We start from the raw sequence: 142803 nt of genomic DNA on the forward strand, positions 1-142803 counted from the left end.
ATGCAAACACAGAGATAACCTTGCATCAGAGAGCAGCCTGGGCAACCAGGCAGGGATGCTCACTGGCCCAGCCGTGGCTTAACCGGGGGCTGGCAGGGATGAGCCCCAGGGAAGGCTGTCCCAGTCCTGGTCGGAACATCCCTCTGGTGAGTGGCTGGGCTGTGGGTCCCACCTGCCGGCATCTTCCATGTCCCTGGCGGAGGGATGGCAGCCAGCTGGGCCCCGTGCCCTGCCCAGCACCGCCATGCGTCACCCACGCTCCGCCCTTGTTTGATCTGCCTGGGGATGTTTGCGGCAGGATGCGGGACGCGGGAACAGGCTGCGGCCGAGGGCTGGCAGGTGCCTTCAGATAGCGGTGGGGCTGCTGGGTGACGCAAGGCTTCGTCAGCCCACGTCCCCGCAGGAGGAAGGGGCAGGTCCCGCAGCAGCAGCCGCCCCCCTCCCCAACTGCCCCTACCCCATGTGGGGAGCCCCCAGCCCTGGCCCGGGGGTGGCTGCTGCTGGCACAGAGCCCCCATTCCCAGCAGCTGGAGCCTTTTGGCACAGTTGGGCACAGCCTTCTCCATCTTGGTACTCGCTCCTCAGCCCTGGGGTGTCCCCTTGCAGCGGTGGGAGGCAGCTGAAGCTCCTCTACCCTATTTATTCAACCATGTCGCTCTGGAGCATCGCTTTGTTGGCCCCCAACATACCAAAGCAGCTTTGAAAGCTCTTCCCGGCGCCTGTCCCGTGGTGTCCTGCAAAGCTGCCAGCTCCTACCCAGCACCCTGCTGCTGCCAGCTAAGACCAGCTCTCCTTCCCCCCGTCCTCTCAAAGACCCTTGGAGGAGGCCACCGGGAGCTGCCCAGGAGCCACCCACCCACAGAGGATCCTGCCCCGGAGTCAAGCTCCTCATCTCCCACCACGGAGGGCCTGTAGACGGCTGAAGCTGGTGCTTCTGGCTGTCAGGCTCCATCTGTGTCCTCCAGTCCCTCTGGGATCTCCCACCGGCTCCCTGGCAGCAACGTTTGCTGAAACTTGCTCCCACAGGGAGCAACTCCCCACCAGCCTGCAGAGGCAGGTCTAGCTTTCACCCCAGGCAAGGAGGAGGATCAGACCCAGCTCCTTCGCCCACGCAGCCGGGATACCGATGCTGCTACTTCCCAAGACCTCCCAAAGGCTCAGGCAGCTTGCTGGGCACCCCCCGGGCTTCAAAGGGGTAAAGCCTTCTTGTGTCCCAATGCAGCTGCTGCCCGCTATCATTTCCCCTGAGAGAAATAACCTCAGAGAGGAGATCTGCCGCTCTACTGGGGAAACTCTTCAACCACAGCAACCCCCACCCCAGAAGACAGGACTCCACCCTCGTTTTATGAAAAACCATGAAAATGTTGCCCAAAGGAGCCTGAGGCTACTCCATTACTCCTCGGTTAGATAAGGGACACCCCAGCTCCCTGCCTGGCTGGTTCAATTAAGCTTATTTGGATGCAACACAAGTTTCCACAAGCTTCTCCTCATCCCGGGGAGGGGAAGAGGCATGTGCCCTCCCCAGGGAGATGCCGCTTCAAGTCTCAGCCTGAGCACCAGCAAACCTGGCATCGCTCCGCCAGAGACACAGCAGAGCTGGCTAAACTTTGGCACAGATGCACAACCTGTGGGAGAACGTGGATGAAAAGCCTGCCGGAGGGTTGTACTTGCCAAGCTGGCTCTGCTGGAAGATAAAGGAGCTGCGCTGTTTGAATATTAAACCCTCCAAATGCCCCCAGCAGCTTTATCCCTGCTAGGCATTGTAATTCAGCTATCGGCTCCATCCCGAGTCCGCAGTGGGAGCTGGAAACCAGCCAAGGGAGGGCTAATGGAGCCCAAGGGAGCTTCGGTCGCACCTGTCCCTGCTCAAAATACAAGGTGGCAGCCACTGTCACTTTGTTCTCCGATTGTTCAGGTCAAACTTTTCAAGCCTGAAAACAGCACAGAGGAGCCATGATGTTTCGAGGCTGGAGAATCGCACATCTTCATGGCATCGGCTACCAAGCCAGAGCCAGGAGGACAACCTCCGCTCCAGGGATGAGGGTCCTCCTCCCAGGTGGAAGAGCAGTGATCGGCTCAGGGAAGCAAGGAGGACTTGAAAGGGCAAGCGAACCCACAGCCCCACTAACCACCGCCTGACCCACGCTTGCCCACAACCTTTCTAAAAAGCCTCACAAAAGCCCCAGCCCTTCTCCGCCTCCCGGACTCCCAGGCAAGCGAGAGCTCTTACTCAAAGCATCTCAAAAAAGCCCCATCCCAGTCCCTCCCTGTCCTTCCCGGTATGGCCAGCTGCTGGGAACAGCTAACCAAGAGACCCAGAATCCTCCTGCTAGACCTGAGTTCAGCTGCTTTCAGCTCCCAGGATGACGGAGCCAAGTGGTGGGGCTTGTGGGGTGCTGAGCCAGAGCACAGGGCACCCTTGATCCCCAAAAATCTCTCTCCCGACACGGACTGCAGAGGTTTCCTAACAAGCCCTCCCTTGCCAGGGCTCAGAGCAGCTACCGAACGCCGGTAATTCCTCTATAATCCAGCGGCTGTGCTGGGATAGCCAGGAAGACAAACAAAAACAGCAGACGCCGGGCACATACTCTTTATTCTGGGGATAAAAATTGCTTATACATTTTGCAGCAACTATTTTTCATAAAAGACTTTTATAAAAAATGTAAAAATAAGCAAATATTTTCCATTATTAATATAGGAAAATGCTGCTGTGTGAATGGTTACTCTACAACTTACGAGATAAAATACCACCTTAAGGAGATATTATCTTTACAAGTAGTTAAAAAAAAAAACAAACAAAAAACAAAGAAAGGCAGAGGGCCATCGTATTGACACGCCAGGCACGAAACTGGCTTCATTCCACAGAAAGCACTCATCTCGTAAAAGGTAGCCACATATATAAAAAGGCACTTGGTTATTTGGGGCTAACGAGGAAAAGCCCTTTGTTTCTTTAGCATCGCTGTAGCAACACTTCATTATTTTGCAGTGAAACATGTACCTGGACAGACCTCCAGGAGCTTGGGGGCTCCTGCCTGGAGATCTGAGTCGGCTGCAGCTAAACTTCACAGGACGCACTGCAGCGAGTGTGCCGGGGAAACGCTGTGCGCGTCGTAAAAAGCAGTAACTTCAAGAATTAAAAACTTCAGCCCAAAACAACGGCTCCGGGAACCAACTCCTCCTGAGGCCCTGCCTTCATGTACCATTGAGTCAAACGGAAAGAAAAAGCTTTTACTCTTGATTAGAATGGAAAGAAACATCAGAGAAAATACTGTACACGGTAGGATGCTGAATGGCCGCTGCGGGGAGGGGAGCGGCTTTCTCTGTCCTTTGGCGGCAGCTGACAGCCCTGATCTCTTTGGAACACGCGTCTGCAGGGTTCCCCCGAAGAGGTAGGAGCAAACGATCCCCAGAAACGTTCGCTTCAATTGCTGATTCAGAGCCCCTTCAGGGAAGCATTGCTCTTGCGGACAAAGCAGAAAGAGCGGCTGTTTGTCCATGGTCAGTGACAGCTGGCTTCTGTAACTCCAAAAATATCAGGGGAGCTGCAGGACAAATGGCACTACCATCCCGCAGAGCAGGTGGGGCACCTCGGTTGGGAAATCGCGACACGGGCTGAAGCTGAGAGCAGAGGACAGCCCCAAACCTGTGAACCAAAGCACGTTAGGCACTGGTTTCCGAGCTGTTTGGTCTGCCACCTAAGGGTGGCTCCTGGCTTCGGGCCCGCTCTGCCGCTGCTGGAAGCCTGCTCGGGAGTCAGCGCTGCAGCCTCCTTGCTGGGAAGGGAAGACAAGGCAGCCCTGTCCCGGGGCTGGAGCGAAAAGGGACGCTTTTCAAGGGGCTGGGTGCCGTTCCTGACGCAGAAGGACATGCACTGCAACATGTAACGACGTCCTTGACGCTTCTTGGTGATACCATAAAGAGGCAGCATATGGTATTTGGAGGACAGAACACACAGCCACCCTTGGATGGAGGGGAGTACTGTGCAAGAACGCTGGGAGCTTGTCTTACCAGGTTTTGAAATGCTCGTGCTCATCCCAAGAGCTTCCCAAAAAGCCTGTATCAATTGCAGGGCATCTCTTCCGGCATGGAAGCCCATGAAGGTGGTCACGTACACGCCTGGCAGGACGGGGGGGCATGGGGAGGGTAGTGTGTCAAAATGGTCAGGCGTGTCTCAGGGAAGACATACAACATGGGAGAGATGCGCCTACAGGCCACCACAGGGGGAAGACCAGGTCAGACCAGCGTTTTTGGGAGGGAAGGGGGGAAAAGAAAAAAAAAAAAAAAAGAAAAAAAAAAGGAGACCTAAGAGAAGACTATATGCATATATAATCTCACAATACCTCGGGGGCAGGCAGTGAGAACACTAAGGGGTGTTAGTGGGTCTGCATAAGACAGAGGCTCTCAAAGAGGAAAGGGTGAAAGGGTGAAGCTGCGTGACAGAAGGTGTCACTTGACCTGCAGGTGTTTTGGGAATTCTGGCTCGCTTGCTGAGCAAGAGCGGCCGAGGGAAGGAGGGGCCTAGGAATGTGGGCGCAGCTCTGAGCTGTGTCAAGACAAGGCAACTTGAACTCAAGGAGAACTAGTAGAAGGTGCTTCAGAGAGAGGTTATGTAGGTAACAAAAGGAGTAACAAAATAAGGATACAAAGCTGGTTTTGGCTAAATTTCTGGAGAAACGACCACGAGATGCGTTAAGCTGAAGAGCTCTCTCCCCAGAGAAATGGTGGAACACATTTAAAAGCAGACTGGAGAATCCAGTGCAGACAGCGATCACACCCAAGGTGCACGGGAGTTGGTTAGAAGTGACCCGGCCGGTCTTCTCCACCACCAGCTTCTACAGTTCTGTTTAGCATAAAAGCATACAAGCCTACAGCGACAGCAGTCCCTCCAAGGAAAGAACAGCCTGGGCTCATTAAGACTCTTGGATACTAAAATGGTTCTTCATTTCCATCCTGGAAGACCTTCATGAGTTCTGGAGTCCGCTTTCATTGGGCTTCACCTTGGCCAGCCTTCAGGCATACACCTGCATGTTGTTCCGCTGCTGCTCCGTCATGTGAGCGGCTGCCGGCCCGCGCTGGTTGTTACTGGGACTGGTTGCCACATCAGACCAGTCAGAGGCAGAGTGTGGGGAGGAGCTTGACCACTGGTCCGGAGATTCGGGCGACGGAGTCAGGTATGGGTGCTCCCCTTGTAAGTGCCGGTTGTGGCTAGGAGTCCGTTCTGTGGCCGAGGAGTAGCAGCTGTGCTGGGAGGGAGGCGTGGGGTACTTCCCCATCGAGCTCTGGAACTGGTGGTAAGCCGGGAGGACTGTCTGAGCCACTTGCCCATCCTGCTGAGGGATGGCAGCCATGGAGAACGAGGCGCTGGGCAGCTGAGCTAAATCCGGTATCTGGTACATGGAGCTAAGAGGCCCAGCCATGTTCTGAGCGCAGTTTGACTGGGCCTGCTGTGGCAGTGCTTGCTGGTTTATGCCACCCTTGGGAACCAGCTGGAAAGTCATGATAGGGGGCAGAGACTCCCTGGACACTCCTAGGTGCTTCGTATCCGCTTGAACCAAACCGCTCTGCTGAGAAACACTGGGGTGCGAATGCATCACCTGCGGCACCATGCCAAACATCTCGTTGTACTGGGACTCGTTCACCTCCATACGGTTCATCCACTCGGTGGAAACGTTGGCTGGCCGGAGCCTGCCCAGCCCGCTGTTGGGAGGGGTGGTTCTGTGCTGTGAAAGGAGCTGGCTGACGGACGGGAGCACCGTGCTGGATCCACGTCCTAAGGGCTGCATCTCGTGGAGGTTGGAGAAGGACATTGTGTGCGCAGCCTGCACGGATGGAGCGGTCAGGAGCGAGCTGGGCGATGAGTGTAACACCCCCGGCGACGGCATCACGGGAGACGATGTCGGTTCAGATGCAAAAGCATGGGGCGATTCTAGGGAATCAACTGGTGACAGGGTCACTGAGCTCTCCGAAAACTGCCCTTTGCTCTCACTGAGGGACTTCTTCCTTCTCCTCTTTGCATCTTTGGTGAGGTTTGTGGGCATGATGCCTTTGGCATTCGGTTTTCGTGACTTCTTGCTTAACGAAGCGTGCTTCAGATTGAGGAAGGACCTATTCGGGCCACAGATGACCGGGGAGAGGGCAGAGTTCAGCATGGCGCCGGGGTGCCCAGCGGGGCTGTGCGCCACATTGTACTCGTTGAGAAGCTGGACTATGTCGTGGTGCATCCGGTCCTGGGCCACATCTCGGGGCAGGCGGTCCATGTGGTCCGTGATGTCTCGATTGGCAAAATGGTCCAGCAAGATTTTTGCTGCTTCGAAACTGCCTTCCCGAGCGGCAAGGAAGAGCGGCGTCTCTTCCTGAAAACACAGAGAAATAAGTATTTTAGCGGCTTCACCGTGGGGGAACTGACTTACAGCTAACAATCCCTAATGGTGTGGTAACACTTGGAAGCACTGTTTAATGCAGTGTCGCATTAATTGTATCCAAGAACAACCCAGCCTGAGAGGTACCCATTGAAAAGGGCAGATTACAGGAGACGATTTCGTATGTGGCAGTGGAGCACATGGGCTAAACCATCCCACCAGGAAGTGCACTATTCTGCCATGGGTCCTTGGAGGAGCCATGAAAGCACCTGGTGCCTTTATCCCATTGTCCCCTATGAGGGAAAGGTACAAAGGACTAAAAGAGCCCAGTAAAGAACTGCAGTTTGTTGGTAGCTCTAAAATCCATTGAGCCATACATAATAATCCAAAAAAGAAACTGGAGGCAGAGGAAAGAAATCAAAGACTAAGACACAGCAAAAAGTGACAGTGAAGCTACAGGAGGTCTGCACTGAGGGGCTTCTCCCCCATATCCACCCTGCACTGAGATCCCTGGAAATGTGACAGGACGTGATTGCTGCTGTGCTGCCAAATCTATCTCTCCGCTGACCAGAATCCAGCTGCTCCACTCCAGCAGCACTTCACCCTGGTGCTCTCCCACACCATTGACTGACTATTGCATTCCTTTTCTGCAAAGAAAGCAGGACGGCATTGATGCCCAGGACTTGGCCAAACAAGGAAGAGAACTGCTCTCCCCTATCAGAAATCCTACGAGACATCCAGCACTCGGGAAGAGTCCCAGTCACAGTTTGGGTTTGGAAGACCTGCACTGAGCACCCAGTTTCAAAACTCTGAACTTAGTTCACTACCAACAGCAAAGAGACGCTTTGAGTTAGGAAGCACAGCCATGCTGAGCACACCCAAACCGTACCTTGTTATCCTGCATGTCTCTGTTGGCTCCATTTTTCAGCAGCACTAGTGTTGCTTCCACGTTGTTGACAGCAGCAGCCCAGTGAAGAGCAGATTTACCTGCAGGGAAACCCGACAACTTCAGTAAAAAAAACCAAGGAGTTATTTTCTAAAGCACCAAAGATGGACAGAGGGAAGAAAGCAACTGCAGTGCAGCTCACAGCACGTCAACATGTCCTGAAGTCACGGTTACGCTTTGGAAATCACCGTGCTGTGACACATCCCCATATTACCAAGATGCAATGGGACTTTCAGCGCTTGCTCTGGGATTATTTTTTTTTTTTTAAATAAACTATCCACAGAGTCATGTCTGGAGTCCAGAAAATGCCAGTGTCTCCAACCTCATATTTCTTCTGCTTCTCTGCCAGGGCCGTCTAACCAAGCCTGCAGTCTATTACTGCTGGGAGGACTTCTGCAGGAGAGCCCAGTGTCTGATTTAACTACAGAATTTACGAGCAGCCCAGACTCGAGGAGAGCAGAAGCCCACCCCCTGCTTGCCTGCACCATGACAAGTATGTGCCCAGCCCAGTCCATCGTGTTCACATTACCGTGGTCATCTACGGCATTCACATCTGCCTGGCAATTAATTAGCTCGGCCACCATTCCTTCCACAGCCAGACGTGCAGCCAGAATTAACGGGGTCGTTCCATCGTTCATCCGAGCATCCAAGTCCGTCACTCTGTTACGGATCAAGATCTGGACAACACAGGAAGACAGATTATTTTTTTTTAACACTGCTACAGACCAAAACTGAGGATTTGGCAGAAACTCAAGAGAAAACTTTATAGTGAAAAAGCAGCCTGAGCACTGCAATGCAAGGACCCAGATCATAGGCGAAAGGCAAACAGAACAAATAAATATGTGCCGGATGATTCAAGCATGCTGAGTTCTTCAGGCTATGAATACCTGAGGAAACTGGATGTAAAATACAGTTTCGCCTGGCCATCACACTGTGGAAGGCAGGAGAGCAAGGCTGTGAGTGACCAGAGCGCAGCTTGGCCAGGCTCATATAATTACAGAGCACAGCTGCTCTAAAAGGGGTTCTTCAGTTGCTGTACCTGGAAGACACCCTGGGCATCAGCAGCTACAGCTGCATGCAGGGGAGTCCGTCCCATGTTGTCCCGTGCATTAGCATCCGCACCAGCATCCAGCAAACGTTTCGCAGCATCTGCTCTTGAGTAACGGGCTGCCAAGTGCAGTGCCATCTCCCCGGTGCGGTCTGTCTGGGCCTGCAGGTTGGCGCCTTGATAGATCAAATCCGTTATTATATTTGCTGAGGAATCTTCTGCATCTTCATCATCCTCGCTGATATCGGAGCCGCCCGCCCGCAGAGATGCCAACATAAGCGGAGTACATCCGTCTGCAACAGAAGAGATGATATTGTGATGGCGCTGACGGTGACAGCAAAGGAAAGGAAAACCTCTGACAATCCTCCCCCTTTGAGCACCTACAGCTACAGATAATCCCTTCAACCACTGCAACCCAGAGCTGCTCCCTGATCTTAAAGCCCAACAGGGTTAACGAGTTGTTCTCCTTCCAAGTAGGGCTTTAATACCTACTGCAATCCCAAAGGAACTTAAGACGCTTCTCAAATGAGTAAGATCATTATAAAGCAAAAAACTTTGCTGCTGAAGTGAAAAAATTCCTCAAAATGTAAAGGCTACCTAAATTCCTAGAGAGAAGGAAGGGCTATAAAAACCAAAGACTTCAGATGACTATTCACGTGGGTTCACATACCTGGGGAAAAGAAACAATTGACAGAGAAAAATTAATGGACAACTAGCCACTGATTACTGGTGGCATTTTGCAGATATTAACCTGAAGCAAAGCGCAGACAAAAGCCTTCATATCTATTACACACCAAGGTCTTCGTGAGAAGGATCCTGAAGTTGTGACAGTGAAGCACTCAAAGCTGAAAAATGCCACAGGATGACTGCCTGAACGTACCTCATCTCGCTTTTAATAACGCCCGTGACCAGAGCCCTAAACAAACTGCTCAAGCACACTCCGTACCTTCACAGACGCACACCATGCAGGAAGGGACTATGGAACAGGATCCAACCCAGTATTAGTCACTGCTGTACCAGGAGCATCCTCCACACGCACAACGCCTTGTTCCCCACGCACCCCTCCACCACAGCACGGACTGCTCACAGATACAAACTGCTGGAAGTCTCACACAGTTTGAGTGCTTTGGAAGATACTGGGCTTGTGTCTCTCCACAAGTCTTCAGCGATGGGCTCACACTGATGGGACAATGATGGAACTATGGCTTCATAGTTAGAAATACAACTGGAACCTATACCTCGCCAATAATCTATCAGATGGCTAAGCAGATGTTAAGGTATGTTTAGATGAGTAGTAAATGCCATTGCTCTCCTTTTAGTCTCATGGAAGGACTCTCTGTATTCAGAAATTCAGCAACAAAACATGTTGAGAGGTATCTACAGTGGTCCTATACTACTATGTCCTATACTAAGCATTGGAACAGGCTGTCCGGGGAAGTGGTTGAGGCACCATCCCTGGAGGTATTTAAAAGCCGGGCAGACACAGTGCTTAGAGATACGGTTTAGTGATGGGTTTTGGCAGAGTTAGGCTGATGGTTGGACTCGATGATCTGAAAGGTCCCTTCCAACCTGGGCAATTCTATGATTCTATGACAACCACAAAAGCTAAGTTCGCATTCATCCAACCAGGATTCCTGCATTGTCACTGCAAGGGAAAGGCTCCTCCAAATCTCTACTTGAATGTCGCTCCCTTGGATGAACCTCCCTTTCCCTCTGCTGATTAGAGAGGGCGGTCAGGAAGACTAGCTCATGCTGTTGATTTTTCACCCTTGTTAATACCCGCCTCAATGCAGTACAATTAAGATTTAAAACATCTCCACATATTTTCAGCAACCCATCCAATGCCAAGCGCTTCCGTGTCAGCAGACTCTGAACATTACAAGATATTCACTACCTAAAAACAAAGAGTTCAACTGTAGAGGCTAATGCTTGCTCACTGATTTTACTGCTCTACTCCAGGCACATCACAGGCACCTAGAAAGAAAGAGGGACTAAGACGGCAGCAGGAGTGGGTCACTCAGTGCTAAGGACCCCACCAGAGTTGTGCAAAGGTGAACACAAATCCTACTTCTCCCAGCAGAAATTCAAGACAATCTTTCAGCAAGTGCCTGATTTATTCCATGGACAAGCAGGGGACCTTCCCAGACCCTACAAACAGCTTCCCTGTCTGCAAAACTCTCAATCTACAGCGCACCATCTACACTGAATGAAGTGTGGGAGGCCTGCAGAAAGCCGTGTGGCAGAATTAGGATTCTATGCATAGAAACAAGATGATGATCTTCTATTGAAAGTAACATACAGAGCTCTAACACCCTGACCCACTTCCCAAATTCTGATCGCCAGGCTTTTCCAACACTCTCTTTTTCTTTTTTTTTTTTTTTTTTTTTTTTTAGAGCACTTCCAAAACTTTCATACAATACAATTGTAGAAACCTATCGTTCTCCCCCGGGAACGGTGTGGAGCCCCAGCAGAGAGCAGGGCTGTGGCCTCCAAGTCTGCTTCCCAGGCAGGCTGGCAGCAGCATTCTTGCTCCTCCTAGCGGCTTGCAACCACAGGACACACGGGCTTTTCACCGAGCTACTTCCTCAGGATTTTTTGGACGGCGGCGAAGCGTTGACGTACGGGCCTGGGTCCAGTTCCAAGATCCAGTCCTCTCTATAGACCCTCTTGCCTCTCGGCCAAGGCTATACCTCCTTTTGTGCTTCTCTCCCTCCCACCGCTGGCTCTGCTTCCTTGTCCCAAATGAATACTTCTCAGTATTCAAGTCAGGCTGTGGGCTCCTCCGTACGGCCCCGACACAAAGAGCAGAGAGACGGAGCACAGAAAGGAGTTTTCCTTTTCGCCAGCACCACAGCCCTGGGAAAACCACTCGCAGGAAAGGTCTCGCTTGCTCAATCCCTGCAGTTGTCCTGGATGGATCAAGCCTAGTCACTCTGCAGGGACACAGCTATAGTATGTACTAAATCCTTGGAAAAATTAGCTATTGCCCTCCGAAAATTCTCTCAGGTATGTGCAGCTCTTTTCAGAGCTTTGTAAACTGGCGCCACATGGGTAGTTTTCTGAGGCTAGCAAAAAGCACATCCAGCTAGACCATCACAATTAAGCGCTTGATGGACTACTAGAAAAAAAAACAGCCAGGGACACAATGTCTTTTTTCCTCCTTCCAGCTTGTTCTCTGAAATAGCTGGAAAAGAACCCAAAAGGATCCAGCTGGAGGCAGAAACACAGCATGGAAAATTCCAGTCTGAACCACTGAAGTTTTAGTAACTGAAAAAGAGGGGCATATAATAGGGACAGTTCATCAGTTTTAATTATAGGTGGTGTTACCAGTTATGCCTGTAATTGCATTACCCTGGTTACACACTCACAATAACTCCAGTGAAAAGAATGTCCTCACCACTCTGGGGGACACAGAGAAAGAACAGCGTGAGGAGACAAAGGTGACAGCAGCATTTTATATAAAAAAAAAAAAAAAAAATCTTCTGTTTGCTGTCTTTCAAGAAGACAGCCCTCGAGTAAATGTAAAACTCAAGAGTGAGATGGTAAAGCCAGAAGTTCGCCAGGCAGGTACAACTGAAGGACTCATACAGGCACAACATACTGAAAGCTGAGATGTAAAGAACCCACCGGCAAAGTCTCTAGGCAACACTTCTGTAAGAGACTGGACCTCTTGGATCCCCCTAAACTCGAGAGACAGCAGAAAGTGCTGGATTAAGAGAGGAAACAATCCCTTGGCACACCGAGGCGGTTTGACTTGCCTCTCCCTCTCTCTACTGTTCTACCTGCCACCTGGACCTGTGGCCAGGATCTAACTCGCCCAGTTTCAGATGGCTCCAGCCCAGACACCTGTACCCAAGTCAGTCAGCCTCAACACCCTTTGTAATTAGGAGCAGTGAAGCATTACTGGAGCGCGAGCCATCTAGTCTTCAGGAGGAATTCCTCTTGAGACAGAGATGAACCGCCTCTCAGAAGCGCCTATTTATTCCCTCTGCCTGCAAAGGAAGAGGAAGGTGGCCAGGGCAGAGGAATAGCTACATTGAACTGTGAAGAATCCTGCCCCTCCTTGCTATCCCATTCCTCCAACACTTCTCAGAGTTTTTAAAATGATTTCTTCCCCTGACAGTAATTCAGCTGCTCGCTTCCGATGCCTCAGAGGGGGACAGCTTACAGCAGCTCGCTGCAAGCTTCACGGTTGCATCTGTACAGCAGGAAAGCAACTCACAGGTCAGTGTTAGTCCATTGCTAGTGTCGGAAAAAGCTTTGAGTGAACTTGAAAATAAGCAGTCCGAAGTCTTAAGAACATTACTGCCTGCACTTGGAAAGCTTTTACCCTGCCACACAACTAGAAGCTTCAGTTGGGGAAATAAAGAAAAGCTTAAATCTGGCAGAAACTGATGGTTTACGTTCTCACACTCGTTACACAGAAATCCCTCCTTCCCTGTGCTTTGCATTTAGGAGAGCTAATGGGTCAATGAGCAGAAAAGACAATAGAAGGAAACTAAGAGAATGGGCCCAGTCATTATTAAATTGCATGGAAATATTCCCACAAAATACAATAAAAACCAATTGCAGCAATATCATCAGAATCACCTCTCTCCATATGAACGAGAGCCATGCTTGCAGCTCTTCCAACCGGGATAAAATTCTTGGTCAACTCTCTCCTCTCAGAACACAGGAATCTGTTATTACCAGATGACCCTCCCAGTCCCTTTCCAGGTTACGCAGCTTTAGTGCTACACTTATTTTTATAAATAAAATGCAGCAGAGCATTCTTACTGCATCTAGTAATTTGAGACTGAAAGAGAGCACGCCTGTGTGTGTGTTACAGAAGTCTCCTTCAAAATTCACAGTTGTGTTACAAATTCCATGAGTCGATCACTGTAAGCTGAGGACATAAATCAGTAAATAACTAAAAAAATAATTAACAATGTGCTGCATTGCCGCTCTGTTCCAGCACAGATGTCTCACACACTGCTAATCAGGGTATACTGTCTGCCAGAAGTCATTTTATACAGGAAAAGGCCATCCTCGCTTCCACCCCAGATAACAGACACCTCAAGTATAAACCCTCATAAGTTGGTCCTCAGTGAAGTCTGGCATAAATCTCTGCAGTGATCCAGCTGGAGAAGCTGGGGTTATTTCCAGCACAACTACGCATTCCAAATTTCTGTCCCAATGGCATTCTGACAATATCTTTTAGGCATGCGTTGTTACCAAGGAGATCCTATAACTGTAGTTCCTACAGGTTCTTGCTAAGTGAACTCTTTTTCTCCTGGTTACATGATATTCCATGTGCTACAGACCATGATCCAATCTCCAGCTTTCTTTTCTGGAATGCACATGAGCTTTCCTTGAGTACCATAAAATTTCTGCTGGTGTTACTGTATACTCCACATAATTTTTAAACGTTAGCAATCCCAGCCATTGGAGACAGGGGAGGGAGATCAGTGGCTGGCTGGCAGAACACACGGATTCTCAGGGTACTGACCTGGCCCTCTGACATTGACATCCAGAACATCCACCTCTTGATCTGCTTGAGGCGGTGTAAGGGCTAGTGACGTGCTCCCACAGACGTCTGCTGCCTCCAAGTGCTGCTGTGTCCACTGGCGCTGATCTATCTGCTCATCCCCTTCCGGGAGCAAGGCTTGATCTTCAGCCTGAGCACAAGGAAATAAGCAGTTGCTTCAAAAGGCTCGTCAAGAACTGAGAGTTCTTGGGTTTTTTTTTAGTTTTGTTGGGGTTTTTTGTTTGTTTTGGTGGGGTTTTTTTGCTTTTCTTATTGTTTTGTTTTAAGCTAACGAACATTTACCTCTGCTTTGCATTCTCAGCTTTCACACTCCCACCATATATTACCAGGCCTGAACTGCAAGACACTGCACTATCATTAACCTTCCCTTCCCTTCTGATGCAGCAGGGCCTGAGTAGGGAGAGGACACCAGAACAGAAGTTACCTGGTTTACTGGTCTGTGGTGGCAGTGCTCACCCGAGGATTTGCTCCTCAGATATCATTAGTTTCATATTATAAACCCCTAAGCGAAGGGAGGTTTTGAGCAAGAGGCATACTCTGGACGTTAAACACAGCTGTCCTCCTCACTAGCAGTTTCAATTTCAGGCAATATTCAAGTCTTGTAGCTCCTTACCTTTGCTCTCTTTGGCTGAGGTCCACCATCACCCGCCCAGTGTTCAGTTGGTCCAGAATCTGCCAGGTTCCCCTCCGGTATCTGGACTGAGAGATTTCTAACAAACAAGAAGAGCATGTCACTTTGCAGGCTGAGCAGGTGCTGCTACTGGTACTTAGACTAGGCTGCAGAGACCAAGGATGGGATGCTTGCAAGTTTCGTAGCTTGCAAACAGAGGGACCAAGAAATTAGAAATCTCAGGCAGCCAACAGTGGCATTAAATGCATTTATAACTGCAAACTTGGTTAATTCAGCGGAAAGCCAAAACTGCATAAATAGGATTCTTCTTTTGAAACTTTCCATTATTTCTGAGTCATGTCTTTAAAACACTGAGCTAGATGTATTAAAAGTGCACTGTCATCTATCAACCTACAAACATCTCACCTATGCCAGGAGGATCAGATTCCTTACTAGGATTTTACAGATTACAGTTAATTAAAGTTCTTCTGTCCAAACCAGATGTATTAAGATTTAGAGAAATAGGCTAGAAGTTCTAGCTTAAAAGGCAGCTTTCTCTATGGAGCTGAGTGCCTTTAATGAAAGATTCACACACCACATTCTCAGAATCCTCTAACACACTAACGAACACACTGTCAGTGGCCTAAATGCAAACTTACTTGAGTCCAACAGCATCTTCCCCCACTGGCTCTCTGCGCTTATGATTACTAGGATCTCTGCGCAGAATAAAGCCCTCTGGGAGCCACAGCGAACCGTGTTTGCGCTTACGCTTTGCCATCATCACACCCAAGAGAAGAATTAAGAGGATGATCAAAGCTGCCACAGCAAGTAGGTAAAGCAACTGGGTCTTCGGTGGTAACAAGGGTTCACCTAAAAATTCCGGTTAAAATACAGTGAGATTAACAAGGAGGAGACAACGATCTTCAACCTACGTATTTTCTTTTCTCAATCAGAGTCTTCCCCTCAGAGAGAGTATTATCTCTTCACCATGACGCATTTAGAGCAAGGCTTGAGGAAGTTTAGGCTCTGCTGCAACTTTTGTTAGAACACATCCTGTCTTTCTGGCTTCCCTTGATCCTGGTTTCTCAAAATATTTTTTAGAGTATGTGAGTGCTGAACTGAAGATCTTGCTCCTTTCTCAAAGAGTCCTGCTGGCTGAAGACAGCCACCCTGAATCAGTGCAGAGAGAGCTGACCTGCATAACGATATGAGCATGACCCAACGAGGAACAGTGATATTACCAACGTTGCAGCTGAGCCTCAGACTGAGGGAGAGGGGAGCAGAAATCAAAGGGATTACATATTGCCAGAGGAGAAAACATCTGGTAGACTGAGGAATGTCCCCCACCCCTTCTCTCTAATGGCGCCTTTTTCATTGAATTCATGGCTTAGAGCACAGGAATGATTTTTAGTGCAGACAAGATCACTGCAGTGTACGGCACGCTGCCACAGCACATGAGAGATTATTGTTTCTGCAGGTATTAAAATGACTAGGATCCAAACTTAAATGCCCTTAGTAACCTTACTTAAATGCCCTTACTACTTACTAACCAGATATAAGCGTATTGCACATACATACTTCTATAACTGGGGATGAGTAAGTCAGCTCTCAGAAACCACACTGAACAGTGAGAAATACTGACAATGATCAATAATCTGATCATGAATTTTTGCAAGCCCGAGTTTGCTGACTGCCTTCCTCCACAAGCAGTTTTCCCTCTGCAATTACTTACTTTGGACAGACACGAAAGGATAGGGCAACATGCCCTTGATGGCCTGAGCAGCTAAGAGAGCTGCAGCAGCTTCTGTGTTCTGAAAGCATTGCTCCGAATCCTCTGCACACTGACGGTTGTCAATCTCCAGGAACACCCTGGTGCTGCACAGACACAGTAAAAGGGCACAAGAGTCAGTGACAGAAACTTTTGCCAAAGCTGCAGCCTTTTAAGTTAATCCTTCCACCCCAGCACTGACTTTGGCAGCTCAATAGCTTTATATCTCCCTATTAAAAAAAAAAAAAACAACTAGACTACAGCCCTAGAAGGTCTAGAGCGCCCCAGATACCCACAAGCAAGAACTACCAGCATAACAAGGCCAGAGGAACACAAAGGCATCCACTCACCCAATGACCTCTTGCTCTAGTTCTCTGTGCTTGCGAATGACCGCAAGCGATCGCCGACTTCGTGCTGCTGATTTCTCCCCATAGTATGGGAATACCATGGGGTTTCCCTGGGAGTCCAGCTTGATTCTCAGATTGGTGTGCAGAAGAGTCCCCAAAGTGCGCAAGAAGCTGCGAACGTCACCCAGCAGCTCGTCAGGAGGCATCAAGACCACAATGATTAGGGTCCCTTCCGCCAGCTTCTCAGCTTTGTCACCAGCACAGTCCAGGCCGTCCCAGCCACACTCCTCACTGTTACAGCCCTGGTCACAGCGGCCATCTGCGTAGTGATCTGCACAATACTTGTCATACCTAGAACAGCGAAAGGGTTACAGGCAGCATATAGGACATACACATTCTGTACAGTACACCTTGCAGTCTAGGGGCCAAGGCCTGACACTCTTCATAATCATTTGAGGTAAAATAACATTCATATCCAGGATATAAGGAGAAGAAATATAACCCCAGGATAAGCTTGCAATCCTGCAGGGTGGTAGAAAGCACAGAACACCTCAAGAACAAGCAGTTCAACTCTGGTACCAGTGGAAGAGAACGGTTTATTCCGTTTACTAAGATAAAGTTATAACACCTCCTGCCTCACTGAGGGAGAATCATCCCAGCAAAGCTGTAGCACTTATCACAGAAAACAGAAGAGGAAGAAGTGCCATGACAAACAAGCTGGAAAACACATCCAAAGGTAGCAAATACAGCTGGGATAAAAATACAGGTACTTCTGGTACGGAGTGAAATTCAGAACAGGAGGCAGGACTAAAATCTAGTACAAAGTGAGATGCCTCCTATCTACATTTCTGCAGAAAGCAAGGCACATCCATCGAGCAGGTGAACACATTACCATTGCTCAGGCTGGCAACTTAGTTCACAGCATACAAATTCCAGAACTTCTTTCAAAAAACAATAGACGAAAAGAACACAAAGCAGCAGAAACTCCTTGACGCCAAACTTTCAGCAACAGAAACAATGGAAGAGATGGAAGCAGCAGGCACGAAGCATACCAACTACTGAAAGCACTAGCAGGAGATGTATTAGCGACACAGAGAAACCGTTCTCGGGATCAAGCCTTACTTGCATGTTTTGCTATTTTGCTGGCATTCGAAGTTGTCAAACAGGCACTCGGGTGTGTTGCAGAACTCGTCACACTGTCCATTGAAAAGCAACCAGCAGCGCAATGAAGAGGAGCAGTTGGCCCAAGGATCTTCCATTGTCAGGGAGCAGTCACCTCCATCCCACTGGCAGGCGTGAGTGTTACAGTCTTCATCGCAATAGCCGTCTTTTGCTTTTTCCGCACACTGGGAATCCAAACATCCTCGGGGCTCCGGGCTGAAAGTTACGGGCTGTTCACACTGGCTGCCTTGGGTGTTAACAGGGCACTGACAGTAATAGTAAGGAGGCTGAGAATGAGGGTGGCAGCTTCCACCGTTCTGGCAGGGGGCACTGGCACAACCCGTGTTTGTCTGGCATTCCTCTCCCACAGACAGCTTGGGGCAATAGCAGCGTGGACCAGAAGATGTCTGGATGCACTGCTCCCCCTTCTTGCATTTCACTTGTCCGCAAGTACTGTGGCTGCTGAATTCACATTTTGCTCCAGAATAACCCTACAGGGGAAAAAAAAAAAAAAAAAAGCAAAACAATCAGGCTCACAAACTTAATACTTCAATGCTCTGAGGGTTGGAGGCAAGGTGTCACGTGCAAACCCTTTCTCCCCCCGTAGTTCCTCTAGCCTCATTGCAGGAGCCATGATTTTCTGGATCTAGCCTCAGGGATAAACTAGGAACTTACAAGGCTCTGTTATATTTAGAAATGGACTTAGAAGAGCCATGAACAAGGGGAATCTTGCAGTAAGCACAAAGAACAGGATAGCAAAAAAACTGTCGAAGTCTAATACTAGGTTTAAGATAGAGAAGCCAGCTATTCTGCCTCAACAGCGGAACTGTTTGGGGTAACAACAGGCAGCATCACCCTCCCAGGGCACCTGGAAGCCCAGGTTTCCCAGCTAAGTAGATAAACTAAAGGATGCGGGTAAAGCTTTGCAAGTAGCACAGAAAAGATAATCTTCAGCTACAGTGGCGCAGTGAAACCAATGAGACTGTAGCCAGAGAACTCTACATCTGAGGCAGGCAATTCAGTTTCAGGATACGGCGCTTACCGGAGGACACTGGCAGATGAAGCCATCCGGCATATTGCTGGCAACAGCACAGGTACCTCCGTTCTGACAAGGCTTCCGGGGACACACATCTATTACGCTCTCACAGTGACGACCTGAGATGTAGACACACAGGGAGAAGAGAGCAGAGAAATGTGTGTGTGTGCACAACAAAAAGCTATCACAAAGCAAAACACTCCCTTGACTAGCCAATGAGCCAAATGCTCCAGTGGGACCTTCCCCTCAGAACAGGTAGGGCAAACCTCTTCAGATAACACATGCTTTTTAAGTAGCTGCCTAAGTAGCGGTAGAGAAAGGCAGAACCCTAGAATTCACAAGGGGTATTTGCAGAGAGCCCGCCTTGTCTGCTTCCTCAATAATATAGAATCACAGAATGGTTCAGGTTGGAAGGGACCTTAAAGATCACCCAGTTCCAATCCCTCTGCCCTGGGCAGGGACACCTCCCACCAGACCAGGCTGCTCAAAGCCCCATCCAGCCTGGCCTTGAACACCTCCAGGGATGGGGCAGCCACAACTTCCCTGGGCAACCTGTTCCAGTGCCTCACCACCCTCACAGGAAAGAATTTCTTCCTAGTATCTAATCTGAATCTCCCCTCTTTCAGTTTAAAACTGTTACCCCTCATCCTATCGCTCCACTCCTTGATAGAGTCCCTCCCCATCCTTCCTGCAGGCCCCCTTTAGGTACTGGAAGGGGCTCTAAGGTCTCCCCGGAGCCTCCTCTTCTCCAGGCTGAACAACCCCAGCTCTCTCAGCCTGTCCTCACAGCAGAGATTCTCCAGCCCTCTGACCATCTTCATGGACGGACCCATTCCAACAGTCCATGCCCTTCTTGTGCTGAGGACTCCAGAGCTGCATACGTGTGACCCATCATGAAGACAGAATTTGCTGCTGTTGTCATCCCCAAGTCATCTTGGCATAGAGGATGAAGGTGATGTATCACACCAATTTGGGCGTTCCTAAGACTTCTTTACTTTTTGGGAGATGCTCAATGAGTCCAAAGGCAAACCACGCTCTAACCATGAATGAACAACCCTCAGGACCAGATGCAACATGAGTGAATAGGAGAAGGAAGCGGACTCTCCTCAGACTGATCAGCTAGACAGAGAGGTCCCACTGCACTGACTAGCATCTGCAGCAGTTCTCAGAGTCAAACTCTGACACCAGACTTTAAAAAGATGAAGATGACCTAAGTGTGACTTGGACCCCCACGGAAAAAGTTAATAGAAGTCTCCACACATGTGTGGCCAAGACTGAGTGCTCGCAGACAGGAGCAGACAGGGCAGGACGGCCCACGGAGTCCTGGCACCCTGTCAGTCACAAACCACAGCAAAGCCACCCCATCCCCTCCCAGACAGAAGGGTCAGTGTGGAATGTGCAGAAGACGAACAGCTAGAGGAAGAAGCATGTTTACCCCCCTCTGTGCCTAACATTTCCAGACAGATTTCATGTCTGAGACACAGCAGCTCTCCCTGCTCCTCCCAGGGTGCAGCAGGTCCGCACTCCCCACGTCGCAACTTCCAGCAACCCTTCCACGAGAGCCAGAAGCGACACGAGGCATAATTCATAAAAGCAAGCTTAAAAATAAACCTCTCTGATGACCTGCACTGGTGTCCCTCTAGTTAGCCTGGCTCCACTTCCCTCAAACGTTCCTCCGTTAGGAACTTCTCTCATCAGTCTAGGTAATGCATTCAAAAATTACTACGTGAATTCCGCAAATGCATTGTCTCTGTGATTTCTCTGCATCTGACAATCACAAATTTAGTGGAAAATCACAGCATCTTTAAATTTAAAGAAAAAAAAAAAGAGTAAAAACTACTGGTAAAGCATGCACAGAGGGTCAGTGGTAAGCAGGGAAAGTGAAAGGTTTTAACGGAGGAAAACTGAATACATAAGAAGTTAAACTGACATGGAAACTGGAAAGCTGAAAGTTAAGACACATCTGGAGACTATTAGCCCAAAGTTATGCCCAGTGGGAGGCAGAAAGCAGAATAGCAGCAACACTAACAAAGAAGAGATCTAGAGAGAGTGAGAAATAAGTTTGCGCAGCATGAAATTCTTGCAAAGTTGTGATTCAAAGGATTGTGGAAGGATCACATCACCAAGCTAGGAATGTACAGTCTGCCTATGCACAGAGTATTCCATTCTGACCACATCACCAGCGTAAGAAAGAAAGGGAGCAAGGAGTAGAAAAGGAGGCCAAAAGCTAATTGTGGATACCATGACACTGATTTATAGAGAAAATTCATATGCGGCTTTGCAAAAGGAAAAGCCATGGAGAAGCTGACACGCCAACAGTTACACTTCCAACATTAGAAATGTGAAATTACGAAGGAGAGAAGAGTACCACAGGAAAAAAAATCCTGGCAGCCAAGTGTCTCAGGAGATTCCTTCGTCTGAGACAGCTCTGGAAGCCAAATTTCTTAGAAGGTTTAAAAGAAAGACTGGTTTAAAAACTGAGACATGGTGTAGGGAAACAATTAGATATTGTAAAGGGAAGTGGCTAGATAACATGACTGCCAGAAAGGGAAAGAATGACCATTTTTCAAGATATTACCCTGAAATTGGAAGCATGTTTACGACTAACTCACCAGTAAAAGCACTACGACAGATGCATGTATAATCATTTATCAGCTGAACACAGTCCAGACTTCCACGAGGGTTACAAGGATTAGAGAGGCATTCGTTGATATCTCCCTCGCATCGCTCGCCTGCAAAGCCTGGGAGACAAATACAGCTGTAGCCCCCGATCTGGTCAATGCACTGCCCTCCGTTAAAGCAGCGGGGTCCTCCTGAGTCCAAAACACAGTCATCGACGTTCTCCTCGCAGAAACGGCCTGCCGAGACAGTAAAAAAGCAACAATTTGAGGATACAGTGTCATGGCCTCAAGTTTTAAGGCTACTTCACACACAGCCCCAGATAAAACCAGGTAGAGAACCCGGCTTAACGCAACCTACAGCCCACGTGCTCAGCCAGCCTCGGATCAGACCTCGGGAGCATGTGTTTTAGATCCAGCCTCTTCTCAATGGTAGGTCATACTGGTATTTAGCAGCTTTCGTGCTTGACTTGATTTAAGACCATAATTAAAAACACAAAACCAAAAAAGAGGCGCACTCAATTTAGCCCGGCGACTGAACACGAGAGCCCCGTGCTGCCCTCGCAAGGCTGCGAGCCTCCCACCATTCATTTAACTCGGCGGGAACCCCGAAACTCGGCAAAGAGCACTTGTAGCGACAGCGTTAAAAAGAAGCAACAGCAAATCAACAGAAAAAAAAAAAGCAACTGTGATAAACCACAGATTCCTGGCCAGCACGTCGTGCCTGCTGTTTGACTTCTGGGGACCTGCAGTAAACTCCCGGCTGGGGGTGGCAGTTTCTCCCTCTCTCTACAGGGTTCCCTTTCAAGGGGCCGTCTGGGCTCTGGTTCTGCCTTCACCACACAGTAAAACGGAGAAAAGGGGACATAGAGGGTAAGTTGAGAGTAAGGAGTTTTGTCCCTTTAACACGGCTGATTCATCCGGAGCAAGTCAAGCCATTCACCTAAACACGGAGGATGCTTATGCTGGCATCAATAAAGTATTCATTTCACACTGGGCCAGGGACAAAAGCTAAGCCTTGATACCATAAGTAATTATATAATTTTTTTCTAATTACTTTAATTTACAAAAGAAAAAACTGTCACATCCAAAAAGTAATTCATCTCAACAAATAAAGACAGAGAATTAAAAGCAGCACATTCCGAACCTCTCAAAGGAGGATGGGCGTTTTAGTACAACCCAGCGATTCTGGCAATGCAGAAATTGGTACATAAACACACACTTTGATGTAGAGACATAAGAAGCAACTTCTCTTTTTTTTTAAATTGGAGGACGAAATTAAGAACAATACATGAAGAATTGCTAACGCAATGATTTACAATGAAACAAACACTTCTCCAGGCTGGGAAGACGTGCTGACAGCCGCACTAAAGTGAATGAACTGGTAATATGCATGGGCAGGAGGCAAATATATTTGATTATTTTATAATTTTACTTAAATTTACTTTATGAACCAAGAATTTAGTTCTATCTGATGCACATCCGGAGATTTTGCCTACGTTCAGATGACGCACTTCAGAAAGAAAAAGGAAGTTGAGAGGGATGTAAAATCTTTAACTGACTTGAGAATCAAACTTAAGGAAAAAAGTCAAGGAAGAAAGCATTCACTGATGGCCTGAAACGGGCAATCCTGAATATTTGCAAAGGTAGAAGTCGGGGCCGTCAGGTCAGATGTAACAGGGAAATGGAAGGTTAGGTTTCAAGAAAGACGACATTAACCGGGCTGTGGAGCCATACTTACTGAAAGCCACCATTATGTAACTGTGGACCTTTTTTCTTTTTTTTAAAGAAAGAGCTTTTATTAAAAGAGCTCAAATTTGCTGAAATAGTTTAAGCTAGCCTAGAGGCACTAAACTCCTCTTCCACAAAAGACTCTAGGACAGAGGACAATGCAGGGCCAAAACTGAAACAAGTAAAGGAGGTTGGAAATTATGCAAGAACTAAGCAAGTTTTCTGGCTATTTCACAGCATCTTAGCCAAAAAGAAACCTTGGATTTACTATATCGAAATAGATAGGGTTGGGAGAGACCTTAACGGTAATGTAGTCCATCCCCATTGCCAAAGATGGATCACACATTCCCAAAGGACACTGTCATGACCTATTCCTTTAAAAGAAAAAAAAAAAAAAAAAAAAGGAAGAAAAGAAAAAAGCAGCATTTATTTTTAAAGAGAAAATATGTATCTCAAGGGATTCAGTGCACTTTGGGAACATTCTTCAAAGAAAATAATGCGTTCCCTTTAGACCCTGCGTCATGAAACCAGCAGTCAGAAAGAAAAATTCACTCTTGTAACGTTCACTTAATTGCTGAGCTTCATACCCCGAGTTCCTGGTGGACAGGAGCACTTGAAGTGATTGACGAGGTCTATACACGTTCCTCCGTTCTGGCAGGGCTGAAACTGGCACTCATCCACTTCGTATTCGCAGTTGACACCCTGGTATCCAGGCACACACTGCCAGTATAAAAATAAGTGTGAATAATCTTCTCCTAACGGATACATTAGCAGACATCTGAGAAAGGCTAACGCTGACAAAACGAACCCTCCATGGGACAGATTATGGCTGCTTTTGTAGCTAATACAACTGCAAGTGATTTCAAGGGCTGCAGAGCCAGCCAGCTGAAGCACACAACTTGACCGTGCGGCTACTCAGCAGCATGCTGCATGCTTGAATTTGAGTGACTTTATTCCTGTAAAATACAGAGATTAAATCCTGACACCCTTTAGCAGTGAGACTGGCTTAAGAGTTTTGTCTTAAGGTTTACATTAAAACTCATCCTTTCCTTCTGGTGTTCTACCATTCTGAGAAGCTTAGGAAGGCTGATAGAACATAATCTCATGGTCTTCATTGCTTTCTGCATCAGCTGTAGGAAACAGAAAGCAGTGGAATGCTCTCCCACCCTGAAAGGCAAGGGATACTTAGCCCATCCAATAAGGAGAATACAACATTCCTTTACTGCATTCTACATATATTTTAATATAAACCACACCTTGGGCAAAACATCTTTAAAGATAAGAACTCCAAAGAGGCAAGGAGTTCAAATGGCCATCAACCACACCTCCTTACGATCACAGCTCTAATTCCATCTTAAAAGCTTCTTGGGCGCATCGCTTCTGCCACAGTTAAATTAAAAATTCTTTCTAGGAGCAGGTTACTCTTATCCCCTGTTGGAAGCACGTGTTTCTGATTTCTTTTGATTCCTTTGCATTGCAACGCTCTAAATATTTATACCTCTTCCCAGTAAACCAGCACGCCTTACCTCGCACTGGTATCCGCCCAGGTGATCCCGGCAGGTAGCACCGTTCTGGCAGGGGCTGGAGTCACACTCATCCAGCTGCACCTCGCAGTAGCTGCCGGTGTAACCCACCTGGCACTGACAGCGGTGTGAGTTTCCAGCATTGAGACAATGGCCAGAGTGCTGGCACAACTGGTCCACCGTGACTCCTGAAACAAAGCGAAAGAAAGCAAGCAAACATGTAAAACATTCGCTGACGGCATTGGTAGCTCAGCCCGGAACGAATACGGTTAGCCACAATGAATTGAAAAGCTGAAACTCAAAAATTGAAGAGTTAGTCTTTAAATTACAGTGGGTCAGAACCACAACTGGCTTCCAAATGAAGTCACTGCTCTGTCCCCTTTGGATCATCAGCATCAACACTGGCATGAAGTATCTGTATGGCTGTACGATTTTACCGCTGGCTGGTGAATACACATCTGAAGTACTACTGTTGCAGTACAAAGGTTCAATGTTTGTACACAGAATGTCTGCAAAAGATATGGGAGCTTCTTTGACACTGAATCTGCTTGTTTGGATTTCCTAGACTGAGAATGGCATAACACTGCCCATCAGCCTGGGCTACAAGCCGCCCTCCAGGAAGAAATTGATTTAAAACCCCAAATATTTTACATGGGCATCAACTGAAGCAGGAAATTGCTACTCCGGGGGGCCATGGTATTACCTATATAACTAAATAGCACATTTTAGTAGCCAGTACTCTCTGCGAAAAGACTTACAAAGATCATGAGTTATAAGATGCCTTTCTTGTACAAGGACAACATGTCTTAGACCTGGCCTGCCTGGGATTTAGCAGAAAGGCATAAATAGTCAATGTATCTTCCAAAAAGGCAGGCCGTGTAAAACAGTATTACTGAAACTCCGAGACTTCATAAAATATTTAATTCTTTTCTAGTATTTTTAAAGTAGAAGCTAGCTTCTTATGTCAGAAATCAAGAAAGCCTTGACTCCCAAATGCAGCCTTGCGGAGAGTTTTCTAGCTTAGAAGTGATCACGATCAACCAGCTGGATGCAAAGCTCTCTGGGATTTCCAATGCGTGCTGCGTTCACAGGCGTATGGGGAAAAGGAGGCACAGATTAACGATGCATGTGGAAATGTTTTCAGTTAAAGCACAGAGGATACTTATTTACCCCTTTGTGAAGCTGCCACTTGACAGGAGACATTGGGCACATCGCAGTAGGCGCCAGTCCAGCCAGGTGGACAGACGCATCGAGTCTGGGCTCCGCTCTGGACACACGTCCCTTTATTCTTACAGGGAGACTTGCTGCACAGATCCATAAGTGCCTGGAGAGAAAAAAAAAAAAAAAAAACAAAAACCACAACATGATGTATGGCAAGAGCAGTAGGAAACACTATTCGGAGTACAAGTTCAAGGAGCAACAAAAGGAAGCTAGGCTCCGCAAAACTGGTTCCATGTGGCACTGGAAAGGAAGGGACAGTACTTCCCAAGTCTAAGGCAGGTGCTTCACTGACAGTCTCAAGAGCTCACTCGCCCAGGAAAGAGCAAACCTACTGATAAGTAAAGCCCAGATGGCAGCAACATTTCAAGAATAAGCTCATCCTCGCACCGCGCTATGCAGAGGCATCTTTGGCTGGACGGGTTTGAGAAAATTCTTTCAGCCTAGACTTCTGGTTCCACATTAGTAGGACGTTTCCAGGAATCAACAGTAACAGGTGCCCCTTCTTTTCCCAGACTCCCCCCATCTTCACTGCTTTTTGAGGATGACGGATGTGTTTCACGTTTTGATCTTTGCTTTTCCTTCCTGTCACTAGCTCACCATACCTGCTTTTGGCCCCGTTTGCTCTCTCTGAATTTTCCTGTCTTCGAAGATTCAGCTGAAACCCCACAACTGTTTTATGAACCAGAAGACAGGCCAAGATATACTGATTTTCTTGATTCCTTCTGTAAAAACGAAGTTTCCAAACAGAGACTAAAACTCAGTAAATCATCATATGAAAGTGGAGTGAGGACCCAAAATAACTCTGTCTGACCTAATATAAACCAGCCACTAACCATCATTTCCTTTTTGAGCACTTGGTCTTCAAAGTAATACAGCTACTTGATTGATTTCAAGCTGACTTGCGGGAAGGATGAGGTTTTTCAAGCGAGCAGTAGTGAATTTTGGCTGCAAAAATGCCATTTCAATTGCAGAAAGTTCTGCTTTTCAGATGCAAACCGTCTCCTCACAAAGATTAAAGTAGAAAAATCTGTGCTTTCACAGGCAACCAAAAAGAAACTTGGAATGAAGTTTTATCACATGTAGTTGAGCGTGAAGAAGAAAAAACACTGAGCCTCTTGCTTCTGCATTTGTAATGAGTAGCTGACTGTTTTACATGCAAATTCTATAACTTATGAATCATTGTCTGATTTTGTTCTGCTTACTTAGCTTTGCTAATTAGGTCAAGCCAGTTTACCACTAAGACAAGAACTACAGTGTTGCTGTAATCTATAAATCTCCCCAATGCAGCTTTGAACAGTGCTTGTAAATTTAGAAAGTTCTGATTCCTTGTCTAAAATGGGTAATACATTATGATCCAGCTTCTCCGAACATAAAGCAGACTTTCTGAGAATCCACATCATTTAATTTGGGGACAGGAACATAATCCTTTTCTCAAGTGAAAACAAAGCAAACATAACAGAAGAGGAACTACTGAACTTCGCAGTACTTTATGATCACTCTCAATGCTAATTCTCCCAATGAGGTTTAAGTCGTGTGCCCAGAATGCGTAATTAGGGTAGCAGAGGGCTTGCTTTTTTCTATCACTTCATTACTTTGCATTCACTTCCTCCATTAGCAATACCTAGAAGCAGACCTGACAACTTAATGTCTAGCAACACGCTACTGGAAGAACACCTCCCCCACTGCCACTAAAACGCTTCTTCTAACACCCACTGCTTTACAAAGACACACTGGCACAAAAGACACTTGCAAAATTCTTACAGAACTGTAGGGTTTTCCAGCAGTTTAAAAAATTCACATCTTTTTCTTTTTCAATGGCATCACTAAGACTGCCGATGGAGGAAGCCAATAGAGTGTTTACTGTTCCACAGCTAGAAATAGCCTCAAATCCTTCCTGCTGTTTTGATAAGCACAGAATAAAAAGAAAAAAAACACCTCTGATTTGAAAAATTAAATCAGCATTCTGTTTCCACTGCGATACGCCAAGTTTAAAGTTTTTAATAGGTACTGGTCACTCATTTACAGCCTGGGTTTGCAGTGCTTATGCTCAACTGTGGAAAACTGTAAACTGCCTGAAGTGAAGTCTGCAAGGAAGGCTAGAGCTTTTTAGTGAGGTCGGGAACAGGACAATCACATCAGTTACTGCCCCAAAACATTTTCTGGCTTCTTATGGAAAAAGAAAATAATCTTCAATCAACCTGGAATAACTTACACCTCCCTGTAAAAAATAAACCAGTTAAACCAAGGAGGCTGTACAGAGGCAGGGGTCAGTCTCTTCTCCCAAGGAACAGGCGATGGGACAAGAGGAAACAGCCTCCAGTTGCGCCAGGGGAGGTTTAGACTGGATATTAGGAAAAAATTTTACACTGAAAGGGTTATTAAGCATTGGGACAGGCTGCCCAGGGAAGTGGTTGAGGCACCATCCCTGGAGGTATTTAAAAGCCGGGCAGACGTAGTGCTTAGAGACATGGTTTAGTGATGGGTTTTGGCAGAGTTTGGTTGATGGTTGGACTCAATGATCTGAAAGGTCCCTTCCAACCTGGGCGATTCTATGATTCTAAGGTCCTGCTAATCAGACTAATATTCTGCCTTTTGTTTTGTGCTTGTTTGCCCTTTTTTTTAATACAGGATTCTGCCTTCAATCAGGACAACTCTATGCTTCAAATGAAATGCAGCCATTTTCAAAGCTGACAGCTGTTTTTCATTTAAGAAGAAAAGTAATCTAGAACATTCCAATGACACCTGTCCTCATAAATCACCAAGCATTTTTCTCCTCCTTGCAAATAGACATTTTCAATTTCCAGAGGTCTGAATGGGGGCGCCTGCTCTGTTAGACAGAGGCGCTGGACTTCTTTTTCCTGGGGCTAACAGGCCAACCACCTCTTACCACATCTGAAGGAACAAGAGCTCTGCCACGTTTACTATGAGGGTGGTGAGGCACTGGAACAGGTTGCCCAGGGAGGTTGTGGCTGCCCCATCCCTGGAGGTGTTCAAGGCCAGGCTGGATGGGGCTTTGAGCAGCCTGGTCTGGTGGGAGGTGGGGTTGGAGGTCTAGGGCAGAGGGGTTGGAACTAGATGACCTTTAAGATCCCTTCTAGCCTGAACAATTCTATGATTTAGTACCTCACATCTAAGCCGGTCACTTCTGCTGTTGAACAGCTCAAATGACAGTGCCCTGTGCAAAACGGCTGAGAAAGTGTCACCCACCTGACAGTTCTTCCCAGTATAACCCAAAGGACATATACATCGGTATGTGCCCAGGCTGTCCACGCAAGAGCCTTTGTTCAAGCAAGGATGTGAATCACACTCATTGATTTCTGTGAGGCAGAAGGGTCCCGTAAATCCTACCGGACACTGGCAAGTAAAGGAATTGATGCCATCCACGCAAGTACCTCCATTGAAACAGGAGCTGCAAGAGAGTGAGAACAAAGGTAAACTGAGACAAAATGCAATTAAGCTCACAGCCAACACAGCACATAAACATTACTGGAATGAGAGAGAAAAATCAGATTACAGGATCTTCTGACCACCATCAAGTTCCTGCTAAAGAAGCATAAATCAGCTGACAGCAATTCAAGGGGACTCCAGTTCACTGTTTTTCACCTTGGCAGGCAAAAAAAGTAAAGCAGGGTTTCAATGAGTCATTAGTGATGGAGTTAACTTATTTAACGAAATCTTCCCAGCCCCAATGTGACCACAACCAGCACTGTACCAGGCAGGCGTGTGGCTTGCTCAAACTGATAAATTTTATACAAATTACAATTGTATTACAAATTATGAGAAAGAAAACAATTTGCCTTTTTTTTAAAGCTTCAAAGGAGTAACAGGTACGTTTTCTCAAGGAAAAAGTTTCTGTAACATGCAAAACACAAGCATGTTCTTCATTGAAATCATGTGAAAGTATTGGTATTGCTAAATTCCTTCCTCCTCTTCTCATGAGAACCTTAAGTCCCTGATTTGTAAAACTACTCATACATGCCCTGGCAAAATTCAGATCAAAGGAATTATTCCCCCCAATCTTCTCCTCATAAGAAATTCTGCCAGATTAGGTGTCCTATGGAGAAGTGACTGGGAAAGTTAGGAGAAGTGATGCCTCATGCAAATTTGACTCCTTTTTCCTTCTAAAGAAACATCTGCCTGGAAACTCCTGCTCCTCTGAAAATAACCCTAGATCAGACTCAAGATAATCAGTTTGATAAAGTACACAAAACGAACTCATGCTTGTTATCTGTCCTGCGCACCGTCAAAGGGTACTTCCACGAGAGAAGCCACTGACTCACCTTCTGGAACTTTCAGTGCAAGTTTTGAGTATCTAAATTCTGACTGTGATTACGGTTGAGATGTCAACAATAACCTATTCATTAGAGACGTTCCTCTGCCTTGTGGGATGAATTCTGTTTTACCAGGAGCAGAAACTACGGTCTACATTCGTGGCAAAACAGGGAAGAGAAGGCAGAGGAACTGTCAGTCACTTGGCATGTTTCACTGAGATCAGGTACCCATCTCCAAAAGAAGATGGCACTGTCTCATAGGCGGCTTCTCACACAAGACACGGAAGAATTATTTGAAGGGAATTCAAATTAGCCAACCATCACGGCGCTCTTAAGTATAGCTCAGGAAATTTTGGTAGAGAAGGTGTGACTGTTTTAGCTTGGCAGAGCGTTGAAAATTGCTACATCCCTCATTCATACCTGCAAGACTGGTTTCTGTCCTGATTGATAACGAAAACAAAAACAGGACAAACCTCAAGGAAGAACCAGGCGTTCTGCTAAAACACCCAACATATTTCACTTGATTAAACAACTGTTGTGCAAATTAAACACACCCTCATCAGTCACACAATCCAGTTCTTAAGCAGAAGATGTTAAAATACTTCCTCCCCCACAACTGCAATTTTATCAAAGATAAGAAAGCTCTTTTCTTTGTGTGCAGAAAACACATCAGACTACGAAGAGCTTTGCATTTAGGCATCTTACTTGTTTCTGGTAACTAGATTAGAAAAGATTATTTTTTAATTGTTTTTGTTTGTTGGGTTTTTTTTAAACCATCTCAAGCTTTATTAGAAATTTTTTCCATTTGAGAATCTGAAGTTAATTCATCAATCCTAACAAAGCCTAAAATAAATATGCAGGCAGATGATGGGTACATAGGGTTAACTCTCAGAGAGCTTTTAAAACTACCAAGTGAACCATTTATGTAAGGACCAGCTGTTGAGCATTTTAACTCAGTTCCACACCTCCCTCCCCCCTCAGAACGCCCTCAGGTTTTATCTCAACACTGCTAAGCCACATCCAACTTGTGAGCATTAGAAGATCACTGATGAATAAACCTTTCCAGTACAGAATTTGTGGATTAAGTGTTCCCTCCTGGGGGATTCTTCGTATTATTGGCAGTCAATAACTCAGGGCTGATTTATTTTTCCTGCCTTTCTGAGAGTTGGCCATCGCTTCCATTTTTGCAGCTTTTGTATTTCTCAACATTGTTCACAACCAATTGATTATTTCCCCTCCCCATATGATAATGGTCTTATAAAAATATAAATTATTTATGTCTTAACAAGCTAGCATCTGTTACTGTCTTAACGTTTGTTAAACTCTGTCGTATTCACTCCTATAATGGAACTAAGCTCCTAACTAGTCGTGCAAACTGAAGACCAACTTTGGCAGGCAACTGTCCTTCAGCTAGTATCCTGCACAAGGTAAGCAAGTTTTCCTTGCATGAATCACAAGCACGTCTCGGTGACAAAAGGCAGGAAACCCAGATGCTCATCGTTAAAAACTGCCCCTGAGCAGGACTGACTTCAAGGCAGGAGCAGACAGTGTGTGGCTCCTCAGTGCAGCAGCACAGGGAAGTTCTCTCACCTCTCAGTGCATTCATCGATGTTGTTCTCGCAGTTGGTTCCCTCAAACCCAGGCTGACACTTGCACGTGTAGCTGTTGACGTAGTGGGTGCAGGTGCCTCCATTCCTGCAGGGTTCACTCAGGCATTCGTTGGTATCTGTTTGACATTTATCTCCATGAAATCCGGGGAGGCAGATGCATGAGAAAGAGTTTATCCCATCCACACACGAAGCTCCGTTTTGGCAGGGATCTAAGATAGAAACGTTAAAACGGGTAACAGTCAAAGGTCAGGCCTAGAGTAGCAGCTTTTGGGGAAATAAGTATCACATAGCCCGAGTGTGACAGACTACTGACAAGTTTTTCTGAGCCACTTTATGGAGGAAATAATCCCAAAGCATTATCAATAAAAAATTCACAAGAAGGTGTGGATCAAGGCCAAGCTTCAGTGCCTAAAGGTTCCTCTGCTGGGATTTGGTCAGCCAAAACGAACAAAACCAGATCCAAAGGCTCTTGCTTTAAAGTTCAAACTCGGCTTTTTCGATAAATGCCTACTGAGAAAGACAATACAAACAGCACAGCAACTGTCTCTTCTTCATTACCTCATTCATAAGAGAATGCAGACAATTCTCTCTCTTCCAGATGCTGCTCAACACACGAAGAACTTGTATGCTTCGTTTTAAGCATGAAAGCACTCCAGTCAAATCAAATGTGTAGGTGTAAATTACTATATACATGATTTTATATATATAAAAAATATATATTTTAATATATATAATATATATATTTTACTATATATAATAAGGTGTTATTGAGCACTTGGTATTTTTCCCAGTATCAAAGGCTGACTGGGGAAAGGCTGGCAGAAAAGCTCCCAACTTCATACACAACTTTGGATTCTTCTCACCTCTGCATTTCTTGACGTTTTCTTTCTCCCTACCACGACCTTGCCACTTGTCTATCACCATTTTTTAGTCTAATCCAACCCCTGCTACTGTATTCCTTCTACTTCCACAAGTACTGCCTGGAAGAGCTCTGCCGTTCCGTGATTTCTGCCTCCTCTGCTCCTTCCACTTTTGGATTTAAGACCCACAACCCTCTGTGGGATACTGCCTCTGAAGCCAGTTTCTGCATTCCCTAGACCAAATGCCTATGTAAATGAAGGTAGGGAGGAAAACTGGGACGGGGGAGGAAAAGGAGAGACAGGAAGAGGGATGACAAAAAGGTTACGGAGCCCGTTTTATGGATCTGTGACTATCTTTAAGTACTACTAAAATACAACTTTAAAAGGCAAATAGACTCCACCAAAAAATTTGCAGTTCAACGTAAGTACAAAATCCTTCTGTTCATTGGTAAACGAAGAAAACAGATGCGAAAGGTAATTAAAGCTCATTTATTGACTGAGAAATATGCTCACATGATAAAAAATTGTGTTATAAGAGACACACCTGCATCCAGTTAAAGGTCATCTGACTACTGCAGAGAAAAAGCACATTCAAAGCGAGACCCCTGGCAGCTATAAAATGTTGCCTCTATGGCAGCCAGCCATTTATTGCCGCGCATTGATTTTCTGTGCCGCACATTTACGGACATAAAAAGGCGATTCGAGTATCAACTTCTCACTAAGTTCTTCTTGTTGGAGGGCTTGTTTGCTTCTTGGATTAAAGACATTTGGCTCAAGCCGTGGAAGGTTTTTGTTATGCTAAATGAAATCAGCTGTGGCAGTAATTGGAAATTCTTCTTCAACCTCATGGGTGTGCTGCCTAACAGACAACGCGGGATCAATCTCACAGCTCTCAGAACGCTTAGGAATAGAGAGAGATTTCCCAGCTCTTCCAGAGAGAAAGACAAACGCTTGAAAAATGATTTTATCTTCAGACACCCACATAAAAAACTAACAGCACAAGCAATAATTTGGTTGGCTTTGGGAGGCAAAGCTCGGGGTCCATGCACAAATGTGACGTTTTTAGTACGATACCTGTTTGCTCAGAAAGAGGGAATCAAAAGCTCGGGCTGAGCCAGATGTCTTAAAAGTTCTTTCAGCAGCGCTGCTTTAGGGTCTCCCACGGTAACTTTTGCTAACAGGCTTGTTTGGATCCTTCTCGACAGCAGTCACAAATTTAAATTTTTTTTTCAATGCAAAATACAACTCTAAATTCATACCTAAAGTCTTTAAGACTTGGGTTTGGTAATTAAAAAAAAAAAGCTAATAAAAAAATAGAGGTTTGGGTTTGGTTTTCTTTTCTATTTGATTGTTCTTTGTGGGGTTTTTTGTTTTTTGTTTTTTCTTTTAAAGAGACAGCTAATTAAAAAATTACAACATTATGAACTCCTCCAAGGTTTGATACAGCACTTTTCAAATGGTAACAGACAAACTTTTAAACACATGCCACTTCTCAGGAAACTCTGATTTTATCTGATGATGATACAGAATATACCCAGTAAGAAAAAGAAGTTACCGTGTATTTGTTTTCCCTTGTAAACAGCAGTGTCAAGAGCATGAAATTAACATTTGCTTTCTTGTAATTTAAACGATTTCAGTATTCATCAGCGTATGGGCTAGCCTCCTGCCACTGATACCTTACCTGGAACAGACTGCCTTCCTGCTGCTCCATTTGCTTTCAGATATGGATTAACTGGAACAGCAACAGGACCCACTCTTTCCAGAATATTAATGTCAGACAGAGACATTTCAGGAAGGACTGCTGTACCCCAGATTCCCACCACACCTCAATCAAGCTTAACACTGAAATACAGGTAAGCCCTGCAGTGTTACTTTAACTTGATGTATTAAAATTTTAGGCAAATGTAATTCTTCATTTAACAGCGTTCCTTGTTAAAGTATGTAAACTCTAAAGACCTTTTCAAGTTAAGAATCTGGGAACAACTCCTACTATCAGTTACAACACCGTAGGTCCACTTCTAGCAGCTGAACACGATGGATTTTGACTGCCTCAAAGACGCAAGTCTTACAAAGCTGAGGTTTGGGGTTTTTTTCTTATTGGTAAGAGATTATAAAAGACCTTTCAGCATCTGTCAAATAGCAGTCATCAATAGTACAGCAAAATTATTTCTAGGAAAAACTGGAAGACACAGAACAATCTGCTGATACTCACTTGAAAGGCAGTCATCAATGTTACTGTCACAGTCTCCTCCAGTAAAGCCTGGCCGGCATTCACACAGGTAACTGCCTTGAATATTATGGCACAGGGCATGATTTTTGCAGGGCTTGGAGAGGCATTCATCAATATCCACTGTACATCTCTCCCCTGAAACATGGAGAGTCCAGAAGTAAGACCCCTCATAAGGCAATGGTCAAAAGGGTGAATGCCAACACAGCTCAGCGTTAGAAGTACAGTATGTTCCCCATCCACATTACCTTCCCAGCCAGGGGCACACTGGCAGGTGTAGCCTTCAGAGTCAGGAGATTCTTGGCAAATTCCCGAGTTCTCGCAAGGATCGGGGGAACAAGGAGCAACCACTATCTGGCAGTTCACACCTGGAGAGCAGAAGGGGAAAAAACCAGGAGAGAATGCTGCTAAGAGCTGGGTGCTTCATGGAAGAACATGGAAGAGACTGTAACTTGCATGATTATCCTACACAGCAGCGGACAACATTTCTATATTTGAAAGATCTCAGCAGAAGGAAAAGGAGATCAGAGTAGTCCTCACGGGCTCGGTGGGTACAAGCAGACAGCAGCCATGGTAATTCTGAGTTGAATGCCCCTTCAATCCTCAGTACATTTATATAGCTCAGCATAACTTTCTTACAAAGAAAATTAAGCTCACCTGAAACCAGGACATTTCTTAATGAGTCCAAACAAGGCTTAGATATGGTCTAAGCACTCTACTCCTGTATCATGTCTACATGAACTGACTGTAATTTAACTTCTTCAAGTTTCCCCTCCTGAGTCTTATTCCCATGAAGTTTAATGAAAACATTAAAATGGCACTAAAGGTGCAAAGAAGTGAAAAGGAAGAAGAGAACAGAAACTTCTGAGTTTTCACCTTTGAATCCTTTCCTACAGGTACATCTGTAGCCATTCAACAAATCCTCACAAGTTCCTCCATTCTGGCACGGGTTTGATTTACATTCGTTCCCTTCTGTTGAACAGTAATCTCCTATCCAGCCTGGATCGCAGACACACTTGTACCTTTAAAGGCAAAAGCAGCAGCAATTTTATAGCATTCTGAAATAACTCTTCTACTAGCCAGTTTCTCCTGGATTAGTTTTGGAGAGAAAAACAGAAGACCTCTCTTTAGGAGAGTCCTAAGTTTCGTTTAGACTGCTTACCCCAGCTGTATAGTTTTGAAAATACTGAAAATAAACACTCCCTTAAAACCACACTTCCCTCTGTTACAGTTTTCACAAAGCGCTCAGTCAACCAGCAATACGTTTCTGCTTTGATAAGACCTCTCTACACATTTAAACAAAGACAGAGAAAAAAAAAAGATTTTTTAAAAAGTGGAGGGGAACAATAGGTTGCAAAGATAACTAGACTGATTTCATACAAAGTAGTGGTTACAAATGAAAACAGCTGGCTGGGAGCAGAAGCAGTATTCTCCATCATGTTTCAAAATCTGAGGGAGAGCAGCACTCCACCCACATGACATGGAACCAAGGACTTGGTGAATCACCCTGGACTCAAGCCACACGACACACACGCTGCCCTCCCTCTCTGTCATGCAAACAAGACTTATTTTATCTGGCACCAAGCGTAAGGTGTACATGGGCATAAATATGGATGCAGGTGACACATGATAGACGAGATGAACCAAAACATTTGTTTCCCAAGCTTACATGGAGGCTGAATTAGCAATAAAGGCGGCCTTCCTGCCAGCTCCGGGGAAAGTGCTGAATCCTGCCCTACAGAACTACCCACAGCAGTAAATCACTGCCTTGCCCAAATGCTGACAACACTTTTCGGGACGCGGCACACATCTGGGAGGCACTGCTATTCACAGAATCACAGATTCACAGAATTCCATGTACAGTTGGGAAGTTTCACAAACACAAGTTCTACTTCCCCAAACCTGTTGGCCACACAGGCCCTGCTCTCCCAGACTTATCATTACCAAAAAGAGGTCTGCTTTGGGGCTCCCGAAATCAGCATTTGGTCTTCCTGCATAGGAAGATTCAGAAGTAACTAGGGAAAGCTCTTTCTGGTTGTTTTGATGTCACTTTTTTCCTGTTGGGCATGCAACACCGTGACTAAAGCTGATGAAAGCTCAGCCTTTGACAAACTGTTCTAAGCCAAGTATCGCTGTCTCCTAGTGTCAAAAGTTGTCTGCCTCTTCCTTAATATTAGTATTTGTGTAGCAAGAACAGCACCAGCCAACAGAGAGTCTTCATGCTCAACGTTTTAGAGGTTGATTGAATACGTAGCTGTTGCTCCCCAAAGATTCAATTTGGAACCATTTCTTTGTTTTAATTGCATTCTCTTTACTCACTTGAATTGCCAAACCTTCCCTTTAGACAGTGGCAGTCCACCCTGTGCTACATGCCCATGCAAAGACAGCAAAGAATACAATGCAGGCCAGAAACACCTATGTTGAAACAGCACAGACTGCAGCTGGTGACTAAAGGTCTACGCCTTACTGTGACTATGTCATGGCCAGCAGGTAAGTCTGAATCTTGAACCTCAGAAATTAAGAGAAAAAACAGAAACTTCGAGTCAAGATGGAACTCCAGGCAAAGCAAGAAAATAAATAAATATAGAAGGCAACAGGTAAGTTTAATATGACAATAAGTACTTACCCGCTTGTAATATGTGTGCAGTTGCCATGTACGCAGGGATTACTAAGACAACCATCTGCCTGTGACTGACAGTGAGGATGATGGTAACCTTCGGGACATACACACCGAAAGCCATTGACTTCATTTATACACGTCCCACCATTATGACAGGGGCTGGATGTGCATTCATCAATGTCCACATTACAACGTGGGCCTAGCAAAAAAAAAAAAAAAAAAAAAGGCAAGCAATGCTTATTAAGTATTTCTTATAAGAACATTTGCTTTGCATGTCTGCGAGAACACACACTGAGACACAACTCGGTAAAGCCAATGCAGCAGGACAGAGCTTGCATGCCTCCGTGCTTTAAGTGAAGTCAAGAGAAGCATTTTTGAAAGATGCAGCACTTTTCTGTGCCTGGAAAACAGCACTTACACTCAACAAGTATTTACAAACCATTCAAGAATCTCAACAGAATTCCACTAAAAATCACTGGTTAATGTTCATTAGGAGGGCAAAAAGCACTCAACAGGATCATGCTTGGAACAAACCTCTTGAGCTCCACTTGTCACAGCCCTGCTCTTCTGCTTCGCAAGTACCTACCCTTTGAACAACCAATACTGCCATACTGTCTGCAGTAAATATAGTTCTTGTGGTTTATTGCGCAAAAGGGAGTCTAAAAAACACCGTTTCCTGTTTTGCCTGCCTCTGATTACGACTGCAAGATCCTTGAAGTAGTGACCATAAGATCTTGTGAGGCTGGAAAGCTAAACAAAGTGAATGTTGCAGTAAGTTGAAAGCATTTTTAACATAAGGAAAGGACAAGGTAATGAGACCCCATGCAAGCCAGCTCTTTAAATACTGGAATATGCCAGTTCATCATACTCCCAAATTATTTTAACAGCGTAACAGTGACAAGTCCAGTAAGATAAGAAATATGGTACGCCAGCAACAAAGAAGACTGAAAGGCAAGAGTGCTCAGGAGCATGCCTCTTCCTTTCCTGGGAACTAAGGAGTACCACCATGCCAGAGCCGAAGGAAGGAAGGAAGGAAGGAGCGTCAGAAGTTCAGAAAGACGCCAAGAGAAAAGCACAAGACACATGAAACCTTTTAGTGCTATTTCTAATGCATTTCAGATCAATTCTAATTGGAATCATTCAGTAATAAACAGTAACAAACGTGATGAGAAAACAGTTATAAACAGTACCAACTGCCTTACAACAATTATTTTATGAGCGCATTACCCTACATGGCTCAAAACATATTAAGTCCATTATAAACAGTGTTGAGATGTGCTTTAGTCATCAGAAATAGTCCTGATGTAGATCTACAGTTCTAAGCATGGATCCAAGAGCGCATAAAACCTTCTTCTTTCAGCCCTACTTTTACCATATCAGATAATTCTTTATAATTTAGAACAGAAATGGAACAGACCACGCTATGAAAGAGAAGTATGGAAAAAAACCAGGTAATTCAGTTGGAGACTTCAGAGTGGAGAGCAGCTCATTAGAACACCGAGTTAATGCTTTGCTTTCCCAGAAAGAGAAATACTGTTCATGGTCAAAACCCAAGGTAGTGTCTAATCAAATACTTCTCTATATTGTCCACGATCTCTCTGTGCCTGGAAAGAAGCTGTAAATAATAAACCAAAGTCACATGGGTTTATTTGTTATAAAACCAAGAACCATGAATTGGACGTAATTACCTAACAAGAACGGCATTTCACAGCACAGATTAAGCCATTTTTCTGCTTGGTAGAACTTGCTGTAATGCAAGACGCTAAGATTCAAAGATTAGAAGGATTTAGCGAGATACTAACTGAATCCCTTGCAGTCACTATGCAAAGAACAGCTTCCTGAGCTACCCGGATAACTATCTTCAAAACAACTCAAAGCTATCAGGTAGCTGACTTTACCTGTAAATCCAGGTTTGCAAGCACAATTGTAGCGATTAATGCCATCAATACAGTCCCCGTGAATGCATGGGTTACTTGCACAGTCATCAAAGTTATTTTCACAGTTCACTCCTGAAAAAAAAAAAAGTAGATGAATAAGAAGGCCAGGCCAAATCGTACAAGGAAGTCAACAAAACAATTTCCCAGGAACCGCCAAATTAAAAACCCCACCTGCTTCAAAGTTACACGTGCACTGGTGCAACTCAAACAGGTGATGTTGCCGAAGCGCTGCGACACCAAGGAATGTCACTTAGGTGCTGACTGAATATGACCCTGAACTTGTACTAAATGTTTAAACAAAAAAATAAACCATTTTGAAACACCATGCTTTTTTTTTTTTTTCCCCATACGCCTGAATTTTGTAAGTAAAAAGGAGATAAATTCTTCCAAGACCAGTTGCAGTACCAGCGAGGGTTCGGCAATTCACACAGAAACACAAGAAAATTCAGTGAGGAAAAGTAATGTGAAAATGATACTCTCCATACCATAAGCTTAACTCTATATGCAAATTCAGCACACACCAGAGCACACGTAACAGATAATTAAATGCTTGAATTGTGTTAGAATCCAGTCCTTTATGTACCTGAAGTGCCAAGCAAACAGTTGCATTGGTAACCATTCACCAAATCAATGCAGCGCCCTTGATGGCGGCAGGGATTGCTGTGGCATTCATCTATCTGCTCGCTGCAGATGGCACCCATGTAGCCAGGATTGCATATACACGTGTACGAATCGATTCCATCTTGACATTCCCCATGGTGGCAAGGATCAGGATCACAGTTGTTGATATTCTCCTCACACAGAAGCCCAGTAAAACCTAAGGGAAAATGATGAAGAGGAGTAACCAAGAAGATAACTGGTGTGATGCCGCAGCGAATATAATCCAAATATAGAAAGAATGATATTAAGAATTGACAAAGTGGCAGACAACACAAAAGGTAACTGGGCATCTCAACTGCTGCCTGTTTTCCAGCCCTGGAAAACAACTCTCTTCTGCTGCTCGCAGCATTACAGAACATCACCTTGCATGGAGAACCCTGGCATTGGAAGCGGTTACCTTCAGTTTATTCACAACAGTAGCAGTGAGAGGAAACATGTAAATCTCCATGGGAAATATTTACTCGCATCAGTATAAACTATCTGAAGGCATTCTTCTGTCATTATTTCCTCTACACAGTACCAGGGGGGCTGCCTTTTTTTAGTATGAGAAATTACTGCGAAGATGCTGCAGAAACCTTCCCAAGGGAACTCCCTTGGCTCATGTCAAAGCTTCCGCAGCTCTGCTTATTAAAAAGTCTCTTGCCCCTCTCATTGGGAAACCTTTCAGTAACTCCAGTCAAGCACCAACTGCAAATTTAAGGAAGACTGCATGCAACCTCTTCAGTTAGGAGCAATGAAACAAGCAGCAATTTGGCCTGTTTCATTCTGCTTCAGCTGGAAAACATCCTGAGCAACAGAGGAGGGCAGAAGCTATTCACCAGAAGGGCTGGAACAACGGTTCAGGAAACTCAGAGCAGCAAACGACTCCCTCAAGAGCCCTGTTTTCCATGACGGAGCAGAGCTATATCAAACAGGGGCAATTTAAAATAAACTCTTTTCAGAGAGGAGGTTTTGGAGCAACAGCTCACACTGCCTTCCAGCGGCTGGAGATCAGGAAGGTAGAACTTCAAAATTTCAGACACCAACTGGAGACTGATACAAACCAAGCTGCAGGGAATTTCAACAGCTGAAGAGCAATTCTCACCTGAGTATTATAAGTGGATAACAGGCTCCCCATTTTTCATACAGGTTTGTGGTTATTTCTCTGGTCAAACATACCAGGTTGACGGCTAACATTTCCAAGTTCTGCGAACGTATGCATGGATGAATGGGTGTGGAAGTAGGTGGGGAGAGGGAAGGGAAGCTAGTTAGAGAGATGGATATAAAAAGATGTTAGGAAAGGAAGAAAAACAAACCGATAAGAGGAAGAACAGCGGCCACAAAAACAACCAAACAAACAAAAAAAACAAGGACAGAGGCAAAGAAAAGAGGAAGGACCTAAGACAACTCAAGAAAAGAAAAGCCATGATCTACCACTGGGAAGGAGAAGTGGAATAATGCCAGAAGGGAAAGAAAAGACAAAAAGCAAGCAGTAAATAGAGCTATCTGTACAGCATTTGGCCAAACATTTTGCAATTTTCAATCACTTTGGCAGCTGGCGATTACCATTCAGGGAACACCTATCACTCATAACATGAGATTAATAGAGCAAGAACATACTCAAACATCATTTTCCAGTAACTGATCTGCCCCAATGATGAATTCCACATTTCAGTCTTATAGAAAGCTGTCAATATTAAATACAACACTTAGCACACATTCGTTCAAAAAAATTACTACCTTGTCTCCTATTGTAGCTCAACTGAACCACTTAGAGATCAGATATTCTTCCCGATCTCTTAACATACCTTACTGAGATACAATTTCCCTCTTCGCAGACAAGAGTTAGACTAGAAAAAACCCCACTTGAATATTGCACGTAAGAATCCCTCAGACAGGACGGGAAAAAGCCCTAACACAGAGTCCCTCTTCCATTGGCAGCCAAATAACTAACCAAGAATTTTACTAAGAGCTGCTGCTTCAGTAACATACATTTGGTTGCTTTCAGCCTGTTCCTTGAACATGCTCCATACATCACGTGCCTCCGCAGAAGCAGCAGTCCTCCCTTTTTATCTGGGAATCCTAGAATTTCTGTATTCCAGCAGTTTACCGCTCAAATTCAGAACGTGCTTTTCAAGACGCACCTCTCCACAGTGTCCTCCACTACGTGGCCCAAAACCCTCACAGTTCTGATAAGCTCTGCGCTCTCGGTGACCGAAAGCAATCAGACCACACACCAGCTTGAGAAAGACTAAGATAGTTTCCAACTTTGAAGAAGACTCCAACTTTGGAGCTTTTTCTGTTTTGTTTTTTGTTTTTGTTTTTTTGCAAGCGACAGCTTATTCTGTCACATGCAGTAATCAAAAGGACAATTATGACAACAATAATTACACCTCTCCTGATTAGAACTACTGCATTCCCCTACTTCCAACAAATTCATTGTTTCTTCAGGCACTTTGGGGAAGGGGGAGAGGGGGTGTGTGAAAAGACTGGGGAGGAATTTTTAGGTTAATCTCTACTATATCCTGTACAGCGCACAATAAATTAGTCAAGTCAAATTTGCCATAACAATTTGATTATTGGAATGAATCAAAATGAGAAAAATTGCACATAAGTCTAGCCAACCTAACAGTGCGTTTCTGGGACAATGGTATCTCCAGGAATTGTTCAGCCTCTTCCCTAATGGAAGAGCTAAAGCCAATGCACTCCACGCCTGAATCTGCATCACGAGCAATGCATCAGGCACCATTAACTGAAAGCAACCAAAAGTTGTTCCTTACTGAGAATTAGAGCGTAACCATTCTGAACTGCCCATACCCTCTTATTTGACCAGATGTAAAAACCAAAATAAGATTTATCTACATCATTGCTAGAGGGCTGAAGATAAGAAAATCCCATAATTAAACCTGATGCTTCTACATGTGTAATTAACCAAGCAGTAAAGGAATTTAGTGCATTCAAAAAAAACCACCTCAGTTCCATCCACAGCTCTGCCAAAATTTCTGTATGATGCTTGACAAATCATTTTAACTACACTCTGGCAGGCAGCTACTGGGTGGTATTTCTTCCAGCGGACTCAATTTTTACTGCATTTTAATCTTCTGCTTTTGACATAAAATAGCCTAACGCAACAGAAATCGGAATACACAGTAGCACTGCTCTGTCCATCTCTTGATCTTCAACTGTACGCTACATAATCCGGCTTGGAAGAAAGAAAGGTAAGCCACGTGTGAAAGGCTTCACACTGCTGTTTTTCCACTTGTGGATTCCACAGTCAATACAGAAGAAGCTGTCACCTTCTGCGAGGCAAGAGATGAGGCTGAAAGAGGGAGGCCAGAACTCCCACTGATTGTGAACTTCCTGCCGTCACGAGTGAAAAGCTCTCTGTACTGAAATGCTATTCTCTGCCGCAAAGGAGAAGGCAAAGCTTCGCAACAAACAAGCAGTATTTCAGAGAAAGAAAGAAAAAGAACGTTGACACTTCTTTGACCACCCCTTTATGTATTTCGGTTACATGCGACCTCCGGTCCAGTGGCTGCGGACACAAGACTGACCTGTGGCGCACTGGCACTCATAGCCATTGGGATGGTCGATACACTTGGCTCCATTGAGACATGGTGTGCTGGAGCAGTCATCTATATCAATCTGACACACGGCCCCACTGAATCCTGAAAGGCAGGAAAAGGAAGATGAAAATCCAGAAGTAATTTGAAGTAGTTAATGTAAACAGCTGCACAGTCAGGAATTATTTATTAGCAAATCGTTAAAAACACCCAAATATAAGCTCAGTAAATCTAAACTCAATTGCTCCATTAAACACACACACACCCCACACGCTGGGTGGACTGGTTCCTCCTCCAAACCACCAGCCAAAACATAGTTTGTACCGTCCAGGTCAAAGGGGCCTCAGCTTGAGAACTGAGATGGCCAAGTCAAACAGAAATACAGCAGATGGAGCACAAGTGGTGTCCACCACTGGACAGTATGCCTGTCTATATAAGTAACTATAAAGTTACTTTGATTACTTGAAAGTTTTTATTGGTGACCTCTCCGCATGTCTCTGGCTGGGAGGTCACCAATAAAAACTTCCAAGTAAGCAAAGAAAGTAACTTAAAATGAAACAACGACGCACACATCACTCGAGCTTTCAGACCAGAATTACTACAGCAGTGTGGAATGTGGTACGATACAGCACTGTATCTTTCAATACACTTCTTGAAATAGTTAATGAACTATCAAGAGGTTATGTCAGATGGTGGCACTTTAAGAGAAAAACAAAAACAAAAAAAACCTCCAGGAATGTTTCTTGGAGGAAGGAACCAAAGGAGGAGGTGGAACACCATTAGTCAAGAAGAAGGGATGCAGAGCAGGCTTTTGTCAAGTATATTCTGAACTCCAAAGTTTTTCTAAGCCATCAGGAAAACAAGTGACATTTACCCTATAGCTAACACCGATCCCACAGCTCAGCATTTATGCTTCTTTTCTGAAGTGGAGACCAAATCCATCTCCCTCCACATGCAAGCAACATAAACTATACTGATGCAAAAATGGCTTCTGCCTAAAAACCTCAGAAAAAGGCAAAAAGCATGCCGAGGCTCTGATTTTTAAAACATATCTAGAATTACTCATCTGTATCTCATTACGATATCCACAGTTAACAGAAGCTCATGCTGCCAACTACCCTCTAAGATGAGACGTCCAACTGTATGTTTCTCAACACTTACATTCAGTTACAGGTGCAATCCTACTGCAACCAATCCATGTCTATTCTTATTCACCAGTGACTGTAAATCACTTATCCAAACCGATGCTGCGTTAAGACAACAGAAACTCAGAGGAAATGTACCACCTGCAATCCCTCACGGGTTATCTGTGTAGGTCTCGGTAAGGTGAAGCAGGAAATGCTTCCAGAAATAAGTACTTACCAGGAGGACAGACACAAAGAAAGCGGTTGACTTTATCAAGACACTCTCCGTTGTTCACACAGGGATTACTCAGACACTCATCAATATCTTCTTCACAGTGAACGCCTTTAAAACCTGTTTAAAATAAAAATAAATAAGAAGAGGTGACTGAAGGCCTTAGAAAGCGCCCTTGAAAGCGCAACTGCCTTTTATACCAGCACTGAACGTCTAAGCCCAGTTTTATTTCAAGTTTGCAGTTTGGACAGAGCCTATGAAGTAAGAATATACACCAGAGGTTAAAAAGGGATGTTGAATGTGTCCTTTTCACTGTTGCTGAACACGCTCACTTAATCAGCCGTAACAGGAGAAGTCTGTACTGAATTCACATCTAGTGTTTTCTTCCACTTGATGAGAAGGGGTTAGTTATGTTTTAACATTTTGCAAAATATCAGTATATTGAGGTATGCACCAATATAAGGTAAAGGGTAAAGAAACAAACACAGCAGGTAATTTTAGCTCAAGGCTTTTTTTGGTAGTGACAGAGTAAAAGAAAAACTTTAAGGAGGGTGAAATACTTGGGACTAGAGTTCCATCTCTCAGAACAGATCAGATCTTAATAAAAACTCATTCTAGTTTTCATGGTATCAACTGATCACCTGCAGGGGTCACAATTTTTTCATTATACTTCATAAGACTGCAAAAGGCAACTTGCACCCTTTTATTTTTCACCACTTTCTGTCAGAAAGCAAAATAGCAGACTACATGGGTCACTGGTATGCTGGACTTGTAAATTTTACAAGCATGATTTCAATCAAGTAACTTTTATTACAGTTATTTCCTCAGGTCAACGGGAGCTTGCATCATTTGGAGTATTTCAAGCAGAGAAAAAAACCAAACGCTATTATCCGGAATCATCGTATACTTATCTCAAAACTCAGTCACTCTTTTAACGTTTGCCCCTGCTTTGCTTTCACAAACATTAAGTTTCTGCGCACGCACTTTCCCAGGTATAGCAACAAATACCTTCGCACATACTCCAGCTCAGAATGCTGACTTCCTTTGCTGATGTAGAGATTGGTTTCTTTCTCAGTCCTCTAATTGCTTTCTCCCTTCCCCCCAACAAATGCCAAGTCCTCCTGGTTGGTGCCGCCACAGCAAGCTCTCACCATTTCGTTTAGCCTCACCTCTTTGCAATTATGCGTTCCACCTCAGCAGAGCTGGCAACCCGCCCCGTGCTTTGCCTTCTGAATTTTCCCTTCGCTGGAAACCCCATCTTTGTCAGAAACTCCCCTCACCTGGCATACAGAGACATGTAAATCCTCCGATTTTATCCAGGCAGGTGGCATCGTTTTGGCATGGATTCGAATGGCATTCATTGATGTCCATTTCGCAGCGCGGTCCTGTGTAGCCCTTCAAACACTCACAGTGGAAAGAGCCTTCTGTGTTTACGCATTTCCCAGCATGTTCACAGGGATTGCTGTTTGCTGCAAGAAAAACACATATGTGTGTGCGTCAAAACCTCTCCTTGGAGCAGGAAAGCCACAGCATTCTTTATTAGTCATGGTCTTTTTCAGTGGTCATTCCTTTCTGGCAAGTAATACTGGGGAAAGACTGTTCATCTTTCTGGGGAAAGGCTACTGTGATTGAAGAAAACCTGTGGCAGTTACTTGCCTCTGTCAGAGGCAAAAAGAAAGGTCACTGTCATTACCAATGGACCAAAGGAGCGACTCTGGTCCGTATTACTAATAACAGTTCTTAAGAGGAAAGCATCAGGTGACAGGAATTAGAGAATTAATGATGCTTTTGAGCTCTTATCTTTAGATCATCTTTTACATTTACTTCACCCCTGAAGCTGACAAGATGCTGCCACAGCCACAAAACAACCACACTAGTCCTTCATGTGTTTTCAAAAAGGAACAGCACTCTTGTCCAAGGCTGACTGAGGAATGAAATTCAAAGAAGTGTTTCTCTCCAATACTTCCATGAGTGCTGGTTAGGTATTTCCTTCATGCATTCCTTCTAGAAGCATGAACTACCACTCACAAAACTATAAGCAAGTCTGTGAGCATCCAGCTAACCCCCAAAACGACACAACAACATGACAGCAGAAAACTGCAGCTTTAAAAGCCCACGTGTTCACCAGTCTTGGAAGGCACTCAAAAGATCCAGCCATATTCTGGCTGTCAAAGAGCCTCGATATATTTCTACCAAGGCAGGAGCTGCAACAACTCCCACGTGAACTGCAGTACTTTTCGTTGTACACTACGGTTTTAAGGGTCGGCTTAATTATCACATCTGTTTGCGTGCATTCCTCGGACAATGCTAAAACCTTCCTGCACAATGAAGAACAGTTGAGCATCTCGCTGCTTTTCATATCCCAAAGGCTAGCAGTTCAAACATGGACAGCTATTCTGACTCAGCCCTTTGCCCCAAGTCTCACACAAGATTTAAAACTCATCTAAAGAAACTGAAATGGAAGTGGGAGAGCAGGAAAGGAGTCGCACTTATGTTGAGAAGCGACGACAAAATGCGTATTCTTGCCCCTCTGTTAGTTCATAAAGCAAACGATCCAACTCCCTGTTTGCATACTCACAAATAGCAACTCACCCATTGCACACTCGTCCACATCCTCAGTGCAGTCTGCTCCCTTATGGCCTTGAGGACAGGTGCAGATATAGTGTCCATTCACGGGATTGGTATCACACAGAGCACCCTTTTGGCACGGATTGCTAACGCACGCATCATCCAAGTGGCAGAGAAGACCTAGAGAAGCGTACAAGAGTTCATTCAAAAGAAGCGAGGTACAGCAGTCAGACCATATATTACAAAATCAAATTCTCCATCCTGATATTTCAAATAGAGACTTCCACAATCAAAAGCTTGAGCAATTTCTTACAGGCTTCAACCCATGAAATCCCTGTGGTAGTCTACTACACGCTTATAAAACATTATAGATAAGTATAGATTCTGTGACTTCAGAGGTGTCTCCAGCAGTGGTACAAGGGGTTACCATTAACAAAGTCTCCTCCTTGGAACAGTTAACTAGCTCTTCTCTCTAACCATCATCATGATTTTTCTGACAGATGAAAACACAGGTGCGCATGAAGCTCACTTTCTTATTTCGGCTATGCTGATCACTTGTATTTCTGGGTAGTAGTGAGGAGACCTTCACATTTTTACCCACCCTACAACAGCAAATTTTCCAGTATGCGAGTAAGGGCATCCTCACTCATGCAAAAATATCTAAATTTGCCTTCTAGACTTTTAAGAACAATTATCTTAAGTGGCACAGAGCAAATCACCCTCATGTGTTTCTCAGGCAAATACAGGTCCTGCTAAGCACTAGAAAAAGATCTGCTTTCTCTTGCAATCTCAACTGTAATAAGTTTGTCCTCCAGCCTAACACAAATACTTCTTTGTCCCGAGCTACAGAGGTTTAAAAGGTCTTTGCTCATGGACAGCACATGTTTCCTTTTGTTCTTCCTGGTTTGGTCACAAAGAGTGTAAAATAAACACGCCACTTTAAGCACATGCATAAACTTCAGGAAGTATCTTCTATTTCGTGCCAGACCTATGAAAGTTTTCTGTCCTTACCTGCTTTTCCTTCTGGACAAATGCATGAGAAAGAAGCCACTCGATCGATGCAAGTAGATCCATTGGCACAGGAGGCAGTGAAGCAATCATCAATGTTCTTACTGCAGTCATCCCCACTCCAACCGTTGACGCAGACGCAGGCGTAGCCCCCGTTGTGGTTGGTGCAGGTACCTCCATTCTGACAAGCGTTGGGCTGGAGCTGACATTCATCGACGTCTTCAGTGCAAAACTGGCCTGATGCACAGAATGGAACAAGCTTAATAAAAGCTCAGACGCTCAGATACAAGAAGATTCTTCCACAGACAACATCACCCAGGGAAACACTGTAATCCAACTTGACTGCCACTTCTTATTTCTAGGACATTGGAACCTGAGAACTTCCAACAACACTTGTCAAATTAGGCAGAGACAACTAGCATCCCTAAATGACCCCAAAGTAGGAGCTGAACTGCAAAGAACTTTAAAAAGGCACAGTATGAAAGCCAGCAGACAGCCTGCAGTGTATGACCACACATCTGCGGGGATGTGAGAAGCAGAAAGAACGAAGGCCTGCCTGCAGGGCAGCCAGAGGGACTAGGAAGAGAGACAATGGCCTCACAAGAAAATCTTGGCCAAAACAGCATCAACAGGCCAGCAGCAAAGTAACTCTTGTCAGGAGAACTTAATTCTTTCCTATATAATTACGCAATGAATATTACTTAATGAGGAAGAATAAAATTCTTGAAACTCTTCTACCTCAAATACTCCTTTTCCTTCCCCCAGGTATTTCCATGGACAACTACAAACAGCTGAGGTTTTCTTGGTTGTTTTTTGGTTGGGTTTTTTCCTCTTTTTTTCAGAGACAAAATAAATACTCTTATAAAATGCTTTAATGAGTGGAGATATTCAAGGAAAGAAAACTAATGTACATTGTCTCAGAAAGTTTTAAGGAAAAGGACAACTGGACCTCTAAGTATGAAATCAGTTTCACAGGATACTGAATTTCAGAGTCACAGCTATAGGAAGCTCTGCAACTCACGCTTACCGAAGTATTTCTTTATCCAAATCCATCTTGCTTTGACATCAAGATTTGGACAACCTACCACCTGCATCAATATTTTGTTTTAACGTTTACTCATCTTTCCAATTAAAGGTGCACGGTTTACTTTTAAGCTGAAATTGTTTAGCTTCGGTTTTGAGTTGTTCATTCTTATTCAGAGTTTCTTTACCAGATAAAACCTAATGGGTAAGCACCAGCTAATTTCTTCCCAGGCTGGCACATGGGCGCACACGTGCCGCCACAGCTTACCGGTCACAGTCCACAATCTACTTTTTGATAAACTATTCCTCTCCTTTCTGCTATACAAAGAATTCTCTAGCACTGAAAGCTTGCATTTTTTTTTTTTAAATTTTTATATTTCCTTATAACTTCTTTTACCACCCTTCCTAAATGTTGATATGATGTACGAAGCACCAAAAGACCGCTCTTTATCAGAGAATAAGATTAGATTTTTTTGATGTGACCTTTTTCTCCCCCCCTCCAGCTGACAACATCACCTCCCTCGCTAGCTTGAAGCAGCAGTTTTCCATTATTTGGGTCAAGACTCTTAAGCAACTGTGTTGCTACTACCAAGATCCTCCCATTTGTCATCTCCAGCCACCCTATCAGCTGCACACTTACATTTGCCCAGAATTCCCCCCGTATTTCCAAGAATAAGAAATTCAAAAGCAGGCCACAGATCTTGTCTGGGCTCCAGTTTATTCACGTTTGCCAATCTAAAAATACTTATTAAATGTTGCTTAGCAGTCACCTTGTTTATTAATGGCCCAGAAATTCTGGTGCAAGTGCACACACCCCCCTTCCTCCAACACACAGAACTGAAACATCCATTGTTGGCAGGAATGTGAAACTGCTCAATCCTAACCATCTCTGCTACTATACTCAAATCGTAATTCCTTTTGTTTTCAAAATACTTAAATAAATCTTAGCCTTAGGTCCTGTGAGCTCTGGATTTTTTTCGCTTAGCGGCAAAGAAATTGAATCATTTTTTAAAAAAATGCACAGCTGACTTTGTTCTGTGCATGCATTCCTTCCTCCAGCAGGACTACTTCAAAACAAGGATTTTATCACTTGAAAGAAAGGTAATAACATTTTACCAGCAATAATAATTACAGTAGAGTTTTCAAAATTAATCCTCACTTCCCAGTTTACTTAGTAGAACAGTTGGGGGAGGAGAAATCTATCACTTCATACTGTTATCTGCAAAACATAGCTCTCTACATTATGAAAAAACAAACCCATGCATTTGTCATAATAGAAGTCGTTTGTTCATTAGCTTTCGCTATTAGCTTATCAGCAACCAAACTGAAAACAGGCAGTTATCTCCAACTGGTTCCTAGTAGTCGTGCATATCTCGCAAGTCAACACAATTGACTTCCTTTAAAAAAAAAAATAATAAAATAAATAATCAAGACGTTATTTGCTTATTTTAATAGTGATTTTTCCTTCTTTTCTCGGAGGGGGCCCAACCCAGATGAAAGAACGTGCTCTCTGACAAACGCTGGGCCGTAGCGCAATGGTTTTGCAGAAGTGTTCCCGCAGCACTTACATCCTCCTTTTGACTGCAGCCAATTCACGCTCGCTGTCACCAAAGCGTGAACAGCTTTTCAGCGCTGGAGTTGCCCCCGCCACTCCAGGCTGTTATGCCTCTCTCAAAATCACCCACCTTGCGCTTGGCTGAATAAAAATCCTGAAATAGAACATTTTGTGGGGGTGTTTTTGGTGGATTGGGGACATATGTGCTTGTGGTTTGTTGTTTTGGGGTGTTTTTTTTAAGCAAAGATGGGCAAACTGCTCCCTCATATAAACTCTCTGTCCCTAGTCATATCAACACTTTAGGATTTTATGTTTGTTTTTTTTTCCTAGCACTTACTCTCCACTTCTAGAAAGGACAGGACCAAGTGACATCACTGATGTGCTAACAACAACCCCGTGTCTTAGGCTATTCCATATTCCTGCAGCCCTAAACTAAAACAAACTTTTAAAAGGTACATCACTGTCTCCATAGAAGAATAAAGCAGAATTTAAGGTTCTTTGAGCAATTCAACTGTATTTCAAAAAGTCACCACATTTGAGCTCCTTAAGTTTCATCTGCACTTAGCTCCTCACATTTCTAATGCTCCTTTTGCAGCTACCAGATCACAGTCATACTTGTGTTTAATTATGAATATGAATCAAAGACAGCTTCATCTTAACGCAGTTTGTTTTAAAAACAAAGGAAATTCAACTCAATATGAGGGGCGTAAATGAGCAATTAACTATTGCATTTTACTATTGAGTATTCTAATGAAAAAAACCTGTTCTTTATTGAAGTTATAATTGAAATCCAGACTCAAATAACTTCTGGGCAAAAAATATAGGAATCAAAAGCAACATAAGGCAAGCAGAGCATACCAATCTAACTACATTCGTAAGCGCTCAGTGTCATCACCATCAGGCAATATAAATGTAACAGTTTTTGAAAGATTTTGGAACTGTGTTTTAAAATACTACAAATCCCAGACCAAAGTCCAAGGCGCTCACTTTTTTTTTTTTTTTTTTTTTTTTTTTTTTTTTTTTAAACAGGACTGGTGAATTGTCAAGAATGCAAAGCAATTTCAAGTTCACTGAAAATGCTCGAGCCCTTATTGTTGAAGTGGGGCTCAAGTGGCTTGGAAATGCATTCTGTAGCCCAAAGTCTTCAAAAGAGAGAAATCAAGGTTTTTTTCAGGTGGCGTTTGGGGTTATTTTTAGACACCCTATGGTTGCTTATATGGTGGTTTTGAGTTTTTAGGTGTTAACAACATAGGATTAATGGTCTATATTGTAATTCTTCAACGCAGTTTTTTTTGTTTGGGGTTTTTTTGTTTGGTTGGTTGGTTGTTGTTGCTGTAATTTGTTTGGTTGTTTTTTCTGTTGTTTGGTTTGTTGGGATTTTTTTTTTCCCCCAGAAAGCAGCGCACACATTTGTAAATGGCTTTCAAGATCGCCCTCCCTCAAAGCAGCAGCATCACTTAATCCTTAGTGGGACTTGCAGGATGGCCACAACCTCTCGCTCTCCTGAAAGGGCAGGTTTACCCTCAGTAGAGGCTTCAACTCCTTGTGCAAATGAGAGAAATGGATTAATATTTTGGGCAGGTGCTGCAAAGAAAAGATTTGATGCTTGTGCTGTTAGTGACCTATGTCTTCGATCTAGTGTCTGTCCCGTGAGCTTCCAGAATGACTTTTTCACAGCAAAGACAGAAGTCTCTTTCAGCATCTGACATAAACCAGGATTTAATTCTAAAACTTCGCAAAGAATACTCTGCAAAAGACTTCTTTTTGCCAGGTTAATAAGGTACATTTAAATCAAATGAGACAAAAGATCTCTGAAACAGTTTACGTAAGGGATGCTGCTTTGACTTAATTGTCACTGTAGTTACTTGTAGTAGTACTCGGTAAGCCTGTTTTCTGCTTGGTAAGAGTTTTAGGAAGAACCAAGTCTGTCAATCACAGAATCTGAATTGAACTTCCAAGTGCAAACTCCGTTATGAATTGTACGGTGCAGGAAACATATTCAAAACCCTAGTGCTTCTGAATGCCACAACCACTTCGGCTAAACATTAATTTATTTAAGCTGGAAGTTTCTGCAGGTATTTCTGTTTTATGCTCATGCTAGTTTCAATTACATTTCTAAAAGGAACACAGCAAGTATAGGGTGAACTGGTGCAAATACACCAACTGTACAATATATTAATGGAAATGTAGAAATATACATATAAAAGACATCAAGAAAGGAAACACAAATTACTCCAAGAAGCTAAAAAAAGCCTAACCTGACCTTGATATTTGCAGAGCCTGGGAAATCAGCAAAACGCCGAGTCAGGTTCTAAGTGACCTTGTACAAAGTAAACAGCTAGTCCATGTGGTATTTCAAAATTGAAAACTAGAAGTGGAAAAACGGAACAGCCTTCAACTCTTAGCCCTTTTTGCCCACTATGAAACTAAGTTACTTCCTGCTTATTTCCCCTCAGAAGAGCCATATGGAATAAGACAGACACGCTTGCTGCTTTGATTGCTCCCATTTTCAGAGCAGCAGGAACCAGGCAGGAACTCCAGGAGCTTCTCTTCAGGCAGACACAGGATGCAGTGGTTCAAGGTCCCTCAAGTAATTGGACCACATTTCATTGATGAGAAACAGCCAACCCCTTATCCTAGCCCTCTTTATGTTTAAAAAAAAAAAAAAAAAGAAAGAAAGAAAGTCTGATTTATAAAGGTAAGGCAGATTGCACTCATTTTATGAGCTGTCCTACACTGGAAGAGGAGAGCATTAGCTTGCTAAAGTAAGAAACCAAACCAGTCACCCTGGGGAAGCAGCAACAGATGCCTCCAATAGCTGATCCTACCAAACCACAGAGTCTTTGCATAAATCCCAACTCCAAGACAGGAAACTGCACTGATCCTACAGCTGAATGCAGGACCTTCAGGCAGTTCAGAGGTCTTTGCCTTTGGCACAGCAGACTTTCCAAAAAGGAGGAAGTTTTCTTGGCCTCTTAACTGGCCAAAGCCAGCTGGCCTCTGGCTTTGGCCAAAACTACAGAGAGAAGATCTCACATGCAATTTAAGCACTACAAACATTTGGTAGGACGAAGGATGCAAATACCTTCCTGTGCCTTGAAAAATACCAGTTTCCTGAAAACTGAGCTGGGAGGAGATAGCAACATCCGTTTCTCTGAAAATCGTGCACTCAGACTGAACTGGAAATCAGAGTATCTTAAAAGCTTAGTGATACTGAAAGGGAAAGATAATTCAGGGAGAATCACAAACGGGTCCTCAAGGTCCGAAGAGACTCACTGGAAGAGAAACATCAGGTTTGAGGAAATTCTCATGCCCCCATCCTCTCCATACCTCACCAGAAGATTGTCCCTCATCTGAGACCTGTGCTCCAGTATATGGGGAAGGGCTCACCACCTCTCTTGAAAGGACTATCTGGGAAACTATAAGCCACATCTAGACAGAAATTCTCTGAAAGAGTAATTTAATTCACAGAGTATTTCAAAGATTATTGCATGCTTTTTTTTTAAACACAATCAAGTGCAGCTAAGGAAAGCATGGCTCATCAGAACTGTTTACATTTTTTCTCCAAGTTTCAAAGAACTACTAAATGAGAAGGTGAACAGCATCTTATCGAGACGCAAGAACAGGCTAAGAGATAAGAAAGAGTATTTGTATAAATGACTGAATCTAATTGTGGCAGAAGATCAGCAGTGCCACACCGCAAGGGAACCTGCAGTTTCTTCCCCTCTCTACCCACCCATGTGGATATTCAGGATGCCGGCTGGAAGACCACATCTGTCTGGGGAAGGACATTTCTCTGTCTGGTTCTTTCTTGTAACATAAGGAAAATATCTGTGTTGACCGCGTAAGCCGAAGCATGTTGTTCGGTCAGGTCAAAGCTCAGTCTCCTCAACTTGCTGCATGAGTCTCCTCAGCAAATGGAAAAGTAAAGGAAAAATTGCACGGAACCATCAGGTCTTTTAGTAAAATGGTGTTTCTGAAAAATAATTTAGCTCCCATGTTTTTGAACTGTCTATTTGTAAAAAACATTCAATTAATCTTTACCTCACAGAATTACCCGGGGTCCTTGAAAGAACTAAGTTACAATTAATGAACGCACAGAGGTACTGGAACGTTTAATTAATGGCCTGGAAGGAGATGAACAGTAGGCAGGGATATCTTTAACAAAACAATATTTATATTACCCAAGAGGAAGCCAGGGAATTTCAGACAGATTCAACCAAGCGAGGTTGCTGGGCAGTGCAACAGCAGACAAGGCCTGATACAATGGCAAACAGGAGTGTTGCAGGTGGTTTTGGTGAGGCACTCCTCGGGGAAAGACTTCAGCTTCCCTGGAAGAGTTCAGCGGGGACCTCTGCTCAATCACAGCTTTAATCAACAAAGCAAACATTGCTGACAAGACATTTGACTACAAGGAAGAATAACTAATGCAAACAGTGGTCGTTGTGTAATAGCAATGGCGTAGCCTGAGCCTGGAATACATTTTGCAGCATTGAAGCCACCACCTCTGAATACAGACACTGAAAAGGGGTAGGGTCCGACAGACCGAAGAAGAGAACAATTTCATAAGAGACTTACAAAGCAATTGTTACCCACAAAGGGACAGATGATAAAAAGTATAGTCCAACAGTTATTGCAGGGAAGATAACAGCGCACGGCAAAGTGTACAAAAGAAAGTATTTGATCATTTATGTAATTTGCTTTATTGACACAAGATATCACAAAGCAAAGAACTTCAAACTTCTCTGAAAGAGGCAACACCTTTATACAGACAAGAACGTCCAGAGCACTAAACTGGTGATACCGAGAGAAAGGGACCTCACGCTTGATGTCCAGATCACATCTAAATTCCAGGCCCTCCGACAAAGCCATCCCCGCAGCTCCCTGCGAGCAATCCGATGAATACAACTGCTGCTTTCAGCTCCAAGGATGCTTCAGGCACACACAGAATTCAAAGGACTATGCTCTTTACATCTGCAAAAAGTGCCCCCAGTTGCACGCGTGTTTACTAAAGGTCTTCCCTGGTTAAGTATTACAGTGGTTTCCCCTGAAAAAAAGGCCTGAAGCCAAATATTTATTCCCTTACAGGAGTTTTCTAAAGAGGCGAGAGGCATCACTGCTCCCAAAAAAGCGCCCCTTCCCCCAGAGCATCTTTCTCCCATTTGAAAGACAGAACTACAGAGCAGGAAAGCAGTAGCAGCCATTCCCCAACCTCAGGTGTTGGGGTTTTGGTTTTGTTTTTAATAGATCTACTTTATCTTGGGCAATGTCAAATGCCATCCAAGATATCATAAAATTTAAGGGCTTAATATAGAATTTGAACAATTGAAGATTTGAACAATTTGAACAATTGTAGCAAGGAAAGTAAACATCTGTGTTTATTTTAGGCTAATATGGTGGAGAAAAGAGTTTAATTTCATAACCACACTGGGAAGCATGTAGTGGAACTAATGGGCTTTTACAAGGGATTTTACAACCCCCAAATACAAAACTCCGGGCTTTAAGAGACTTACGCACGCCCTGATCCATTAAATACTGCCCTAAATCACTCCCCTCAGACTCGGGGTAGAGAGGGCAGCCCTGACAGAGCTCTTTAGAGGCAGTAATACAAATAAACAGAACAAAAATCATTTAAATTTACCCCCCTAAATTTACTAGGGATGTACTTATGAGGCTGGTTCAATATGGCAGTGGCAGATGAAATAACTGGGGACAGCAGTAGGATAGAGGAGTAACCCAAAGGAAATAACACATCACCAAGCTACTCCCCATTTTGCCCTTCTCTTTACCTCTTCTCGGAAAATACCTAACAAGCGAAAAGATCTGCAAGGCAAAAAAATCTAACAGTTGGAGCCAAACCTTACAATAAAAGCTTCATATTCTAAAGATGGCTTGCTGAGATAGCTTGAGTAATTATCTAAAGACAAATCACCTCATTCTAAGTACAAGGGAAGGGACCGAAACTGCCAGAAAGAAGTCAGCCGCAGATAAAACCACTGCTACCCATTAGCCTGGTCTCCCAGCGCAGGCCCACCAAGCCAGCCTCACCAGAGTGGTCTAGCCTGTTTTGTTTTAGTGCCAAACACATGCAAGATGTACCAAAAACTTAAAAGACAGCTCCACAACGAGATTATTTGGCACATCGGATCGCAAAAAGTATTTCCCGGCCTGGAAAGTCACCAAAGGCACAAGGGAAGAGGCAGCAGCGTGGTCTAAATTGGACGCCGTCATTCTGTCATTGGGTCAGCTCAGCTGTTAACACCTCAGGAGTTTCATTACGGCTCCCTCCTAACCCAGGCTTGCTGTTGGGAAAAGGAAAGCAGCACGAAACGAACGGGAGGTTGTGGTAGGTGTTCCAGAATCCATACTGGATGAAGTACCGGCTGATGGCCTAACTTTTAATGCCTCTGAAATCAATCTGCTCTGCACAACACTGGACTCAAGTACCACAAGAGAAACAAATAACATGCAGGATAAAGTTTGTTTATGTACAATGCTTCAAGTCATTTGTACACTCAAACTGGGACCTGCCAGCTCCAGAGGCTGCCACGTGCTCCCTGCTCCCTTTGTGTCTGCCAGTTCAAACATGAAAGAAGAAAAAGAATCATAATCCCTCTTGGCCTCTTCCAGATACTACTGTAGTGACAGCAGGTCACCAGCCAACTTGTCAAGTTTGGTGTGGACGGATCTCAGCCGGTACCAAAGAGGCTACTATGCTTTTTAATAACGTTTGGAAAGGCACCAGCAAGTCTACCATTGCTACAGCAGGTAGGGACCCAGCCTCCCTGTGTTAATACAGAGGTAAGGGAGTGCTCTTCGTACATTATATATACACATGTCAACCAGAACCAGAAAAGAGTGCAACCCTGGCAGTGCTCTCTGGCAGGTAATCGTCAATACTCTATAGAAAGCAGCAAGGATGCATATTCTGTCATTTAGGAGACTGGCATCTTCACCATTTATAATCCATGTCACCCAGTGTCAGTTCGTTCCTCTACATTTCAAGCCTCTAAGTACTGGAGCAAGGTGGTATTTTTTTTTTAACACTGTGTTAGCATGACTTCTTACTGTACACTTTGTGATACAGAAGCTGAGGAAAGCAGTATTTGGCAAAGAAAGTTTTAAAAGACAAAATACCAAAGCATACAATCTTACATAAAAATGTTAAACATTAGCCTTTTGATGTTTATCCTCCCTTCTTAGCAAAGAAGAGTCACGGCTGCCCAGAGTTTAAGGCTGGGATTTTCAAAGAAAACCAAGGTAGGGAGCAAATATTACTCTAATTAAATAGGAATCGAACCCTTTAACTCCCCCCTCCCCCCTTTGAAAATTCCTGCCTAAAGCTCTGCAGAAAAAGTAACCGTTGTGCTAGTGTTTAAGAGCATATGACCAAGCTAACAGCTATTTTAATTAAAAAGCACGGCCCTGCTGCCTGAAGAGCTTTTCTGCTCAAGACAAACATTTGCTTCTTAAGCTAGCTCCCAATGCCGGAGTTATTTGGTGGAGTCAGCTGTTAGCACACTGTGCTTCCCTTGAGACAACGGTCTCCTAGATTTTAAAATATACAGTTCACCAGAGCCCCCTTTTCAGGGGAAAACAAAGCCTAAATAAATACAACTACCCATGGGAGTCTCGCCTTCCCAGCCACAGGGGTAGAAATAATGAAAGGAGGCAAGCAAGGCCAAGCCTGCAACTGAAGCAGTATAATGTAGATCTTCCAAAACCCACTTGAGCGTGGACATAGCGTGTCCCCCAAACCCAGAGACTCATCCTGCAACCCCTGATCCAGCACTTCAGGAGCAAAATGTGCAAAGGACATAACTCATTGGAGGATACAAATCTTAATCTCCGTTGTCCACCATTCCTGGAAGGCGATCTGAGCCAAACGCAGATACACAATGATCTTCTCAAACACTGCAAATTTTCCACGGCGAAGAAGGAGTCCTTCTCAGCCAGTAAAAACAAAAGCATTTATGGAATTCTATATTGTTAATCACTTTAGTACGCAAATTCTCGAGTCATCTTTCTTGACACAAAGCTGTATAGGTTAGATCAACAGAGCAAACAGGTGCATGTTAAACAAAGCCTTGTTTCTTTATACGAATTGTTAGCCCGGAATGACTGACCGGCCTTTAAATTCTCAGAGGGTTTCACCATGTCCTGTGGAAGGACAGGGACACCCCAACCTTCCACATGACTTTACAGCCCTGGCCTGCCATCGCTTCCTCTGCATCCGCTCACCCATGAGACCGCTCGGTGAATTTTAATTCCTGATCCCAGACGAGGGGCGGGTGGGAGGGGAAGAAAAGAAAAAAAAAAAAAAAGCAGCTGGACAGGATTTTTTACTAGATTAGTGAGTTAAAGCGGCATACTCCAACAAATACCAGAGCCAGCTGAGGGGATGGGGAAGGGTGGCTGAGAGCAGGGAGAGAAGACAAAGACACCTTCCTCCTCAGACCGCAGTGAGCCCATCGGGCTGGTTTAACTGCTGCAGAACAGCAGCATAAAGCCAAGTCTTCACATGGCACAGACATTAACCAGGATTTTTGGCTAATCTTGACTCAAATCACACTTAGGCTGCCCAGGGAAGTGGCTGAGGCACCATCCCTGAAGGTATTTAAATCCGGGCAGACGCAGTGCTTAGAGATATGGTTTAGTGATGGTTTTTGTCAGAGTTAGGTTGATGGTTGGACTCAATGATCTGGAAGGTCCCTTCCAACCTGGGCAATTCTATGATTCTGTGAAATTTTCTGGGCTGCCACGCACAGAGGAACAGACTTCAGCCTTTCACAAAAGCCTGCTGATCCATTTCCAAGAAAAGGTGAGCTTCATTACACATCTGCACCACAGTGCCTTGAAAGGACTCAACAAACACTGGTTCTGACAAAGGATTTAGCCTGGGACAAGATAAAGTCATCCTTAAACAAACAAACAAAAAAAATCAGTTAACATTCAGCAACAGGAAAGATCTGGGTCAGTTTCACCAAAACACATCCAAGATTGTCTCACCAGTTACAAATTTATGAGGTTGACAATCATTATAACCATATGAAATCAGAGAACTTTGAAGGTAACAAAAACATTAGTGACAGCAGGAATTTCTCGTCACTGTTTCTGAAAGGCAAGATTTTATCTTTCCGGAAAAAGCTGCAAAATGAGAAAGAGAAGGCACGCACTTCAACAAAAACGAAGCAGCAAGCTCTGTTTGAGGAGTAGGAAAGTCAGACAAAAAGCAAACAAGTCTCTCAAAAGCTAGATTCTAGAAGCATGCAGAAAAATTTTTTTTTTTTTAAAAATGCATAGTTATGTAGTCCAGCCTACCACCTGTCAGGGAATTACAAGAGGCAGATGGTTACCAAAAGGAATTGGGACAGATTCCGTTTCAGTAAAGGACGCTTCAATATTACTTTACACAAAACTATTCTTCATCAGATGCAGTACAGCTTCTTGATGTTTTTTTTCTAGCAAGGAATGGAACTGGTTTCTCTATGCCGTGAAGCACAAACTATATTAACAAACCTGCTAGATCATCATCCACAGCACAAAGGTTAAATAAAGACTAAAACTGCCAACAGACCAATTTAAACCTCTCCAAGATCACTTGAAAAGTATTTGAAAGAAGAGACTGCAGAAGAATGGTTATGAAGACAGCACATCTACATGGTTAAGTATTTTCAGAAAATTTAACATCCTTTCGTTTTTGGATGATGTTTACTTACAAACATGCATGTGTGGGGGTTTTTTTTGTTTTTTTGTTTTTTTTGTTTTTTTTTTTTTTTTTTTTTAAAGCAGCACACAGTGTCCTCTAACCTCAAGGTCTCACTGGAAGCTTTTGATTTCCTGAAGTGTTCACTCTCACAGTTCCGCACTGTTGGGCTAGAAGCATTTATCAGAGACTCTGAAAGAGTTGTTTGCTGAGCTCTCCCCTCTCCACTCACCTGAGAGATGATTTACAATGTTATAAACCATGTTTGTGCACAGGATGGACTGCACTTTACAACATTTCCTTATTGCTGAGTAACTAATTCTTTATTGTAGTTTACTCCTGTCAACATCAGCTGCAGTTAAATCTTGGAAACAAAGTAATCTCTCTCTCCAAACTCTTCTAGCAGCCCTCCATCTACCTTCCCTATTTTGTGCTCTGTCTCAGCATCACACCTCATGTCTCCAAGCGGGACGTGTCCTGTTATCCTGCACCTTCTTGGTGTCTAGTTGAAGGAGCAGGAAAAGGAGTGAAACGCATTCAGAGAAATACGCTGCTTTGAAGAAAACGCTACTGAGATGCCGAAGCGGTGTCACTGCCGGGCTGACCTGCAGGACCACATCAGAACAAGAGGCATTCAGGTGACTTGCAAGACAGTTTGTCCACTTGCGCCATGTGGCTGCATTCACTGTGGAGCTGGACAGGATTTTGGAGCATCACGGGACATCACTGGCACACACATTTATTAGGCGAAAGGAATATTACCAATACAATAAATCAATTCTTAAAGGCCCGATGGCCAAGAGCTTTTCACTGCATGGGCTTTCAAGCAAAGCAACAAGAAGGCCCCAGACACAGCCCTTCATTGCCATTGCGAGCCTTCAGCCTCCAGAGACACCCAGATGAGCAGCTACGCTGCAGAGGAATGGCTACCGCTGGGGTAACCTGCGGATGCACAGAGCTACTGCCCTACATGCGTCAAACATATACCAATACAAACCTGCATAGCTAATCCTGGAGCTACTCATGTTTCAGTCTGAACACCAAAGCTGGCACGATTCATTTTAAACAACACAGTTCAGTTCTCCCAAGGCTCTAACATTCATTGTTCAAACAGCCAAGCTGCTGTTTCCTACATGGTGAGACCAGGTTTAGTTCCAAACTGACCTGATTCGTGAAGTCTAGAAAGTCAATGGCCTTGAGAAGCCACAATCTAAAACCACCGCCGCACCGATAACCTTAACTTTACCATAAACAAAGGAAATTCTCAGAAAGCCCATTCCATTAAATTGTTTTAGAAAGCCGGGGAAACACAAGGCTTGGGGAGTCCTTCTCTCTTTCCAGGTTTTCACAGGAGGTAAACATCCTTCCTGCACACAAGGTTTCCCTGAGGGACTGGGCACACAGAAGTAAGATGGCACAATATTGGGCCACAACACGGGCCTTAACAATTTTTCCGCAATACTAGTCAGAGCCCATAAGAGGTTCAGAGAGGGAACCACCACAACTGCATCGCAAAGAACTTCAGCGGTTAATCAGAGAGACAATCTACCACAAAACCAGACAGCATCACAACCCATCACCACCAAGGCCTCTTCCAGGTGAGCTGACAGCAGCCATCCACCCAAGTCCTGTAAGCCAAAACTAAATTTATGATGCCTCTACGAAGCAAAATAATCCCTTATAAACTCATGCTGTACATACTCATGATCCATCATATCCCCTATGCTTCAGGAAGAAGCCCGAGATTAATTTACTACTGACAGACGCTAGAAGCCATAACAAGGTTTATAATTTCTGTGGCGTGGAGCAAGATTTTAGGGATCACTGAAGGGTTGTTGGCTCCACATCCAAGCTCTCCGTGTTTTCCTTTGCAGGTTTCACTTTCTGCAGGCTTTAAGGATGTTTAGACAGAGAAGCAGTTGAGAAGAACTTGCTCATTAAGGGGACGCCTCATTTTCTCCTATTTATTTCTAGTTTCAATGAGCTATGCAAGCAGTGGTGCATTTCACTCTTATGTGGTTTTAACTTCATTTAAGAATATATAATTTTTTAAGTTAATGAGGGTTCTTAACTAAGCAGCCTCCTTTGCGGTTAATGACAACTAGTTTATAGTGAGAATGATGCTCTCTGAGGGAAAAAAAAGCTAGAACAACATGAAACCTCTGGTCTCTAGCAGTCAAAGTCCTCACAGTAAATTCGTCTGAACTACCAATCATTACAGATGTTCTGGTTTCAAACAAAATACTTTTTAGATACAGTGAAAAATGTCGTCCTTCAGAAGCTGAGGAACTAGTTCAAGCTCAGTTCCAAAACAAGTATCCCAATTTACTTTATGAAAGGAAAAATGTAAATTGAGTCCATACCTCAGCTTTCCAGTTTTAGGGCTTTTTTTACCTATGATTTTGAAAGAAGGGCAAAACTATACTCAACTGAAAAAGTATGCCAGCTAAGAATGACTAGTATGACTCAAAAAAAAAAAACCAACCCCCAGACCGGAGGTATTTGTTTATTTTTGAGGTATGGAGACATTTTGTGACTAAAGATGACACCGAATTTCCTGTAAGCTGCTTCCTTACATCACGCAGAACATTTTCTTGAAATTCGCACTTTTTCCCCGCTACAGATTCAAGCAGACTCATTTATGAAGCAAAAGTAGCTTTGCTAGTCAGAGAACTCCAGATAAAAATCAGTCACAGCAGGAAAATAATAGCAGCAAAAACATAAGCTTCCCATACATACGCTTCTTCTCTTCCCTCCCTTTCTCCCACCCGTGCCTTCTTTCAGATTTGCAGTGCTCTTCAGCAGCATTGCTGTTATCTATGTGAGGATCGTTACGCCCGATTAAAAATACCCAAATGTATCAGCAAAGCACCGTTAATGCACACGTCTGTGCCAGCAAAGCCACACTTCGTACTTTTGCAAAACACATACCCTCTTAAAAAGTAATCTATACAAGCAGAAGCGCAGCTCTAATAGTTGCACTGAATTGCGGCTCAAGAATCATGGTACCTGTCTGCCAAACCCATGCGTACACAAGCCTGGAATGCCGCCTGGTACAACGGGAAATTGCCCTGCATTGCTCTGGCTTTGATGCAAACGATCTTCTAAGAGCTCCATGGACATCTGCCCCCCAGACTGCAGAACGAGGCACAGATGTGAGCTGCATTCAGCCATACGCAACTCAAGCTGTACGCTGGGTGAAGGCCATAAGTCCTGCATTTCGTTCCCGTAAAGTGTGCTCAGCCCGCATAGGAGCGTTTTCCATAGTACGTACCTGTCCATTGCGGTGGGCAGCGGCAGTTGTACGTGTTCACACCGTCCACACAGATACCCCCATTTTGGCAGTTGTGATTCGGGCAGTCGTCAACATTGTGCCCACAGACGCTTCCCTCGAAACCTGGACAAAGCAGAAACACAGCAGACTGAAACGGGCTTCCAGCCTCTTTTGAAGGGAATTCAGCCTTCATGCAGCTTCCCCCCTTTCTTTTTTCCTTAAACACTCGCCCTGTTAACCTAATCCTGATGAACCTCAATGTAGCAACGCTGACCGGACGCTTCGTTGAATGCCTTTGCTGATAGCATGCAGGTCACATTAGAACACCACTAACGTGGGTAGATAGCCAAATACATTTTCACCACCAAAAAGACAAGAGTATTTTTTCTTTAAGTGACTAATAAGCACTGTCATTCAACGCAAACAAAGTGAAGACTACAAGATTTAGTTTACTGTGAGGTAAACTCCTCACTGCCCATCAAGCACCACCCAAGCTTTTACCATGGCAAAAAAAAAAAAAAAGCACCTGGTGTTCACTTAACGAATACCTCGTATGCCTTCACCACTTCGAAGAAAGATCTTCTCTATGCTTTGAAAATGAGCTTCTAAATTCCTGATTTGGCCCTCTTCATTGTTAGAACAAGTCAGTCAATCAACAAATCAGCCACCACCCAAGCAATGCTTATACGCTAAGCCCTGATTGAAAAGGAGAAGAAACCAGACACCCTTCCTCAATGAAAAATCAAGGCTCCTAATGAACGTAGCCACGCTGGCAAAATATTCTTGCTACATCTCCCTCTCCTTTCAAATAAGGAGAAGTGGGGACATTATAGGGAAAGGAATCGTCTGTGATCCATCTTCCCCTCAATTTCCCCTGCTGATTTAGTCCATGCTTCATTAAATAAACCTGCCATTTCTGCTGGATGAGAGAGCTATTTATTAAAAAGCACAAGTGGATGCATGCAAATGTGGATGAAGTAAATGATTCCAGCACACACGCGTTAATTTAAAACATCAGCTCTGCCTCTTCACTGCTTTGGAATGTAATATTAACATGACACAGTCCTCTCATTCAAAGTTATGCTTTAACCCCTCTACTTTTGATGCCCTGTTCCAGACACTTCCATAACATCTGTATCAAGTCACACAGACCCTCTAAGCAACATCTGGTCCAACGCAGATCATGCTGGGTGGCAGATGAGACTGAGACTGTAAAGCTCTGAAGCGGCTTCTCCAGACTACCACTGCTCTCAAGAGACTTGGAATGATTTGCGTGCATTCCCACCTCTTGAACTTCTCCGATACTACAGATGAGAGTCAGAATTACAGAATGGTTTGGGCTGGAAGGGACCTTAAAGATCACCCAGTTCCACCCCCCTGCCCTGGGCAGGGACACCTCCCACCAGACCAGGCTGCTCAAAGCCCCATCCAGCCTGGCCTTGAACACCTCCAGGGATGGGGCAGCCACAGCTTCTCTGGGCAACCTGTTCCAGTGCCCCACCACCCTCACAGTAAAGAATTTCTTCCTAATATCCAATCTAAATCTCCCCTCTTTCAGTTTAAAACCGTTACCCCTTGTCCTGTTGCTCCACTCCCTGATAAAGAGTCCCTCCCCATCCTTCCTGTAGCCCCCTTCAGGTACTGGAAGGGGCTCTAAGGTCTCCCCGGAGCCTTCTCTTCTCCAGGCTGTTTACAGCCCCAACTCTCTCAGCCTGTCCTCACAGCAGAGGGGCTCCAGCCCTCTGAGCATCTTTACAGCCCTTCTCTGGTCCTGTTCCAACAGCTCCATGTCCTTCTTGTGCTGAGGACTCCAGAGCTGGACACAATGCTCCAGGTGGGGTCTCACCAGAGTGGAGCAGAGGGGCAGAACCACCTCCCTCCACCTGCTGACCACACTTCTTTTGATGCTGCCCAGGATGCTGTTGACTTTCTGGACTGCAAGCGCACATTGCTGGCTCATGTTGAGCTTCTCATCCACCAGCACAGAAGCGACAAGGAGTGCTATTGCCAAGCTATATCAAGTGCATTAGCATCCATCTTCCATCAAGGAAGAACGCTCAAGATAAAAAAAAAGAGACCGGCATTATTACCCTCTCCCTTCAAAGCCCTTCCCACTACCACCCCAGATCCTGCAAATTTCATGGCCATAGAGAAGGTTAAACTGAAGAAGAAATATACCATGGTTAGTCTGAACCCTAATCATCACATCAGTGCCTTCCTGGCAAAAGGTGCTGAGGAATAACTACCAAGGAATACAATCAGTATCAGATCTCTACATTTAAAACCATATAAAGTTACAGGGCATGCCCAAAGGGTCAGCTGTAAAACAGAGGGGTGTCCTATCAGCTTGCTTTTCAGCTTGAGGAGGATCGTTCCACTGACTACAAATTCCACTCATGCCAGCAATGTGATCAGCATGGAAATGCACGCAGAACCACAAACTCAAGAAGTTTAAGTTCCTATCCTTTCAGCTCGGACAATATGAACACCTAGCCTACTTTCTAAGAAAGAAATTCCTGAAGGCAAGCATTTATTTAAAACTATCTTACTGTACTGCACACAAATTTAAAGTGGCCCAATAATTTTGAGTAATAATAAAGCATGGAAGGCACCACACCACTGCACATGTTCTCATTTTAACCAGCTATATCGCCTGCCATCTAAGAGCTGGGTCCTCAAGCACCTCATGCAAATGTAGAAAACCATTAATCCCACACTAAAAGCTGGAGGATACCACTGGTGACAGCAGAACAGAAATTAAAAAAGAGCTTACAAAAAAAAAAAAAAGCAATGTAGTAAAAGGTTCAAGAGAAATGACACTGAGCCAAGTGTGCTCAGTCAAAACGTATCTCCAAGGGAAAGGGAATCGGGAAGGGTTGAAACAGTGAAGACGACACTATTTTGAGCGCACAGCTGAAGAAAACACAAGTTTCCTTTTTGGTAACTTCCCAACTCCCAAATTCCCTTTAAATTTGTCTTACGCCGAAGAACAACTTTTGGCTTAGTTTCAGACCATCTAAAAAGCTGTAAAGGCATGATTTTAGCGTCCTCTTCAAGTTGAACTTACACCGCAATATTGTGACCTGCTTAATTGGTAAATAACACTGTCCTAGAGAAGTTTAGGTTTCATCGGTAAAACCAGTCCTTTAGAGACATGGCTGTTTGGGCCAACGCACCTACGTCTGAGCACGACAAGCATGAAGCTGCTGTGAGAGATGTGAACTTTTCTTAAGCCGGGTCCCAGGATCACATTTTGCAGTTGCATAACCCGACTCTTTTCCAGAAAGCCAAAGGGTTCGCATATTTGGACACCTGACACTGTTTCCTGTTCCCCCCTGTGCTGGGACTTCACATGTTGTCCTTTGCTTTCCCCCTCCAAGAGGACAGTGTGCAATACATATCCTGACTTTTGCTCCGTATCTCCAAGCACAGCAAACTAAGGAATGAGAACCTCAAGGGGAAAAGCGTTCCCACTGCTAACAGCATGTTGTTCCTCCTCTCGTAGGCAGACGGATACGAGCAGATAACTTTACTCCTATGTCATCTGAAGCCTCCACCCCATTCCAGAGCACTACAATCAACTCCCTCCAAATCTTAATCCTTAGCCTCATTTCAATTACACCTTGGATTTTCTGCAGGGCCAATTAATCGTGGGGATAAGAAATTATACCTGAACAAAAATGTCAAGTTAATGCCAGATTTAGGGCCTGCTGGCAAGAAATTAGGGATCTTGACAGAGTGATAAAACTGACCTGCGTCATTTTAACACAGAAGTAAGGTTCTGCAGAGCAGGTGCCCAACAGCAGTTGCCTGCATGCAACTCCAACAGCTCAGCTTCTTGAAATAAAGATGAGATGGGCTACTCCAGGTAAGGAGGCGGCTCACCCAGGGCAGAGGGGCACACAAGGCCACCTGGCACCCCGAGACCGCCGCCACACGGAGCCTCACACCCCACAGGATGCGGCTCACCTCCAGATCCCCACAGGCGGGAGGTCCTCCCTGCCGCAGGAAATTCAGGAGGGCTGCCGGACCCCGCTCCTGATGCTCCGCTACAAACCGGCGTGAGGTTACTTCCTCTTCCCAGGAAGTGTTCCAGCTCTCATAAACAGCCTGCTCCGGCCTGACAGATCGTTTCCTGAACAAGCCCTTGGAATTCCCTAGGGTCCTTATCTTAGTTAATGGGTAATTATTTTGATGGATAACAATGAATAATCACTTTCCCAGCTAAGAACTTCCTCTATTGACTTGTTTTAACATTCCATTAAAGGTTAGATGCCAAATGAACTCCTTTTTTGTCAAATATTTATAGCTACGAGCTCATTCTTATGTCTTTGAAGGAGTTGCTAATGCTTCAGGTTAAGTCTCTTTCACAGAAGTTTTATTTTTTTTTTTTTTTTTACTATGACTCTCTGCTCTGATTGACCTAACATGCTGACTTGTCTACAATCTTGTTTTTACCTAAATCAACAAAGCCCGGAGGAAAAATGATTACACCAGATGGCTAGAAAATAAGTAGTTATCTTTTATATAGATGTAATACTGACAGTGTATACAACTCTTTGCTTACACTTGCCACCAAATGCTGACTTCTAACACGCATGACTTCATGAATTACCTAACGCAAGATTTGTTTGTGTAAATCCACAAGTGAAATGAGAACCTGAGAGTTTAAAATAGCAGCTTGACTACACTGTATGTAAACAGCACTTGTATTAACGTAGAAAAAGCTGATGGGACACATAACTCCAGGTTGTAGGGTTTTTTTCCCCATGTTTTCAAGCTCTTATTCTAATGTATCTGTATTTGCAGAAGATGGAATTCACTTAAAAGCTAAAATGAGAACACCTACAGGAAAAAAGAACCCACTCCAGGGTCAGTCCAGGGGCAACCTAATTATGCCTAAATTGCTGTTTGGACACAATCAGTTTCTTCAAAGCAGTTTCTCAGGTCACAAGATGCAAAAGTCACATCAAAAACCGTTCCAGCAGTTCAAGATGTAACTGCCTCCTGCCTCTACGGCCATAACGCTGAGCAATGGGAACATCTTAAGGCAGTCCACAAGGAACGGCTAGAGCAATTCCATTTATAGTCACAATATCATCGGCATCGCTCCAATTGAGAGAGGGAATCTAAAGAGGAATTTCTAGTCCATAACCTTGGCACTCTCTTCCAGATGAGCAGGCCTCGTTCACATCCTCCCCGGGCGTGACAGGCCACCATTTCTCTTCTCTTTCTGTTGACCTTTCCTTCCCAGACAGAACCTTTTCCAACACTTCCGAATTTTCGCCTTCACTAAGGCTGAAGAAATGGCTGGGTGCCTTGCCTTTATCAAAGAGTTCAATGTAAGCATTTTGGCCCCTTCAACCTCTCCCTTTTTTTGCTGTTTTTCAAATGACTAGCTTTGTTTGGTTTTGTTTGTTTGTTGTTTTTTTTTTAAATCAAGCTAGCAAAACAACATGACCAACTTCAACAAATACAGGAAATACAGAAGTGAAGGCTCTCAAAGCCGCATTAACTCACCCCCACTATACGCGTTGTGTAATAGGTCCAAAAAAGCAGCTAATAATCCAAAAACGTGTGTGAGCAGTGTGGGTGTGTAACTGTTGCTATAGTAATCTCATTTTCATTTCCTGACCACAGTTTAGCCAGCCCACATGCTTGTCTAAGGGAAAATGTGCTCCTACCCAGTCTCGTGCCCCCGTAAGAGAATTACGAAAGCAAACTGTCTTATCAGCTTTACAGGATCAAGTCCTTCAAACTTCATCTTCTTCTCCCCTTCTCCCCACCACACTGTTTCTGCACGAGATCTTAAACTCCTTGAACTGGCTAAACAGATCTGACTTTAAGAAAACTCTGAATTTCTGATCGAGCCTGTTAATCCAGAGATACTTAGTTTGCAACTTCACTTTAAAAAGATGCAAAGCAGAAAAGCAATAAATTCCCTGAGAACAACTGTTAGTTAAGAGACAGCATTTTCAAAGATGCTGTATGTTCAAGCACTGTTTCTTCAAGCAGAGTTAGAAACGGTTGCTTTCACACAAAAATAAAGATGATACATCCATCTATTTTAAGATCGACTTTCCTAAATTCTTCAAAGTCACATGCTTGCTCAGACAACCTTGTTGTGCAGGCACTTGCTAAGGTTGGCAATGTACATTTAAGGTCATTTGAGCCAACACCGCAAGACAAAAGTCTCCAAAAAAAGAGTATTTTTCAGAAGTTAAGTTCTAAATGCTCTTTCCACACATACCTGCGACTCCAGATGATCCTCATGAGAACGCAGTCACCCTACTTTCAGCCTAAACAGTATATGGCAGCCACATCTTTCACATAAATAACAACAGAGAAATGCTTAAGGGAGGAGAGTTTACTTTTCCAGATTACCACACACCAAGTGTTCATGTGCCAAACTGCAATACACTTAAGTAGGAAGTCTAGTCAAAAGCATTTCCAAACAATCAGTTTCCCATGGACTGAGCTAGTGAAAAAAAAATATCAGCCTAAAAAAAACCAAAACCATCCTGATATGCAAAGACAACTAGTACTGCCCTATGGTCGGTATAACAAGGGGATGGGGAAGAACAGGACAGGATGAGACCACTAGGGTCCCAACCAGGTGACATATGGTCATTTGCAGGGATGGGTGCCTTGGTGATTGGAGCTCAGCTTGACACACAAAACCAAGACAGCCCAGGATCCCGAGTAAGCACGTCACCCCTGCTGTGGATGAACTCAGGGCAGCCAAGAGCATCAGAAAACAAGCAAGCATAATTTATCCAGAGGTATTACAGGACAAAAAGGGTGTGGTGAGTTGGAAATGGCATCTCATAAGATTTGGAGGAACTGGAGGAGAAAACGGAAGGGAATAGGATCTAGTATGCTTTAGGTGTAAAGACTAAGGAAATAGACACGTGTTCATCTTCAAAGACTGAAACTGACTGTGGCCTTTACTGACCCAAAACTATGTATTTGTAGAGGTTTATGTTCATAGAATTTCACCTCCTAATGCCCATTTGGAGTGTAACACCTTAATCTCCTTGAGTTTACCTCATCGTTCTTAACCTACTTGATTCTCTGCCACTGACTGGATTCTAAAGAAATCTATCATTTCTAGCCTTCTTCCCTTTTATTCCCTTCCATATGATGAAATCCTGACACTCAGACATTAATATCCCAGCAGAGCTTCCTGCCTTGCTGAGGATTTCTCCAGTCAACCTTACATTACACGAACATCACACAGAAACTCCAAGAGAAACTTTCATAAGAACAGAGACAGGAATACAGCGACAAGACTACGAAACCAAGCACTTTGAAGAAGCATCATTTACCTGGCAGGCAGTTGCACTCGAAGGTGAAGTCACTTGTTTGATGACAAGTTCCTCCATTCATACAGGGCGATGGTGAACACGGCACATACACGCTCTCGCAGCGATGCCCTGTATAGCCTGGCTTGCACTGACATCGGTACGAACCGGGCAAATTGACACAAGTCCCACCGTGTTGACAAAGGCCTGGTGTGGCACATTCATTCACATCTATCTCACACTTCTGGCCAGTGTAGCCAGACAGACAGATGCAGGAGAACTTATTTCCAGATACAGTACATGTACTTCCATTGGCACAAGGTTGAGATGTACAGGCATCAATCCACTGGCAATCCTTTCCTGTAGGATGAGGACAGAGCACTCCGTTAAGAAGTTACTTCTATGGAAAATAGTGTTGCCTTCACACTACCTCAAAATAATCATTGTAGTAAACCTTAAAATTATTACAGGAAAACTTATGTCTGCATTTTACAGTATTATCAATTTGCTGGTTACACTACAAAGTCATTTTATTTACAGGGTAGCAGCAAGATACAGAATGTTGTGATTTATAGAAATAACCCATGAACTGAAATCATACTACACACTGACAGTCACTCGTCTTCTGTGTCCCCTTCAAGAATAAAAGCAGCGAGTTTCCACGCTTCTCCTCAGGCACCCAATTATACTTTTCCCATAGAAAGATTTTGCTGGCCAAGTTTACTTCGTTTTTTTCTAGAAGGTAGACTCTGAACTCAAAGTGCAGCAGCCACTCAGTAGCTTCTGCAGTCAGTTTTCCCATGTGGGCAACCCCACAAGATCTAAATGTCTTTCTGCTTACGTGTAAAGGCTAGGGAGTTCGATTCCCTACCCCCCCTTTGCTTTTTTTGGTCATGAAGTCATTTTGGCTTCTTTTCATTTCCTGTGCTGGAGCTAGTAAATTTGACAGCGTATTATGACTGCCCCAGAACATTCCAGGCTCAAGTAATTCACAAAGGAGAGAATCCGGAGGTACAAAGGCAGAACCTCACCTGTGTAACCTGGAGGACAGACACACTCGTAGGTTTCCTGGCTGTGGGGATGACAAGTTCCTCCATTCAGGCAGGGCTGGGACACGTAGCAGAGGTGCGATTCGGAATATTGACATTCCTCTCCCGTGAACCCTGGAGCACATTTGCAGGTAGCCTTTCCTATCAGAGACGTAGTTTCACAAGTTCCCCCGTTCTTACAGGTATTGCTTTCACAAGGGTTTCTGTACTGACAGTAGTCTCCAAGAAAGCCTTCTCGACACCTGCAACAGAGAAGAAATTATTTGCGCCACATTCACCTGAAGTCTTGCTGTTCTGGGAAGATACCCGAAATGAAGTCCCATCACCACCCCGAGTCTTGGAATTTGCCATAATTAGTGGTAACACTAACAGTCCTAAACAGTAACGTCATGGATGTAACAGGGCCTTCCTCTGGGATTGTCCCAAATGAGGCCACTGAAAACTTCAGTTCATATTGTGAAATCGCTTATTACAAAATAAATAAATAAAATACTGCATACAAACGGAGTTATATGAAATGTAGGAACAACTTCTTGCACTTCCTTTCAAAACTTCAGTAAAAGCCTAAGCGTTAAAGAACTGCTGAGTAACAATTAATTCCTTGCACCTACTCCCATTCTAACAAGCATCCTTTATCAGCAGGAAGGCAACTGTTTCAGGAACAAACACCAGGTATTATCCATCTTCCAAAATATTTATAAACCTTGTACAAATGGCGCATCTGAAAGGATCTTTCTCCAGAAGACTCCCATGAGACAGGAATATACTGTTATCCTCATGTTGATAAGTGCATCTGGGACTGCAACATGCTGCAGCCTGCGCTCAGCTGAAGTCAGGTCTCCCACGCCCCTGGCCAGCACCCTAACGACAAGGTCATTGTTCCTCTGTCTCCCACAGAAAAAATGAATACACACACACACTATCTACAATGAGGGTAATATTTTATACAAAGATCTGCGCTTGTGGAATAATTGCAGTTATTTCTCTCTAACCTAAACTTATGTCAATACAGCCTGACAACACTTGTCAGCTGTAATCCATCTTTTAAACGGCCTTTGTACTACGGATTTTCCATTTAGCTTCCAGCAATACAGGACGTGGGCATGCAAGCCTGCAGACCCCACGGTTCCCTTTGCTTCTTTCAGGTATTTGCTTTCTTTCAGAAAACTGCAAGAGTATATACTAGATAAAAATAACACCTAACATACAGAACAGGACTGTCCACTTGCAGGTTTTTTTTCCCTGTAATGCACAGCTGCATGCTTTAACTGGTAATTAACCCAAGATATATGCAGCCTGAGAGAATATGTATTTCACAGCAAAAAAATCTCCGAGGTGAACGTTAGATATGCAGTGGTCCAGAACAGGATAGATGCAAGTACTAAATCAATGACGCACTCAAATCTAAAGGGAGGAGATTCCCATTGCAAGAAATACACAAAGTCTCTAGCCTCCAGACAAGAACGTAACAGTAAGGAGACTGCCTTTTCCTTATGCATTTAGAAGTATACGGTAGATTAAACAATAAAACAAACAAAAAAAAAAATCCCACCTAACTAACTGGATAGGCCTTAAAATTCAGTTTAAAATCAAAGAATGGTTATGAAGCTCTGTTTTAAACAGAATACTACAGGGATCTGCCTTTGTTCCTATGCTATTCAACACTTCTATCAGTGAATAACAACGGAAAACATCAGCGATGATCAAACACAGAGGTGAGAGAGAAGAAAAGTTCTCCATAGAGAGTAGTAACACAAACTGCTTAACGAAGCAGTCAGGACGCAAAGTGCACTTTAGCACCGTAAAGTCATACATCTAGGAAAAAAAAACAACCATACACAGCATCCTCCCCAAAACAGGCGACTGATCTGGGAAAGATGGACTTGCTCTGGCAGTTCCTAACAGTCAGCTGAAGGCAAATTCCTAGCATGACAGTTTGGCCAGGAATACTTTAGTTGTACAAACAACAAATACCAAGCAGAAGTAAATGAGGTTATGCTACACCTGCTACTTGCATGGCACAACCATCACATCGGTTCTGGTGTCTGCTCTTTAAGAGGGAAGAGCTGAAATGAATTCAAAGAAGCCAACAGTAATAAGTAACAGAAAACTCTTGATGCAATGTAAAGCTCAGACAGCACCATCTATTTATCAAAGGGAAAAGAGAAGGAGACAGTTAATCAAAAGCTTCAAGTACCCGTAAAGAAACTCAGATTTAACAATAATTCCCAATCTGGAAGGTACAGGGATAACAGAACTAAGCAGCCAGAAGTTTAAGCTAGATAAATTCAACTCAGAAATAGGGTAATATCTTTATCTTCAGACACAGACTTATATGCAGTCTCTCAGCAGTGGAGAGAAACAACTGGAACGATGCATTTAAGGTCGCAGTGGAATTTCTCCATCACTCAAGCTTGTTTAAAAGAACACCAGGATTGGTTGCTTCGGAAAGAGTATGCACGCTAGTTCAAACACAGCTATTCACAGAGGTTATTATCCGAGTTACGCAAGGGGTCATTACTAGATGACCACAACTGTTTTTTCTCATGTTAAAATTTATTAAATAGCTTTAGCCCTATGTCTAAAGCAGGAAAGTCACATAATAGATGTGCATAATCGTAATTTACCATTCCCCACACCCAAATTAGGCTCCTTTCACCGTACCTTAATACTTTCAACTTCGTACCCAAGAACAGACATGAAAGAAGAGGGGTTTTTTGAAGGGCAAGGCAGGATTAATAAAGTTATAGAAAGCAAATCCTGAGACAGTATCATTTGCAGAATATCCTCTGCTTCTTGTGCCATCCCGGGTATAACAGCCGAAGGCTGTTAGTCAGCATGAGCTGCTGCCATATCACACCAGAGGCAAGTCTTTGGGTATTCGAGGCTTCCACCACGGCACTTCTACAGGCTTCCTTTAACATCCCAAATCCCTCCTCGATACGGGTTAGAAATGAGTCCAAACGCCAGCGGGCTACAGCACGGCTCTGTAGGCGCTCGATCACACAGGGATCTGGCACCCAGCGAAGACGGCTGTGCCAGGAGCTGGAGCACTGCTCGACTCCCACGGCAGTCAAGCCTGCACACGGTGCACTGGCTAGCTCTGCTCAGGGACCGTCTGGATAACCGCAATTAAATCATGTTTCTGGACATCTACATGCAGCTGACGAATGTGTAAAGTCAAATTGAGCTTCAGTCCCAAAAGGCTTATGAGATTGCGTTATAGGGATTTCTTCTGGGTTCACCAGCACCAGTGATGGGGAGGTTTGGGCAGCTCGGCTGTCCTCAGGGTCAGCAGTACACCAAGCTCCTCAGACTAAGTGCAGCCGACACAGGCCACGCGCTTGTAGTTCTCTTTGTCATGAGAGAGCGAGCAACAAGCCAGAACTTCACAGAATCCCACCTAGGGCATCTCATCAAGCAAACGAGAGGCCTTCCAACACCACCCAGCACTCCAACAAATACAAAATAAACCAAAAACACACCTCAAAGATAAGTCCTAAAGTCCTTTTCCATTGGGAGGCCGTAAAAGAAACTAGAAACTCTAGAGGAACATCTCATATTTTGTCCACAAGCAAATAAGCCACCAAAATAACACCTTCTCTCCCACCCCAACACTCAGGGATACTGGAAGGTGCATTTAACTGTTGCCCCTGGGTAACAGGGGGGAGGGAGCCTAAACACTGATTTAGAGTATTGCTGGTACGATTTAAGAGGAAAGCCGAGACCTGTGCTCTGAAGCAACGCTTGCAACCATCACCCACAAACGGCCCAGCGTTTTGTACACAAATGTTCTGGTACAAAGTTGAAGAGCGCTCCAAGACCAGGCTTGTTCTGGTATCTTCTGAGGCTAATCAGAAAAACACGAGGGGAGCGCTCCAGAAGGGAACAGCAAAAGCTCTTTTAACTTTAGCTATTTATATTTGGAAGGACAAAGCCTTACAGAACATGCCAGAGGGACCGTGCCTGCCTGTGGAAAGATGGCAGGTCAGGTATACATGGCCCTCGTACCCACCATTTTGTTCTCCTCCTGGAGAAGCGCTTGGTCACACAGTTATGCAATTTTCCCCTCCAGCAATTCAGTGCAATCCTTTTTTGAACGTTAAAGAACAAAAAACCTACAGTCCGGATTTTCAACCATGTCTCCTGTCATCAACATTTCTAGGCACAAATACTAGCAATTTAGATCTAAATGTTGGCAGCGACAAAACTGCAAATATTTGCCCCTGATTCATGTTGGGCACTGCATTGTTTCTCTAAAAATAGAGGCAAACACTGAAAAAGCGGGGTCTAAGTCCAGGCAACTTTAAAGGATATGATTATCGTCAACAGCAACTCCAGCTTCCCACCACCCCTGCTCTGCGCTCATCCCAACCTCACTCTTTCAAATTCTCTTTTGGAGAGGGCAGAAAAAAAAAAAAAGCCACTTGTCTACAGAGCAGCTTAAAATTGTAGCAGCTTGTGTCAGCTCCAAAGGACACGCTCAGAACAGGAAACCGAATCTTTTCCAAATAAAAGCCACTGTTTCTCCTCAGTTTTCCATCTAGCACTCAGAAACAGAAACAGGAAGATGCAGTTTGTTCTGGCACTTTCTGGAAGCACATGAGGTCTCTTCAACCTACTTCGACAGGAATTTAATCTTTTAAGAACGAATTTCACATACAACTTAATTCAAATCATGATTTCTGAGAGCTAGAGAGTTTGAAATGGGAAAATGTCCTGTGGGCTGCATCAGCTATGCAGCTGCTTCTAATTAAAGCTTCTCCTTTACTCTCTCTGGGCTACTTTCCAGCACAAATACTTTAGTCAGAGCTCAGCCCGTTTTTTTTTTTTTTCCCTCCTCCTTTTCAGCTCCAGCCTGCATTTGCCTTTGCTCAGGCTCTCATGGAGCTAAACAAGAGACGTAAAAAACAAAATGAAGGTATTTATCCAAATTTGAAGTATCCACAAATCCACAGAGCCGCGTTCACTCTAACAAGCTAGCGCTACAAAGTGAAAGTAGAAGACTCAACAAAAGCTGCATTTTTGGCTCTTCTGCCACAAAACTCCATTGAAGTTACCTCCCAATACTTAGCTCTCTCTTGCTTCCAGACTTCTGGAAAATACGTCTGGCCCGTTGGAAAAATCTCTTTATCTGCCATACTATATTTGCTTGGGCACACATGTAGGACGGTTCTGCAAATGCACCTTATAGACTGTTTTAGACCAGTCTTCCAGATGTTTGATTTTCATGGGAGTTTCCTAGCCGGGCCCAGTGATATCATCTGGAGATGCACAGAAGGAAGCAGATGGCTTTAATTTAAAACGCGAAGGGAAGAATTCCCTGGTAGTCTTGCTTCTCCCCCCTCCTCAACCCAACACTCCCTTCGCTTCGATTGGAAGATGCTTCAACGGAGGGGGGCAGAGGGGGAAATGCAGTCTGATGACTAACGTGAGAAGGGTCCCAGCTATTTCGCTCCAGATTTTAACCAGACTTCCCTCTGGCTCCCGACTTCTGACTCCCACACCTACACCTCCTCTGAGGAGGGAGAACAGGATTCTCTGGTTAGCTTTACCAAACGCTCCTTCCCATGTCTCAAGGCTCCCATCTATGCGTCATACTCTGAATGTAAACGATGGGATGGGACGGCCTCCCAGTCGCGCATTTAAAGTAGTACACAGCTATTGTTTCCAGTCCACAGAAAGCCCTTCCACAGTGAACCACTCCGCAATACACCGAGGAGTAACAGCAACCAGAATCTGAACAGGCAAGGTCTTCAGTTCAGGTTTTGGTTTTTTTTCAGTTCTGCACAGTTCAGCTTTTTCTGACCAGCTGTGAGCAGCTTTTGGTCTGCACAGGTAAATCACAACAGGAAAGTTTCATCTGAGTGACTCACATCACCACTTTGTTCCCAGATTTGAAGCTAGAAGTGTGCTTACTCTCCCCTTTTCCCTCTGCCCTGGTCTCTAGGGTCTCCTTTAACTTCTGAAAGTAGACAGAGGGAAAGACGAAAGGGCAGCCCATTCTCAGAAAGGGACAACTTCTCAACTGTTGCATTTAGCCTCTTCTGGAAAACTCTCAGACCTCATCCTGCTACAAGGTCTCCTATGGGTATTCCCCATTCACTAGTCTAGGAGTGATTAGTCTCTCGAGATAGATCCTGAGAAGATATCTGCTGCAGTCTCAGAAGCAGTTCTGCAGCCTAGGATCTTGCCTTCGGCCCCAGAAGTGCGCTTAAATCCGAGTTAAAGTTCATTTATGAAGATCCCGCTGGAAAGGCAGGCACATCCAAAACCTGGAAAGGGGGTTGGAGTTACTGGGGGTTAGAATTGGGATAGAAGCCCCTTACTGCCATGCTGTTGCTAATTTGAGTTCAGCACGCTTTGAGGTCCTCCTGTTGCCAACCTGCAGGTAAGAAGTAAAAACTGTATTGTGTAACGTAAAAGCAGGCACAAACTTCAGCACACAGTGGGGAAAAAAACCCCAAAAAACTACTGCTCACTGAAGAGCAGCCTGGTCTAGTGGGAGGTGTCCCTGCCCAGGGCAGGGGGTTGGAACTAGATGATCTTTAAGGTCCCTTCCAACCTAAACCATTCTATGATACTATAAGAGGCACAGAAGCACACAAAGCTGCACAGATCCGAACAGCTTTGGGCATGAAAGGATGTGCTGAAGGAGACTGTCCTTTTGGAATCAGCCAGTGTCAGCAGTCTCCTCTTTTGACTAAGCACAGCAAACAAGCCACGATTGCCGCTGTACCTTTCTTTTTGTTTTTCCTTTTACCATCAGGACCTGAAAAAAAGACACTAGAGTTAAAGCAGTTCATAGAGAGGTACCGATATCCCTGCTGGGCACACAATGTGCCCCAGTTCTAAGGTCAAAAAAATCCCATGTTAAAAACCTGCAAAGCACGAGAAGCAGCAAGGCCCGGTTTCCTCTCTAAACCTTGGAGCACCCCTGCCCCAACTCCCTTCCGTCTCACTTCTGCTTCTCTCTCTGGCACCGTCTTGCTTCTGCTCGCTGTCACTGGGGAGGGAAGTTGGGAGAGGCCACAGCTGCCAAACATGGGGACACCAGTCAAGACGCCTTCTACTTGAGGGCCCTGCCCCAGGCTGAGCACAGAGGGGCTGCCCAACCCCGCATCCCCCTCAGGAGAGCACAAGAGCCTCAGAAAACAGCGGGCAGTGATGCCGAAAAAATAAATCTCTGTTCTGCTTTGATTGTCCTTGAAACCGCTCCCTGTAGCCAACGCCTTCTCAGCCTGCCCACAACTGCAGAAATACTGCAAGACACATATGCCGTCCCCCAGACTCTCACTCCTACTTTCCCTGTTGTCTCGCAGCAGGGAGACGGGAAAGGGTTTTCCTGTGATGGTCACAATTAGCATTAAGCAACAAGCAACTGTCACCCTGCTTCTCTGCTGGATGCGAGAGGATGCAAGAAGGCTCCTCCTTCATGTTTAACACCTCAATGCACAAAAGGCTGCCTGGAGATGCTTTAAGAGGGGGGAAGCCCCAAAAAACAACAAAACCAAACCCATCACAGTGCAATGCCAAGCCAAACCACAAAGTGCAACTGCCTTTTGCCAAAGTGGCACCCAGAAAGCTCGGAAGGGCAGGTCCCGTTCGTCCTGTCGTTGGCCATAGGGCCGTATTCCTTGGAATAAGGTCTGCGTCCTCACCAGGCCTGTCACTGGATGGGTGTAGAAAGAGCCCTCAAACAAACAGCCCTCTCCCTTGGGAGACGCAAACGCAGGAATGCGTAATTTTCTAAATATAAAAAAATCAAGGTCAAAGAAGGTCAGCGATTCTATCAAACAGTGCCACAGAACAACAGCCATGGGCCAGCAGCGTCTCCAGGGGAACGGAGCAACTTAAAGGGCGCTCGCAAGAGCAATCTGATAAAGATCCAACTCCGATTTCCTTACAAGGGTCACCATCGCTGTTCCCATAACAGAAGCCAGATGCACCCAGAATAAAGGTTTCTTTGCAGAAAAACAGCTTTCGCTTTTAATGGAGTAGGTGCCACAGGATTTTCTGACAAAGAAAGCTGTGCCAGCACTAAGCCGTCACTCGCCGCTTTGCCAAAATATCAAGACTTTTTTTGTTTATCGGTGCTTACATTACTCATGTCTTAATCATTGTATATCATTACCTCTGATGCAGGTAGCCCCTCAGCTATTCGCTCATTTTCTTACAGACAGCAAGATTAACTAGACGGACTGACCACACACTAGAGCAAACAACTGGGCCGAGAGGAGGTACAGAAAGAGGAAGAGAGCCTATTATAAAAACTTATTGCCCAGCAGAGGAAGTACTGCAGAAAACTTGGAAAAAAAAAAAAAGTGGAAGGGGTGGAGATTTAGCTAATTGGCGAGTGATCCTGCAGAGCTAGAAGCCCAGTTCAGTTTCCTAACAAAACATTTCTACTCTTACAGCCATGAAAAACTTCAGAAAGTCATTTAGGTTACGCTACCAGATAGAAAGTTCCCCTATTCGGAGTTCCTCATAGTGCAGGAAAGAAAAAAAAAGTTAAAACCAAAACAGGATGCTAAGAATCAGCCTGCTAAAGGTAGACTCTCCTCAATTAAGACGGGTTTTTTGCTATTTTTTCCTTCCTTTCTGCAAAAAAAAGTTATCGAGCCAGAATTAGAAAACAGACACGTACTAATCTCTGTATACAGGCCTCTATTAGCTTTTCCAATTACTCTGGCACCTGTAAAGGGACTGAGCTGTTACTCGAAGGAGGGGTTGGCTTAAGACCTGCAAGAAGACTTTGCACAAAAAGGAAGAGGGCAACATTAGAATTATAAATAACTCTGTACGCTAAAAGAGAAATAAACCTAAGAGTGGTCAAAGCTGCCAGTGTGATAAGGGAAACGCGTCAAGATCTGGAGTGCACTACGAATACTGAATGGAAGTTAATCAGATGAACCAACTAAACAATTTTTATTTTTTTTATATAGTCTAAGACATAGTTACAAGGAACAAATTGGAGAAAACATCCTTAGGAAGGTAGAAGTGGCACCAACATAAATAGCGGTCTTGTTTATTACCTTCACCATGACCCACATGCTTTGGCTCCAGACGCTTGAGTATGCCTCAGAAAGACCTACTAACATCGCACAATTTCTTGTTTCACTCTTAAAATACAGGTGAAAAGCAGGAGAAGTTCCAGCCTTCTTTTCAGAAGGGCAGCTCGTTTCTGTTGGCAGCAATATAAAGCCATGGAAAGGAAAAGACTAGGAAGCAGTAATAGTTAAAAATTTGGAAAAAAAACCCCAACAACCAGGGAATAAAAAGTTAAATATTTGCCTTTCTATGGCCTTTCTGCACATCAGGTATTGATTTGAAACTGAGAACCACCTCAAATTAGATTATGATTTCCCCTTTGTGCGCCACAGGTGCAATTTAAGTATATTGAGTTTGATGTACCACATCAACAGAAAGAATTAAAGGTTCTGGCTAGGGAAGATGGATGCGTAGAAAAGGGTGAAGAGTGGAGTTGTTTGTTAGCCAAGCTAAACTAACAAGACAAAATTCGCTAACATTTAAAGAATGTTGGCATTAAGAAAAAAGGGATTTAACATGCTAGAAAATGGCACAAGTTTCACTGATGAAGTAAACGAGGTTTAGAAAATAATCCATTTACTGCAGACGTAGTAAATTAACCCTGCTAAACAAGGAGGATTTATCTTTTTGCAAAATATCACTTCATTTAAAGAAAAAAAAATGTAAATACTGCAGTTTGAAAGGTGAACTGCATTTAAATAGATGTGATATCATTCTCCAGACACCACACACACTGACAAAGCTCCTGCTGATCAGCTTTCCATGCAGCAGCAAAGAGAAGGCGCCATTGAAGACGGGTGTCAACATTTACCAAAACCAATTATGCGATAAAGGCAAAAGTGGGTGTTTGTTTGGGGTTTTCTGTTAGTTTGTTTTTGCAACTCCCACATATTACTTGCTCTCCCGCATGCAGAAGGGAACTGGCACACTTCAGAGTGCCGAGCAGTTCTGAAAAACCTCCTAAAAATATTCAAACTGTGGCTGAAGCTCTACCATGTAAGACAAGCTATAAGATGGAGCGCAAGTTCCAACTTAATTTGTGGGTCTGGAAACAAGATAGAGTTTACCTCTAGGATCGCTTCGGCCTCGCTTCCTAACCTAATGCAAAAAATCAAACTGACGAGATTCAAAGCCAAAAATCTGAACAAGTATTCCAGATTTCTTAGGTTACAAAAAGCTAGCACGTAAGAACTAATGCATTATCATGAAACACCAACTGTGCTAAAACTGTTACGCTGAACGCACCCGATAAGAAAATCTTAACAATTTACATTTCCTTTCTGGCTAGGACCCTGAATGAAAGAAGATCGGTAATTAAACTGATTAGAAATGAAACCAACTTACTTGCAATATCCTGTACCATTTTGATACGGAATGCACTTTCCCTCATTAACACACGGCTTGGAATCATCCATACACTGCAAAGCTGGAAGAAAAAAAAACAACAGTCAAATCAGTAGCCATACATGTCAAGTCAAAGGTTTATTTGCATATTTTGGGGAATGAAAATCTTACAGTAGGAAATTTTATAAGACTGGAACAAAAACAAAGAGACTATCGCATAGTTTAATTTAATCTCTGGCAGCATCAAAAGCGCCAGACTGAAAAAAGAATCAAATACAGATTTGTTCATCAGGCAACTCAATGTTTCCAGAATTTCTTTTAGGTAGATTTTCAAAGCAAAGCATGCAGTAACTTCAGCAAGCTACAAAGACACGCATGTCCGCACTTGCGTATTTTGGATTAAGTGTCACCAATTACTACTTTCTGATCAAGATTCTGGGGTGAAATTCTCCAAAATGAGAGGCAACTACTCCTATGCCTTCTTTCACAATGTTTTGTCTCAAATTCTTTCCTTCTTTTCTACCATCTCTAGGGACACTCGGCACTGAAATAGTGGCATCTGTCCCCCTCAGAAGTTCACCTGCTGTACGTTTCTAGCAATCCAGAACTTCCTGCAACATCATTACTGTCATGGCACTCAGATCTCAGTCAGGATTGTGTTTGGGAGTAAGTGAAAACATCAGAGATGTTAAAGACTTTCAGCAAAGAATTTGGTCTTTCTAAGGAGGAGATACTCTGTGGCTCAAACCTGACATTTTCCGTATTATGTTTTAAAAAAGGCATGAGGTATGACACAGTTCGGAGCCAGTCATTTTTTATCAAGGTCTGGTGCTGGCCTGGGTGCTCAGTGGGAGCTCTGGTGAGGCCTGTTCTGATGGAAGCGGCACATCAAGCTCCATCTCTGGCAAGTGCTCGTCTCCTCACGGGGACCTGAAGCAACACACCGTGGCTATTTCTGAAGCGACCAGAAGGGCAACAACTATGGAAACCCCACAGGATGAGAGGGCACTCTAGAACCACCAAAATTTAGCCAGTCCACTTAGGCCATTTGAAAAGCACCGTACTAGTGGACAAAGCACTCGGAACCAGAAGATCTGGGTCCTGTCCTAAACTTAGCCACATACCCAGAAGTCTTATCCTCTTCCCAGCCTCCTGGCCCGCAAACACACAATTTCTCTGCCTTTACATACGCTGTTTCAACAGCCTTACTGCATTTGGGAAAGCATTTAGCCTAGGGGCACCATCAAGAACGCCCAACCACCTAAACTGCCCAGCTGCTGTAGGGCAGGTTGCCTTTTTTTAAGGATGGTTTTCCTTTCGTCAAGAGATATTAAATTTTCAATCCAAGGGGCATCAGGGAAAACTGGTCCAAACCACCCCCGAAGTTTACACGCTGGTGACTACAGAACGGGGCTCAGAAAGAGAAGGGTTAATGCACGAGTCCCGCTACGCTCTCCTTGCGACCAGCCTGCATTCAGTCCAGCAATTAGACAACTTGGAACAGACTCCAGTTACTGCTATCCAGGGCTTGAAGTGTTATTTCTCAATAACCCTGGAGCACGTAAACAGGTCACACGCACTACGAGGTACTACTATAGGAGCGTTTCACGCTTGCAATCTGTGTAGAGAATACAGTTAAATTAAACCCAGTTGCCCAGGAAAGTGATCAATATTTCCCACAATATGAGCGTGCCTGTTTCTGTTAGGTTGGTATCTGAAAAAAAAAAAAAAAAAAGGGGCACTTGGATGGGGCTGCTTCTGCAGAGTTCTCAGGAAGTGAACAAAATTCCACTCTGAGCCCCTTTCAGATAACCCCCGAGGTCAGGGTTACCAAGCGACAGAAATATTAACACGAATTTTGCCATGGTATTCCCCCCCACAGTGGCCAAAAAACCGCTGACGCTGGCTTGCACCTGTCTGACAATTTTTCTCCCATTTAACGGCACCGTCCATGAGGCTTCAGCTCCAAACTTCATCTGCTTCTGTCTAACACTACAGCAGCTTGTTTTCACAGCAAAGATTAGCTCCAGTCAGCACGGTTCAGTTACGCTACAGTGTTCAAGAGAAACTGCGAAAGGACCTGTGATGATTCAGACTTTTCTTACCACCTTATGCTACTCCAGGGAAACAGAGGAAGGTGAAAATCAGCCTTACCAGGCTTCAGAGAACCGGGGGCGGGGGGAAGGAGACTGGGTATTCTTATCTCACCACCTTGAATTTTCACTCTTTTCACCCCACTCAAGCCAGCGAAGCAAATACTCAGGGGATTTCTTTCTTTTGCGCCCATGCTTTCAAATGCAATGTTGTAATCTCTTGGAGTACCCGCATCCCCAGGGAGGACGGAGCAGCCGGTTGATTTTGTAACCCACGTAGTAAAAGCTTAACCAGCACTTGGCCAAAAAAACATCTCCCAGCACAACCGCGCGGAGGGGAACAAGAAGGTGACGGCTTTCGGGGTGGCAGCAAGGATCCGAATCAGTGATTCCAGTTCAGCTTGCTAGGCCAAATACTTTACTAAAGCCTCTCTGTCCGTAATGATTAATTTTCTCCTGGTTTTTGACAAATTATTCCTGCCTTGAACTGCAGTTTAGCAGGTCATTAAGCTACTACTGGTCCTTAGAATTCTTTAACAGGGATGCATAGTGAATGGGGGCAATGCTGGCAGCTAAATATATATTTTGTTTATGGTAATTTAGAAGGAAAAGAAGCTAAGGAAAACAAAAGCAAAAAGACTCTGTTGTACTTTTCCAGCTTAAGACTAAAATAGGCTGAATAGAAATACATTGAAATGCAACAAAAGCTGAAGGGAATGTAAACGTAACCATAGTCTGTATTAAAATGAGTATTAAAAAGTAACATGACCACTTCTCTTTAAAAAAGAAATCACAAGGGAAATTGAAGACTACAGTTCTCACAGTAAAATTAGCATTTCTGTGCACAAAGCACTGTCTTCCTGTATTTCACGATATCTTTTAACAATTTCACAATGCATGCAAACCCAAGGCATTTCAACATGACTTACTTCAAAAGCTACTTTTCTGCTACTCTACCAGGCTGGGCTCAAGAGTTAGAGAGTATCAGAAACTTTACCTTCTACCTCAGCCAACATCAAAAGTATGTTTTGCTGCAGCCATTATGTTAACTGGAAATACTTTGGTCTGTACAGCACGAGAGAAGACAGCCTTGTCTTGAAAAGATAAAGGCTGCGTTTCTAGAAGCCATATATAGATAGCATCAGCACGCTGTCAAGGCTTTGAGCCTAACAGGCTGCTTTTGACAGTTTTCTTCTGTGTTTAAAAAAAAACAGAACCAGCAAGGGTGAATTATTTGTTGGTTTTCTGGACTTGCTTTAGCTTGCCAAAACCACCGAGACTATCAGAAGCTGGGTTAGCCCAGACCAAGCAGAAGCAGCGATGTTTCAAGTCCTCGCACTGTCGTGCTTTTTAATGTATCGGACCACCTCATGGTTTTGTTCTCCATCCTTTTGGGCATATTACACGAATATTGGGAAGATGCTCCACGATCATGGACAGACTGGCTTCTTATGAAGTGTGCAGGCCACCGCTTTGTGAAAGAAGCACCCGATTTCCAGCACGCATCGTAGCCAGGTTTGAAAGACTTCTCGGACAAGGGCTCTAAGTGCATGCTAGATGAATGTTATGAGCTATACCACCCAGCCTAGAGTCCATAAAAACCCCTGCACATGCCTGTGTTTAGACACAAATTCTAACCTGACATTTAACTAGCCTATCAGGTCTATTTTCCAAGACCAGAGGGGGAAAAAAAAAACAGGTAGCCGCTGCTGTAGAAGAAGCACAAGCAGAAAGCGTTACTTGCAGAAACTCTATAGGAAGCGCTGGGATTCTCAACCTCCAAATCTACCAAAGCTCTCACTTCAGTGGAGAACAATTGCACCTGGGTTTAATCTTTTTGACTAAAAAAAAAAAAAATCAACAAAAAAAAAAACCACCACAGTTAAAGCAAATCTAGGAGGAAAAGAAAAGTTGTGTTTCTGCCTCATTGTTCTTCAGGATGCCAAGATGATCTGGATGTTGTGACTTGGTTTCTATACTTGATCCGCCCACTATAAATGCAGATACTTTCTAGGCTGGAAAATTAAAAGAAATAGTGAAGGATTAAGATCAGAAGCTGTGTCAGAGTTCAGCTTTTAAGAGAGAAGACTACTATAGGGAAACAGAGCCATAACCAGGGAAAATCTGAAAGGGCTTTGTTGTAAATACTAAAAGGAAAGCAATGCCAATAAACTCCTCACCCACGAGTTCAGAAAAAGTCATGCAGAAATAAAAATGCAAAACACCGAAACAATTAATGCTGTGAGGAAGAGAGGTTATAAAGCTGGTTTCCTGTACCTCTGTGGTTGATTATCCTGCATTTAAGAAGGTGCAGGTTCTGACCAGAGGTTTTAATAAAGTGAGAGCAATATTCTGGCAGAGAACACAGCTGAGCTTGTGGTACAGCTTTCTCCTTGGGAGGACAATATATGGGTCTCTCTCTTCTTTCTGTCCATACGTTTTCCATTAAGTTCATAGAAAACTCCGTATCTTTTATGAACCTAGACCTCTGTCCTATTTGGCTGAAACTTGCCCGTAGGTTTAAAAACTCTCTTGGGGGAGAGGGTGGAAAACAACTTGAACATAGAAGAAAAGTTAGGCTAAAAACCCATTAAAGACTAGAAAGAAAACTGAAGGACAAAATAAGTTTCAATAACCTTTACATAGTCAGTGGATTTTCTGTCTTGATTGACACTCATGAGAAATAGCCCGTCATTTCAACTGCGTTAGCCATAGTATATGAAGAGGAAGGAGGAAAAGGATTCAAAGCCCTCCAACAGCAGCAATGCGGGGAATCCTTACACGAGCTCAGGAAGCTCACCCTGAGGTGGATCAGCCCTGAAGACGATGACCGCCAGCATGCTCAAGAAACACCAGCTACACTGCAAATTGCGGGGCCTCGAATTCCAAGGCAGCGAAACACAGCTTCAAATTCCCTTCAGGAAAAACAGAGCATGGAAAAAGAAGCTTAGGGAAAATGCTGAAACATGAGGCGCCGTTCTGGAGGAAGAGCAGTAGGTCCTCGCTGTGCAGAAAGGGGAAAAAATACTCCCATGGCACAAACAGCTGCTGAAAAAGCTGGTAAGGACTAAGAAGCACTGCAGAAACAGAGAGAATACCCAAAGATAACCAAATTTTGCAGGAAAACCACAAAGGAGCGATAACTAATTACGCTATTCACTAACCTCAACAGATTACAGTTCCAGTGAGATTACATACTAGGGAAGAACCCGCTAGTAAGTAAGCGCTAGCTAAAAAAAGAAAGGAAAAACCCATTTTCATATTTTCAAAGTACAGATCATCCCATGGCAGCCACATGGGGAGGGGGAAAAACCAAAGGAGAAAAAAATCCTTACTGTGAAAAAACGATAAAGCCTTATATTTAGCACAGAGTTATAAAACGTTAACATTTGGGGGATTTAAGCCAGCTGAGCAGTTTGCACATCACAGACAGAAGGTAGTCAGTAAAGGACAAAGCTTGTCCATAAGGCATAGGAATCATCTGTAAAGTAAAAGTGCTTTAATCGGATTATTAAGACATCTCCACCGTTTTTACACACAAAGGCCTGAAATCAATTGGGTAACACAAGGCTCATCAGCTGAGCAGAGCTCCGAGGAGTGTGAAGGCACTCAGCCAACAGCCCGTACCTTTTGAGAGAAAAAACCCCAGTGCCTAAACTGGTTTTCCTCACTAGCTTTTCAAGGCTTTGTCAGAAAAGCGCAAAAGAAAACATGTAAGCGGATTTTATAAGAACAAATCAGTAAGAAGAAATTTTGCTTTCAAAGTTCATCAGGGTGTTTGTTTTTTTTTTGAACTCAAGGAGTGCTAACAGCAAATCTGACTACATTAAGCCCTCGGACACACAAAACCGCACGCCCTGCCATCATCCATTTAAAAATCTCACCCCTGAACTTCCAGGAACTGGCAAAAACTACTAATTGGCCCTCCTAATAACAGAGCTGGGAACCATTGGGCAAATTCAGAGATAGAGTGGAAGTTTTTCTGCCCTTGGGGTCTTAGGCCCAAGAGCCTGCGGGAAGACTGTTATTTCTATCAGACGCAGCTACAGCTCATGTGACACTGTTCCTGGTGAAAAACTACAAGTTATAATACATATGGAATTCAGGATGAACTCGTAACACACTTGGAAAGTCTGTCAGTTGTCATATTCTCTATTTCCTTGCGCAGCTACTGTTCCTTGCCCTCCCCTATTTTCGGTTTTCCAAACAAAGCCAAAATGCTTAAAATACAGAACAGCAGCATAAAGCTCTGTTTAAAAAAAAAAAAAAAGTTTTCAACAAAAAAAAAATGTAGGGAAGGCAATTAAAGAGCTGAAGAGGTATTGGTGTTTCCATGGCAATCTGGCAGAGCTCGCGTCTTCTCCAAAGTCTTCCGTCATTCTCCAGCACTAAATCTTTATTAATTTGAACGTTAAGCAATGTGTGCCTGTGCAGAAACGCCGGCCCCGCCGCTTGTGCCGAGCATCGCTTCCGCAGCCCCTCCAGGCTGATGTCGGAGAAACGAGATGAAGAACTTGCTGTGCGGAACAAACAGCAGACGCCCGTGCCATTGTGAGATACAAAGCGCTTTTTTCATCCTCGTAGCAGTCTAAAAAAAGGACTTGTGCCCTAGGAACAGACTATTTTCCAAACAGAACGAATGATTATTTCTGCAGCTCTCAGATGACCGTGTTTAGAAGCATATAAGCACTGTTTCTTCTCGATGGGCACTGACAGCCCTTGACTTCTGTTGGCAAGATGATTTCAGAGTGAATTCATAGAAACGAAGAATATAACTACAAAATGACTTTTTAACACGGATGCTTAGGGAAGCTCTTCACTCCCCCATCATGGATGATATTTCCCTAGCGTGCCCCAAAGGAAGGGTGAGAATTAATAATCACGGTATCATTCCTCGGCTTTGCAGTCATTAGGCAAGAGTACAAACTCAAAGGAAACTACGTGACATCTGAAGTTACAAATTGTGGCCGTTGGGAATTTTACTTAACAGCAAAATCAAAGTCGGGAAGAAACATGTTGCCAGAGTCCCCCTGCTTCTCCTTCACCTACTGCTTGTCCTGGCTTCAAGCCCCAGCCGCTCATCCACCCACCCCCTCACAGCACAGACACCGGTTTTGAAAATGGGAGAAGCTGGAGAACAGGACCAGAGCACATATTGAAGAGAATTACTCACTTATTACAACAGCTGCAAGACACCTAAAAAAAAGGGAGGGAGGGAAATAGCCGTGGAAGCCGACAAAAACCCAACCCACCCATTGTACGAGAGTCAAATGCCAAACGCCACCAGAGGCGTAAGTCCTCTTTTCCCAAGGATTCAAGTCCTGAGAATGTCGGCGAGAGGACCTTCACGTCTTTCTAATCTGACTAAGTGATGCCCTGCAGGAAGTGATGCAAGTTTGCCAGATTCTCATCACGCTCCCTTTTGAAAGTCTAAATCAGCATCTTTGATAAGAATGAATTCGACAGACAGTAGCACCTTCAGAAGATCGAGTAAAACTTGCTCTTCCATAAGCAAATCCTTATCAAGCAGGACCGGCATCATCAGCGTTATCTAAAGTCCTCAAAAGTTTCACTGTTTGAAGATGATCTCAAACCGTGGTCCACATCAGCGCTGCTCTACATTAAAAACATCTTGCAGCCTGTTAGAAGGACGCACTGATGGTCAACGGCGATCTGGTGAAACCGGGCTTAGCAAAACCTGAGAGTTAATAATGACGGTTAATAATGACTGTGTCCAGTTCTGGGCTCCCCGGTTCAAGAAGGACAGGGAACTGCTGGAGAGGGGACAGCAAAGGGCTACCAAGATGAAGAAGGGACTGGAACATCTCTCTTCTGAAGAAAGGCTGAGGGATTTGTGTCTTTTCAGTCTGGAAAAAAGACAACTGAGGGGGGATCTTATCCATGCTTATCAATACTGAAAGGGTGGGTGTCAGGAGGATGGGGCCAGGCTCTTCTCAGTGGTGCCCAGGGACAGGACAAGGGGTAACGGGCACAAACTTGACCATAGGAAGTTCCATCTCAACGTGAGGAGGAACTTCTTTCCTTTGAGGGTGGCAGAGCCCTGGCACAGGCTGCCCAGAGAGGTGCTGGAGTCTCCGTCTCTGGAGACATTCCAAACCTGCCTGGACGCGTTCCTGTGCCACCTGCTCTGGGTGAACCTGCTCCGGCAGGGGGTTGGGACCAGAAGATCCCCAGAGGTCCCTTCCAACCCTACGATTCTGTGATTAGGGCAGGCTTTTACCCACAAGGACTCCTGCTTCACCCACTGCGGATCAGAAGAGGAGCAAATCGTTCACAGCAATTATCGGGAGAAGATCCCGAGGTGTTGCCGCCCCACCCCAGCTTACTGCAGCTTCCACCGCTGCCTTGTGCGAAACTAAACCGCCCAACTGGAAAAGCCAGTTGCTGCACCACTGGGCTTGCATGATGAGGCAGAGTTGAGTCGTCCAAACCATAGAGCTGGGTGCATCCAGAAGCCTCCTATTTATTGACCAAGAGGGATGACGTCAGATACCTGCCCTCTCTTGCACAAGAGCATCGAGGCAGTTGAATATGCAACCTGAAAAATACCCTTTCGGTGACTTCACCTCTCCCTTTCCCATTAATTCCAGCCACAGCTCTCGCTCTCAAGAACCAGATGTGGGTCAATATTCTCACGAACAACAGGAGGCATTTTCAGTCCAGATTTGTCACCTCTGGCGACCAGCCTTTGTTTAGCACTGGGAAGGGATTTCACCCACAAGGCCAAAAAACCTCTAAGCATGGGAGGACCTCAACCTCCGTGCCCAGGCAAGTGACAACAAGCGATATCACAGCTACTTCCCCTCTCAGGCCCTGTCCAAGAAGGAACTCGGATTATTAGCAACATCATTAGCAATAAGCTGATAAGTTGCTGCTACGAAGTTACATCTTAGCCAAGCGGCCACGACATCTAGTCTTTGCAAAAAATAGCATTTTGCCGTCTTACTGGGCTGTGTAAGCCACTTCCAGAAATAACAGTCCTACCATGCACCACACCTCTACCCTACCAAGAAAACGCATTTCTGAATCTATAAGACACCTACCCTTCAAAGGTCCTTTATTTTTGCAGCCCCTTTTGAGAAAAGCTAGCCAAAACACATTGACGAAATAGATTTAGTTGGGTTTGTGTTGGTTTTTTTTTTTTAAATCCAACCATTTTCTTGCAACATATTGGTAAAACCAAGCAAGTCAGATTTCAGAAAGGGTTACTGGCGGGGGGGGCGGAACCAAAACCAAAAAAACAAACCAAGAACAAGACCCACAACCAATATTTCTCCCAGGAGACAAAAAATGACCATTTCAATGACAAACCAGACAGATTGATTAACCTGACTATGCTGTATCCAAAACAGCGGTAGCGGTCAAAACTCCACAGCCAAGAGCTTCCACGCCTAACCAAACAATACTAAAGCATAAAATCACTGAAATTCTCAGCGTCTCGCTCGGTCACACACTGAACAATTTCCACTACCAACTTTCTCCCGTGGCCACACGGGGTGACACTCCCGAGTCGCTCTGTGACTCTTCACGAGCCACCTGAAGAGCCACCCGGCCTCTCTGGAGCCAAAAGGGAGAAAGAATGAGGAGCGAGGAGACACATAAGCAATCAATGACCGCAGGTCCTCCACAGCTTTAATGTGCTGCAGGGCTGCACACACCGTTCTCCAGGAGCTGCGAAAGGCACAAAATCCATCGGAACCCGACAGTTAAGGCCATGGACCGCGTTCCCCAGCTGGAAAACGTATTGCAAATGCCAACGCGCAGCAGTGACGAAGAGCAGCCGTTCCTTCGGATGCGCGCACACAGGGCTGCATCGCGCCTGAACCGATTAACAGTTAGAGGACGGGGATACAGAGAAATTCCTTCTCTGTGCACAGGTATTCCCTCAACAAAGCGGCTGGAAGGAACACGGCGCATCGGCATTCCAGGGGACGGGAAGCAGCAAACCGTTCTCCCCCGTGTTTTGAAACCAAAAAAAAAAAAAAAAAAAAAGAGAAAAATAAAAACCTCGGGCGCCCAAGCCGCTCCTTGCACCGGCGTCGCCAGCGAGCCCTGCCACTCCAGGCACGACTTCCATGTCACTTTGTCACTTTTCTGCTACGCGTAGTCTCCCACGGGAGACCGGCGCCCCACGGGAGACACCCCCCCCACGGCGTTCCGCGCCCCGGGCCGCCCCGCAGCACCCCCCAGCGCGGGCCCGGCTCAGCGTGGGGTCCCGGCGGGGCCCCCCATCCCCCCCCCCGCCGTGACACCCCACGCACGGCCTCCCCCCCACACACCCGCGCCCCCAAGGGAGGAAGGTGACACGGCCGCCGTCCCGTTGGAAGCGGCGTCGGGAGAGAGGGGCCGGTCCTCCCCCGCGGCTCCGGGCAGCCCCTCAGCCCCGCCGCCCACGCACCGCCTCACCCCCCGCGGGCCCCCGCAGCCCCTCGGCGCCGTTCTTCCCCCTGCTCCCGCCCCCAACTCGGCACTCACCGGCCGCGGGGTCGGCGCGGCTGAGCACGGCCAGCACCAGGCCGAGGAGGGCAGCGAACGCTGGCCCCGCTCCGCGGGCCATGGCCACGGCCGCTCCCGCCGCCACTCGCACGGCGCGGCGCGGCGCGACGCGAGGCGGAGGGATCTGCCGGCCTCCGATGGCGTCTGCGGACGCCCCGCGCGGAGGGACACGGTCCGAGACGCACCACCCCCGCTTCCCTCCGCCGCGCCGCCCGCCACGCCCCGCCCTACACTGCCCCGCCCGCCGCCAGGGGGCGCCCCTCCGGGACCGCGAGGGGGGACGGGACAGGGACGGGGACGGGGACGGGGGGAAGGTGGCAGTGCAGATGGAGGGGTGGAGGGATGGAGGACACAGCCGTCACGCTGCTGTGGGGTGAAGCATGGAGGGGTGGAGGGGTGGAGAGGTGGAGGGATGGAGGAGTGGAGGGGTCGAGGGATGGAGGGGTGGAGAGGTGGAGGGATGGAGGGGGTGGTGGGATGGAGGGATGGAGGAGTGAAGGGGTGGAGGACACAGCCATCACACTGCTGTGGGGTCAGGCATGGTGGGATTGAGAGATGGAGGGATGGAGAGGTGGAGGGATGGAGGAGTGGAGGGAGGGAGAGGTGGAGGGGTGGCGGGATGGAGGGGTGGAGAGATGGAGGGGTGGACGGATGGAGGGGTGGAAGCATGGAGGACACAGCCATCACGCTGCTGTGGGGTGAGGCATGCTGGGATGGAGGGGTGGTGGGACGGAGAGGTGGAGGGATGGAGGACACAGCCATCACACTGCTGTGGGGTGAGGCGTGGTGGGGTAGAGAGATGGAGGGTTGGAGGGGATGGAGGGGTGAATGGATGGAGGGATGGAGGGGATAGAAGGGTGGAGGGATGGAGGGGTAGAGAGATGTAGAGATGGAGGGATAGAGGGATGGAGGGATGGAGGGGTGGTGGGATGGAGGGGTGGAGGGATGGAAGAAGTATAGAGGGGTGGAAGGATGGAAGAAGGATGGAGGGATGGAGGACACAGCCACGACGCTGCTGTGGGGTGGTGGCAGTGGTGGCAGGGCGAGCTCACTGCCCCATGGCGCGGCCCCACAGCTCTGCCCCGCAGCAGCTCGTGCTGCAAAAGCCCAGGAGGACAGATTCCTGTGGAGGGGGCAGTCTCGGGAGAGCAGTGGGCCCTCGAGATTCCCCCCGCCCAGTGCTCAGCCATCATTTCAAGCGCTAAAAATCCCTTCTGCCCTGGCTGCAGCTCCCCACAGACTGAGAGCCCTTTGTGTGCGGGGCTGGCGGGGCAGCCTGGCCGGTGAAGGCAGGATTGTGCCGTGTTCGGGGGGGGGGGGGGTGGAGGGGGTGGGCAATGAATAAACCTCCCTGTTTTGTGCCTGTAATTCGCCAGATCCTGGAGCGTGGAGCTGGATGGTCAGTGCCTGGCCACCAAGATGATTTTTCCAGGTGTGCCAATGCAGCCTGGGTGATGAATCCCCCACCGTCCTGCCAGAGCTTCCCATCGCTGCTCCAACAGCCGCTGGCAGGCAGACGATGGTGCTCCTCCTGGCACATTTTCCTCCCCGCAGCTCCTCGCCTGCCGAGGTGGAGGCCAGACCCTCAGCACACCCAAAATTTTCCACTTATAAACTTATAGGTGGCAGCAATCAGTGCTTTAAAAAAAAAAATTTATCATGAAGCCAAGCTGGGGGTCGAGGAGGGACAGGCAGGAATGTGCCTGGAACAGGCAGGGCTTGGGGCTGCTCTCCCTAATGCAGCTAATTCAGGGGGAATCCTGGTGTTTCACCCAAAGCTGTCATTCCCAGCTCCCCCCGGTGCTGAGCATCACTCATTATCCCTCACCTCAAAGCAGCCCAGTCCTCCATCCTCTGCGTTTCACTTCACCTGAGCACAAGGCACCGACCCCCAGCATGGGGACAGCATCTGCGGCGCCCCGGCGCAGCTCTCAGAAGCTGCCATGAGGGCAACCAGCTCCACCTGACAAAGTGGGGCTGCAGGGGGAATCCAGCCCTGATGAGGGAAGGTGTCGCTTGGCTCCCGTGGGTCTGGGGAACCTGCTGATTGCTGCCATCTCCCCACTCTAACCCTGCTCTCGTAGGTGGACGTGGGCTCGGGTTCCCACGGGGAAGAGCATCCCGCGGCAGCTCTGTCAGGCAGAGAAAGGGGGTGGGAGCAGCCCCCAGCAGGTCCTCTACGTGGTAGAGGCTTGAAGGGGCCCGACCTGGATGGGCAGTGTGGGTTTTGCAGTGGGGGAGGTGAGGACTGAGCTACCCGTGGTCGCCCTGGCCAGGTGGGTGGCCCATGCCAGGAGGGAACACGCAGGGCAGGGTGGGAAGGGGACAGGGCCAGTTGCCCCTCTGCGTCCCCCTGGCAAAGCTCCTCAGTTCCTTCCCCACCATCCCCATGGGTCTGTCTCATTAAGCAATAAGCTGTTTGCAGAGGAATTCAAAATGTGTCTCAGCATTGCTTCATCTTACGCACCCCGTCACAGTCCCACTAACAACACCATATGCAAATCAGTGAAGGTTCGTCACACAGAGCACCCACTGGCAGAAGAGACCCTCCAGCCCTACTACGCACCATTTCCCACCCAGTTTCCCACCCAGAGGTGACCAGTGCTGGAAATGGAGGGCTCTGGCAAGGGTTTCCATAAGTTCCAGCTGGCTTCCCCCATGCTTTGCTCTGCTTTTCCCATGGAGTGTCTTGCTTGGGTGCAGGAGCTGAGCTCTGGCCCTCCTGGGGTGGTGGAGGTGGGCAGGGTGCTGGACAGGGTGGTGGGCCAGATGACGGATGGGGTCGTGGGCAGGGTGGTGGACGGGATTGTGGGCAGGGTGGTGGGCAGGGTGGTGGAGAGGATGATGGACAGGGTGGCGGGCAGGGTGATGGACAGGGTGGCAGGCAGGGTAGCAGGCCAGATGATGGACAGGGTGGTGGGCCAGATGATGGACAGGGTGGCGGGCAGGGTGATGGACAGGGTGGCAGACAGGGTGGCGGGCAGGGTGGCGGGCAGGGTGGTGGGCCAGATGATGGACAGGGCAGTGGACAGGGTGATGGACAGGGTGGTGGGCCAGATGGTGGACAAGGTGGTGGACTGGGTGGTGGGCAGGGTGATGGGCAGGGTGATGGACAGGGTGGTGGGCAGGGTGCTGGTGCCTGGCAGAGGGCTGGGTGTGCTCCAGCGCTGGAAGCGATGCCAGCTGAGGGATTAGGAGAGCTGAACAGACTCCATATCCACAAGATCGCTCGTTAAAGGGCCCCGGCAATTAGGGAAATCCTGGCACTTTGGCTGACAAAGGCAGGGAGATCAAGCCCTCTCTGCGGCTCCACATCAGGAGTCTCACACCACGATGATTTTGGTTGCCTGCCCCACAAGAGCACCCATTTTGGTCCCAGCGCGTGCAGACCACTCTCAGCCCAAGCGCTTCTCAGGTTTCCTGCCCCACTGCTTCAAAGCCAGCCCCGTGTGCCATCCCTTGAGCTGTCACCGGCGGTGGCAGCATCTGGGTCCCCCCCGTTCAGCAGGGACCTCCCGGGTGATGCTGAGGGGCTGATCTCTGCCTGCAGACGGCATGGCTGCCTGCGACAGTGGGGGGAAGGCATCCTGCTCCCTGCGGGGAGGAAGCCCACGGGGATGGCACCCACTTCCCCACATCCCCTGTGGCTCTGCAACCGGCGTGGGGGACACGCTGCCAGGCAAAGATGCCCAGGGGCTCTGCCGTGCCCTCCCCACAGAAGGCAAAACATATTTAAACAGTCCGAGGTGTTTTTTTGGGGGGGTCTGTGCACTCTCAGCGAGCGGCGTAGTATTTCTCTGTCCCTCACCTTGGAGTTTCACCAGCTTCACCAGCTTTGCAGCAGCTCTTTCAGAATAAAGGGTGTTTTCTTGCAATAACCTTCCAGTGACATTTCTGGCCGTTCGGGCAGTCAAACCTCAGCCCAGCCCACACCCAAACGCCCGCCTGACGTCAGGCCCAGCGTTTTACACACCCAGATAAACGTTGCCTCGTTTTTACCTGCCCCCGGTTTGGGGGTCCCTTGGGACGTGCCCGAGTCGTATATCCCAGCTTTCTCTTTGGCAGACAGGAGAGCTGGAACCCCGGTAAAATGGAAGCTGAGGGTATTTCAGAGTTGCAAGACGTCAGCAGCCAAGAGACTTAAGAAGAAACGGGAGGGAGAGAGGCTTCCAACAAAATCCCCGGGGCTGGCAGCCTTGTGCTCGCGCCACAAATAGCTTGTCCTGTGGCTCGTCTGCTAACCCTTAGCGTTCACATGACTTGGCTTACGCCGCAATTGCCTTACCTGCCAGCCAGTCTCCTCTTAACAAGAAAGAGAGAAGTGCAAAGGCATTCCCGCCTCAGGCCCTGCAGGAATGTGCCCTGAGCCGCCTCGGCTGCTCCGCTTAATCCCCCTAGGGAATTCGTACCCTCTGCCTTCCCCGCTGCCGCCGAGGAGAAAGGAGCAGCAGAGACCATGTGTGATGAACGGACCACAGCCTCCCGCTCCCCATCCTCTGTGCCACGCTGGGGGAGGAGGGGGAGAAAATCGGGAGTGAAGTTAGGGCTGGGAAGAAGGGAGGAGTGGGTGGAAGGTGTTTTAAGATTTATTTTTTATTTCCCATTATCCTCCTCTGAATCAATCGGTAATAAATTAAACTAGTTTCCCCGAGTCAAGTCGGCTTTGCCCATGATGGTAATTGGTGAGTGATCTCTCCTTGCCCTTACCTCAACCCGTGAGCCTTTCGTTGCATTTTCTCTCCTCCACCCAGCTGAGGAGGGGAAGCGATAGAGGAGCTTTGGTGGGCACCTGGCATCCAGCCCGGGTCAAGCCACCACAGGGCAGGCTGCCATCGCAGCTGCAACGGACTTGTGGCCGTGCATAGGGGACGCGCAGCTCCAGGAAAGGTCCCGGGGTGCCACACACCCCCCAGGTTCTGTGGGCTCCAGCACCACGAGGACCCATGCAGAGGACTTGGGGTCACCATGGCTCCAGCAAACATGATTAGTTCCACTCCTCTTTGCAAATCCTGTGTCTGCTGCCATTTTTGGGAGGTCCCGGTGGCGGCTGATGGGGAGGGTGCGCTTTCTGCTCTGGGTGCTGTGCTGTGATGGGACTGGGGAGTCCCTTTTCCAGCGAGTGATGTGCCAGGGGAGCGGAGGGTACCGGGATGGCCTGGGAGCAGCCAGGGAGCACCTGCAGGACTGGGGTGCTGCTGGCGGGGAGGCTGGGAGAAGAAAAACATTAAAAAAAAAAACAAACGCAATGACAGAGGAAACAGGTTTATCGTCTCTCTGCAAGAGCGTCGGGACCCAGCCGCAGGGGTTTTTCAGAGCCATGAGTCAAAATCATGCTGGGCTCCTCCCGGCAGCCCGGAGAAAGCCCCGTGGCAGGAGTCCGGCAGCCCTGCCAGGGTGGGCACGGGAAGCGGGGACTCCCCAGCTTCTGCTTTATCCCCTCCGTCGGGTTTGGGAGCGCAGGCATGACTGCAGCCAGACGGGAGCAGCTGCATGGGACACTGCGGGGCTTGGTGCTGTGGGCACGGCTCCCCAGCAGACCCCAGGGTGCACCCACAGGGGACCCAAAGGGTCCCCAAGAAGGGGGACAGGCTGGGAAGGGAGGTGGCATGGCTGCCCCGGGAAGCAGAGCCGGGGATGTGCGTGGGCAGCTGGGTGGGAGGCGGTGCAGGAAGCATGGGCAGAGCATCCGCGGCGGAGGGGTTGTACCCCACCTCTCCCCGGTGCTGGACACAGGGGCTCAGGAGCCGCCAGACCCCCAGGGACACCCAAAAGGGGTCAGCTCTGGGGGGTGAATGGGGATGGAGCGAGGAGGGGGCCAGGTGGGTGCCCCCTGTCCTGCCCTGGGGCTTGCTGAGTGCTCGGGGCTGGGGACCAGCCCAGCTGCGTCACCTCGGACGGCGGGGGCGGGAGGATTCAGGGGTGCCCTGGGACGGGACACGGCCCCGACTGAGGCCTGTGCGAGGGAGCTGGTCCCAGCAGCCACCAGCCTTTGGCCAGCCGCCAAGCCCAGCACCCCTCCACCTGAAAAGCCTTCATTATCAGGCAGCAGAAGGTCAACATCCTCCTTCCCAGAAGGTCAGCTCGGCAGCACCGCAGCACAGCAAACCCTAAGAGGGGGGAGGCGACCTTCTGAGCCCCCCAGCTTGGCTCTGCGGGGCATCCTTCCCTGTCCCCGGTGGGATGGAGAGCCCCCCAGAGAGGCAGAGCTGCTGTGGCCCCATGGCAGCCCCCCAGGGAGGTAGGACAAGGACCAGGGCGCTCGAAGGCTGAACCCCAAGCCCTACCGCCCTGGCCAACGCTGCGCAGGCAGTTACCCAGCACCGTGTGCCCTGGGCAAGCACTTACCCTGCCCAGGGACGCTGTCACAGCCCTCTGCACCGCTGGCGTGTTCACTCATGGCGAAGTAGCTGCCAGAAACCACCCGGGGTCAAACCACTCCCAGGGCCTCAGAGGGAAAGATGCTGAAAGTGGGGTTTTTTTTCTCGAAACCTGCCCGAAAAAGGGGTTTGTGAGCTCGAGGAGCTGGTTCAAAGCAGGGCGAGCAGCTGGTGCCCGAGTAAACGCAGAAACCAAAACCCTGCAGCGCCCGAGCGGCTGCTCCCCAGAGGGGTGACGGTGCAGAGCACAGCCACAGCCCCTGCCAGGTGGGATCCGCTTTGTATTTGTCACCACGGCCGGACCACCCTGCCAGCCTTCACCGCTCTGCTGCACTCTTCTTCTCCCACCCACAGCAGGTTTGGCATCGCCCAGGAACCAGCTCTGCCGGTCCGCTCTCACCGCTTCATTTTTCAGACGCCCGGGGGAAAAAAACCCCCGCCACCCAGCACCGGCATGCCCAGAGCAGCCCTGCGATGGGCCAGGGTGGACACGGCCATGCACGGTGCCCCCAACAGTCATCCCAGCCCCGTGAACACAGGGACACCCGGGGTGACCTGAGCTGAGCAGTGGTAGCAGCAAGCACAGCCAAAACCGACAGCTTTTCTGAGAGATCGCGCTTGCGACGAGGCTTGTCATCTCTGCGCTGGGCAGAGCAGGACCCAAGGCACCTCAGGAGCTGCTTTTAGCACCCCCTTTTCCTTTTCACCCTGCCGCTCTCTGCCTGTACCCTATGCCGAGGGTTTCCCAGCAGCAACGGGCACGCCGTGGGGCTGGGGAGAGCCCGGCTCTCCCCCCCTCACCCTCACAGCTCAGGTGCTGCAGAGGTGCTAGGACTTTCCTTTGCTCCCCGGTCATGCTTCCCGCTCTGCTCCACACATGCCGGGCGCGGGACAGAAATCCTCAGCCTCCGCCGGGATGAGGGGACAAGTCACAGAGACCGCGGGGACACCTGTCGGGGGGACCCAGCAGGCAAAGGCTGCTCCAGAGCCTGCAGAGGCAGAGGGGCTGCTCGGAAAGAGCCATGAGATAGGCGTTGGGTAGGAGGTGACTCAGGCCCTGCTGGGAAGCGTCACCCTCCAGCCCAGCGGCAGTGCCCCGGCGGCGTGACAGGACGAGGCCAGGCAGCACAGCCTTCATGGCACGGCCCGGGAGCCCTGGCAGACAGATCCCTGGGTTCATGGGGATGCAGCCCATGCCCAGCGAGGCTGCGGGTCTTTGGGGACACCAAGGCATTGGAACGAGGTGGGGGAGCCCTCAGGAAGAGCCACCTTGGGCTCCCCAGCACTGGGCATGGCTCCGTGCAGGCACCAGCTCCATGCGGGCACTGCCATCTGCAGGCAGCAGCTTCGGGGCCACCTCTGGGCTTCTCCCAGCACCCGAGTGAGCAGCAGCCACCCACCATGGTCACCCACAACCCAACACTCACCACTACTGCTGCACGCCGGGGCAGGGAGCCACCTCCCTGAGCCACCGGGTGCTCGCAAGCTGTCGGCCGACGCATGGAGAAACCAGCCATGGCTTCTCCTCCCCCCTGCCCTGAGCAGCCCGTCAGGAGCAACTAACCTCAGGCCTGGCTGCAGAGGAGGTGCAGACAATCCCCAGCCTACACCTCCCTTGCACAGAACATCACCAGGGCCTCTGCCCTGTGCGAGGGAGGAAAAGGGACTTAGTATTTCGAGCACAGCGAGGGAGTTGCTTGTGAAGCACTCCCTGGAGCCCTGTGTTGTCTTCCTTGCCTTTCTCCTTAGGCAACAGCATTTTTACACTCCAGGGGACACAAACCCCACTCCCGGTTTGTTCTGTTTCATGCGTGCCCCACGTGAACAAGCATCACCACAGAACCATCCCCATAAAAACCTGCCCAAGTGCCCACGAGGCTCTGCCCGCGCTGAGGAGGCTGCTTGCCTGCATCCAACAGGCAGAGACCCCTCTTACGACCAAAGTATCATCTTGTTGCCAGAGAATGGCCAAACTAGTTTTTTTTCCAACTAGTTCTGCTTCCAAAAAGGAGCCCTTAGCCCAGGTGGCTTCAGCTATGGGGCCTTTCCCCTCTTGTGTCCCTGGAAACCTTTTTTGTCTGGAAAAAAGACAACTGGCAGGGGATCTTATCACCGCTTATTAATACTGAAAGGGTGGGTGTCAGGAGGATGGGGCCAGGCTCTTCTCAGTGACACCCAGCGACAGGACAAGGGGTAACCTGCACAAACTTGACCATAGGAAGTTCCATCTCAACATGCGGAGGAACTTCTTTCCTTTAAGGGTGGCAGAGCCCTGGCACAGGCTGCCCAGAGAGGTGGTGGAGTCTCCGTCTCTGGAGACATTCCAAACCCGCCTGGACGCGTTCCTGTGCCACCTGCTCTGGGTGACCCTGCTCTGACAGGTGTGTGGACTGGGTGATCTCCAGAGGTCCCTTCCAACCCTGGCCATCCTGTGAAAGAAAGAAAACAAACCCCGAGGTCACAGAAACAAGACATGGGAAAGTTCACGCCGCAGAGGGGATTTTTCAGAAGCGTTTATTTCACTGCTGACACTGGGGCTGCAGGAGGCAACTGGTCCCTGAGCTGCCCTTCACTGCAGAATCGTCACTCCCCTCAATCACGACAATCCACATCAGGTCAGTGTGTGCTCACCTTTGGCACCTACGTTACACAGACCTACATCACTGGGACATTCACCTGTTAGGGACACCACTTAAAAGGATTAAAACTAATGATAATAATAAAGCAATCTATAAAGTAACACTTGGAGGCATCACGCAGAAAGCAGATGATTTTAGACTACACAGCAGATCAGATTTGCTAGGTTTATTGGGGGATGACTGCTAACTGCTTCCCTGCCGGTCCAACACAGTGCCGTGTCGGGGAGCGTTCCCAGACAGGATAACGGTTCCCTGTTTCCTGCCCAGTGGCAGGAAAAACTTCCAGGTCACAGTTCATACTTGCAGAACGACATAAGATTACGTGCTTGTTAAAGGTGCTGGGGAGTACTGAAACTTCCTTCAGTGACACTGCCTGCTTCCTACCAAGTGGCAGAAACGAGTGCAGAAGAGTGCCTCAGCTGTGAGATTTTTCTCTTTTTTTTTTTTTTAAATAAAAACAAAAGCTGACTGATAAAATGTTATTCTTAGCACAGGTGGACCAAAAAAAAAAATCATCACATTACACTGGGAATATACAGATTGGCCCACGAGAAAGAAGAAGCTATATACTATTGCCCCATCATGAGTTTTTCTTCACCTACAGTTTCAACTTCCCAAGTGAGGTAGGGAGAGGGTGACCACGGGGAAAAAAAGGTGGTGTTTCCAAAGGATTCCACTGTCTTTAAAGTTATCCTTTTGAATCCTTCATGTAAAGTTAAAGTGTTCGTTAAGAAAACACTGCCTTTTCTTCACAACAACATTCAGAGTTTTGGTTTTTTTGGTTGTTTTGGGTGAGGGAAGGAGGGAGAAAGAAAACAAGCATCCCAGAGATGAAACGCTGGCAGTTTTGACACGTTTTGGAAGGAAATAACGGTTATAAAAAGGAAGGAAATAACGTAGTGAATCTGCAGATAGAAGGGAAAAACACAGAGTGCCGACACAGTTTGCACTGTGCCCGTCCCAACAGCACTTGAATTACACACCCTGTTCACATGGAAACTTAACTCTCACACACAGCTGTCAGGAGACGGCAAGAGGACACTTACAAACCTGTAGTTTAATTTTGTAGGAATCGGTAATATCGAAGCCTTTCATTGCCCCTCCTAGTACTAGACAGAAAGTATTTTAAGGCATAGTTTAACATCCATTTCTTCCTAAAGCAATTTAAAGTGTAACAAGCCAAGATGTCAGACACAGAAAACTCAACAACAGCTATTCTGACAGAGGTGAAAGCTATTATATGTACAGTGCGGTATTTGCCTTCAAACAGGGGAGTCTTGTCTGGAAAAAAAAAAACAAAAAAAAACAAAAAAAAAGAAAAATAACTGCAGACCCAGATTCTAAAAAAAGCAAACATTGCCAACACAAGGAATGTTCATTAGAGTCCAGTTCCCACTAGAGCTACTCAACAGGAGGACGTATGTGATTATGTGAAACCGCACTGATTGACTGTTCCCAGAGTGTCCCCCCGCCCAGGGGAGGGGGGCAGAACCCCGGGAGGCCAAACCCTGCAGTACCCTAGTGCAAACTGCCTCAGAGGAAAAGCCTGTAGTCAACAAGCCTTTACACTTATTGTTAGGCTTCGCTAAGAGATGTAGTAGTCAGGTGTCACCTACCAATTTCAGGACACTCCCGTAAAGGTGATGGTCCTGTGTGGATTCTAATGCACATCCCCCATGAACAGTGTCCTGCACACATACACCTGCCAGGCTACCGGCTTTCCCTCTTCCGTGACCGGCTCACAGCCACCAGAACCTCACATAAACGATCAACATGATAAAGAACACAGCTACGGCCGCGAGCTTGGCATAAGTGGAACGCATGTTCAGATACTTTGCGTCCTGACGGTACTTCTTGGACAAACTGGACAAGTTGTTGGCCTTGGAATCAAGAGCTGTTAAAGGGAAAGGGGAGAGAAGTTAATCAAGATTAACCCAACCAGAAGTTCCCCAAATGTTACATTAACCATACAGGTTTCTCCAGAGCAGCTGGAAGCGCAGCAGTTCCACATGGCAGCATGCCCTGTGTGTATCTGCAGTGCTCCAGTGCTGGTCCTGCTGGATGAGAGCCACCCACACTGGTGAGATGCTGGTCTCACCCAAAAGAAGCACCGGTACCTGCCAGGTGCTTCAGGATGCAACCGATACAACTGAAACACCTACAGAGTCCGTTGCTTTTCTCAGGAGGCTCAGGGATTAGCAAGCCTTTCCCTCCGGTATACTCTACCCACCCAGCTGATCGAGGGGACGAGGAGCCCTATGCCAAATATTGTCCATTGCCTGCACCTGAAAGTGCCTCTCCTCGCTGTAAGACTTCCTCGATGTTGGCCACCATAATCCTCTGCACATCTTGCAGCTCTGTGTTGATGGAGCCCAGGTTCCTCCTCGCCCGGCTATCAATGTAGAGCTTCTTGGTTTTCTGGATGTAGGTATCTGGAATGAGATGAGGCTATCAGAGGGAATCTCACCTAACACAGGCTGCTGAAGGAGTTGGGAGCATTGCTGAGACAGCCAGCAGACTGCATGCAAATACTCACTGGAGCGAGGCCAAGAGATTTAAAGCAGGAAATATGAATCAAAGGACATTTAGCATTTCCCTACCACTATACTTGCTCTATTCTTTTGCTCAAAACACCCATTTCTCTAGTGCCAAGAAGAGGCTGAACTGTCAATTCCACAGGCCAAGCTGGAAAGGGTCCTGCGGCTGCTGCTCCCCCCCAGCAAGTAGTTTCCTAGCTAGCCACAAGGAGAGGGACCTCACCAAATTCGATGAAGGAATAGGGCCTGGACACCGTTGGCACCTTCTTGCCGTGCTGCTCATCAAACTCTGAATGCAAATCTTCCAGGTATGCAAAGGCCAGTTTCTTGGGGAATCCAGCTTCACACAGGACCAGGTAACACACTCCTTTCTCAATGATGTAGCTAGAAGAAGAGCAGACAGAGCATTAATCTGTCAATTTTTGAATCTATCCTATCAAACACCACTCTGCATACCTTTATTCCTATAAAGCAATGAGAACTGGGTTCAGGGACTTCCAGTTTGCCATGTCTGGATTGGGTATAAGCCTTTCTACAAAGTAAGGGCTTATTTTTTCTTTACCTAAATATATATTTTCTTGTAGCCTCAGACCCTATACCCATGCCAACAGCCCTGAACTTTGACTTCACTGGAACAAAAGTTGGACAATGAGTAGCATTATCTTAACAAAATACCAGCAACAAAAGAGTTATAATTTTGGAGTAAAAAAGGGAGGACACCCTCCCTCCTTCAGTCAGGAGGAGGGAAGCACTACAAAGTTTGTCAGCAAAGTAGAGGGTAAGGTGGCCAACACAGCTTTAAGACAACGCAGCACAGCCAAGTACCTGAGGCCCACAAACAGGAAGCTCTGCCCTGAGATTAGGACATGGACGACAATTTGGTCACAGGGTACTAAAAAGCCACCCAGTGACTGCCAGCTCCCGCTTTCTGTTTTGGAGGGCTGGCTATCTCCTTACCGCACCAACACCAGCCTGTTGGTGGGGGGTGGCTAGCCACATGCAGGTCCTCAAGGCAGCTGGAGCAAAATATTGGTGCTAGATGGGTTCTGGTGACTTCCCCTACAGGTTTGCCATGGGTAAGGATGACTGTGCTACCAGCTCTGTCTGCGAAGTTAAGCCTTCCAAAACATACATTGTAACAGCAGCTGCTCTTGCTCTGTAAGCTGTTTGGTTTGTTCCACAGTTGAACGCGCAGAGAGGTCCTCTCCTCCTCCTCCCACCACCCCATCCCCGTTGCATCTACTTTGTATTTCTTTGCAAGAGGCTTAGTGCTGGCCTTGTTTCAGTGTGAGCTCCAGTGCCTCCACCAGCACTGAGAAGGACCTTACATTGTAACTCAGCTAAAAAGCCTACTGAAATAAGGGATAAGATAGAACCAATCTTGATATTATTTAGGCTTCACTACGACTTTCTGATGGTGCACATTCCCAACTACGTTTCCCTCCTCATTTAGACAACAGAAAAATAAAGGCAACAACATTTCCACCAAAACCAAGGGAGTGGGGGTGGTCAATAGCCCCGCATACACTATTGAATGTTTGTCTATAATATTCAGGGTGGAATTTAAACACTACTTTTATATTACCTTCCTTTGACTTTCTGCATAATACCATTATGTAGCAGTCTAGTTAGCACAAAGATTAACGGTGTATTAAAGAATTGACCCAGTCACAAGGGCACTGTAATTAAATAAGTAGCTTAAAATTTTGTTAATAGCCACTTCAGGCTTACAAAACAACTCCCCCAACACTTTTTCCAGATACTCCAACAGGTCCAAGGACTTTGAATTAACCATCCTCAACTTGTTTCTGGGCTCAGGAGTATCCATTTCTCCCACCTCTATATGTGCGAATCCTGCCAGCCTTCAAATAACAACCGATCCACCCAAACAGAAGCAAGAAACTCCACTTACTATAATCCACTCTCCAAGCGCATCCCCACAGGCCCATGCTTTTATTCCTTTTTGTGTCCCTCAGCTCGGACTGCATCCATGCGTAAGACTAATCCTACAGTACATCATGCTCCTGCTCTTCCCTCACCCTCAGAGACCTGCCTGACAGCTCGGAGTTGCTACAAATCCTCACTTGGAGCTTGATTTAGCTGCTGTCATGAACAGCTATAACTTGAAAAGTCTTTTGAAATAAGCAAAACTTGCATCAGATAGGAATTCTGACAGTATTCCCTGAGAGCCAGAGCAGCATGCTCAAGATGAGAGCAGTCGGAGGAACATCACCCATCTCTGTTATCTCTGCTGGGGCCAGCTGGTCCTGCCTGGAGCTCTTCAGCTCTGTTTCCCACTTGCTTTTCCCCTGATGTGATGTTAGATGTGTCGGATTTAAAGTCAACCTGCCAGCACCACAGACGGCAAGGACACCTCATTCTGTCCCGGATTCAGAGACTTTTGCCAACCTCAGCTCAACATCAGAGCAGAGTTCCTGCACGGCTGGGCTTCGGTTTTACATTCTGTGTATGCCTCTGAGCTTCAGCACAGCACCTGATGGCGCCGACAGCTCGGCAGTGTACGTACACAAGGGGCAGACAATGCCATTTGCCACTGCTAACTTCTGCACTCCGGATTTCTGCACGCTGAATATCACCAGTAGGTTTCTTATAATGACCTTGGATCATTTTGAGAGAGAAAAGCTTTATCCTGGTAAGAGTGGCAAAGGTCAAGGGTTGTTTTCAACACGACAGGTAAGAGCCAGTTCAGCCATTCACCAGCCAAAGGTCAACCACCGACTGACAGCACAGCAGACTCCATTGGTGTTTCTGTACCTGCACAGCCGCGTACACCGAGTGCTGGAGCTGACAGGGTGACACGGCTTTTGGAGCCAAAGTTTGAACATTACATTAAACAGAAATCACTTCAGCAGTTGTAGTTTACGCTTCACATTTCGGCAAGACTAGGCCTTTCTCTGCACTCATCAAGTAAAAAACGTCCAACACCACCTCAGCAAGTTCAGCAATATCCTCAGCCACACTTGTACCCTCTCACCACAAAGTGCTCTATCCTGCTTTGTGCTGCCCTCAGCAGTCAGTCAGAGCTCTGATTTGGCAGAAAAGAAAGACGCGCTACATTAACGAACAGCATGGTCATCAGTGAGCATTATTTTAGACTAAATCTCAAACTCCCCCATTTCCTACTCTTCTTGTACTCTTATCACAGCAGATTTTTTGATCTGAGAGCATTCTTCTTTTCACATAGGTCCTGCCTTAATGTCTCATCTTAAGAGAGGCAGCACTTGAGTCCTTTGCAGCAGCCACTGTCAATTGCCTGTGGAACCTGTCTAGGGACTAAGGCAACACAGAGGAACGCTCCTTTCCCTGCTTATCTGCCAGCCGGGTAACCTGCCTGTTTCTTTGAGACAGATGTCAAAACACGAGCTCGCCCAAGTCCTCCCACCTTGTCAGAACAGGTGAAATTACAGCCACTGTTAAGAGGCTTTGATTTCCTGGGCACTGCAAGCGGCGCAGCCCTCCCAGACATTGCTCTGTTTGCGTCATGGAAGCAACGCAAGAAGGGATTTACTGGTATCTACGCAGACTCTTTTCCAAGACTTCACTGCCAGTCACAGCTACACCCCTGCAGTGCCATGGAAATGTTCAAAATGAGAGTTTTCAAATTATAGAAAGTTTTAACTTCTACAAAGAAGACGATGCAGAACAGGACTGTGCGGTTAACTCTACAACCCAAACCCGATAGGAGATAGGGATGGCCAGACTACTTTAATCAGGGCCGTCCTCTGACCACTATAACTCCCTATCAAAGGCAACCAGCAGCCAAGAAAAAAAAAGATTTAAAAAACTTATCACAATGACAAGTAAGTCAACCACAACAAAAGTTGCCCTCAAAAACTCATGGCTTTTGCCAAAGGTTGCCCTTCCAAAAAACTGCTGTTCCTGTCTTTTCATGTTGCTTTCTCTGAAGAAAGGGTCAGGGCAGAAGATTTGCTAAAGGACCCTTGTTATAGAAGCAGAGACCTAAAGCCAACCTTGCCCTGCACTCAAACGCCAACTCCCACTAACCCGGCTGTAAACACAGACCCACTCACCAGGGCTGGGGAATCGAGAGGGATCCCGCTGCTGCTGGCACAGCAGAAGTAGTGCCAAACATGTAAGTCTTTGCACATCACTGGCAAAACTGCACAATTCTGCCTCGGTGATCTCACACGACACCTGATCTCAGAGACTCCTAACAGTTATTTCTGTTAACAGCATAATCCTGATTCTTGACAAGATCTTGGGCTTGATTAAATTCTCAACCATTACTCTGCTAAGTACTTATGTGTCCTGTAAAGAAGCGTTTCCTTTTCTCAAGGAAATTTACTTGCTTTTCCAGTTGCCTTGCTATTAATTAGGGAATAAGTCTGTCTGACCTGCACTCTCTGTAAGTTTTCATTATTTTAAATTCAAGTTCCCTTGTTAGTGAGCTACTGGAGAAAGCCAAAAGTGCTTTTAAGTTGAGAGTTTGCGAACAGTTTAGGAAATGAATTAAACACACCCAACATATGGCAACAATAAGACTGAATTTACAAGATGAGAAAAAAGTGTCACATATTAAGGAAATAATAAAAAAAATAATTCAAAGATGCTCCAAGTGCTTCTACACGTGAAGCTAACGCATGAAAAGGTACACTCTCATGGGATACGCAGAGAGGAAAATCTTGTGCAAGACGAGCTCGCAGTGATACCGCCAGACTGTTTTTATCATGGATATCTCTTTTTTAAAAAAAACAAGACACAGAGGGTACAGAAGACAGGTATCTTAGAGGGTACAAACAAACAGGAAAAACCTTAAAGGGAATAGAACCTACATGATCTTCAGCAAAGGCAGAACCATGAACCCAGCTGAAAAAACAAGTGCCAGACAGTAGTGCCAAGAAGTAACAACTGCCACGCTCTCCCCTTCCGGCAGCTATTACACTTTAGCTAGCAAGGCAGACAGCTGAATAACTCACCCTCTCTCCAGCATAGCCCAATTTCTAACAAATCCTCCCCCTGACCCAGGACTGCCTTCACTTATTTCCACGGCGGTCAAAGCCCGTTCCTCCATTATGCCCCCAGATACTTACTGGAAAGCCATGGCTCCTGCTTCCAGAGTGCACCTCGTGGGGGACTGCTCGTTCAGCTTGCGGAAGAGCTGCTTCGCTTGACTTTGGTACTGCTGCAGATCGCGGCCTGACTGAGAAGGGAGGACAGGCCATTGGGGGCGGCTGCTACCGGAGAAACACCAGCCGCAGGTACGGGGGCGCCGGGGAGGGAGACCCGAGGAGGAGCAGCCGCCCCCAGCAGCACCGACGCCGCTCCACACCTCCCACCGGCGAACCTGTCAGAAGGGGGGGTGCGGGGACCCGGCTCCTCACCCACACGCCGGGCCCAGACCCCACTCCCACCGGCCTCACCTGCTCGTCTTCCTGCATGGAGGCGGCCAGCGGGAGCCCGTCCGCCACGCGGGCGATCATCGTGAGCAGCACCATCTCTGCGGCCGGCCGGCCTGCCCGCCCGCCCGCCCTCCGCCTCCGCCGCCGCCGCCGCCCCTCAGCCCCGCCGCCGCCTTGCCCCTGCCCCTGCCCCTGCCACGGAGCTGGCCGGAAACCGCTCCCACAACATCCGCTCCAACATCCGGTCCGTCCCGGTATACTTCCGGCCGCGCGACGGCAAACGGGGCCGGGCGGCAACACGGAACGGGGGGCGGTGACGCCTTGGCCACGCCCCCTCAGCAACCACACGCCCCCCTCGCTGTAGCCACGCCCATATGCGCTTTAGCCACGCCCCAACATCCGCCCTTAACTAATGGCTCCGCCCCCCGCCGTGATTTAGTCCCGCCCCTCTAGGCCACGCCCCCACTCACACGTGACACACCCCCTCCCCGCTGGGGCGGGGCAGCGGCGCAGGCGGCGGCGGCGGGCCCGGTGGGCGCGCGCCAGGCCGGCAGCCATGGCGGCGGCGGCGGAACGGAGCCGCCTCAGTTTCCCCGGCGGTACCGGGGCCCTGGGGCGGCCCGTGCCTATGAACCTCTTCGCTACCTGGGAGATCGACGGTTCCAGCCCCAGCTGCGTCCCCAGGTAAACGACGGGCGGACCCTTCCCCTCAAGCCGGCAGCTCCCGGGGCTCCGCGGCTGGGCGCGGGCCCTCCGACCCGCGGGGTCCCGCGGGTCGGAGGGCCCGCGCCCAGCCGCGGAGCCCCGGGGGCTGCTCCCTCACCCCCGCTTTCCCCTCAGCTTTGCTCTCCTTCCCTCAATTTCAGGGTCCCCTCTCTCCGTTTTGGGGTGTTCCCATCCCTCACCGCTACCACAGAGACGGGCGGGGTCCCCATACCCCTTCAGTGGGTTTTGCGGGTACAAGGGACCCCCTGACCCTAGAAAGAGGGGGGTGGCTGCTGCCGCCATCTGCAGCAGGTCTGTGAGGGGGTCGCCCTATGGTGTCCCTCCCGCCCCCATGTGTTTGAGCGTATCCCAAAAAACCCTGGTGTTGGTGGCAGGGTTTGTGGTGTCCGGCTCCTTCTCACACCCGGTTGTGCTCCCCGTTTCCCACCGTCCCGTCCGGGCTGTCCTGCTAATGAGGGGGCTTTGCCTGACAAACGCCCCATGTCAGGTGCCTCGGGGTGGGCATCGGTTTTTCTTCTCTCGGTGGTGAAAAACCAACAGAAGGAAAACTGATGCCCGCTCCCAGTCCCGAGTCTTGCCCTGTCTCTGGTCTGTGTGTAGATAAACACGTGGATGCATCCCCATCTGTGCTTTTTTTAGCCCGCATGGGAAGGGATCGCTTTTTATAAAATTTGCGCTTTGCAAGTCTGGCTATAACAGAACGCCTTTGAGGGTTTAAGCGCGCCGAAGAGGAATCTTTGATGCGCTTCTCTTTCTCTTTTTATTTTTTTAACGGGGACGCAGCAAGTGAGAGAAAAACAGGGAACAGAGTCATCGAGCTGACCTCGCAGGAATGTAAAGCTTTGCAGGCTTTACAAACCCCCCAATCCCTCTGTCTTCTGTGCCATCCCGATAGCAGATTTGACTTGATGGCCATGCCCCTGTCTTGTGGAGCTAGAAGCTTGCTCACGGGACTAGTAACTATCTTAGCTTAAACATTACCCACAGTCATAGTGCTTTGACATCATGGGCAGGAAGATAGGAAGGGGTAGAAGAAAACCCAAGTCCTGCAATTGCGGATGATCTTGGTTTCTAACAGCTTATCTGTGCGGACAGCACCTGGGAGTATCTGTTGGGCAGCAACTTTCTCTGCTTGTGTCTTGTTTAGCCTTTCTTCTCTGCAGCGGGAGGACTCGGAAGGGGGCTAGCACCAAGCGGAACGTGCCCTTCTTCGAGGAATCCCTTTGCTGTGGAAGGAGTTGCCTGTATGGAAGGTGCACTTTTGATTTTTGCACCAGATTCCAGTGCAATTCGCATTGACCCTGGCGTTGTACAGGGGACACAGAGGCCGTCTTGTAATGCCGTTTTGAAAACTGTTCTCCATTGCACCCTCAACTGCAGGAAGGCGGTTGGGTTTCCATCTCATCCACTCATAACAGTGACTGTTAAACCGAAATAAAAAAACAAATATCCATTGCTGTCAAGGACTTTTAGTTCTGCATTATCATTTGTGCTGATACTTGCAGATCTGCAAACAAGCTCACAACATAGCTTGCTTGTTTGCAAATCTGTAGATGACCAGAAAATGCAGTGTAAGGACGCTGGCCCTGCCTTGATGTGGTAGGGGATGGGGGTGCACCTGCACAGGACTTGGCATTTAGGGTGGGTCCTGGGTGCTTGAATTGCGGTGGGCAGCAGATTGTAGGCAGCTGATAGAGGTGCCTGGAGGAATCTGTGTGCTGCAAACAACATGGGGGTATCTGGGCAGGTGAGGCAGAACTGTGGCTTGAGGGAGAAATTTTGGAGTTGCTGAAACAAGCGGCGAGGCAGGGGCTGGTGTAAGTGCTCAGATTGCATGCCCTGGGGCCTGAGGCATCCGTGGGAGAACTGGGGCAATTCGGACCTTCTAGGAGCATAGCTTTTGTATGAGGGAGTTTGTGTGTAGCGGTGGGTCCCTCTGGTTTCAGCCCTGTTGTTGCCCTGCTGTTCCCGAGTCCCCTTTTCCCCTAGAACCTGGGGGAATAAGTGGACATTCATCTACCACATCCACTGCTGCTGACCGAATGAGCAGGTCTTTCCACGGCCTGGCTGGATGTGGACTGCCCCACGTGGGCTGGACAAGCATGCAAGGGCTGCGTATGGGGTGCAAGGTATGGCAGGTCTGCAGCTGTAGCTGTGGGTGCCGAGTGATTTTTGTTAATCTGAAGTGAAGTCAGGGAGCAGCTGAGGTTGCAGCTCCTGCGGGGATGTGGGTCTAATTGCACGGTGAGGTGTATGCTGTGCTGCGTGTGCTGGGCAGACACTGAATTCTGTAGCAGCGACGGGAGTGCAGAGCCTGGATGCTCCATTCTGTTGTTTCTAATCATTTAACATCATGTCTCGTGGTGCTACGTTGGGTCCATGCTTTGCATTTCATTAGAGGCTTTGCAAGAAACCTCTCTGCCAGAGAGGGCAGGAGATTGAAAACCTTTAAGTTACACTGCTGCCTATGGATCTTAACTTCCTATTGTAATGATTTTTCCTGTGTCACACTGGCATTTAAGATTCTTTATGTTTAAGTGAGAGAGACTGGGATGAAAACTGTTCTGTGGGGGAAACAATATTCCAAATGAGCTTTTTATTCAAGTAGACATCTGTTGGGACATGAAAGGGAGGATGTGGAGAAGAGAAGAGTGGGCCTTGGTGTGTGGTCCAGTACTGTGGAACTGCCTTGGTCTCTTCTGAGATTTCCACCAGTTACAAGTTCCTCTCTGGGTTTCTGGTGACAGGACAGGCCTTCCTAGTTGAGAAGAGGTTTGAACTTGGCAGAAAGTCAGAGGATTCATGGAAGAGGGGTATGTGTTTGGGGAGGGAGTGTTGTTTCCTTCTCTTTTCTTTTTGGTGCAGTAAATCTTACCACATTTCTAAACCATTTCTCTACAGTGAGCTGGAGCAGGAGGGGCTGGGTGGAAGCAGTGCCTGGAGCGGGCTGCACCTGCGTTGCCCTAAATTGTGTGGGTGGGTGTTGAGGTGGAGGGCCTCATGCGGATGTGGTGCACGCTTCCCAGATGATGGCTGAGAACTGGACTGTAGGAGGCAGATCTCCAAAGCACTGCTCTTCAATGCACTCTTCTTTGGCGGGTGATTTACTGAAAGCCCATTTAGCTTGGGGTGGGAGGGGTGTCAGTAGAATCTGGAAGGCTGCCTTGGTGCACCCATGGAGTTTCCTTGTGTGAAAAGGCTGTGCCTAAACTTAGCGAAGAATAATAGTGAAGAGTCATAGTATTGTTCTGCAATTGCGTGTTTTGAGTGAAACACAAGGTTAGATGGTGTTTTGCACTTGTGCTGGTCTCCCTTTCTCTTCTGCCATTTGCAGAAATGATTTTCTGATTTCTTTCTTCAGCACATGTAGCTCCTGGGGGTTTTGACCATGGTGCTTCTGAAATGCAAGTACTTTCTTTTAGTCATCCCAGAAATGTGACTCAAGCTGTCTCGCTATCTGGGCGTAACCACTACATACCAGAAGGGAGATGCCTACCTTTTTCTGCTGTTTCTTTCTTCTGTGCGTTGAAATATTTTCCTTTGAGGAAAGTTACATTACGTAAAGTTCTCCCTGCCACCTGTAAAAGCCATGCCACCTTCTTGCTGCATGTCTGCGAGAGAATCAACACTTTTTCCCTCAGTTCCCTCACTGAAAAGTTAAGAATTATTTGTGGATTTTATGGTTTGGGTTTTTTTTTCCTTTCCAATCTCTTGATCAAGCTGTGGGTGCGAACAGCATGATGCAACACTGTCCCATCTTGAAGGAGCCTCGTGAGGAGGCAGCACCATGGGGATGCTGTCCACAGGAAGAGTGGTCTTGTGGGGAAAGTTTTGTTGGAAAGAGGTCTGCTGGAGCAAGAGAAGGCGAGGGTCAGTGCTCCCATTCAGAATAGGTTTTGTTTTAGGCTCCTGCCTTAATTGTCACATACTTGAAAAAGTTCCTGCTAAGCTTTGAACTGTTGAGTGAAGCTGAATTTATCGAGACCGAACTGCTCATGGAGCAGGTGTGACCTGCTGTGCCTTGGAGATACAAAGGAAGCCTGTGGAACAGACCTGGGAAAACATGGTGCTGGAGATCTGAGGTTGTTGACCAGGTACTGCCTGTGCATTTCACATTTCGGCTCACCTCTTTTGCTTGCCTGCTGGGTGAGGAAACATGAAGGGAATGCATGTGCATCACCCAGGCTGGAACGGGAGGCTGCTGGTGTGGGGATGTTACTGCTCAGTGTGCTGTGGGATGGCTTTGCAGCACGTGGACTTTCACACCAGCCCTGGTGCGGACATCCCCAGGGGCGGTGGATACTGATTGGGGTGAGGGTGCAGACTCACAGCAGCTGAATGGATCCTAACAGTTTGGTCATGCTCTGGGCTACATGCTCCTCTCCCTGTGCCAGCTCCCGTCTTCTTCCGCTGATCTGTCTTGCTGTCAGTTTCCTGTAGGTTAATGAGTTGCAGTGATTTGCAGAGGGCTCTGCGAGCATGTAAAGGTGACAGGATGGATGTGTGACCAGGAGGGACACAGTGAGGACTGCTGGGGCATGGAGCCACTCCAGGAGTCTGCATGTTTGCACCCCTGCCTGGTGTTAATTCCCTGTCCCAGCCAAGTGCTGAGGGGGTTGTGACCTGTGTGAAGCCCCATGGATGGCTGTTCTTCGTGAGGGTTTGCTGCAAATGCGCTTGGAAGGGAGAGGCTTTGCCTCTTGGTGTGAAGGATGCGTGCCTATGCTGGGAATGGGAACTTCTCTTGCCCAGTGGGAGCGTATTCTGGCCTGGCTCAAGCAATGACAACTACATGCTGTATTGGCAGAGAAAGGTGGACAACTTGCTAGAGTAATATTTATGATCAGGTGATGCTACATAATTAAAACCGCTGATTAATTCAGGTAGGGAGAGATGTTAATTTAAATGTGTCTTAACCTCCTGATCTATTGGTATGCTAACATTTAGGAGAGAACTCTTGTTTGTTAGGATAGCTGCTTGCATGTTCATTAGGAGCTGACTGTAGATTTTCAGTACGTTTGGAACTAGGAAAATGTCTAATTATTCAGATGACTAGGTACCTTTCAGAAGTGCTTATTTGGAGGCTTTGTTTTGACTTTGTTTGAATAGCATGGAATGCCTAACATTTTACTGCTGAAGGAAATTGAATACAAGTGAGCGCACAGGATAGGCTTTAAAAAAAACTGCTAAGGCCATGTTGAATATTTGAGATGCATGAGGAAATGCGTCCACAAGTGAGCAATGGAGATTAAATGCTTGGGATAAAGCGCAGTGGCCCAAACCAACCCCTTTATTCTTAGAGCCAGGAGATCCTATTTCTCCTCCTTAGTCTTCGTGGAAGAGATCAAGACCAAAATAACATTACTTCGGGCGAGATCAAGTGATCCCCATGTAAATCCTATCACAGCAGTTACTAAATTTGTCATTTTGTGCAATATCACTGAATATAATTTAGACTCTTGTATTCAGTGGAAAAAAAATTGTCTAGAGGCTGAGTGGTTTGTCGGAGTCAAACTTCCAGTTAGATCTATTTTGAGTCGTCTTTTAGCTGACACAAGGTGAAGCTTGTGCATGTCGAGAACAGTTCTGAAAAAGTCGTAAAATCTCAAAACTGCTAGCGAAAGGTCTCTGGATGCAGTTGTACATGATTTTCACCTGGATGCTTTGCACATGCCCAGTGCAGAAGGGCGATGGGAGTGGAAGGAAAGGGCTGCTCTTTTGAAGGGCCTCTTTCCTTGCCTTCCACCAAGCGAGGGTGCCCAAGGGACCTTTGCCTTGTGTTCCCTGGCAGGTCTGGCCCGTGCTCCTGCAGCCCTGCGTGGCAGGAGGCGACGCTGCAGCTGCTTGTCCAGGAAACAAAAGCTCTATCAAATGGAGCTGTTGATACTCCACCTTTCGTCAGCTCTGAGCGTGTGGATGATTGCTGTGGCAAGCTTGTGGCTGTATCAAATTAGCTATGAAATGATTTGCATAATAGATTAATCAACCAGCAACAAAACATCGCTCTTTTCTGCCAAGGAAAGAAAAGCAACAACTCAGCTGTTACAAGGGGCCATTATGTTCCTTGCAACCCTTAATCTTTCTTTTTCCAAGAGCACTTCGTGTTTTGGCCTCGCGCAGGAAGCTGGCCTGCTCACTGGCTTTATTTGCGTCACATCTTGGCAGCTTTTTCTAATTCTTTTGGGCCAAATTTTGCCACCGTTATGGTGACCTTCTAGGGAGGGTATTTCCTATGGAATTGGTGGCTGTCTGCCAAATGACTCTGTATTGCCAGGTCCTCCATTAGCCTTCGCCTTTCCATTGACTCTACTAAAGAGACTGAAATTCCTCTGGGCCCCTCATGCTCCTTGAGAACTGCCCTGTTTCCCTGGGAAGTTGGGGAGCAGGAGGACGAGGGGGAGCGGGGAGCCTCAGGGCAGGAACTGGTCACTCTCTTTTATTTTTCCTGTGTTTATACCTCCCTGCAAGCCAGCAATATTAATTTCCTAACCTATATGGTCCTCCTGTGGCTCCAGATGTGACATCTGTGTGTCCTTGCTTGGTCGAAGAATGCCACCTCCCGAACAGTGCTAGGGGAGTTCTAGTCCGAATGGATCCTAACGCGCAGATGATAAGAGGCTTAACTGCCTAATTGAATATGATAGTGTGAAGCTCCTCTCATGGTGAGGTTTAATTGGATTATAGTACTGTACAGTGATGTGGAGGCTTGCAGGGTGTGCAGCCAGCTTCACGAGGAGAGAGTGTATCCTTGCTAATCACTCATTTGTTTAAAACAATGAATTGCCTAGAGACCTCTGATGGGCACGCTGCAGCCAGTAGCTCAAAAACAAGGGTCGTTGATGACTGCTGCACATGTAGATTCTGTCCTTGGATCAGTGCAACTGTGGTAGAGGGTCTGCGGATCTGCCTGGTGAGCCCGAGTCTGGGGGAAGGAGAAGGAGACGTGCTCCTTATGTTTGGAAAAGTAGATGCATTGGGCTCTCTTGTTGCATGCTGGTGCCTGGAACCTATTTCCTCCTCTAGAACCACTTCAGCCTTTCCTGCAGTGCTTTGCGTGGCTGTGTCGCTTGTCACGAGCTGTGCCTCACTTCTGAGGTGGCCTGCTTGTTCCTTCTCATCTAGCAGCTGCGAGTCTGCAGGCCATTCTGGCTTCAAGTGCTGTTTCTTGCAGGGCAATAACTATTTTTGATCAGGAGCTCAAATGCCGGTGTTGGACCTCCCCTGCTCCAGTGGGAAAGCGATCTAATTTTTAAAGTGTGCAGCAAAAATAAAAATCAGAGCAGCTTGCGTGCAGTGAAGTCTGCTTGATAGAGGCTCTCAGGCATATAAACTAGAGCTGGGGTTTGCAAGCCAGAAAACGTGGTATTTCTTGCCTGGCTTGGGGTAGTGCGTGGTGGCTGCTGCACTTTTGCAGCACCTCTGTTTTGGGCGCAGCTCCTGGAGGCTACGTGCTTCGTGGAAGTCACTGTCAGCCTGAACTGCCAAGTTCTTGGGAGTTTTTGCCCTGAAAGTAAGAGTGTTTGTTTTACTGATATTTCAAAAGAGTTTGAAATCTGCATGGTTGCTCAGATCTCATTTCAGCAGAGTTGTCAAGGAAAATAGCATTTGTTCTCCCGTAAGCAGGCGGATTAGCATAAAATATCAACTTTGATGTTGTGTGCAGTATGCTCCTCATCCATAGCCTCTGTGCTGGTTTGGAGGATGTTTGAACGTTCTGGGAAATGCCCCCAAGGCCAGTGTGTGCCATTTGGGCAGGGAACAGCTCTGGGGCACTGGGAGGTTTTGATCAACTCACCCTGTTTTCCTGGTGCCGCTCATTTGAACTGTATTAAAGTCAAATAAATAAATATGATTGCTTTCCTGTTGCTGGGAAATGGTAGTTTAGCCACCTTTTTCCCCAATGCTCTAAAGTGTGTGGGACCTTCCCCCCCGCCAAGTTCTAGTTTGGTCTAAAACCAAACCCTTTTACTGCTCATTCATGTTTTTGGTCAGTTGAATGCTCTGGAGCTCACAGGAGGTTTAGTGGAAGGGAGTGGGGAAGAGGGAACGCTGGTGTTTAACCAAAACCTGTGCAGCTTGCAGGTCCTGGGCCTTGGGGAGGGTAGTTCCTTTTGTTCTAAAAAAAAAAAAAAAAGGAACAAACCTGCTGATCCGGGATGGATTATTTTTTTTTTTCAAGTGCGTGTTGCTGAGGCTGGGGAGAGATGGAGGTTTGAAAGCACAAGGCTGTAAAGACTGATCAAGTGTGTGTCTGTGTGCAGGGTGAAGGGAAACACATTTTCACCACTCAGAAAAGTACTTTATTTTGCTGTTAAAAATTTTCTGAAGAAAGTCACTGTTTCTTTCCATCAGATCCCTTTGCTCTGTTTAGCTTGACTATTCAAAAATCCTTCCTTGCTCTTTTTATTTTGCTACAAACCTGCTGTAGTGTGAGGGCTTGGAGGTTCTCCTGGCTGCTGGTGAGTAAATGTCATGTGCAGGAGGGAGATTTCTAAAGGGATCTTCACCTCCGCAGGGAAACGTGGAGGGCTGCAAATAGAGTCATGGGAAAACCATGGAGTTCATAATGTGGTTCTGGCCTGTGTTTCAAGGGTTTCTAGTGCAGGGCTCTCCTTAATGGCCAAAATGAGCTGCAGTTTGCACATACGCTTGTCTGATATGTGTTTCCCAACAGGCACTAGGCCAGATCTAGATATAGAGCAGAGAATAACCCCCATCGAGAGATTCTTAGGAAGCCTTATCTATATATAGTCTATATAAGTCTGTATCCCCTTTCTGCTGAGAGGACAGTCTCTGCCTGGGGAACATGGTTAATGCAGATACACCCCAGCTTCTGAGAACCAGGCAGAGGTCCACAAGTATCACGTCTGCTGCATCCTGCGTGAGTGATCCCGAACGTGTCCTGGCTCCTGCTGCGATGGGTTGCAGCGGGGAATTCTCTGCCGAGGGCCCCAGCTGCACTACCCTGTGCCGTGACCGTGCTGTTGTGGCAAGCTGGTGACACACTCCTGCGGCCGGCGAGGCTTATCCTCTGCGGGAACACACAGCAGCCACCGGCTGGAGGGAACAGCTGCGAAAGCTGGGGCACATCCTTCGTGCGGAGCTGATGGTGCCTGCGCCTTCGGAGCACGTTGGTCTGTTGGGTGCTCTCATTAAAGCGATGAGATCGTAGCTTGGCAATGACTTGTCATGAAACAGCCCTTGTAGGATTTTTACACCAGCGCAATTCCCTTTCTTGCAGCTGCTTACCAGGGTGTACCGTGACAGGAACCTGCACAGATATAGTGCTGCTTCTGGAATGAGAAACAATTTGAAGTGCTCAGCCCACCTGCTTCAGCCTAACACAGCAAAAAAACCCAACCAATGAGCAGGTGGCTTAGATCAGAAGGGGGAACACACAGCGAAGTGGACAAGGCTGCCCTTTCACACAGCAGTGTGGTCTCTATTAATTTATGTGGGGGTGCAGTTTCACTATTAGGATGCCTGAGGCCATTCCCAGCCAGCCTTCCTTTCCATATAGTACATGACTTCTTCTAACTGGTGCACCACCATGTTTTATAGTTGTCCTGGTAGCTGCTGAGGGCCAGACGAGGAGGAACACAACCTTCTTTCTACTGCAGAGAGATTTTACAGCTTACCTAGCATTTTTGCAGTGCATCCTGAAACGGAAGAAGTGAGAGTCTGGGGAGCTTTGTACCAGCTTGAATTGTTGGTCTGTGAATAGCTCGTGAGGTTCTGCTGGACCTGCTGGAGGCACAGCTTCTCTTTGGATCCACTTGACTCCGGGATTGTGGGGGTAGGTCTTTCTTTTTTAAAAGAGCAGCCCCATTTTCTACACTGGAGAGGCTGATTCTTTTCTCTTGTCTTTTTAGGGAGCTGGTCTGGCAGCATAACTCTTAACCCTGCTCAGGTTGGAACCTTGACAAGATGTGCTCTGCCTTTCCTGAGCCCATGAAAGTCGTAGGGCTGTTGGAGGACGTCTCCTCGCGTACATTTTTACAAATATAGCAGGATCGTTTGAGGTCACTCAGTCTTGAGTTTCTTCAGGGAGAGCACACTTCAGCTGGAGGCTGTGCCAGAGCCAGATTTGACTGCCTCTGGAGGGGCTGTTCTGAAAATGGGTGTCTATAACATGGAGTTTAATCTCAAGACAATCCTGCAAACTTGCCAGCACATCAGATATGCGTGCAGTCTTTGTTTCACCTTGTCACATGTGTCCTGATTTCACTGCTGCCTCAACTGTGTGAACTCAGTGGTGTGTAACGGGGACAGGGACACTACCGTTCTCAGCAGAGCAACTGTAGTGCCCATTTCCCGGTCATGGGGAACCAGCAATCAGGGCTTTCTACCTTTTTACCGTGCCGTCAGTGCAGTGGGTAGTTGTGGGTGTAAGACACAAGCATTTACTGGTCCTCTGCCTGTTACAGTAAAGCTCACTCACTGAAGAACTCTCTTAGATGTGCATAGAGCTGTGTGTACTGTCCTGATGCTCTTCAGGTGAGGCTGTAGCTAGCTTTCCAGTACATAAAGGGGTCTTACAGGAAGGATGGGGAGGGACTCTTTATCAGGGAGTGTAATGATAGGATGAGGGGCAACGGTTTCAAACTGAAGGAGGGGAGATTTAGATTGGATATCAGGAAGAAATTCTTTCCTGTGAGGATGGTGAGGCACTGGAAGAGGTTGCCCAGAGAAGCTGTGGCTGCCCCATCCCTGGAGGTGTTTAAGGCCAGGCTGGATGGGGCTTTGAGCAGCCTGGTCTGGTGGGAGGTGTCCCTGCCCAGGGGAGGGGGGTGGAACTAGATGATCTTCAAGGTCCCTTCCAACCCGAACCATTCCATGATTCACCAGCTCCTCTGAGGCTGATGTGTCTAGTGGCTCTTTGTAACCTCCCTGCTTAGGCAGCTGCTTGCCAGCACCTCCTGCCTTGTGCCAGTGCAAGCATTTGAGAGTTTGCACAGTAAAGTGGACCAGGGCAGGATTTGGGGGGTAGAGGTGAGGAAGTGGGTTGTGTTCCAGTTGGATCGGTTGTTTGCTGTGCTTTGCTGCGTGATGGTCCAAATGGGTTGTGGAGGCAGAGTGCAGGGATGAGGACGGAGCGGGAAACCCATTTAATCTGGCGCTGCTGCTGGAAAGGCATCAAGTGGAAGCAATAAGTGGTTTTGCGTGCTCCCAATGTATGCACCACATTTCTAATTTAGCAGAGCTTCTCTTTAGGACAGGGAAATGACTTTTAATGACTGTGGGAGGAAAAGTCCAGCCCCTTGTTTAGAGGCTTGTGTTTTAGCTGTGTGCTGGAAACCCTGGGTGGTCCAGAGTCTTGTGTGCGTTCTCCAGCTCAGGGCTGCTGTTGTCAGAGCTGCAGAGTGGGTCAAGGGGAAGAGATGGCTGGGGTGGAGTTGGTCTTTCCTTCTGTGCTCTAAGGGGAGGTCTCTGGTGGGAAGAAGGTTTCGAGAGCTAGGACCTTTGCAAGGAGATAGTCAGGCAGGCGCTTTCTAACTTGAATAATTGACAGTGTAACCAAAGCTACTGGAGATTGGTGGGGATGTAACTGAATCTTTCACACCGATTCTTATGCAAATTCAAACACATGCTCCTGGTTTCTAACGGGACACCTGCAAATACAACCGGCTCCATTCAGAACTCAGCATCCATCCACTGGATCTTTAATTGCTAATGACTTTATAGTAAGAGCGTGACTTGCAGAGCTGCCTCTGTAATGGTTTCTCGGTGCAGCTGTTACCTGTACACATGAAGTTTCCCCGTAGATTTTGTATAAGTGACCTGTGGAGGTTCTGGCACATAGTTTGGTGTGTTTAGTGCTGAAACTGTCTGTTGCCATACTGCTTTGGTTCAGTAGCAAAATGACCTTGAACATTTCAATGCTGTTTTCTTTGCTGATGTGTTGGGGCTCATTGAACGTAAGTTAAATGACCTTAAGTTCTGCAGAAAATAATTTGGTGTATTTAACACCAAGTGCAAATAATCTTTAAGTTTCTACCCAGTAAATCTATGACTGTGAGTTGACGAGCACATTTGATAAGTATTGTCTTGGGCTCCTGGCGAGGGAGATTGGTGTCTGCAACCTCCTGGCATAGCTTCAGAATTAGGCTTGTTTTTTGATAAATGTGCAACGTGGTCATGGAGCAGTTGGTCAAAACCATGTGGGATTAATTTCTTTAAAATATAAACAGCCTAGAAATGTTTGTTTATGTACAAAATATTCAGCCAGTGACTGTAAGCATTTCCATGTTTCTACAAGAAATGAAGGTAATTGTATAATAAGCAAAGATTCATATGGCTTAACTTGTTTCCCATCTGGCATTAGTTAAAATGGTGTTTTCATCTGCATGACCTCTTGGGGTGGGGAGAAACGATGAAAATAGAAAACATGGCTGAAAAAGACATTCCTAGGTCATCTTCTAGCCCATATAAAGGCTGGAGCAGCTCCACTGAGCAACCCGACTGCTTGGGGGAGCAACTGTTCCCCCTCTGCTGTGGTACGTTACAGGGTAGTTTTTGCAGGGGTTTTAAAGCAGTCAGTTGACAAGGAGTTGCCTGTCCTGTATGCAGTCCTTCCTCAGTGTATAAATTTATATTCAGACTAAATAGATTAACTACAGCAGGAAGAGCTTCCTTCTTAAAAGAAAGCTATTGTTAGAGCATCATTTATCATAAATCTCTAGTAGCTCTAATCCTGCTCTTCTCCCACAGCTATTTTCACCCTTCCACCCGCCTGCTGATTTATGGTTTGCAGGGTCTGCTCCGAGTTTCTTGGGGCTGTCCTGCAGCCTTCCTCTGTGGTCTCTTCCTCTTGGATGGGCAGTTTTCAGTGTCAAAAGGACTCTTCCAAAACGACCACTTTCATGAAAATACACCTGCATGCTTTCTAACTGGTGGAAAGATGATATGCTGCTTTCCTGATCAAGTTGCACCCACTGCCTTAAAATGAAGGATTTGCAAGGAAAGCTGAGAACTGCAAGAACTGGATCATATATATTTCATGTTGCTAGTGGCTTGCTAGGGGCTGAACTCCCTTTTATTTGCTCTTCTCCCTCTTCCCTATGCTGTGCCTGAAAGCGTGCCAGAATTTAAGGTGCTCCGATTTCTCTTTCGGGCTGGCGGCATCTGTATCTTCTTTCTGCCAGGATTCTGCTTTATTTTGCTTAATAGAGTTGAAGACCATTAATGTAGGCTTTGTCCTTGCTTCACAAATAGACTTTTGAGTGTCTCCAGGTACTTGGATAAGCTTTGCCTCCTTGTGTTCAGTCCCAGTGAGGATCTGAGACAGCTGCTTGCAGCTACCGAAGCAGAACAGAGGAATTTTTCCTACCAACGTGTAGCATTCAGCAGCTCAAATGTAAAGCTGCTTACTGAGACAGAACTCTGGTGGTTCTTTCCCCTTGGCCCATGGGGATGTGCTTGAGGATCAGAAGCCCGGCCAGTGCTTAGTTCATGCAAGCAGGTAGAGTTTTTTTTTCCCCCGGGAGAAGGGGATTTCAGAGGTGGATTTTCTCAGTTCAGTCTTTGGTGGTTTTTCTGACATGTAAGTGTCAGGTCCTGCTGGGTGTCCTTAAAAAAACATTTGTAATAAGCTTTTGCTGTTCACTCAATTGTTTCCTTGTTCCAGGAACATAACCTAAATGTCCATGCAACCTGGCGGTGCTGAGTGGCTCTGTTTATGTTCCTCCTGCACCCACGTTCAAGGCCAGCTTTCTGGTGCTGCTCCCTTGCCATGCACACATTGAGTGCAAAGTGCTCACCTCTTCTTGGTGTCCCGCACAGATGCTGATGGTACCGCGTTTTGAAGATCTGCCTTGTCTGGGTTCGGATGCTTAGGTTTGCTTTGCAGCACTGCTCTCCTTCACGTCCAAGTAGCCTGGTTCCTGGTGTTTCTGCCCTTGAACAGCACTAGCGTTCAAGAAGATCTCTGGATGAAAAAACCTGTTGCACCCAGGTGCTTGAGTACAGGCTCTGTTCCAGAGCTGGGTTGTGAGTAGGTTTAGCCCAACCTCACCGACATCCCTGCCACGTGCCGCCTCCAGCCTTCTTGTGGTATTTACTTCTCCTCTGGCTTCTCTCAGCGTTGCCGCAGGCCACCGCTGTGGTTTCGAGCTGTGAAAGCAACGCGCAGTGCTTGGCTTCCCACCGGACTTGGAGTCAGTGCGTGCTTTCCCGCAGAATAGGTCACTATAAAACCATCTGGTGAATATTGGTAAAGTCATAGAGTTCTTCACAAGGCTTCTAGGGAGGCAGGGAAAAGGGTGCTTTTTATCTTGTGTACTTTTGAGTGCTGTGACTCAATGACTCTGGCAGTAAATCAAGCAACTGTACGGGAATCCTGCTTTGCGTAGCTCTGCCCAGCAGCGTGCCGGATGCTGGGTGTGTGTTCGTGTGAGGCTGCCGCCACGGTGAGCCCTTGGAGGTAGCTCTTGGTTTAGGACAACTGTAAGATGATTTCACTCTGCTTTTCTTTGCTTCTCTCTGGTGGTGGTCAGATTTGCTGATGGTTCATATTTTAGCTGGGAAAAATGCCCCTTGTTGGGATCCTGGTATGTCTGTATACGGTCAGAAATGTTGAGTGGGCTGGGAATAGCTTCCAGCAAAGTTGTATCAGTTTCTTGGAGCTCTTTTGTTCAGTGGAAATTCCTTTCTTTTCTCTCCCCCTTCCCATCCCCCTGACAGCCCACCTCTTTTCTACAAGGACATGCTGAGGTATAATTCACAATCGTGTGACTCAAGTGAAATATGCACAGCTGCAAACGCATTTTCAAATGATACTTCATTGTTAAAGCATCTCTCTGAGCAGGTTTGCAGTTCCAGTAGCCGAGTGATCAGAATGTGGTAACAAAGAGGATTTTGTTGAAAACACTTGACTTTGACTTTTATCAAGCTCTGAGAATGTTTTGAGCACTCGCTGCTTTTGCATGCAAATAGGAAGTATCTGGAGCAGGGTAGATCCACGGTGGGGAAAATATGTTAGATGTGTCCCTGAGAAAAGGTTATGTAGTTGAGTTTTCCTTTGCTCTCCCTGCATTGTATTGCAGAAGTCATATGACAGTTGGAGTACAGTGAAGGGCACGTTAGACAAAAGTTATATTGATGTTTGAAGTATCAGGAATATCCAGTCTTGTGGGCTGTGGCTCTCCTCTACTTTCCCACAGAAGTTTTGCAACTCTCTTTCCTCTTTGGATCCATCAGACTTGATGCTTTTGTGACTTCTTGCTTTTTATGGTGCATAACAAAGCCCGGCAAGTAAAAAACGCAGGCGTAGCATGTTCTGTCACAGTGACTGTGGCCCAGGGCTGCCAGGGTTTGGTATGGGGCTGACTGAATCACAGCCATACCAAGAGCCAACATCTGTTCATAGGTAAGTTGAAAGAGATTTATTGACATCCAGGACATCACAGAAGGCTTGTACCCAGTTTAAAGGCAGAATTTGGTACAGCTTAGGGTGAACAGTTCTCTACTCGCTGGAAATTCAGCAGTTCATCTTATCTCCCACAGTTCCTGTCTCTTGAACAGGCTCCTTCTCTAGCTTGCTGTCTTGGTTCCAAAATTATCACCGGATTTTCCAAGCTGTTGCATGAGTAACTTGGGGCTTTTCTCCCGTGAGTGAATTCCCACTCTCCACCAGCCGTCCAAGAGGACCTGCTCTGAGTAGAAGCTAATCTGTGTTTGAGATGGTACCTCTGCAAGCAGAGGACCCTGCTGAGTATCGGTCACGGGGAGCCATCTGTCTCTGCAGTATTCTTGCTGATTCAGGTGTGAAAACAGAGAAATGACTTAGTAATTTGTAGTTATATGAATGATTATGTGTGGTCAGGATTCTCATATACATAATATACAGAAATGACTCAGTGAAGCAGTTGTAGCATGTGCTCTTCTTGGCTCCAGTGTTTCCCTTCAGACGGTTTCGAGGTGCTTGCTGTGAGCCGATGAGCTGACCTTTGCTTCATGGCGGTGGAAATGAAAGCTCAAAATAAACACTTGGGGAGTGGTAGTAAATCTACACTGGTTCTCTGGAGAGCTCGCGCTCATCGGGATTGTGGGAGCCCCAAAAACACATTTCTTGTTCTCTCTCTCCCTGTAGGGAAGTATGATTTCTTCAGAGACGTGGATTTGATTGCTTTGGTGCTGTCTATCATGCCAAACCATGGCCTGGGAGACTTCTTGCAAATTGCATGCAAAATCTTAAAATGGGAGGCATTATTCTACTATTTGTAAGATGTGAAAAGGTAGGGATGGCCCCTCTCATCATGGCTTCAGCGTAAGTACCCAGGCTCCAAAGGAAAAGAGCGTGAGGGGATGGTGGATTTGGGTTGCCCTGTAACAGATGGGCACAGAGAAGCGGGTTTAATGTTTTACGGGTACCCCGACAGAGAACTTCTTGCATCATCTTCTTAAATCTCAGCTCGATCTGCCAGATGTGGAACATTTAACAGCTTTAGGAAGGGTGATGTTTAGTAGATCATTTGCCTGTTAGTGTATTTGAGGCTATTGGTGAAAAAGCTCAGCAGTCAGAAACATGTAATGTACATAAATACATTTTATGTATGATGAGCCCCGATGCGAAGTGTGATGTGATTGGTATTAGCTGTAGTCATGTGGTGAAAATCAGAGGTTGAGTGTGGTCCTCTGATTGAGGAGGGCATAAAATTAAGGATACTTTCCATCCTGGTGGTTGAAAAAATGTTGTGGTACTTGTCCCTATCTCATCCCCACTGATGATCCTCAACTGTTTCTGTGACAGAAATGCTCTTTGACAGCATGAGTAAGTGCACCTGCTTTAAGGCTGCTCCTTGCCTCATCCATAAACAGAAGCACTGACCACAAAATGATGCTGATACCTATTGCATGCTCTTAGCATCACTGTCATGTTAGTCTTGGCTGATTGCATCCGGCAGATGTATTTGAAGAGAACATTTTCAGGGAGCTGAGACCGGTCTGGCTGTAGAGTTTGGTCTCCATGAGTGATCTCGTGGTGTCATCCTGTTCACAAATGGAGTAACTCTATCTTAATGCTGGATAGGCTCCTCAATGATCCCTCCCAGCAGTGAACCTTGGTATCCTGCTGGGAAAGAGCCGCCTTGCATCCAGCCTCTGCTTGTTCATGCCTCGTTTACCTCTGTCTGCTTATTCTGTAGAGCGTCTACAGTTTATCTTGATAAATCTGGGTTCAGTTGGAACTTGTAGGCCTGTTGAAAGGTTGTGGGGACTGAATGGGTTATGATTGTTATAAATCACTTCCTGTTTTATTGCTTATGTTCAGCATTAAAAATCTTATGGAGGCCTGGAACAAGTTCTGAGCAGTGAAGACCAGCATCTCAGAGCACCTTGTCTATCACAGCTCACTGTTTTGCTTGTTTACACAGGTCACTCTTACATTTTAATAAATACTCTTGACAAATTGAACTAACAAGTTCAGGCATTTGGTTTGCTTTGCTGTTCCCTTATTGCTTTCAGGAATGAAATATCACCAGCAATGATGCTGAAGAAATGTAATATCTAAATGATGTTGAATCTCTGCTTGCTGGCTCAACTTCCGACAGCTCCTGAAGAGGTTTAGAATATTAAGCAAATGCAAATGTTCCTCCAGAGCAAATCCCTGCGTTCTGCCTGACACTGCAAGCGTTTGGCACTGGTGGTTCTTCTGAACTCCTTTAGTAACAACCGTGGCTCCTTTTTTCCCCTGATGAACTTAAAGGGGATGTAAGCTTTCAGAAAAGAGGGTAAGCAAAGTCTGAGTTGTTGAGTTTTCTCCCTATTCTATGAGAAATGCAGTTAAATCTCAGTTGAGAGGGTTTTTTACAGAAAACAAATAGAAAACCTTGTGCTGAGTTATTTCCAATCAAGTGCTTTCTTTTTCAGTAGCGGCTCTTTAAAGTAGAACATACAGAGTATATTTAGATGTGAAGAGAAAAACTGGAGGGGGGGGCACGCGGGGAGACATTTTTAAACTGCTGTTGAGAGACATTTTGAGATCACCTGGAGACTGGGAGTTTCCCTGAAGGAAGCTGCTCTCCTGGAGAGGGGATCAGAAGTGCTTTGAAAACCTGAGCTGTTTGCAACCCCACTGCCAGGCCTGGAAATGCGTCTTCTCCTGGCTGTCCCCCAAGCGGTAAGGACAGCCTGGTGGTACGGCTTCCTTTGCGTTCAGGTGTCTCCTCATGATGTTTGATGTAGTCTTTGGCAACGCAAAATCTGCTGCTGCTTCACTGTAAAGTAACTTCCACAGGTCAGCTTTAAAGACTATAAGAGAGCCTAGTTTCTGTTCATTAGGGCACTTTTGTGCTGCGTTCTGTAGTTTTCAAGGCCTTTGGTGGAGAGCTGGTGTTGTGCTTGATGGCAGGCTGAGCACTGCACTCTCTGTAAGCCTTTTCAGTCCAGTTTGTCTGGTTTTGGAAGTTAAAATGCTGCTGCTGGTTACCGCTGAAGTTCATTCCCAGCAGTAGTGGTAGCAGTTTCACTTCAGCCATCTCATTCTTGCATCGACCTGGGTAATGTTGTTAACTACTTGGCTTTTAGAATCTCACTAGATCCCTTATTCCTGTCCTGTTCTTTGTTGATTTGCTTCCCAGCTTATCTGTGCTCTTCTGAGCACTCCAGCAGACAGTGTGCAAATGAGCAAGTGCTGCCCAGAATATTTGATGGAAAAAATTAGAGGAATAGGTGCCGGAGCACAACGTAGCTGCAACCAAGAGCATCAAGAGGCATTTCTTTCTTTGCAAGGACTGCTGAACGCTTTCAGACCTGTTTTGACCACTGTTAATACTGCAAAGCTCCTCTCAGTTTGTCCCTTCCTTTCTGGGGAGACAAATCTGCAAGGGGTAGTACATTTCAGCTGCTTTACCCTCGATGTTTTGTTCCAGTTTGAGGGATGCTAACCAGTGTTTCCAATGTGTTTAATGATGAATAGAGTTCCCCCAGCTTTAGTGACAGGATATGGAGTTCTTTGTGAATTATATTTAGCACTGATGGGAGCTGCTTTGTCAGCTGTGTGTTGTTGCTTTGTAAAAACTGTCACCGTTCAAATCTAAATAAATGCCGCTGGGAAAGAAGAACCTTCCTTTTATGACAATTTGGTGTGTTTGACTTGGAAACGTCCTTTGAGCTGTGTCCAGGGGACAAATTGCTTGTCAGCATTGCAGTCCCCTGCTTGAAGCACCTGAGAGGGGCTGGGTGCATGTTGTGCCATGGGGCCATCAGAGCAAATGGCTGAGGTGCTGGCGAGCATCACACAGGACGTTTGCTAAGGCTGCAGGAGTTGCTCTTCGTGGAGCTGGTGGTTCTCCTAACCTTCCTTCCCACCTGCTGTTGAATACATTGAGGTTTGGAGTTGCAACTTCCCCTTTGCAGCTTCTTCCCTGTAGTTCAGGTTATGAGGGCTGTATTTTTTGGAACCTCTGCTTGCTGGAAAGAAACCATACTTTGGGATGCTAAATAGTCCTCTTGTGTCTGAGGCATGGTGAGAAGTGATCAGCCCCCTGTACTGGGCACTGGTGAGGCCCCACCTCGAGTGCTGTGTCCAGTTTTGGGCCCCTCACCACAAAAAAGACCTTGAGGTGCTAGAGCGGGTCCAGAGAAGGGCAACGGAGCTGGTGAGGGGTCTGGAGCACAAGTCTTGTGAGGAGTGGCTGAGGGAGCTGGGGGTGTTCAGCCTAGAGAAAAGGAGGCTGAGGGGAGACCTTCTCGCTCTCTACAGCTCCCTGAAAGGAAGGTGTAGCCAGGGGGGGTCGGTCTCTTCTCCCAAGGAACAGGCGATAGGACAAGAGGAAACGGCCTCAAGTTGTGCCAGGGGAGGTTTAGACTGGATATTAGGAAAACTTTTTGCGCTGAAAGGGTTATCAAGCATTGGGACAGGCTGCCCAGGGAAGTGGTTGAGGCGCCATCCCTGGAGGTATTTAAAAGCCGGGCAGACGTGGTGCTTAGAGACACGGTTTAGTGATGGGTTTTGTCAGAGTTAGGCTGATGGTTGGACTCGATGACCTGAAAGGTCCCTTCCAACCTGAGCGATTCTATGATTCTATGAAAAAGTATGTTTCTAACTCGAGTGTTGAATTCTGATACCTCTTTGACCGTCACCCGATTCATCTCCAGAGTCAGGGGAGCAGCGAGCTGGCGTTAAACATGGGCAAGTAAAGGACCAGAGTAGACCGTTGGCTCTGCGGGGCGTTGGGGTGGCTGGCTGTGTGTGCCAATCTGCAAGAAGGCCAGAATGGCAGGCTTTGGCAGCCTTGCTGTGATGAGAACAGAATTGGGATCTGTGAAGTGTTCTTCTAGTCTGAAAGCAAGCCCGCCAGTGAGATGCTTTGCATATTTGATTGCTGTGCTGGCTGATACCAAACGTACCATCAGAGTTCACAAATGTTTTTCACTGCTTGCTGGCTGCTCTGCCTTTACCCATATAGGACATTTTGAGTTCTCAGTAAAGAGCAAACAGCCATTTGGGCTTTAAATGATACTTACGTGGTTCTACCATCTTGTTTATTTCAAACCACATTGCAAGCTTTGCAGACAAACCCCTGTTCATCTGGCAATCAACGCACCTAGTTTGAATCAAGGCTACAGAATGACAGTCTGTTAGGAATGGGCCACCAACCCTGGCTTTGCTGCCATGCCTCCACATGGGTCATCGAGGGAAAAGCAAGCTTAAAAAACAAACAGAAGAACCTACCCCAAACCCAAAACTCCTTAAAAAAAAAAAAAAAAAACCTCCTACAACACTTTTCAGAAAGTCTGTTTATTCTAAGGTAGTTGTCTTTCAGAGAAGCACCGAGTCTGAGGAATCATGCGCCATCAGGATCTTGGCTTTGACTGGGAGGGCCATGTGTCTGACTGTGCCTCGTGAACGGGGCAGCATTCAGAGATGGCTGGGTGAGAAGTAATTTGATGCGACCCTTGGTGCGAGCCTGTCTGGCCCCTGACAGGCTGTTCATCTCTCCTCTGCATCAGAAGGTGTCATGGAAGCTATTCAAAGTGGAGAGGAGTAAGGCAGAGAGATGGCAAATTGTTCATGCCCTGAGGGCGAGCTCTGATTTAGGGACGAGAAGCCATCTGTTTTTCCTTGTCTGCTTTCTTAGCTGGAAGTTTCCTAGTCCTGGTTTCTCTTGACGAAGAGATCACAGTGACAGGTAACCCGAGCAGAACTGAGCTCTTCGTTACAAGCTCTTCTGACATGAGCCAGAAGTCCAGGCTCCTGTTGGCATAGTTTTCTCCCCATGATGGGGACCTTTGATGGCTGATTTACAGACAAAGGGGAAGATCAGGATATTTCAGGCTGAGTCCTGTGTCTCTGCTGGTTTGCAGGGCTTAGGGACAGTATGTGCTGTGGCTGGGACTGCGGTGTCTCCCAGGGGTACTGGAGAGCACAGCACCAGGTGGCACGGCAGCAAGCTCTCGCTGTGGGCCGTCCAGCAGTGGGAACGAAAAGCAGAAATAGCACTAGCATTTTGAAAGTAGTTGAGTGCGGGAGTCCTTGGAGACCAGTGCTTCCTACTATCAAAAAGAAAACACTAAATACTGAACCTCTGAATCTGCCCGCACACAGATGCGTGCCAGCTCCTTGCTGCCAAACACTCCTCACTGCTTGGGATGGGGCAGGGGAGCAGCTGGGGAAGTGGTTGTTTGGAGAACAGAGTTCTTGATGCTGTAGTGAAGGAGGATTTGCCATCAGACTGCTCCGCAGGGGAGCGAGGAGGGAACAAGCAGGCTGTCAGAGGAGCTGGTCTCATTTGTTGGGTGGTTGCGGGGAGCTGGTCACGTGTGGGCTGTGACATCCCTGGTTGCTGTGGAGATGTGACAGCTCCCAACCTGATGCTGCTGCCGCTGCGTTTGGGGATGCTGTGCTCAGGGCTGAGGCGTGGATGTGATGAAGGGGAGGACTGGGAAGAGTGTGAGGGTTATCATCCCAGCAAGGCACACAGCAGGAGAAAACGTGTGCCTTGAGGCATTTTCTTTAACCCTTTCATCTCACTGACGGGTGCCTGTAACAGAGCTAGCTACCACTGCTGGGTGTGTGCTGGAAGGCTGGGTGCTGCCTTTGTTCTTGCAGTCAGCTTAGCAGGGGGATGCTGCTACAAAAGAAGGCAGGGATGTGCTGCTCTGTGCTTTGCGGCAAGCTGTGGACAGATCAGGAAGCCTTTAGCTTTCATGGTCCTTCTCATCTGCTGGCTAGTTTGTGCAGCTCCCGCTAGTCCCAGAGGGTTCAGGGGCAGATGGGAAGGGCTCCTGGCAGGCAGGCAGAGCGTTCCCCTAGCATGCCTGGAATAGACGATCCCGGTCATCAGCCTGCTGTGTGACAAGCATTGCTGTCTGGGGCAGGGGGCCAGCGAGGAGATGGCAGGTTTCATAAGGAAAGAATGAGCCAGGGAGGGGAGGGCTGCTGGGTTTGTTCCAACTTAAAGTCTCTCTTCTTCATCCCCTACTCCCAATTTGTTTTTTGCATTCCTCCTCCCAGAGTCTCATTTGGTTTGGGGCGTGATCTGTTTGCTCATTTGTGTATAGGCTTTTGCGCCAATCTGTAAGGCATGTGGTGGGGAGCCACCCTCCACCCTGGCTGGCTTGCAGAAGCTTAGTGGGTTGTGCCTTTGTTTTGTTGCTGGCTAGCTGAGAAATGAAGCCCTAGCTAACAGAAACAGCTTGACCAGCCCACGTCCTAAAAGTTCCCCCTCCCTGACATGTGCTGCTTTGACTGCTCTCATCAGGTGCTCAAATGGGAGACTGGCATTTGAGTGCTGCGAGGCTTTCTGGGCGAGAGGCTGTACTGCGGCATGTGGTTATCTTGTGCTGGCTTGTTAGACCCATAGCTCCCACCAGCCTTTGGTCAGGTGGATGTGGCTATGCCTGCTCTGTCTCCATCTTGCTGCTTGTTCTTTGGCAGTGGTGCCTCTGGTTACTCCACCTGCTCCTAAATTAATATGACAAATATCAGATGTATTTGTGTCATCTTTAATGTAGCAGATGTGATCCTGACAGTCTGTCAAAGGAGCCTTAACCATGAATCAGCTTTTCATTACTTGCCGACTTTAGTCTTTAAAGCTAATAAAACACCTTCCTGTTGCCTCAAAACTTCAAAAACATTGATCAAACCTAACCCACCAGTACCATAGGCTCTTCCATTGATGCTCGCTTCGGTGTCTGGATGCCATGCAATCCTGGTGTTCTGGCTGCTGGGTTTGAAAGAAGCAAGCCAGGAGAGGTGTATTTAACTAGACTCGTGCCTGTGCCTTGCAGGCAGTGTGGTGTGAACACATAGGTAAGTTTGTCTATCTTCTTTGCACATTGCCTGCCTGAGAAACAGGCCTAATCCCTGCTTTGTGTCTTTTTTCCCCTCTTAAGTCACCCTGTAAAGGGCTTTGAAAACATCAAAGTGAAGAGTGAGAAAGCCAAACGTATAGCAGCGTGTGCAAGAACTGAGATCTCGACTGAGGTCAACAAATGTGTGAAGAGAGCTGCTTCAGCTCTTGCCGAAATGACTTCTTAAAGGGAGAGAGAAAGCTGCTGTTTCTTGGTAGCACGGTTCAGAGCATGTACCTGGAGGCGAGTGCTTGGTGACAGACAGGCTGATTTCCTCCCACCATGACTTGGAATACATCAGGTCTCAGCGAGGTAGTCAGAATAAGGTTTTTGCTTGGCTTGGCTACCAAGTTTTGCTTGGCTACCTGAAGAGCATGTGGAGCTGTGGAGATTTAACTTTAACCCCTGTGGGTTTCACCAGCATCGCTGTGCCTCAGTAGTGCCCTTTGCTTTCCAGGCTACTGAAGCCCTGAGAGGTGAGATGTGCCAATGGAATATGTAAACTCTGTTTTGTTAGCCAGAGTTATATGTCTGTTATATGCAGAGTTATATGCAGGGATCCTGATACCTTTCTGCCTTGGGTGAAGCTCCTGGAGTCATCCAGCAATGTCTTGGCCCACTGAAGGAAGACATACCTCAGCATTTTCCAACTGATATGGTGGATTAGCGTATCTAAGCTTGGATGCGCTTTAATCCTCGGTCATATTAACTGCATGTTGCTCCTCAAGTAGCAAATATGTCCGTGCAGAATTCTAGGATCTTTTCAAAATGTTGCAGGTCTGCAAAATTTTGACACCCTTTTGCATTTTCAGTTTGGAGCAGGGATGGCTGCAATATATTTGAAGTGAGCCGGACAGCATTTTGGCTGTAAAAGGATGGCGTCTGTCTGTGCGTGTGTGTCATTGTGAGGTCCTGGGTAGAGCCTGTTGCATAAAATAAAGCTGCCACCCTCTTACCTGTCTGAACAAGACCTGCTTGCTACAGCACTTCTGTGGATCTTAGTCTCTAGAATCTTAAAAGCTTAGTTCTCTGTATTAATGCTGAGAAGAGGATTTCAAGATCCTTGAGAATAAGAACAATGAAAATACTTGCTCTGCAATTGTTTCCTGGCTTCTTAAAGCTTATTTGAATGGATCTGTAACCGAAACAGCTGGCTGAAGGTTCCCGTTTAGTTTGCTGGCAAGTGTGAAGGACGGAGAGGTAAGCAGAGACTAACAGAGGACCGTTACACTTCTTCGCAACTTGCTCAGGTTACGTTTCTGGCAGGACAGAAATTTGGGGCACTTGACCTCTGTCTCCTCATTGAATTTGCTCCTGCTTTGAAGCTTACCTGAGAATGGGACCGAAATTAGGTAATTTTGAGAGAATTAGCTCATAAGCTTTGGAAAGTGAAGAAGCGCTCTTCTGTGGCTTCTACCATTGATCCCTTTGCCTGGAGGCCCCGCTCCGATCCTTCGGCGGTGTTAGAGGACAGCTCTTCTCCCCCGTTCTCCCCCCAGGCTGACTCTCCTGGGCCAGCACAGAGCCCTGCCTTTAGTGTATGAGTGCAGCAAGGAGTACATCCACGTGCTGTCCTTCCCTTCCTGGGCACAGGCGAAGCAGGTGTAAGAAACTGCTCGTGCAGTTGGCTGGTTGTGTGCTGCACGGGTTCATACCTTACTTAAGCAGCTGTCTCTGAAAAATGCCATGCAGGGCTTCTGGCTCCGGCCTCTCCTGCGCAGACGGCCCTGTAGCTATGCGCAGAATGGCTCTGTTTGTCTGGGCAAGCGTGTGTCTCCCTCCACTTCTCCTTCAAGTGGCTTGCGATTTATTTTGGGACTGACTTGGATGTAGTGTCAGCTCACAGCAAAACACTCCAAAGTTGAGGTTGAAAGCATGGGGGTAGGAGGCTGCTTGTGGTCCTGGAATGCTGAAATAACGTGGGTGAGGTGACACTGTCCAGTGACCAAACGGAGACCAGTTCCTTCCTTACAGTCATCGGCTGATTGAGGCTTTCAGACCTCGGAGGACAGGGCTCCTGGCATGAAATGTCTTCTCTAGGAACAAAGTCTTCACAGCTTTTGACCTGGACAAAAAAGCTACCTGTGTAGTGAGCTAGAGTCTTCCTGTCCCAGCTCCCATCTTGTACTTGGAGTCCCCTATAGCTGTGAATGCATCTGTTATTATTCTTGACTTCTATAGGGCTTAATTAAAATACAGGTCTTTAATTTTTAATTTTTCCTTCCTGTTGATTCGACTGTCTCTGCGTGAGCGAGGTCTCAGTGCAATTACTGTGCTCCCTGTGGAGACACAGACATTTAATTCAGTGAGGCAGGCTCATTCTTGGAGGGGGTTTATTTTCTTCATCTTCCAACTCAGAGGGACACAAAAGCAAAACATCCAGTGGGTAGAGAACGCGACACTTTTATTTGGTTGGTCTGGGCATGTTTGCTGGATCTCAGTTACCAAAATGTTATGTTCTTTGCAGATAACTGCCTCCCCGAGCAAAGAGCTTGCGATGAAGCTATTCAGCGCAACTTGGATTAGCAGGGTGAGCCGAAACCATTGGGTCAGGTCCAGGTTTCCTCTTTAAAACAGCGTTCTTGCAGCAGTGATGTAAAGAGATGAAGAGTTTTATTCTTGTGGAACGCATTAAGCTGGCTCATGATTTGTTAACCGGAGAACGGGGTCAGGCAAGTACCTCGTGCCTCCTCGCCGTGAGGCGGACGTGTGTGACCGGAGGGGGACAAGTGTGACCAGAGGGGACACAAGCTCCTCGGCAGGCCCTGCCTGCTGCTGTGTGGGACCCAGCAAGGGAGATCTACTATGAACCTTCAAAAAAAAGTGGAAATCCTGGCTCTCAGCTTTCTGTGTCCCTTGTTTAACACTATTTGGGATAACTTAGTGCTTTTGTGAGCTTAACTCCCCCTGTGCAATAGGTCAATGCTGAAACAAACATGCAAAGACAGCATTTGCCTGTACCTCCTGTATTACAGTCCCAGGCTTTTTATAGACCACTCAAAATACTTCAGGCTCGTTCAGCTCCAGACTTGAAGCTTCCTTAGTTCCCCTCGTGTGGCTGTGCTCTAGGTTATTTTCCCTGCGTTCACAGAGATCAAATACGTATGTATGTGAAACTTGCAAATTAACAGGCTCATTGATATAAATGTTTTGTAACATTCCTGATCCCTGAGACTTGATGGAAGTACCGCAAAATCTAGGCAAAAGATAAGTGTATGGAAGGAGGTGCTGCTGTTACCAGAGGCAGTTATGGCAGACAAATCCTTGCCGTACCTGTGGGTGTGAGTGGTTCAGGATTCCTGTGTTGGCAACAGGGACACCACACTGGCTCTGGATGCAGTGACGTGCTGGAATATGCCTTTTCATGATTATTTGAATAAGGTACGGCCCCTTTCTGCCATGTATTCTGAAGGTTGCTTTGATATCTAAGCTGTAAACTTGGACAGAAGATGCAGAACAATGAGCGTGTTGACGGTAAGAGTGATTTGGTGGGGTTGAAACTCTGATTTTGTTTCCCCTCCCCCCCAGTGGGGAATATAAACATTTCATTGTTGTTTGTGTTAAGCGCCTTTTAGTACCAGCAGCCCAGCAATGGGGGATAAAGAAAGCAGATGTGTCCCATGTCTTTTTTAACTGCTTTTGTTTTTCTGATCGCTGTAAAGGAGGCTTTTACTTCTTTCTTTTTTTTTTTTTAAATTTTTTTTCCCAAGCAGCAAGTGCTCCACAGGGCTTGATCAAAGCTCATAAATGATGAATTGAAGGAATGCCCGGCGGAGAACAGAACGCCCTCCTTTGTGCTCTGCTGTGTGTGCTGAGAACACCATTGTTTCTTCCCATACCTTTTTCATCCCTCGAGCTGGGGACCAGAGAGAAAAGGCCTTTGTTCCTTGTCCGTCAGCTGAGACAATGCCAGTGTGTTGTCCTACCTCTGCTCTCAGCACCTGACTGGCCTGAGCTCTGTGGGTTTTGGCAAGTTGAGTGTGATTGTCCTCTAGCTACAGTGTTACAAAGAAAACAAACGGCACCACAGCCTCCTTCCTCCAGACCCTGGCCTGGCCGCTTCACGGCAGCATCCACCTGTGTCCGTGCTTGCTGTTTTCCTCAGGATGCAGAGGGAAAGCTGGCAGCTTGAAGGATGCAGCTTCACCTGACTTCCAGTGCGCTGGGACACTGATGTTTGCAGTTGAACGCACCGGCCCGTGCTCTCCTGCTTCACTCGGGGGGAGGCTCTGCCCCTGGGTGACAGCGTGTCACAGCTGTCCTGCCCGCTTCTGCCGTCCCTCCTCCTGCACCCAGCGCCTCCGAGCTCCCCTGCTCCAGCACGTTTGTCTCCATGACACTGCACGCAGCTGCTGGTGGTGTGACAGAGGGGAACGGAGGCCCAGTCAGGCCCAGTTTTTCCACCTTCCTTGTAATTTCTATGGCATCTCTAGCTGTGCTGTCTTCTGATGGAGAACTCTGCGAAGGGGAGAGCTTTTAGTTCTCTCTTTCTCTTGGTTTTTGGGGGGCTGATGGAAGGAACCAGTGTTCCGCAAATCAGCAAGGAGAGAAATAGCATGGGCTGGGGTGGAGAGGAGGCTGGCAAGGGCATGTTTGGAGAGGTGCTCAAGTGAAGACCGTAAGAGCTATGACGAGCTCTTCCCTGTTCCTAGCCCCACGCGTTCCTGGATGAGGCAGGCAGCGTTTACTTCAACCTCTGCCGCTGCTCCTGTAGGGAAGAGCCTTTAGCTGCGTCTCTCCTGCAGCTTTGCACCTGGGCCGATCATGTCCAGCTTCAGGCATCACAACAAAGCAACATTTTAGCTTCCCACTGTGGTGGGCAAGAAGGTGGTGGAGGTGCAAGTCGCCCTTGCAGTAGTGACTTGTCGCGTTCCTGGCACCGGTGTGGAGTCCTGTAATTTAAGTGCAGGCTTCAGTCAGCAGCACTTGTGCTGCTGCTGCCTGGGCATGCACCAAAAGCCGGCGTCAGCTCCTCTTCCCTTCCCATCTACTGCTGGACTTGGCCCCTTCATGAAAAGCCCTGATGTTACACTTTATCTGGGAGAGAGCTCTGCGGTGGGTTTCGGAGGAGCCATGCTGAGGCTTGCTAACATCCCATGGCAGAGACTAAAGCTGCCCATGCTGTGGGGTAGGGACCTGACACAAAGGCAGTGCCGGCTCCTGGCCAGAGTGACAGATGATGTCTACTCACTGGAGACCACCGGGCAGTTTTCCCTGGCCCCTGCTTTCCTCAGGCTGAGCTGTCTTTGCTTCAGGTTTATCTTTCCTTGAAGTTTGTTTCTAGGCATGCTTTCTTAATTACACCAGCGGGAGGTAACTTTTGTGAAATTGTGACAGTGCCGATGCCCTGGATCCCATTACCTCAGAGCCTTCGCTCAGCTCCACTTAGTCCAAACTTTATCCCTTCCCCAGCTCCCTGTGCTGGAAGGCAGAAGTGCAAACAGCTTTGACCAGAACAATGTAGCATTGCCTGGGTAAAGAATGTGATTTACTTGCGTATGTGTGGCATGTGAACGCCAGGGCCAGAGGGCACAGCTTGAGTCCTCTCCTTCTTTCTTTTTTTTTTTTTTTTTTCCCCTTTCCCATTGGAGATGCCTGAGCCACTTGCTGGCACTTTTGTTTGGGGGTGAGGAGGAGAATGTGTGGGTTGACAAGAGGAGGTGGGAGCCAGGCATCTGAAAATGAAAAAGCCAACCATCTAGGAAAGCTTTGTAGACGAGTTTAAAATTAGACTGACCCAGTGCTTTTATACTGCTGGAATTTAATTCCTCTGACCCTAAAGCTTTTGGTCTGACTCGGAGCAAGAGTTCCCAGGCTGTGGTCGGTGGAAGTGCTGTGAGGCGCGCTCATGTGGCCATGGGTCTGTGTCAGAGAGATGTCGCTCCTGTCCACCTCCTTGTATTTGTCAAAGTGTGACGAAATTCAGTCTGAAAAGCCAGGGAAGACTCACGTATTTTTGCTGTCTTTGTGTCTGTATCAGTGTGTGGCTTATGTTCACTCTCCGACGGGGATACTGCTGTGTGTGAAAGCTGTTCAGAGCTTTTCCTTTTTCAGGCATGATTGTAACTGTTTCTCTTCTGTTCCTGTTTGCAGGTTGTGCAGCTTGACATTAAAGAAACTGGTAGTCTTAAAGGAATTGGATAAGGAGCTTATTTCTGGGGTCATTGCTGTCAAAATGCAGGTAATTGCTGCTCAGTTCTAAGAATTAAATGTGTTGCTTGGGTGAAAATACTGGCAGATGCCTAAACTGAGCTTCACCTCCATGTGAGGGTTCATTGCAGCCATGGGCGGCTTCTCAAGTGCATCAGGGCATTCTGGGTGTGTGGAGAGTCTCTGGTGATCCTTCCCTCATGTTCCTACTGGATTTCACTGTTGTAAGCAAGGAATATTGTTTGCTGAGGGCTCAGCACAAGCATATCTGTATGTAAAAAAAATGCTCTTTACAGATCACACACTGTCACCTCTTCTTCCTGAGCTGTCACTAAATCATAGAATCCGAACCTGGTTCTCAACTTAACATGCTTCAGCTCACTTCAGGGCTGAACATCTTGGTAACGTGGTCCTGGTTTGGGGGATCTGGAGGCTGGGCCTTCCTCTGCTGCTGGGCAGATCTGCTATCAGGAATCCAAGTCGTTTTGTAGCCAGGTGCTTGTCAGTGGATTTGTGGGATGCCTGTACATTTTAATTTGTTTCCATAAAATACAGCTGTCATCCTAGGTAAATAACCCACTTTACAGCATACGTTTGTGCCATTTAATTAGGTGCCTACATGTAGGTCACAGTGCCTGGAGGCAGGCTAAGGAGGAAGGGTTCTCGGTTCCACAGTGTGTCACAGCATCAGTTTGACTCACGTGCCCCCACCACTGCAAATGCTGACGTGCTTAGTGAGTTAGAGCCTAGCAGACCTCTAAGTAGAAAAATACCATTAACCATGCTGAAAAGCTGCTGCTTTTCAAATAAAGAGCCAGCAAAACCCCTGCAGGGAGCTGGTTATGTCAAAACACACACAATCTACCTTGGAAACTGAAATCGTGAAGGCTCTGTGGTGCAAGAACATGCAGCTGAGGATGTAACCAGCATCTCTCATCTTCATGAGCAGTCCAGCTGGGGTAAAAATGTGCGTCTCTGTTGGAGGGGGTTCACGCACCCACATCAGGGAGCAGAAAGGTAGGGAACTACACACCTGGATTCATGGGAACCATGGAGGAAGCACGGCTGTGGGTTCCCAGGCTGTCAGATATTGCTTATTGGCGCTGAAAGCTTTCCTTATGTTTGTACTCCTAGATGGTGGATGCGTCACTGTAAGGGCCTGAGGCTTGTCAGTGAATGATCTACGTGTAAATCATGTCAGACTTGGGTTGGAGAATTCAATAGCTTTTACTAGAGCAAAAGCTTCTTTTCCTGTCCAGGTTACTGCTGACTGCTTACACTTTTTGTGTGTGAAAAGGTTGAAAACACTGTCCCAGGCCCGCAAGTTCAGAGGGAGTTTTAAAATATGGGACTTTCATATCTATTTTGAGTACATGTTGTGATTTGCCTTCCTACAGTCAGTAAGATGCTGGACCTCGGCATTTCTTCTGCCGTCCTTTCCCCACCAAGGCAGATCCCTGTAGAACTGGAAGGCAGCAGGACTTGCCCTGTTTGGCGTGCTCATCTGCCGAATCCCAGGCTGCAGCTCCCATCCCCAGGCCTTCCTTCTTTTGCCTTTGCTCTGTCCTTCCAGCTGACCTAGAGGTGACAGTGGCTGGAATGACTGCTGTCCCAGAGGGTGCCTCACCTTGAGCGTCCCTTGTGCTGAATCAGCACCCGTATTTCTTTGTGGTGTGCTGTTTAACGGTGGGTCAGTAGCACTGCAACTGTCTCAGACACAGGCAGATTTGAAGCCCTGTTATTAAATGTCCCTTTGTCGCTCGCAGGTTATGATGATGCTGACAAGCTTCTTTCAGGGACACTTAATTTGCCAGCGCTCAGGTTTCTGACGTGGCAATTGTTTGAGGCTGGTGGTACTGGATCATCAGATGTACGATCTCTGTCAAATGACTCGCGGCCTTTGTATGGGGAATTGCGAGAGAGAGGTGGCAGGCACTGGAGTCCTTCCAGAGGGGATGACTGAATTCAGACCTAACGAGAGCATCTTACCTGCATTTCCCGTGTCCCCTTGCAGCCTCCTGAACAGTGATGTTCAAAGCGTTGTCAAGTGTATTTTCTGAGCTGTTGCTCTGTTTATCTGCTGTGGTCTTTTAAAAGCAGCTATATTTGGTATTTCATTAGATTTCGAGTTGCATAACAAGTAAAGCAAGATTGCTGCTATTAGGAGCTTTACACCAACGGAACAGATGCCGCTGTTGCCAGCGGCGAGGCTAGCTGTGCTCTACTTG

At 46.7% G+C, this 142803-nt stretch overlaps 3 protein-coding genes across 27 annotated transcripts in view; 1 reads left to right on the forward strand and 2 right to left on the reverse strand.

The window, feature by feature from the left end:
• Positions 1-2576: 2576 nt before the first annotated feature.
• NOTCH2 (notch receptor 2) lies at positions 2577-93698 on the reverse strand. 4 transcript variants are annotated; one of them, XM_074596889.1, is made up of 33 exons: positions 93450-93698; positions 82861-82942; positions 72448-72707; positions 71441-71776; positions 64113-64235; positions 48558-48791; positions 47571-47726; positions 46259-46447; positions 44985-45098; positions 43614-43727; positions 40004-40237; positions 39382-39492; positions 37490-37682; positions 35740-35885; positions 35112-35231; positions 34849-35001; positions 31757-31985; positions 29103-29304; positions 25845-25998; positions 24678-24862; positions 23739-23871; positions 21415-21660; positions 18809-18921; positions 17728-18257; positions 16609-16956; positions 16223-16365; positions 15150-15360; positions 14494-14590; positions 13842-14010; positions 8345-8646; positions 7835-7982; positions 7249-7346; positions 2577-6353 (listed from the first exon to the last, which is right to left on the reverse strand). In XM_074596889.1, exons 1-33 carry the CDS (start codon positions 93529-93531, stop codon positions 5010-5012), a joined length of 7299 nt encoding a protein of 2432 aa, XP_074452990.1. In that variant the 5' UTR covers positions 93532-93698; the 3' UTR covers positions 2577-5009. The 4 variants fall into 4 exon arrangements, 3 of the variants coding, with proteins under 3 accessions (XP_074452990.1, XP_074452991.1, XP_074452993.1); XM_074596890.1 differs by lacking the exons at positions 2577-6353; positions 7249-7346; positions 7835-7982; ... (15 more) ...; positions 35112-35231; positions 35740-35885 and adding an exon at positions 35930-37372; XR_012588615.1 differs by lacking the exons at positions 2577-6353; positions 7249-7346; positions 7835-7982; ... (17 more) ...; positions 37490-37682; positions 39382-39492 and adding an exon at positions 41165-41323 and having other exon boundaries at positions 40101-40237.
• Positions 93699-102503: 8805 nt separating this feature from the next.
• Positions 102504-110649, reverse strand: SEC22B (SEC22 homolog B, vesicle trafficking protein). Its single transcript, XM_074598353.1, has 5 exons — positions 110426-110649; positions 110096-110205; positions 105247-105407; positions 104772-104918; positions 102504-104380 (listed from the first exon to the last, which is right to left on the reverse strand). Exons 1-5 carry the CDS (start codon positions 110498-110500, stop codon positions 104226-104228), a joined length of 648 nt encoding a protein of 215 aa, XP_074454454.1. The 5' UTR covers positions 110501-110649; the 3' UTR covers positions 102504-104225.
• A 239-nt stretch (positions 110650-110888) lies between these two features.
• PACS2 (phosphofurin acidic cluster sorting protein 2) overlaps positions 110889-142803 on the forward strand; it is an 80516-nt gene continuing 48601 nt past the window's right edge. For 15 of the 22 annotated variants that reach the window (XM_074596429.1, XM_074596419.1, XM_074596423.1 and 12 more), the window contains exons 1-2: positions 110889-111088; positions 140519-140606. In XM_074596429.1, coding sequence (XP_074452530.1) covers positions 110961-111088; positions 140519-140606 — 216 coding nt within the window. In that variant the 5' untranslated portion in view covers positions 110889-110960. Of the gene's footprint in view, positions 111089-115035; positions 115225-136892; positions 136956-140518; positions 140607-142803 lie in introns of all 22 variants that reach the window. The other 7 variants (XM_074596436.1, XM_074596440.1, XM_074596443.1 and 4 more) reach the window with 5 other exon arrangements.

This window comes from Larus michahellis, chromosome 8, assembly GCF_964199755.1.
Source record: "Larus michahellis chromosome 8, bLarMic1.1, whole genome shotgun sequence".
Taxonomy (NCBI): domain Eukaryota; kingdom Metazoa; phylum Chordata; class Aves; order Charadriiformes; family Laridae; genus Larus; species Larus michahellis.

Excerpts from the sequence above, each read along its gene's own strand:
- NOTCH2 (XM_074596889.1), bottom strand. The coding sequence starts at position 93,531 with ATGGCCCGCGGAGCGGGGCCAGCGTTCGCTGCCCTCCTCGGCCTGGTG. Across the intron at positions 82,943-93,449 it reads CCGCGCCGACCCCGCGGCCG|CTTTGCAGTGTATGGATGAT; the intron begins GTGAGTGCCGAG and ends TTTTTCTTCCAG. Across the intron at positions 24,863-25,844 it reads AGTGGCAGCTTCACAAAGGG|GAGTCACGGTGGACCAGTTG; the intron begins GTAAATAAGTAT and ends GCTTTGTTTCAG.
- SEC22B (XM_074598353.1), bottom strand. The coding sequence starts at position 110,500 with ATGGTGCTGCTCACGATGATCGCCCGCGTGGCGGACGGGCTCCCGCTG. Across the intron at positions 104,919-105,246 it reads CTATTCCTTCATCGAATTTG|ATACCTACATCCAGAAAACC; the intron begins GTGAGGTCCCTC and ends ATCTCATTCCAG. Across the intron at positions 104,381-104,771 it reads GCGAGGAGAGGCACTTTCAG|CTCTTGATTCCAAGGCCAAC; the intron begins GTGCAGGCAATG and ends TCCCTTTAACAG.